The sequence below is a fragment of the Mytilus californianus genome, unplaced genomic scaffold (genome assembly GCF_021869535.1).
Source record: "Mytilus californianus isolate M0D057914Y unplaced genomic scaffold, xbMytCali1.0.p SCAF_6, whole genome shotgun sequence".
Taxonomy (NCBI): Eukaryota; Metazoa; Mollusca; class Bivalvia; order Mytilida; family Mytilidae; genus Mytilus; species Mytilus californianus.
Window position 1 is genome coordinate 108,249,240 of NW_026262712.1, and position 127,972 is coordinate 108,377,211.

The following is a 127,972-nucleotide window of genomic DNA, read 5'->3' on the forward strand; positions in this document are numbered from 1 at the left end:
TACAGTAGTTGTCGTCTGTTTGTGTAGTTCATACGTGTTTCTCGTTTCTCGTTTTTATATAGATTAGACCGTTGGTTTTTCCGTTTGAATGTTTTTACAGTTTTACGCTAGTAATTTTTTGGGGCCCTTTATAGCTTGCTGTTCGGTGTGAGCCAATGCTCCGTGTTGAAGGCCGTACCTTGACCTACAATGGTGTTCTTTTATAAATTGTAACTTGGATGGAGAGTTGTCTCATTGGCACTCATACCACATCTTCCTAATCTATTGGCACATCTCATTTCCATGGAGATTGATAAACACTGTACCATCAATCATGGTTCATTGTCTTTGAATATCGTTTACATGTATTTCAATTATAATTGTAACATTTGCATTATCAAAATAACAAATAGGCAAAACATGTCTCTGTCTTAACAGCTTATTATAGATTAGACAAGTACAATTATTATAAAAATAAGAAGTTATGGTATGATTGCCAATCAGACAACTATCCACCAAAATTCAAATGACTTGGATGTAAGCAATTATAGGCAACTGTACAGCCATCAAAAATGTATGTTGCATCATTGCTAGGCCATTATAACAACATCAGCATTTATTGTAAATTACACCAATTCAGATAGTTTCAGGTATGCTTAGATAATTGTGCATAGTGGCACCAGCTGATCCCACTAAAACCACTAATATGGCATATTCAAACTCTAGTACATGTACATAGTGGAATTAAACCATACACCACTGTTGGACACCATTATTGAAATTATTATTCTGATAAGAATATTCCTCCATGCAGACCGCAACAATTAGCAAAACCTACATGTATACTGCATTGTAAGCTATAAACGACCACGAAATGACAAATGTAAAACCAATAAAGCAGCCTGATTAATGTACAAAGCAATTATGAAAATTAAATATGATATACATGTATATACAGCAACAATCAACAATCACCAAACTCCTGGGTCCTCACTATGGACAGTTGCATACAGAATGTGGCAGGTTAAACATGTTAGCTGGCACAAAACTCTCCCCTAATATGGGACAGTGTATGTGCATAATCTCAGACATTGAATCTTTAATAAATATATTGGAAATAACTTTCGAAAGTGGTAGGATTGGATAGCAGAAACATTACGGTACAAACATTATTTGATACTTGAGAAATAGCTGAGATAAACAAATTCACCAATTCTTCCACAATATTCATCTTAACATCTGCCAAGTTTGCCTTTGGTTTTATAATTAACAGTTATATGTACACTAGGATATGTAATGTCCCAGATCTACATTAAAACATAACTAAATAAACTGTTGGCACAGAGATATGTCTCGCCTGTCCACTTAAAATTCAGAAAAAGACAATCTGATGGACAGCAACATTGCTCATTAATTCAAATTCGCTGGAACATGATCTTGCGGGCAGGGCCTAGAAATGGTCGACAAACTGAGATGCACTGATAGTAATGCAACTTTATACAAAATATCATTGATCTGTCACAAGTAGTTCTTACCAAACTGACTTAAGCATAAAACTTAACATTGAAACTGCTAATTAATTCAAAGTCATTGGACTTTAACCAGGGGACAGGGCCGCAGAATAGTCGTCAAACAGATATGTACTAATAGTAATGCAACTTCATACAAAATATTATTGATCTATCACAAGTAGTTCCTATCAAACTAACTTAAGCAGAAAACTTAACATTGAAAATTGCTAGTTAATTCAAAGTTGCTGGACCATGACCTAGGTGGCAGGGCCTCGAAATAGTCGTCAAACTAATATGTACTGATAGTAATGCAACTTTATATTAAATATCAATGATCTATCACAAGTAGTTCCTATCAAACTAAATAAGCAGAAAACTTAAAAATTGTTGACGCCACTGCCGCAGCCGCAGTCGTCGCCGGAAAAGCAATCCCTATGTCTCGCTTTCCGCGACTTTCGTCGCAGGCGAGACAAAAATATACATTGCTATACAGTTATGAGTACTTACGATCCTTCATCCTGTCGATGCTGTTAACGTTTCTGCGGCTCTTTTCACAAAAAATCTTAAGAGTAAAAATACTCGTCAGTCATACACATTTCAGTATAACTAACGATCAATTTTAATCGTAAGATTTTTTGTGAAAAGAGTCGCTGGAACTGTTTATGACGTCTTTAGACTAAATCCGTTGACTGTATAGTGATTGATACTTTAGTCTGAGAGAACCCGATTTATTATATACATTATATTTGGCTTTGAACTAGCTTTCTGTGTACTCTTATATCGGTGCTTTATGACTATTGGAATTTGTGTTACTTGTTATACCGAATTGATGTTTACAGTTTGTTCTTACGTTGTGCTATTTCACCACTGTCCCAGGTTATTGGAGAAGGATTGAGTCATGAGCCTGTAATTGAATGGTTGTCGTTGGTTTATGTCTGTCATATTTGTGTTTCGTAAAAAAAAATTGTTATAAATTAGGCTGCTAGTTTTTTCGTTTGAATTGTTTCACATATTGTCATGACGGATCCTTTTATAGCGGACTAAACAGTTTTGATTTTGCTCATTATTGAAGGTAGAAACAGTGACACTACATTCACGTTATTTGAACTCTAGTGGACAGTTGTCTCATTGACAATCATGCCACATCTACTTATTTATATATTGGCCTGGTAAAGTTTTACTTTGTTTTATTAAAGGCATCTTTTTTTTTTTTGTTATTTGGACAATTTAATAAAGACGACCTATCTGGGTATGATAAAGCTAGTATTAATATATAAGTTTAGTAGCCCCAGAGATAAAGCTACAGTTTTTTGGCCCGTTAAATTTTTGAAAATCGAAAAGCAATATAAATCTACCAAATAGCATCCTTTACTGAGATGTTAAGTAGACAGTTGGCTGTCAGACACCAGTGTTTATTTTTTTTAAATTTCTTTAGTATATTTTGCATTAGAGTTTTAATCTTTTTGCATTTATTGCAAAACTGCCAAAACAGCATCATTTTGACGTTTTTCTTGAATATTTAAATATGAGCCAATGTTTTTCCCATAAAGAAATTTTGCTACAAAATAAGTGTGTAAAATATCTTTTTGGGTTAGCATGGGTTAGGTCATGGTTCATATCTATTATGTCCAAATATGTCAATTTCGACATGTGAACATTAATTTGCAAGAATAAAATGTTTGCATTGAAATACAATACTACTAAGTCCTATTTCGTATGTCATGAACAGTCAGTCAATAATGAATATAAATCAAATGCAATGTTCGGGTAAAAGGCGATTAGACAGCAACCCAGCAACAACAAGTTAAACAAAACAGATATTTGCATGCAATCATAACGTCTTCGGTTTAGAATTATCCCGAGCCTAGAAAACCTGTATATATATTCAAGAGAGACAAGCTGTGAAGATATTCAAGGGAACAGATTTTTTGGTTCTAGTGGAAAGTTGTCTCAATGGCAATCAAACTTCATCTTCTAATTTTTATATAAACATATGACACCAACTCGAAATTCTACACAAACAAGACATAAAATGTACCGGGTGTATGTAGACACCAACTCTGCAAACGCCCACAAAGCTTAAAAATTTGTAAGGGTTCCGCGGAACCCAGTGTCTCGCCTACTTTTTCTGTTAATCGCAGGCTCAACAAAAATTAGGAAGTAAATCACTAAAAATATTCCTCTTGATACTATCTTTTGATTGTAAGAAGGTTCTGTCCAAGTTTGGTTAACTGGAAGAAAACAAAATTTCCTTCTAGATACTAGCATTTGATCATAAACAAGCTCCTGTCCAAGTTTGGTACAAATCCAAAATAGTATAAGAAAGTTATTAAAATTTTAAAAACTTTAACCACAGAGTGAATGTGTTGTTTCCTGGCAGAAAATCTAAGTCCATTTAAAAGTAAAATACGGAAAAAATTGGATTTATTTTTTTATAAAATTTCCTTCTAGATACTAGCTTTTGATCATAAACAAGCTTCTGTCCAAGTTTGGTACAAATCCAAAATAGTATAAGACAGTTAATAAAATTTTAAAAACTTTAACCACAGAGTGAATATTTGTGGACGCCGCCGACGACGCCGACGGAATGTAGGATCGCTATGACTCGCTTTTTCGACTAAAGTCGAAGGCTCGACAATAAAATGGACTCTGACTGGAAAAATTCGTAATACAAGGTCGGATAAACTCATATTTGCGATTTTAACTAAAATGAAAGAACTGTTAGGAGAAAAGTATGTGTTCTAATGTATATTCAATGCGATAGTAATTGCTTTCTTACTTTTTATTTGTTTTGTTTTGTTATGTTTGTGTTTTATGTTTTTTTTTTGTGTTGTGTTGTGTTCTGTTTTGCTTTTGTTTTGTTTTTTTCTTGGGGAGGGGTGATAATTAACAATATAATAGAAAAGGTCACTTTATGCAAAGATTTATTAATTTCCATTTATTTGTACATCATTAACAAATTAGAATAAATAAAACAAACAAATATATAACTTTAACAAATTTGAATCACATAAATTGTAAAAAGTGGATTTCAAGTCCTATAATGTTGTACTGTCTGTGGTAATACACTTCTGTAGAACGATGGACTATAACCAGGAGACACAAACATACCACAAATAGACGGTGAGAACACAGGGAATGGTGAGTATGACTGCTGACTTATGTAACCATTAAATTCCATTATTCTTGAACCAGGTTTACCAACACCAACAAACTGTGATAAATCTGGTGAACCGTTGGTGTAGCAAGTGCTTTTGATGTGACGTTTTTCTTTCATTCTTCGATTCTGGAACCACCATTTAATTTTATGCTGACTGAGTTTGAGTTTCTTGGCGAGCACTGGACGATCTTCAATCTGGATGTATTTGCTGTTACTCTAGTATCGTTCTAGTTCCAACAGTTGCGAGTTTGTGAAGGTAGTTCTGGCTCTCTTTGTTGGTTGGTCAGACTTGACCCAGTCGTCGGAGGAGGAACCAGGTGAAGCACAGTCTCTTGATTCGGAGTCTGTAGAGCTGAAACTGTGGTCATCAGAATTTAATGATTCGTCTTGTCGTTTCCTCTTGGATTGTGGACGATGAGTTGAGATGGCAAGTGGAAGGATCATTTCTGTTGTACATGAATGGCTGCTGTTTGGTAGATATATGTCGTGGATATGGTTGACAATAGCGTCAGTACGGATAGGATCTGAAACTCTACTGCTCTTTGATAGTTCTTCAATGCTGAAGGACATCTTGGTTGGAACGTTCTGTTGATAAGCCATTTGTGTTTATTAGCAGATCACTGTTTGAAGACACTTTGACAATGAGCTGCTCTTGTCATTGTACCTGTTTTATACTCTTCTTTGTTAATTACTCATTACGAGTCATAACGGTTCTTGTCAAAACAATTCAGTGGTCAGCTTAAGGAATCAGTGATTGTCATTCAAAGCCAAAACACGCTTTACTGATTTGAATCATTTTATCACAATAAGTAATTCAAAGCTTATGTGTATCAATCAATGACGCTAATTAATTATGTCAAACAATTTTACGATTTTAAATCATTCCGTTTGATAGATAGTGTTGCCACCCAAGCTAACATCGTTTGATAGATGGTTATGCCACCCAAGCTAAAATAGAGACGAATAGGCATCCACTAATCAGTCTAAAATATAAACATTCATTAAGTATTTTATTATTCACAGTATCTGTTTCTTTTTCTAAATCAACTAATTAAAATGATAAAATAATTACCGTATTACCTGGTCTTTACGTTTTCAAGAACCAGACAAACAGATTTTCGCCATTTGAAAACTGTACACATTTAGTAAAATACTATGCCGGGGACTCTTAATAGCAACCTGACATAGGTAGCGTTGAGAGATCAGAGGGCTGCATCAAGCGTTGGTAACATGAGTATATTTCTCTATACATGTCTTTCTCTATTGGTACTGTACAGGTATACCTAACAACAAAATTATTTTCATTTACCTGTGTTTAAAGTTATTGCAAGTGGATGGTATTTTTGTTCTGCATATTGTTTTTCTTTAATTGTTTAACATTTCTTACCGATTTAACATGTTACTTTTATTATTCTTCCCTTAGTTTATTTATTTTGTATTTACATTGTGTCATAGGTCAAATTTATTTGTTCAGTGTATGTTCAATGGTGTTAATATGTCCTTTGATTGAGTTAAGCTATTTCAGTTGATATTTTATAGTGTGTCTTTCTATGTTGTGATGTTACACTATTGTTTCAGAAAAAGGGTGAAGGTTTGGTACCATTAAAACGTTTAAACCCGCTGCATTTGTTTGCACCTGTCCTAAGTCAGGAATCTGATGTTCAGTAGTTGTCGTTTGTTGATGTGGTTCATAAGTGTTTCTCGTTTCTCGTTTTTTATATAGATTAGACCGTTGGTTTTCCCGTTTGAATGGTTTTACACTAGTATTTTTTGGGGCCCTTTATAGCTTACTGTTCGGTGTGAGCCAAGGCTCCGTGTTGAAGACCGTACTGTGACCTATAATGGTTTACTTTTATAAATTTTTACTTGGATGGAGAGTTGTCTCATTGGCACTCATACCACATCTTCTTATATCTATATAATAAACCTCTTGTACAATATTTTCACCACTTGATTTGTTTATCTGCACAACCAAACAATTTGTACAAAATAGCACTGATTTTTTTTAATTTTACTTTAGTAAGTCAGTAAATTGTTTATTATAGCAGAGACATATAATTGTATTATATGTCTCTGATTATAGTGACATGTGTAAATCTCTATAAATATTCATATGTACAAAATATAATCAAACATACAAAATACACCCGGCCAAACGGACCAAAAAATTCACCTTTTACTTTCTATTCAATAGAAATGCTTCAATATCACGTGTTAATTGCCAATTTTACTTTAATGGTTATTTTTTGTAAATAGACCACGCTTACAACAGTAATTACTCATCTTTGAATCTTTAGTCTTCTTGCAGGTATATTGTATAGCAAAGAAGAATGTCGCAGCCTTTCTGACAAAAGAAAATATTCAACATGAAAAAGTTGGCATACCCAAAACAACAAGTTAATTCCACAAAAAAGACAAAACAAGACATTCAAATTCTTAGTTTTCTAATTCCATCCCGAAAACACAGTACACAAAATACAGAAACAAAATCTCTCTCCTCCCCAAGACCAGTAACTGACTGGAACAATGTGCCCGACAACATCGATATAACAATGCTTTAGATTGGATGATTATGAGTTCGACATATAGAGGTTAGTATGACCACCCTCTGGAAGATGTCTTTAGGTCATTTTAGTGGTTGGGTGAATGTCTCATCAAATATATAAGCCATATATCTATGGTATCGAGACGTCGTGGGTTCGAACCCCGGCCAGGTCAAAACAAAGACTTTAAAACATGCAGCATTAAGGAGTAAGAGCAAAGACTGGTCGGCTCGGAGTCAGAATAATGTGTCCGGGTAAGGTGACATGTCTTCCTGCGGACTGTTACCTTGTGAACTAGCACATTAAAAATCCGGCTTAGCGTGTCGGTCTAGTACAAAGCAGGGTAAATATTCATATTACATTAACATGTTCTCGTCCTGAATATGCATATTAATTTGCCGCTGGACGTTAAGAAGCCATCCATCATCATCATCATCTATGTTATCACCAACGTATCATATTGCATACCCTTTTTGAAAATTGCGGTGCATTTAACAATAGAAAACTTTTCAAAGGACTTTTTCAGAAGTAGTCTTGTTATAAACAATCGGATCTTTGCTGTCTGGTCGTCAAGTATGAATTTGACATGAAAACTTCTATTGTATTGCAAACGTCATATGTTGTCAATAATGTTTCCAGTTATTGAACTGTTAAGGTGTTCTTACAAGTATTTTGAAATTTCATTTCGGCGAAAACTGTTTTATACATATGTACAAGAGATAACCTCAATCATGATTTGTACAAATGTATCGAGTTTGCGGTCTTTATTCCATATGATTATACTATTAATTTTTTAATTTTAAAAGATATTATAATTATTAAATCAAAGCAATATGAGCGCAGTGGGCAGTTAATCGAAAACCAAGGCAAAATTAAAGATGAAAATTATGGAAAAAGACCGGTTTAATTATTTATCACAGATTCTTATATCTCAAGTATCAACATTTTCTGTACTGGACTGTTTTCCACTTTCCTGAACCCCTACACCATTTGTTTTCAGAGGTCGATTACCACATTTTAAATTACTTTAAAATATGTATCCTTTTTTTTAAAGATTCTATGTCTGAAAAGGTGTATGCATGTCTCCTTTAAATTAATTGAAACAAGCATTCTGAGAGTATTGCATGGCAATACACAGTCCCCTACCGGTTAAAATTTCATTATACTGGAACAAAATGCTATACTTGATCTATAACTTGTCATGGTGTACACTATATAACACATATCAAGTCAATATCTTCAAGCATGATGAAAAAAGGCGTGGAAACTGATTATTTGAGTGAATTTTCCAAGTCCAAGGACCATAACTCTGCACAAAATCATCAGACCAGAACAAAATTCGTATTTGATCTGTAACTTGTCATTATAAAACTACATACCAATTGTCAAATCAATATCTTCAAGCATGACCAACAAAAGGGTGGAAAACTGATTATTTGGGTTAATTTTCCAAGTCCAAGGACCATAACTCTGCACAAAATCATCAGATCAGAACAAAATTTGAACTTGATTTGTAACTTGTTATAACACCACTATATACCAATTATCAAATCAATATCTTCAAGCACGAAGAAAAAAAGTGCGGAAAACTGAATTTTTGAGTGAATTTTGTAAGTCCATGGCCATAACTCTGGACAAAATCATCAGAACGGAACAAAATTCGAACTTGATCTGTAACTTGTCATGATGAAACTATATACCAAATATCAAATCAATATCTTCAAGCACGAAGAAAAAGTGGGGAAAACTGAATATTTGAGTGAATTTACTAAGTCCATGGACCATAACTCTGGACAAAATCATCAGAACAGAACAAAATTCGAACTTGATGTTTAACTTGTCATGATGAAAATATATACCAAATATCAAATCAATATCTTCAAGCACAAAGAAAAAAAGTGTGGAAAACTGATTTGCCGGACTGACAGACTGAGTGCAAACCTAAAGTCCCCTTGGACTAAAAGCAAATGCATCTTTCAAGGGGATGTATGAGAAGATGGTTTACCGAGTTTAATGGGAAGGTTCAATCTTACAATACACTTTTTTCACAAAATATTATATAGAATGCTAATATGAATATGAACGTTGTGTTCATGATTATGAACCTTGCTTTGTCTCGCCTGCTTTACTATTTATAATTTATTTTATGTTGATAATCCTAATAAAATGCTCCGCTGGGCGCAGCTTGATACGACCGCAGAGGTCGAACCCTGAACAGTTGGGGCAAGTATAGACACAACATCCAAGCATGATACAGCACTGAATTTGGATTGTGATTAAATATTTGACACAGCATAGGTTTCTGACACAGAATAAATGTGGTCTAAGAACTTAAAATTTCTTAATTTACCTATTCAAACCATATCATTATTATTTGCTTTTATATATAAATCAGAAATAACCAATTTAAAATGGAAAATTTTAAAGAAAAAAAAAGGAAAAAAAGGAAAAAAAAAAATCCTCCCCAAATTTTTTTAACCCCCTTATGATTCATCACCCACAAACTCAATCCCAGCCTTCCCTTTGTGGTATGGTACCTTGCAGTACAATTTCAGAGAGATCCATACACTTGAACACAAGTTATTGTCCTGAAACTAGAAAAATGCTTGTTTTAATGCCCCAAATTCCTAAACGTTTAGGGCAATTACCCCCAAACTCAAACCCAGCTTTCCCTTTGTGATATGGAACCTTGTAGTACAATTTCAGAAAGATTCATACACTTGCACACAAATTATTGTCATGAAACTAGAAAAATGCTTGTTTTTTGCCCCTTTTTGGCCCCTAATTCCTAAAATTTTGAGGCAATTACCCCCAAAATCAATCCCAGCCTTCCCTTTGTGGTATGGTACCTTGAAATACAATTTCAGAGACATCCATACACTTGAACACAAGTTATTGTCTGGAAACTAGAAAAATGCTCATTTTTGGCCCCTTTTTCCTAAACGTTTTGGGCAATTTCCCCCAAACTCAATTCCAGCTTTCCCTTTGTGATATGGAACCTTGTGGTACAATGTCAGAGAGATCCATACATTAACACACAAGTTATGTCTGGAAGTTACAAAAATGCTTATTTTTGGCCCCTAATTCCTTAACTGTTGGTACCATAATCCCAAAAATCAATCCCAACCTTCCTTTTGTGGTATTGAACCTTATGGTAAAATTTCATAGAGATCCATTCACTTAAACTAAAGTTAGAGTGTGAAAACCAATGTGTCTTCAGACGATGACGACGCCAACTTCATACCAATATACGACCACAAAATTTTTTTGCGGGATGTATAAAAATGAAGTTTTACTACAAGTATCACATACACTTATCAAACATGATCAATGATCCATGAAAATGAGGTCATGGTCAGGTTAGCCAAGCCACAGACATGTATACCTCACAATCATTATATACACCAAATATAGTCGACATTGCTTATAGCATATAAGAAACAGACCAAACCATAAAAATGAGGTCAAAGTCAGATGAACCCTTCCAATAATTCCACACATCATATATAGTACACATTATTGCTTATAGTATCTGTTTAACAGACTTATTCAATAAAACTAAACATTGACCTGTGAACCATGAAAATGAGGTCAAAGACAGATGATACCCACCAGACAGACATGTACACCTTACAATCATTCCATACACCAAATAAAGTTGGCCTTTTGTTTATGGTATTTGAACATAGACCCCAAAACACAAAAACTTAACATTGGCCAATGAACCGTGAAAATGAGGTCAAGGTCAGACAAAACCTGGCAGATTGACATGTTCACCTTACAATCATTCCATACACCAAATATAAAACCTACTGCTTACAGTATCTGAGAAACAGACTTTCATGTAACATTAACCTTGATCACAGATCCATGAAATGAGGCCGAGGTCAAATGCACACTGTCTGACGGACATGTAGACATTGCAAGGAACAAATATAATCATCCTATTATTCATAAGTGAGAAATTTACACAACTAAAAAAAAAAAAAATTCAAGCAGTTGCTGAACCATAAAAACGAGATAAAGAACATACGAGATGGAAACTTCACACACAATGCATCTGTATGCAAGGAATGGAGCTTCCAGATTCATTACCCCCTGAAATATAAAGCTTGATACAAATAGTTTACACCACCACTGTGTTGCAACTTTCATCATAGGCGAGACAAAAATGGTGAACTCTTGACTTTTTAAAGAGCTGTTGAAATCTTTTGCAAGTCTGTCAGACCATGGTGACAGACTTATCCACCTATTCATTATGATGGAAGGACAGACATGGGTAATACTTTATGCCTTGGTCACATAGTGGCTGAGGTATACACATTCTTGGCCCATAAGGCACACCATAATAATGGAAAACACAAACACAGAATGGATGAAATTTAAATTTTAATCAGACCCATGTTTTTATGTGTTTTCAGTTATTCAGCAACAAATTTGATAATAAAGCTAGTCTGCACATCTGCTGGTGTTTGTTATACAATGTTCTTTGTGAGAATTTTGCATAAAAGGAAACAAACACTTGTCTACATGAAAATATTGTGATCAGAACAATTTGAATTTTCTAAAGTATGATTTTTTTATGTATATGAAGAACTGATGGTTTTACCAACTTTCTTTTGGTGCTGATAAACTCTTATTTCATTTATGCAATTGGTAGCCGAGATTCCTGTACAAATGTTCACATTTGAAATTTGAGCAATACAACCTTTTTTCCGAGGTAAAAATATTTTACTAATTCCTTTCAAGCTTATTTCAGATTTTTATAAGCCATATCAATCTGTATTTCATACCAAATTAAAAGTTTGTCAACAGAATATCAAATTGGTATGACCTAAATTTATATTGATTCCATTAGAAGTGGGGAAAAAATAATCTTTATAGAGTTGAATTTGCTTTTTTTAAAGAAGCAATTGTACAAAACAGAGTTATCTAAAAATTACTGCATATATCTGAATTGTACAAAACTTTCATCTTCATTCTTTTCAAATAAACATTTCACATCATCGTAAAATGTCTACAAGGATTTAACACAAGCTACAAACATGAATAGCTCACAATCACATTATAATACCCAAGATTTTTTATTGTTTATATGTAACTTTTTTCTCGCAGCTATGTTCAACCAGCAAAGAAATACATCATGTCAACATCAATCTGTATTTAATGTCTGGCTCAATCTGACAAAGCAATTTTGACTAGACAATAAGCACGAGGCATTTTCTTAAAACAATCAACTGCAATCAAATAAAATCTCAATTCCTTTTCACAAAAAATATTATCCTTATCAATCTAATGAACACTGCTCTGTAAGCACCAAATCTCAAATTTCAAATTCAATGTAAAACAACAACCATGTTGCATCACTGATCATGAATCTGTTGACCAATTATCTTGTAAAAGGGGCAAGCTTTTTAAAAAAGTTACAGCTGTTAAAACAAAAAAAAGTGAAAAAAGAACTTTTGTAAGTCCCCTTGTGCAACTTGTATTTCAGCAGCTGACGTTTTTAACAAAAAAGTTTTGTAATCCTCTAAATAGTATCAACCACTAGGAGAAAATTGGTTTACAGATGGATGGAGTTTGAAGCAACAGACAGTACATTGTCATTATATTGAAATTTTCACAAGAGCCTAACAATCCATCGTCACCACAATAGAAAATACTATAACACCTGAAATCTGCATGGCGGAAAATTTGTCATCAATACAGCCCCAAAAACCTCTCTTTTCTTTCTTTTTTTTGGGCCTTTTGTTTTTTAATTAGATCGAGTCCCATGAGCAGTACATTTATTTGTAATAAACTGCAGCAAGATAACTTTCAACAATTGTAGATAAAATTTAAGATTCACCATCCGTACGTATTGTGAATTCATTTATTTTCATGATACCAATTTTTTTGGATTGAGGAAAAATTGTATTTTCATGGATATTTGTTTTGTGGATTTGCCAGTCTGCATCATAGAAAAAATAAACACTTCCTTAAACATTTAAATTCCTGGTTATCCTATACAAAGAAAATTGGTATGCCACGAAAAATAATGAAATCCACAGTAGTTTTATATTCAAAGAGTCATGTTGCTTAAAAATAAATTAACAAGCACTTACAAATGGTTACCTGAAAAAAACATTTAAATTTGAAAGGAGTCCTTCAAAAATATATACACTGTACAAATAATGTTACAAGATGACAATAATATATATGAACAAGTACATTTATAACAAGTTATCTTTCATAACGATAAAAACTAGGTGAAGGATTTTGTTATTTTATATAACAAGTACATAAAATAGTCATAGTAAAATTATTAAAGAATACTAGTTACTTCTATGAACAAGGCTATGAATAGGACACTCTTTGAGTAATCCCTTCCAAAAATTATCTTGTAATTTTCACGATTTTGCAGTAATATACCATTTATCTTAACTCTGATAATTTGTAAAAGTTCTTTACTTTGAAGAACAATTCCCCCTCCCCACTTCAAAATGTATACACATACTCATACTGAAAAGATCAAAATTTAATATCTATCTATCTGCCTTTGTTCAGTAATGTTTAAACTATGGAACCTTTAAACCATTCAAAATCTTTCTTACATTTAAGTTAATGGATTTATTAATGGAATGACTTGTATGCGACATGAAGTGTGCAAACTATATGGAAACACCACTTCTTTCTACTTAAATGATTGGAAAAAAAGTTGTCATACATTTATACAGAATATTATGCATTCTATTAATATTAATCCATGTAATTATCTGGTTTTCAAATTCTGCATTGTTGGTTAATTGGCTGTGCACAGATATATATGTGTACAAGTCTTTTTATCATTTCTACGCGTGTACTATGAAGTCCCAACATTGAAGAAGGCCATTTGTAATCATGAAATATTGGAGAACTATATCCAATATGAAATGCTCCTCCTATTTCGACTACATACTAGTTGAAAAGAAAACAACCAAGTATGTTTTAATTTCAAAGGTTTAACCTATGTCCTACCAGGAAATTACTTGATACTTTTGACTTGCTTTTAATTCTCCTGTCAGGAAACCGAGGCTTTGGACAAGTTTTATTTTTCTAATAGGAAATTACAATACCTTGTTATTTAGTTGAAGGTAAGACAAATAAAAAGTGTCAGCAAAATATATTTTATTCCTTTTGGTTTCATTTGTCAAATTATTCAAAAGATCAATTTAAGTTTTCCTCACTTTACTTCAACGTCAAACTATCTTATTTTTATGTCATTCTTAATACAAAATAGCTTGTCCTAAAGAGATTCATAATTTTTTTAAATGCCTACAGTACAAAACAATCAATATGATAAACAGAACAAAAATGGCAATCCTTAATAATAAAACATTCTTTAAAATCTACCGTCCATAATGATACAAAATTATTTATGATCAATTCTAGTAAGTCCAGATACCATTAGACTAGACCCCAACCCCAATCTATAGTAACCATCATCATACAGTTCATTTAAATGTTTAGCCATTTACAATTGTTTACTTATAATTGAGTTATCATTTATGTTTATATTAATGTGAAAGGTAAATAAAACAATAATTGGAATCTAGGAATTACCTTTGTTTGGCCTTAAGAATGTCATGGCAAGAATATAAACCACATATAGTTTGTTGGAGTTGAACAAAATCTTCAAAGATAATTATTAAAAGTCAAAATTTTGTATGCAGATCTTCAATCCTTTTTTAGTAGTTTGTCAGAATTTTTGGTGAATTATAAAAAAGTTGCCCATTATGTTTCTATGGTTAACATTAATTTTGCAGTCTTAAATAAACAGTGAAAGGTATCTTTCATGACCACAATAGCCGTTCAATTATTGCTAACATTCACTGAAATACTTATAATTATTTGACCAAGATGACTGCTTAATTTTTAAAATGCAACAAAAATTGTAAACAGAGCACATGAAAAGTTGCTTTCATGGTCAATTGATTCACTCTTTCACAAATTTATCTTATACAGAATTCTAAAAATAATAGTAATAGACATACTGGGCAACCTTTTAATTACCAGGGCAAAAAATTCACTCCAAAATAAGCAACACAGTTAAAAAATCTGGTTTTTTTTCATAATTTTTTTTTTTTAGATTTATAGATCTCAAAACAGACAACACTATCGTAAGTTGCTGTATGAAAAGGATTGTAAAACAATTATACTAACACATCTATCCATATTATTTTAAGATAAACATCACAGTAATTAATATTAATCTTTCATGGTTTTTTTTGTGTTGTACATCTTGAATGTATTTTGTACTTATGTAAGCATTGAAACATACCACATCAAAACTAAATGCATTTATCTGATGTTCTATCACGTGTACAAAAATATTCCCTCCTTATATTTTATGACAAAACATTTGATTTACAGCCAGTTTAAAAAGCAAAATCATGAAGCTTTCAAACAAGCAAACAAAATAAAGCAAATTCATAAAAAAAACCAACAAACAAATGGTAGAGCAATGATCATGTATCCCTGGCCATTTAACATGTTTGGAACAGTTACCTTATCTCTTGTATATTGATGGAAATATGCTAAGAATACATCTGTTGGCCATGCATAGCAACTTTTACATGAGTAACTTAGTAGTTCTTTCTTTTGCCAAGGAGATATGGTTTTAATGTAAATTCAGAATTCAAAACTACCACTTTTTAAGAGCAGCAGTAAACCAATCCAGTTCTAAGGTGGTCTGGTTTTTATTAAAGTTCTTCAACTTGTAATCTATTACCTATATGATTATTACAGCATTTAACAAGTGGTAAAAATAAACCCGGGTATCAAAAATATTTCTCCATAAGCTAAAGGCAAATATTTAATTTGTACAGTACCAAATCTTGTGGTTTCAACAATTCTGAAATACCATACAAATTGAGAATGATTGGTTAATTAATTTGCCTTAATATTTCTGAGATGCATAAAATTCCTCCTAATGCATCAGTGTATTATGCATTTATTACTATACATGACCGGATCTGATGCATACTTTGTCGTGTACACAAAGATGAATATGGTTAATGTCAAAATTTTAAACAAAAATAATAAAAATTTGACAAAATGACTAAGATGAGGTGATAAAAAGTTGTTCTAATGTCTTTTTCATTGTTGTTTACACTCTTCTGGTTTACCTCCGGCAGTCTAAAAATAGAAATGAAATCAATGTGATCAATGGCTACACAAAAGTTGTAGTGAAAATAGAAATGCATTCAATGTAAACAATTGCTACACAAAAGTTGTATGACTTACAAGCAGTTGAGCACCTGAGATCACCTCCGGTTTTTATGTGGTTCTTGTTTCTTAGTCTTTAGCTTTCAATGTTGTGTTCTGTTGTTTGAGTTTTGGTTGTTTTTTTTGCCATGGTGTTGTCAGTTTGTTTAAAACTTACGCATTTTAACGTCCCTTTTGCAATACTATACAAATACCTCTTAATAATATGAAGTCAGACTTCAAACAACCTAAAATCATTTCCAGAAGCACTATTTTACAATAGTTCAATCCTTTATATTAAGAGAATTAGACTTTTAGGGTAATTCAATCATAAAAATATATGATAGTGGAGGTGTGTTACTCCAAGGACAAAATATGCAGTAACAAAAATCTATAAATTTCAGTAATGTGGAGAGAGTAAATGTACAAATAGAGATAATAAAGACTGTCTTTGCAAACCAGGTGGTCATAAACCATGTAAAACATTTGAGTGGAAGGAATAACTAGCTAACATAGTATTCTCTTGTTTAATATTCAGGGATAACATCTTTGAGATTATACAAACAAAATGTACATCAAGTACCTGCTCAGGCATCTGGTATCGAACAGTTACACAAGTCATGCATGAAGCTAGATGGCACAAAAAAAAACCCAAACTAAACCCTCTCCATTTCAAAATCCTTTTTCTTTGAAATAAAACATACACGTGTCAGTCAAAAAATATATGTAAAATCATGCAGATTTGAAATCATGCTAAAAACCAGGAACTTCCTTAAACAACGACTAATAAACAGATAACCAACGTTGTACATGTCCTTATTATATGCCTAAACACTAGAATTCACAATTATTTTTTAATCCAGACCTAAATAAACTGCATATCCAAAATATTCATTTAACTTATAGTGTTGAAATTGCTGGAAGGTCAAACTTCGATTCAGACCTTGAAGAGAAGTTTGACCAGACTTAAGGAAAGCATTGTGAAACCAGACGGTCTTATAATCGAAATAAAAAATCATGGAAATTTATTAACTACATTTATGGCCATAAGGTGTGGAGACAAAGAGCAGGCACTTAACAAAAAGACAGCAGTGTGTCATCCCTTGATAGATTCATACACCATTCCAGTGGCGGATCCAGAAATTTTCATAAGAGGGGGCCCACTGACTGCTTAAGTGGGGGCCCGCTCCAGTCTTGCTTCAGTGATTCCCTATATAATCAACCAAATTTTTTCCACAAAGGGGGGGCCCCTGAAAAACCCTCTAAATCCGCCTCTGCATTCATGTAATTTTTAATAAAAATAATCTACCTGACAAGTATGGTTATTCAAAAATCACATCATTATGTAACTTGAATATCTGAGTATAACATTTCATTAATAAATTGCATTGCATTTGCTGGATAGGATCTAAAGCATGTTCACTTCACTGATCTATGTTGTTTTAAACTATCAAAGGTAGTGATAAACCCTAGAAGATATAAATATCAAGCCCATAGCATAAGGGTATTGATTGCATTTAATGCAAAATTTACCCCCAAAAAGTCACAATACATGCAAAAACAACAGACAAAGCAACAGAGTATAAACACTGACTGACTGAAAAGGATAACACTCTCTTTATCAATACTTAGAAATTGTGAACATACAGAGGGATTCTTTCAGAGTGGATGAAATAAGAGCACAGCTAAGGCCATGGTAAAAAAGATTGCTTGTTTCCCCTAACCCTGCTGTCTATTTTACCCTTCAGGTCAATTCTTTTTTTTAAATAAATGAAAAAAAGAGTAAGACTGTCTTTTAAGAAAATTACCAATGACACATTGATTGTCTGATAATTTCTTTAAAAGAGTTTCATTTGTCAAGTTTAAAATAGCTTTTATAAATTAATTCATAGAATTACAGTCTACATGCTGTATTTAATAATCTTAAATAAAAAAAAATAATGACATTTGTGGAGGATTATATACTGTTTTTACCAAAATGCATTTAGCAGTATAGAAGGGATTTCAACATAGGAATGCTTATCCAATTACAAAAGTCCTAGTTTATAAGCTATGAGGCACAAAATATCATAACAATAAAAAGACATAGGAGCATAATCATTAAATGACATTAGGTACTGAAGATTCATTTAAAGATTTTGTGCAGACCATTCACTAGCTTAGTAGGAGATGTTGATCATAACTTCTGGAATTAAGAATGGAAACGGGGAATGTGTGCGAGACAACCACCACACCAAAGAGCAGAAAATAAGCCCAAAGCCACCAATGGGTCTTCAGTACAGCGAGAAAATCCCGCCTCTGGAGGTGGGCTTCAGCTGGTCCCTAAACAATAATATGTACTAGTTCAGTGAAATGAACACCACACTGAACTCCGAAACATATAAATGAACTAAAAGTAAAAAAAACACACAAGACTAACAAAGGCTAGAGGTTCCTGATTTGGTAGTATACTAACAAAGGCTAGAGGTTCCTGATTTGGTAGTATACTAAGACAACAAAAAAAATTCCCACAATTCTTCAGATTCTGACCAATATCTTTTTTCAAATAATAAGTTGTTGATAAAACCAATCAAATCATTTACGTGTTATTTTCATCTAGATACGACATCTGCAAAATATTAAATAATAGAAGTCTGAATTACTATTAAGAGGATTAACTGACGCACCGGCCTGGGACTTGTAGAATATTTAGCAGGCCATTCAAACTAGAGTGTCCATGGACCATGTATTGCTAATTTGACAGTCAAATATTGACACAGACCACCAGAATGTAATGCATGTAAAGACTGAATAGTCAAAAACAATTTTAAAATGATTGGAATGATTTTAAGCTAGTTTTTTTTCCCTCTCAGAAAAGAGGATATTCAAATGTATTACCACAGGTACTGAGCTTGAGGTTTCAGTTCTTGAAAGCTAGAATCATATGAGTAAATATCAAATCAATATCTTTATCGGAGCTCCCCATTTACAGTAATTGCAGGTTGGACAGTGTGTTGCCAATTTACAAACTTCTGCCCAGACCGATTCAAATATGCTCAATCAGAACAGTTAAAATCATTATAAAGCAAAATCAATAAAAGGGGTCATAAAGTGATTAAAAGCCCCAAATTTCGGTCCATGATTGCTGCATGAATTACTTCAGAAAAACTATCTATATAATTTATCTGATTTTCCATTCATAGTAATGACGTCTACCTTGAGTAGGTCAGAAAGAACATCAGTTAAAATTTTCAATCTAGATTTGTTTATTGATTTATAAGGAGATTCTTGAAAAGTTAAAGTCATGTTAGTGTTCCTAGGGACCTTAAAATAACATGTGGGCTAGCATTTCCAACTACCAATCTTTGGCAAAGAAATCTTGTCATCCTTTTGCCTGTTCACAATTTCTTGCATGAAATAAATACAAAACCAACAAAACAATTACCAATTATTTTTTTTCTTTTAAGCTGCATCCTAAAAGAAGATACTTAAATTAATAACACATTTATAAAGTAAAAAAGTTTCTAAGGAAAACTAACAGTGATCAAAACAGATTTTTTTAATATATATATATAAAGCTACCCCTTTCAGTCAGACATATAATAAAACATAACTTAAGCTTGGAGAGTCAACATGGTTGAAGATGAAGAATGATATTTTAATATATATTTTTCATAAAAACAAATGTTTAAGATCAGTTTTTGTAAAACCAATTTCAACAACAGGTAAAAAACTTTAATCCTTTCTATTTCCTCAAGTTTCTCATAGAACGACCAACATAAATCATCAAACATCATTTCTAGCCATAACTGTTAAGTTTTTGTATAGAGAAGCTGAATAAGGAGTAACATCTGAAACCCTTTAGATGACAACCAAACATTGATATAGATGATATATGTCAATAGAAAATGATGCCCAGCTTGCACTATCATGTGTCCTTGCTCTGAGCTGTGTGAAATTGATAAAAATTGTCAATAGGAAACCATGCCCAGCTGCACTATGTGTCCTTGTTCAGTGAGCTGAGAAATCAGTTCAAATGGTAATTAGGCCTCACAATGAACATGTGCACCAAGTTTCAAGTTGATGTGACCACAACATACTAATTTACACACTAACAATTTAAGGCCAAGAGTACGATGAAATCCAGGTAAAAACCATTATTTGGTATACAATATAAAATGTTCACATCGGAATGAACATATGTACTTTGTTTCAAGTTGATGTGATCACCTAACTAAACACAAGACTGACTATTGAACGCACAGATCAGATAAAATAATGCTCCCAACTATTGTCAGCGTGGCATACAAATTTAACTGAAAAGAAACCAGATCTTTGAAAGAACCTTTAGTAAGGTAAAATGTATATAAAAAGTTTACTTAGAAATATAATTTCTCACAAAATGAAAAGAAAATGAATAATGATGTCATCCAGGCTGTTTGATAAGCAGCAAACCAAACAAATAAAAGTGAAGTTACTACACAATAATGTATAATTCTCACCTGAGGATTAAAATCTGGGTCTGCATCCTCATCATATTCTCCCTCCTCTTCACCCTGTAAAAACATATCCAGTTTTATTTTGGCTTATCAAGGAAGTTATGTAAGGTGGATGTCATTTTTAAAATCCCAACCACAGACAGAAAAAAAAGGGATAAATACACAATTCTTGAAGAACTCATATATAAAGGGAAATATAAGCATCCACCAATTACTGATTACATCTGCCACCTGTAGCAATGTTGTGGTGCTCCTAATAATGAACCTGAAAGGGACTTTTAAAATATGTGTGTACTTTGTTTTATAGTTTCTTTTCTTTTGATTATTATCAAATACAAATCTAGTACATGTATGTCAAGAGTATTAATTTAGCTGAAACCTTAAAATAAAAGATGTAGTTAGGGGTTGTTATTACAATGTATTTGCTTTTTATGTTTTAATTCATTAGACATTTTAGCAATGTAAAATTTAAATGAAAAATAACTTGCAGGGTTCTCACTAAGTTCTGGATTCAAGAAAATATGTCTGGACTTGCATTTTCAAAACAAGTGACTCCAAATATGCATCAAGATTGAAAAATTTTGTAGCATCTGACCCCAGATATCATCATTTTATACTTGTTAAAAATTAATCTAAAATTAATTTCATTTACTTGCTCTATCTTGTTACGGAAATTATATTACTGGATCTTAAGCAATAAGCAATAACATTGCTATTAAATTTCTTCATACAATTTGACTCCCATGTCCAAAATGGCAAGTCCTTTGACCTGCCTACAATAATCATTAATTTGAACTATGAACTAATCAGAATTTCTTACCTCCTCCTCTTCTTCATCAAACTGAAATAATAAAAAAAAAATTCAGTATCTTGAATTGTTCATTATATTTCATAATTTCCCAAATACATGTATTATCAAATCATCAATTTTGTCAACCCTAGGAACTTATCCATTACAGTTTCAGCATTTTTTTCAAAGCTCCACATAATTATCACTACTCTCTACAATCTTGAACAACATTGGTTTGGTTGATAAAAAAATTAAAAAGTTTAACAAAAGTTACCAATATGTAGGTCAAGGTCTCCATTAATAAAATTCCTGTGATCTTACTATTGTATGTATGTTCAAGTCTGTTACTTGTAGCAATAAAAACTGCATCCTCAACATATGTATCATTCTCTAATATTGGATGAAAATTAAGAGTTCAGAATAAGAACAACTTAGAATGTTGACCAATAAAATTTCATTCTTTAGCAAAACATGAAGTAAAAAATTGATAAATAATAAGTACAAGACAATAGGAAGAGGTTGTTTTTGAATAGCTGGAAGAATGGACTAGACTGACAAGACATAGGTATCACACAGAACCAAAAAGAACTCCCATGTTACAACACATCATTGTCAAGCTGCTGGCAAATTATAGTCACTCTGCTAAGGTGTACTGGGTAAATGATGAGAATTTTTTTTTCAAGTATATTTTACATATTAAAATATTTAAAGTATAGACAAACTGAATGTAGTAGTCAGGCTGATCCAAAAATGCACACTCTTTACAACCCATCAGTGTCAAGCTACAGACTAAATATGAAGTGGTTCTGTTCAAAGGTTCTCAAGAAAATGTTGGACCAATGTATGGACTGGCAAGCCTCCATTTTAGAGCGGGGCTTTGGCCCAGCAAACAGCTGCACGCAAGACAACAATGGCACACTAGAAGCATTCAAATTGGAATCCCTCAAATATCACAAAGAAAGCCATGCACACCAAAAATCAGAAGAGGTCAACACCACATTAAGAAACCCACAGCATGCACCAGCTCAAAAAGCCTTAGCAAAACTAGATCAGCAAACAGAAAGTAAAATGTCCATCCTATTCCGAAACACTCATGCTCTACTGCAAAATAACACCAGTTTCAGAGATTACGCTTGGCTGTGTCATTTGGATGAAGCCAAAGGAATCAATATAGAAAATAAATATCACAATCAAAAAGCAGCCCATACATTTTTCAGTTACATGTATGTAGCTGAAAGTGAAAGGAAACTTTTGTTTGATGACATGGATTCCACCTCTTTTATTTCTTTGATTATGGAAGGATCTGCAGCAGGAGATTGTTTTTGAAAGGTAATTTAAAAATATATAACTGGTAACTTGATAACTGGGTCTAGGAGCAATCAATTTTACCTTATGAATACCTTGAAAGATATCTTCTTAGATTATTACTAAAAGCCAAATGTGTTTTTATGTCATAACCAGACCTCTTTATTTTTTTCATTGGTTGTTCTAATCTACAAATCATGGAGTTAGTTGTTGAGCAGTCCATTCTGCTATAATTAAATTACACATTTTTATTTATGATAAGAAAATATAGAAAATGACACTGTAGTTCTGCACCACTATACTTAAGTTAACTAGTTCATATATTGTTCAAAATCCTTCATTGGGTTTTAAAGTTGCCTTTGTCTGGAAGGATCCTTTTAAATTAACCTTTAAATCAGGCCAAACTAATTTTATAACCATAAGTACAGTAAAAATAGAAGACTTTATAGCAGGTTCATTGGCATCTATCACCACCAAAGCCAGATGCTGATGGAATATTAACAGCACTCTTGGAAACTCTATCTAGATTAAGTATGGAAAGTACTACTCAGGAGAAAAAAAATAGCAGATTTTAGATGTGATGGAGCATCCATCAAGATGGCTATAGGTTTTGCAACTATTGTTCATTGATTTTCACGTAGTCAATAAGTTTTGCCTCAATACTTTTATTCACAGAATATTAAAACAAACACCAGGGTATCTGAGAATAATGAAACTGGTAATGTCATGGCATTTATCCATCTTTTTATGGATGTCCTTCGTCTTCTACGAAACCTGTCATTTTGGTTACAGATAACCACAATTACATTGCCTGATATAAAAACAAGGAACTGTGGTATGATTGCCAATGAGACAACTATCCACCAAAGTTCAAATGAAGTGGATGTTCATTTTGACTGTTAAAGAGTTTCAGGTCTACTATATCATATCATTCTTTACTATTTAAAAGAAAGGTATGGGAAAAATATATCGTGTGAAAAAAAGGCAGACAAAAAATCAAAATATGGCAGATTAGTAAATAACTGTGTGCAAAGCGCTTCTCAGAACTTACCTTCATCAACCAGGTGCGCTGGAAGCCAAAAGTTTGGCATTTGAAATTGCAATTATTAAAGGAAATCCCAAATTAATTCAAGATAACAACACAGAAAATCCCAAGGATAAGCAAACACATAATTTGCATTACACTAGTCTAAAAGTGGAATTGCATGAAATAAGTTTTTTCTTAAAAGTTTCATTTACTATTTGGAGTGATGGTCCAGTACTGAAGAAATTTCAATAATTGATTGTAATACATTTAGAGAGGCACAGCTCTATGGAATTCTAAATGTGGACTTCCTTCTCCAGGACAAGAACATCACTGGTTACCAAACTTTTGGAAGCAATATCCTCTAGATATGCAGATTTTGACAGCAAAGTAGTGGTCTACATTAATAGGAAATTTAGAAAAATGTTTCTGATGAAATGTGCCACAGTATCCTAATCAACAAGATGACATTAAAGTTGTAATTGGTTTGATTTAACAGTTTAAATCAAGATTCAAGAGTAACAATTTTTTTTTCTTCAAATTTTAAAGTATAATGCTTTATATTTGTTATCTGGATTTTGCACAATTATATAAGGTTATACCCTGATAACTATGTTAAAGTAAGCTAATCATACATTATTTATTGATTGGGTTGACTTCAATGATGAGCAGTTTCTATTTCTTTTCCAGACTTTCGTGTTGAGAAAGTTAAAACCTCTGGTCAACATTTTGAATAAAGAGCTGTGCCATGAGCGCATGATATGCCCGTTGCTTTTTTTCAATGAAAGTTCCACAACTTCTCAATTTCAAATTAGAAATTTAGAAAAAACTAAAGGGAGCTTATTTTAATAGATATAAACCAGCCACCAAAGATTCATGAAAACTGCTCAAAGCATTTTTGAGTGATTGTCCGAAACTAGAAAATCCCATACCTCCGAAAAATAAAATCTGAAATTTATAAAAATCGAAAGGGAGCTTACATCAATAGATAAAAACAATTCACCAAAGTTTCATGAAAATTAGTTTAAGCATTTGTGAGTTATTGTCCCAACATGTTGACGACGGACGAAGAGAGGTATACCATAATACGTCCCGTAAAAAAAACTTGCTGGATGATGAAAATTATGTAAACGGGTTGCATATATCTTTACTATGGAACAACATAGAAGTGCTAACAGTCGAAAAGGGTTCTTACTTTTGTCGCCGTATGATATGATTATGATCAGTCCATTAATCTGCTGTAAATGTACATCAGATTCCACATGGAAGGGAATTTTGAGTTTTTCCATCGGAGTGCCTTGTGCGTTTCAATGGCACTATCCTTGGGTTAACACCCACATATTTTTTTATTTTTCAGTAAAAAATACTGAAATAATTGATACAAACTTACATCATCATCATTTTCTAAAGCCTCTCCAGTAAAATATAATACAGCCCTAGGCACTATTCTCTCTCTTATAAAATGTCCTATTTCAAAATCTGCTGCTAATAATGCTTCTAAATCTTCATCCTGCATATACAATAAAGAAAAGTAGATTTCCATGGATTGGATAACAATCAACTATCATAAATCACACATAGGTTAAAATGAACATACAAAATAGCACAAACACTTTTTATCTATCAATTTTTTCTTTGGTTACTTGATTCTTGATGTGTACGTAAAGAAATGCATAACATTTTTTGAGTGAAAATTACATTCAATCATTGTCAACAATGTACCTTTTCAGTGGTATAATTATTATGTCTAGTTATGATGACAGTCGTTAATGATAGTTTGTGAATTATTACTTTAGTCTCTCAACTTATTACATTCCACACCCTTCCTTAATTAGAATAATCCACACTAATTCTTTGTGTAATTTGTAGTGTAATCATACTATATGCAGTGTCGGAAATTATTCACCAAATTGTTCATGTTTAAATATCTTGTCTGTTTAACGAAATAATAACAATATGCACTTGATTACACCATACCAAATAAAAACTAGTTTTGTCAAAATGAAAGTAAGACTAGTTGTCTGCAACAGCTTAATGACATCCATCTATTTAATAAATTAAAAGTTGGAATTAATTCCTATGAAATGGTCCATTCATAAAAACAGTTGAACACTGTACCAAATATCAAATAAAAAATATCTAAAATAAGTAAGTTTTTATTTTTGTGACATTAGTCCAATTGCTATCATTGCAATAATATCATTACACATACCATTTCTGATTCATCTTCAGGAACTGAAAAAGATATAATAGAACTGTATAGTTTGGTACATGTAGATGCTATAATTGTTAACCTTACATTGACCTAGTCAAAATGCCTAGCTCAACTTCAAATGTGTCATTTCACAAAATAAAATACCCTAGAAGGACAGCTGACCTTAACTCTGCACATCTTTTTCTCTCTTAATCTCTTGAAAGTATATTCAACAGTAACATGGTTTAAAACTATCTATATTTACTAACTTTCATACTGGTAAAACACACGAAATACTTCCAAATACCAATTTTGTGTAGAGGTTTTGCTTGCTCATAAAAAGGTACCCAAACCCCTATGCATTCTTTTTAACAGAAGCATATTTATGATGAAGCATGGAAGTGCTTCCTTCAAAAAATGTGTGCATGTTCAATGCTTTTACAACCATATAAAATTACAAAAAACATTCAATGCCAATAATTACATTTTCATGCTACAACCATGAAATTACAAGTAAAATCAAAACTTTCATTTGTTTTTGTATGCAATGTTAACCATTGTCATGGAGAGCACCTTCAGTCATAGATGTTGCATTTTATACAGAAAAAGAATATAGATTTTAGAATACCGTTGCCAATCAAAATAATGATATTTTATGAATCTTCTATGTAATGTATTATGTAGTATCAATAATCCCAAGGCATTCGTTTTAAAAGTTCTAAGCCAAATACAGCAGCTTTGTACATTAAAATACATATGTATGTTAAGTTAAACACACTAAACCTTTGCTGAACAATTATACAAAGCATCAATAATAAATTTTATATATGTAAAGTAGAAACTTGTGATGTCACCGTGACCTTGAAGACAGGATAGTTGAAGCATATTCATATCTTTTTAGGAATTCTGAAGTTCAATGTGGAATATGGGGTATTTAAACTAAATGACCTTGAAGATATTAAAAAAAAAACACACTTTCTACTAACGAACATCAATAATATTATTTCAGTATCTGCTTTTCAGTCAGTAGTAAATTAAACTCTTACCTTGTGGTGGACTAAAGAAATTGAAAAATGAATCATTTTGTACGGTTTTAGTTATTGTCCTAGTTGTTCCTCGTCCTTTATGTTTTTGTTTCTTTTTTACTGTTTTTACTGTTACATTTTGTCCTTTACACCAATCTATTTCACATCTGAAAAAAGAAGATTTAAAAACAAATGTTTAGAAACACACATAGAAATGCAATTATCCGACAAAAGTATGACATCAAAAATTTCACATTAAAAGCTGATGTTAATTTATACATCTTTGCACATAAAAATTCATGGTTTCTCCGAGACTTTGGACTAGCATATTTGAAGTACAAATTAATGTACGTAAAGCTAATGAAAGTAAAAATAAATCTCAGCTCGACATCTGTGTTTCCCCCCCTCTATGTATATAAAAGACTATAAAATCATTTTATTATTATCAAAGCTTAAATTTGCTATTCTTGAATTCTTGATTTCAACCTAAAATAAAACCAATTTGACAAAATTTTTATTACTCCACTTTCCATTATAAAATAAAAAATACTATTTTACCTACCCTTTACACTTAATTATTTCTGGACCTTCAAATGAAAATGGATCTGCTTCATCTGGTTCTGATCTCATTGTGTATGTTTTTGTCAATACTGTGTTATTAAAAAATTTGTTTGATTCAAACTGGAATTCTAACGTAAAACCCTGCAATACATTACATACAATAAGTTAAATTTTATATTATACAAGTTAACTTTTTGAATGTGTTCGATGTAATTTTCTCTTATACTGTAGGTATAAACAGTACAAAAATTAAGTGGTTGGTTTGATGGTAAAAATGCATATTTTAGGTGAAAGGCCAAAATTGAAAATAAATGCATTTAGGAGTTTCCTTCCTACACTATTCTTATGCCTCAAAATGCATAAGTTTTTAGTGACTGTTTCGTAGTGAAGCCCATATAATCGAGAGAAAAAAAACAACCTTTCTACATACACGGTTTTCTTAAGGATGAAACCTTCAACATAAATTATATACTTTTTGTTTGGTCCAATGCTATAATGATTACCTGTACTACAAATTATTGAAAGTTTTAGTGTACACACTTCAGTTTTGTTTAATACCTCCTTAGGGCTGTTCCATTAAAATGTATGTGGGAGGGTATGAAGGGACTTTCAAAATATCCCTACAACCAAGAACCATTTTTTAGATAATTTTGCATAATGGTAATAGACGCATACTGAAAAAAGACCCATGACCCACATTCAATAATGAAATTTCCCTTCCTACCCTCCCACATACATTTTAATGGAATAGCCCTTAGAGATTATTAGTGTTTTCTATTCAATGGCTTTGGCTTACAAGGAGTTGCAGATTAGACCTTTCTCCCAGCTTAAAGAATGGTCTGAATTTATCCTCAATAATAAGGATGTGTTGAGCTTAAGTTACTAACTTGCATTATTTTCTCAAGCATATCTACCTATTTTTATATCTCTTATTGGCTACAAAAAACTCATAAATCAAATGGTTTTAATAATAAAATACATTATTTCACTTCTTGTAAAGTGGTACAGAAAAAGTGTGCAGATGAATGTCACTTGAACTGAAAGCAATCATATTATGTCAACTCTCTTTCACAAGCACTTAAGGTCTTAATTACTTGAAAACACTTACCATTTCTTCCCCATTTAAAAATTTAACTTTAACATCTTGTAGATGGTTGATTATAGGCTCATCATGATCCTAAAATTAAGAAATCTAATTTATTTTAGTTAAAATTATGTTTTGTGATGTCCATATTATACTGTCTGTCATAACAGAATATGAAGTTCAGATTATTAATACTTATTGATTTATGTGTAATTAAATGTAAGCTAGTTTGATCTCATTTTGACTGTTACAGCATATCTATTTGAGTTATTACAAATATTTATTGATTTAGTGTTGTTTGCTTAACATCCAGTGGCAAATATTTCATGTATCTTTAAGACGAATGTAAAAAAAAAAAGGAAGTAAAGATTGCATGTTTGTCAGGTTAAGTGAAAAAAAAAACAAACACTATTCTAAGGATACTTGTCTTTAAAAAGTGCAATAAGCTGTTAAAACAAAACATAGATGAACATTAGAGCCTTTACGTATCTTGCCATAAGAAAATGTTTTTGCCTCTGAAAAAAAATGGTTCTCTCTTTTTTTCGAAGGTAGGAGTAGAAGAATAAAAAGTGAATTTAGAGAGGCCTTACCTGAATCATTTCAGATAACATATCTACATTTTTGAACACTGTTAACCAGAAGCTAGGAATGCCTTTGACGTCAGCTCCTTCATCTAAAAAAATTATTAGAAGTTATAACATAGATATCAATTGTAATACATGTACTAGTATTAGTTCTAAACCATGCAGAAATTTTACATTTTTTTCTAAATAAAGTCTTATTTTCAAATATTCCATAGATTTTGGCACCATAATCTTGTAACCATGTCTGTATAAAATCACATTAGGTGTTTGTATTTAAGTCAGACTGTTAATCAGACAAACTACAATGCCACAAGGAATGAGCTGTCAAATTGACAGCAAACTGGGTTTTCTGCATTTTAAAAGGCACTTTCAGGGTTTTGACATGCCACATCCTATGCCTATGTAGCAATCTATCAAAAACCATTACTTCTGAACAGCAAAAAAGGAAAATCATCAATATCATGCTTGACCACCATTTTGTCATCAGTAACAGCATATCAAAATTATTTTGAGCATAGGCTGAACGGTTCATAAGTAATTGCACAGAAACAACATAAAGTGCCATTTTCCAATATGTTAAGGACCATAACTCTTGAACAGTAAAAGTGAAAATTGTCAAAATCAAACTTGACCTCCATTTTGTCATTAGTATCAACAAATAAAAATTTGAAAAAAAAAAGTTAAACAGTTCACAAGTTCTTGCAAGGAAAATTATGGCATCCACCCGCCTGCTGTTCTTCAGCAAACTTATGTTTTAACCCTGTTAAAAATACAAAACTACTTGGTTGAAAAACTCGAAAATTAAAATTTGAAAACTATATATAATATGAAAGAGAAGATGTGGTATGAGTGCCAATGAGACAACTCTCCATCCAGGTCACAATGTATTATAAAAAGCTGGCCGAGCGCAGCCTGATACGACCCCAGAGGTCAAACCCTAAACAGTTGGGGCAAGTTTGGACACAATATTCAAGCTTGATACTGTCTGAATTTGGTTTGTGATCAAATTTTTGACATAATATAGGTTTCTGACACAAAATAAATGTGGTCAAAGATCTTAAAAATTTGAAATGGGACATTTAATTTACCAAGTATGGTCTGATATCCAAAATCTAACAACATGGTTAGATTCAGCATATAAAAATCATAAAAAATTTAATTTTGGACCCTTCAAACCTTAATATGGACTAATTTGAAAACAGGGCCCAAAATAAAAAATCTAAATGCCCAATAAGATTCAGCATATCATAGAGCCGCAATGATTCAGTTTTTAATGAAATCAAACAAACTTTAATTTTGGACCCTTTGGACCTCAATGTAGACCAATTTAAAAACGGGGCCCAATATCCAAAATTGTAATACAAGGTTAGAATCCCCAAAAATTAAAGACTTAATTTAATCCCATTGAAATTGTAAAACAATTCAAACAGAAAAACCAACGTTCATGCATCATATAAATCCAACCCTAAAGCAAGCCAAAAATTAATGACGATAAGATCCTTTATGATGTTATTTGAACAGGCCTTTAAAAGACTAAACTAAAACTACACTTTTTGCATGAATTAAGCAACATAAAATATAAATAAGGCAACTAAAGGATCTCCTTTTAGCTTGCTTGATCAATAGAAATAAATAAGCTAATCAAAGCCTAACTATAATACCTGATTTTGGTTTGTCATTTGGCTTTTCCTCATCTAATAAAACACACCAAGTAACTCATTTTAATCTTTGTTAAAAATGTACAGAAAAAAAAAATCAACATTTTTTTCACTCTCTCAGACAGTACATATGTAAACTGATACAAATTTACAATTCGTACTGATTCTAATGGGAGTTAAGTTGGAAATTTAAGAATTACTATGTTCTAGGTTTGATCTTTTGTCTGAATTTATTCTTATTTATGTTAAAATAAAACAAAGTTCAAATTTTGCAGTTGTATAAAAAGCAAGAGCATCTTTATAATTTGAAGATTTTGAGCACATTTTTCTCCTTCATTGCATCAAGTTGTCTCCAAGGAGTTGCTGATTAACAAACTGGTATCTGCAGAAATGGTTTAGTCCAATATAATTTAACACAAGTTTCCAAGTTTTGGTATTGGAAACTGTAAAAATCATTAAGATTAAAATTTAAAATAGCATGTCCTGTATAAGAATGTGTGCAACTTTATTTAAGCTAGATCAAGCAGTTGCAGAATAACAAAGTGTGATGCGTATGATCACAGAAGTTAACCTTTGTTTAGCTACCATTTTGCTTTTAGTTGACAAGTTGACAATTTGAAGAGCAAGTGATTCCAAGAGAAATTGACCATTGATTGACATTAGCACAGAATCTTCCAGTATTTGTCATTAACAGTACTCACTATCTTCTTTTTTCTCCTTTTCTTCAGAATCAGCCTTCTCTGCATCTCCAATTTTCGCTTTGTTTTTCACTTCATCCTATAACAAAACATACAATTAATAACAACTTTCACATAATCAGGTTTTAATCATAGATTTTTTTTAATTGCTGAAACTACATTACAATATTTATTGATGTCATAAAGAAACATTTAACCTGAAGAATCTGTACAATAATTTACAAAATTGGGATTCCCAAATTTCACAACTGATTGAAAATTAAAGTAAACCTAGATAATTTGGCTATGTGTCTATCCAAGTAATGTTTTGGATTAAAGTTATTTTGATTAATAAATCATTTTCATTTAATGAAAATAACACTAGTTTACTTGAGGGTTTGTCCAAATCTTGTAACTTTCAATACTTTTGAAATCATTAAAACCAAAAATTGTTTTTTTTTAATTTTGTTTACCATAAGACATTGTATAAATGCAATTAACCAGATTTCTATTTAGTATGTGAACATGATTTTTAACAATGAATTCTCTTAAATTTTATTCCAAGTTTGACACAAATCTTGAAAGGGGAATATTTTCATAAATGTCAAAGATTGAACTATAGTGATATACATGTACAAGTATACTAATAGATACAAATAATCAGACAAGAAATTTACTTGTACATACATGCAGAAAAATCTATAGATAAAGAGACTACATATACAACAATGGTAAAGATATCTTTACCGAAAGTTGAGCCACCTTTTCATCTTCTTTCTCTTCATCACTTGGCCAATCACATTCTTCATCTGTTGGTTCTATTCCCCCAGTTACAACTTTAGATCTCTGAAATAACAAATGCCAGATTCCTTTAAAACTTCTGGATTTTCATTCTCAAATTTCACTTTCAGTTAGGGTTGTTGTTATGGGAGGATCAGAAGGCACTAAATTCAATTAGTTCTGGGTCATTGCATTTTCTTTTATGTGTGGTTTGGGTACGAAAGGTGCCTCCCATCCATTTAATTCTGGAACAGCTTTTAGATATATACACTTTTTAAAAGTGTGAAGAATCAGAGCTGTGCACACCTGTGCCTATGTATGCAACTTAGTTCTCTTTTAGTTTTTGCACAGGATCCTTTCTGATTTAATCAGTTTTAATATCAAATTTAACAAATTTATTTGATAATAATACAAAGAATGTTAACTTGCTTTCAAGTTTTTAGCATCAAAATCATACTATGCATACACCATTTTGGTAAATATCGTCTGTGAATAGAAACGTTAATCCTGTAAATGAAGACACAAGTATAAAGCTCAATTTACCTTCTCGAAAAGTGGTATATACTTGGTAGCATATTTGCATTCCAATTCATGAACTTCTTTGTAGAAATCACCTTCAATTTTGGAAGAGTCAAACTGTAGTTTTTTCAGTGCTTTTATTCTTCTCTTGACCGACTTTGGTAAACTGAAAGAAATTGAATATATATAAGAAATGAATATACAAAGCAGTAAGTATCTTGAACTTTGGTTTTGAGACTTAATTAACTCACAAGTTCCAATCATTATCCCATTAAGGACAACATATAGACATTTAAACAGATGCTGATAAAGGTTGGTACCCAAATCTAAGAAATTGTCCATAAAACTCCATAAGGATGTTTCCCAAATAAAATAATTAAACATGCTAATTTGACTTGTTGCCCAATCATCCTGCAACAATAATATGTGTCTGTTCACTGTACACTTTTTTAGCATTTGGTCAAAAGTGAACATTTTTGCTTCAAATTTCAATCGGTAAATTCAAAGGTTTAACAACACTAGCATGACTAGCATGTATATTTAAAGCATATCTGCATCTACCATTTGAAAATAACATTCCTTTTCAAAAACATCGGCACACAATGCACAATTTCCCTCTAATGTCTGTTCAATGGATATGTTATCACCACATAAATTTAACTACATTCCTCCCTGCTTTGCTACCATCTACCAACGTTTTGTTGATCTTATCAAGCAAGAGAATACTTAGATCTTCTTGTAAAATTCACAAACATTAAAAAATGTGCAAATTTTCATATGAAGTTTCCATTTGTGAGAAATATTATACCTCTGAATATATCCAGAAGGTGTACCAACTATGCCATCCATTCTGGACTGAAGTGCTGCAAGAACCTGTGGATTCTGCATTAGCTGACTGGTCAGTCCTAAAGCTGTTTGATTGGGTGGAGCATCATCTTCTGGAGAAAACAAAACATCATTTAACAATTCACATGCTGCATAAAAGTTATATACAATTAGAGTAGTTGGATATAAAAAAGAAGATGTGGTATGATTGCCAATGAGACAACTCTCCACAAGAGACCAAATGACACAGAAATTAACAACTATAGGTCACCTTTCGGCCTGAACATATTATGTATATTGAAGCCAATACAGTAGACTCCACCTAATCGGATATCGGCTAAACGAATATATCGGCTATTGTAATATTATTTCAAAACACCAAACCCTTCCCTATATGTTTAATGTTAATTTTATCGTGTAATCGAATATCGGATATAAGAATATATCGGCAAATCGGATAAGAATATTCAGGTCATTTTGTTCAAAACCATGCACAATCGGATGTTTTCAATGTTTTTCTGACAGGAAATGGACCGGAAGTTACGAATATTTACAATCTTGCAGACAAGAAGATTTTGTTTTTACTAAATAAAAGGAACTATTTCTTAATAAATTGTTGTCTTTTATCATTGTTTTCCTTTGTCATGTGAATTAGATGCCCTTTTACTTCAAATGGTTTGAATTTATTTACAAAAAATATGCAAGACTCAGTTCACAGTTGACGTTGCTGTTTGGAGAATTTTGATTAAACTCTAAATGTTCACAGAATCAGAAATATAATCTAAACAGAATGTACCTCCTTCTAAATAATTTATTGCAATATAAATATAAATCGCTTTTGACAAGAGAAATCTGACTTTTGTCAGATATATTTTTTTCACATGTGCAAAAGTAACCACATGTCATGGACGCCATGTTGGATGTTTACAAATTTGTGAGGAAGCCTCTAGAACTATGACCTAAATATAAATAGTCTTCAGAAAACGTAAACTTTATGCAATAATATTTTATCAATCATGATTATTTTCATAAATTTAAATTTGATTATTTAAAGTAATAAAATTATAACAAATACGATTTTAGTTTGGAGATTCTACACAGACATGCTTAGATCTATTTATAGCCAAATTAGTTTATCTGTGTGATAATGTAAATAATGGATATTAATTTGCTTACAAAACAAATAAAGACAAACTATGGATGGTAGATAATAATTCACATAAATATTTCAGGACATTCGATATATTTTTATAAATAAAGGATTTAAAAACTGCAAACAAATTTAATCATTACATAATCAGCTGATAATTTTTTACACAAACATCGTGGTGATGTAACTGATAAAAATCACTCCATCAATCCTCCAGCCCTTTCACATATTTAGCAATTGTCAGGGTTAGTAACATCTCAGGATTATATCTACTCATTATTGCAGAATATTCAATGAATATACATTTATCGTCTAATTGAATATATCGGGTAATCGGATATTTTTAGCTGACATTTTGGGTATCCGATTTGCCGAAGTCTACTGTATACATAATATGTTCAGATAAAAAAAAAATCCAAAGTGGTGTGAAGCAAACAATAATTAATCGAAAAACTTAAACGATGATACTATTAATTGTCATTGAATAGTGTGTATATCGATTTTTAAGGTATCTTCCTAAGAATGAAGATTTAAATAACGTGTTAACTAAAAGTTACAAGTTTTTTTATCAGTACTGCAAAGATGGATAGATGCCAAATTAAATGCATATTTAGGACGAGTGTACTGCAAAGAAAACGTTTTCTCACAAGCCTAGAATCCTTTAAATGTTCTTTCTTTTATTAATGAAAATCAGTATGATAAGATTGATTGATTGATTATTGGTTACTTAACTTCCAGTGGCAAATATTTCATGAATGTTGAGGACGAGAACAAATTAACAATAAATACAATAGGCAGGTCCTGTAATAGAGGCAGTCCAGGATGAAGGTCAGGGTAATTAAGACTGCCACTGGAAATTGAGGATATATTGGACAGGGACAGAAATTTTGCCTTGCAACAGGCCACCTAGAGATCCCTCAAAGAATTGTTAAAATGGTTCTTAACATGCAGAGAGCATGGCACTCTTTCGACACGAGGCATTGGATTTAACGTCCCCATTCTGACCGACATGTACTTGTACATCCTGCACAGCCAAACGGACACCCTACTTTGGCAAGGGTTTTACTGCCGGTCGGAAGAAGACCTGTAGTGACCATATATCTATTCCCGTCATCCCCCTCGGGGGTTGATATAATAAAACAACTTTGACTGCTCAAATGTTGAAAGTGAAAAAGCACCAGATAAGACTTATTTCTATCGAAAAACACTTTGCTTTTTTCAACTTTTACATCTTCCTGTATATACATATGACTGGATTGTGAATGTATGAACCAATAATTAATACTATCTCAATGTTTACAAAGTACAAGCTTTTACTTCATGATTCTATGACGTCAAACAATTTTTTCTTCAAAAATAAAGCAGTGAAACCTATATTTGGGGAAACAATAACCACGTTTTCCCACTGTGAATATTTATATTTTATTAGCATGTTTGGACCCTGTGATAGCTGAATAATCCATTGTGTAAAAGTTCATTTATTAATAGAAAATATTTGCCTGTTCTTACAAAGATATTTACTTGACCAATGAAAGTAGAAAGTGAAGACAAAAAGCATCAATTCATCTCTCTTATTTACCTTCCTCCTCAATTTCATCTACTTCCTCTACATCAGGGTCAGTCTCTTCAACAGTTGTTGGGTTGCTGCAACAGATTTTAAAATGATTTACAGTTTTAAAATTCATTGTCATATAGCATTTGAAAATTTGATTAAAGTGTGAAACTAGATGTGTTGAGACAAAGAAATGCCATGGCCTGATGTAAATATAACTTTGTTACATATTTTGTAAGTGAACTTACAAGTCAGAATTCTGTGAAAATAAGGTACTCTGAAAGAAAACATGAACTTGATCTGCAACCATTTTACACTTATAAACCATTAGGCATAAAGTTGACAAATTGCAGTCTAAAAGAAATCTTGTAACCATCTCATCATGGAAGTGTAAGATACCACTTTCAGTAAACCTTTTTGTCCTTTAGAGTAAATCATGCAAATATCAAATAAATTTATTTACAACTTTCTAAATAAGTGATTCTGAGACCATCCCGAGTTTTCAGTGGAGGTTGTGTTTCTCAGTGTTTAGTTTTCTATGTAGTGTTTTTGGAATTGGTTGTCTTTTGTTTTTTGCCATTGCATCATCAATTTCTCATCCACCTTTATTTTTTCTAGACTTGGGATGATTTAGTCATGTTTTTAAGAAGAATTTCCACAGATGATATACATTTTACATTAAAGTATTTTTGTAACAAACATGAGCTTTATAATACCCAGATTTAATTTTATCTGCATTCAAATTTATTTTTCCATATTCATTATCACCAAAATGAAAATATATGGGGAATGTGTCCATGGGACATAAATGATGGACACAGATAATGCCCAGCTTGCATATAACATTTTAAAAGGACATAACTCAATAACTGTAAAAGTGACGCTACCCAAATTGTACTTGATCTGAGTTTTGTGGTAATCAGCATTGTTTATAAGTTTCATAACATTTAGTTGAGGCAATCTTAAAGTTAGAGAACGGAAACAAAAGATTCAGCAATTTTTCCATTTGTAAAGGCACATAACTCTAGAACGGTAAAAGTGACGCCACCAATATTCAAACTTGATCTGTGTTTCGTGGTAATAAGCATTGTGTATAAGTTTCATAACATTTGGTTGAGGCAAACTAAAGTAAGAGAACGGAAACCAATTTTGGGACGTATGGACAAGGGTAAAACTTAATGCCCCCTCAGCTACGGCGGGGGCATAAAAAGCAGATTTTTTAAAATACTTTATCAACTTCAGAATCATGAAATGTTTATATAAATTTTTGCAAGTTCAAGATATTGATGGCTTTTACAGGATTTACCAGACATTGTATTCAACATTTAAGCGATAAAACAACTATACATACCTTTCTGGGTCAGCCATGACTGGTTATGCCCTATAATATAACAAGACAAATAATTTTCAAATTCAGTACTTGCATTTTGATTAACTGGACACATTATATTTTTTCATTTAAACTACATATCTGATATGAAGAGGATTCTCAAATGCAGGTTATTTTGGTCATATATAAGAGGCAGCTGTAGTTTTTAATGTTCTGAACTTATAAATCAATTAAAAGTAGTGTTTAAGCTAGAAATTTCACAGGGCACAGCACCAGCCCTATTTTTATTTCTGTGTTATCTGATTATTTGAGTGAATTTTCTAAGTTCAAGGACCATAATTCTGCACAAAATCATCAGACCGGAACAAAATTAGAACTTGATCTGTAACTTGTCATGATAAAACAATACACCAAATATCAAATCAATATCTTCAAGCATGAAGAAAAAAAGTGGAAAACTGATTTACCAGACTGACAGATGGACAGTCGGACGGAGTGCAAACCTAAAGTCCCCTTCGTCGTTAGGGGACTAATAAGTAATTAATTATATCAGAATGACCATTTAACAAACCACATAAGGTACATGTATCAATATTGTTTTCATCTCTTTAAATAGTGTATCGTATATCGCCATTTAACCAATTTTGTTTAACCATTTTAGCACCTTTTTCAAGTGTCATGACATTTTTTACAAGTTACATGGATATGCACTCCTGCAGGCCTCTACAATAACTTTTTTTTCAACTTGTCCAGTAGGACAAGTACATACCAAAACTTACTTGTCCGAATGAAATTGTAACTTGTCCAAAAAAATCTTAATAATAACCTTTTTTTCCATTTTAAGTTGATTCAAGGAACAAAATGAATTAAAAACAATAGAACAGAATTTGATTTATATCTTTTGAAATACTTTTCAAAAATTTGAGTGGAGAACAACTAAATCTAGTCGTGTCACAGGACTTAGGTTCTAGTTTTCAACAATGCCAAAGTCTCATCAGACTCTGCACATGAGGCACCGTCTGATAGGCCTGTCAATGTCCACTCATTGGATTTGTATCCTGGTTTTTTAAGTTGAAAAAAGTTTATTTAAATGCAATCAATAAAAAAAAAGAAGATGAGATATGATTGCCAATGAGACAACTATCTGCAAGAGACCAAATGACACAGAAATTAATAACTATAGGTCACCGTATTGCAAGTATTATGTTTTTTTCTTCTATATATGATCAAATATGATTTGGGAATTTTATGGTTAATAATTTCTTCATTTTTATTTAAAAAATATTTTTGTTAAAAAAATTACGGTATGAATGGTATTTATTATAAAGCAACAGAATAAGGTCGGAAAACGAGGTACTGATTTGTCTTGGTCCCGAAATATCTCCTGTCTCCTGGTTGCCAAACTGTCTATTAATCATGTCTATTAAATATGTCTCCTACAATGCCAAACTGTCTATAAACTTGGAGCGGAATCGTTTCCGAGCTGGTGACGAACTGTCGTGTAAAGTTACTTTATCTACAAAGCCCATCGCTGATTCTGATCAGTCAGACTGGTTTCCGAGAATAGTATGCCTTTTACCTGTTAAAAAGTACCTGACAAGAAACCAGTTTTAAATTATCGATTGCAAGTAAACATGTCAAATTAATACTTGTTTTCATCTTCTTTTCTTGTTTTTTGTTTATAATTACTTTGTTCATCAAAGTTGGATTAAATTTATTTTCTGTATAATAATTCAACTTGTCCCGTCGGACAAGCTTGATATAGCTTTTACTTGTCCGACCTTTTTTTCCTCTGGTACCGGACAATCGGACAAGCGTTATTGTCGAGCCCTGTCCTGGAAACCATATTTGGAAATAAAAAGTATTGTGGTGCAAGATATTTTTGTGGTTCAGACTATCACAGATTGCCAGCATTGATTTGATTTTAATAGATTTTTTACTTTTATGGGAAGGCGTCAAAGCAAAATTTCAAATAACTATCTGTGTATAAAATTGAAAATGGAAATGGGGAATGTGTCAAAGAGAAAACAACCCAACCAAAGAGCAGAAATCAGCTGATGGTCACCAATGGGTTTTCAACACAGCAAGAAAATCCTGGAGGCGGGCTTCAGCTGACCCCTAAACAAAAATGTGTACTAGTTCAATGAAAATGGACGTCACAATAAACTCCATAACATAAATGAACTAAAATTAAAAAACATATAAGATTAACAAAGGCCAGAGTCTCCTGACTTTGGACAGGCGCATAAATGCGGCAGGGTTAAACATGTTTTGTGAGATCACAACCCTCTCCCTATACATGTACCTCTAGCCAATGTAGAATAAACAAACACACAGCAATACGCACAGTAAACCTCAGTTTAAAAGAAGTCCGAGTCCCAAGTCAGAATAGGTAACAAACCAAAATAAGCAAAATGACAATGATATATAAATTAATAAAGGACTACTAGCAGTTACTGAAATGCCAGCTCCAGACCTCAATTAAACTGAAAGATTATGTCTTCATCATATGAAAATCAAGCACAATCCCTCCCGTTAGGGGTTTAGTATCATACATGTACCATCATAAAATATACGAGAACAACATACATGTAACCCGTATCATGCCAACAACTGGTTTTAGAATAAATGTGTTTATTTCAGATGCAAAGACCCGGAGTGAATCAATATTGATACCAAAATATGTGATCTTTAATGACCTGACAACAGTATCGTAACTATATCCCTTCTGAATAAGTCTGTTTAAAGGTTTGGTTAGCTTTTGAGGTGAATGCCGACATTTTTGTGCTTTGTATAGAAAGATATTACCACAAAAGATTGAATGTGAAATATCAGAACGTATAAGATTTTTGCACGTTGATTTATATTTACGAACGATGTACTTGTACGGATGATAAAATTTAGTAAATGTTTTGACTAGTTTGTGATATCGAAAACCCTGGTGTAATAATTTTTCAGTAATGTATTTTTGACCAGATATATACTGGTCTCATGGGTTTTCGTGCTAGTAAGAATGAATTGTGACGTCACAATTTCCGTTTGAAAAAGCATGTAAAGTACAAATTCATATGACCTACGAAAACATATGATCTGACCATAAGTTGTATACAATGATTGATAGGGAAAATTTCTTTTGAGGATTCTCCAAGTTCACGAGAAGTTTTTTTTTTTGCAAGTGTTAACCAATGAATCGTACGATATAATAAATCAATACCACTAGGAACACAATATACATGCATACTTATTTTATTACAAGTATCAAACAACCCAACACTAGGGGAGACATTACGCATCACACAAAAATTTTACGGGAAAAGAGCACGAGTGTTCTGTTTAAGTCTTCATTTTACGTCGAATAAGTATCGACCTTTGAACTATAATAATGTCTAAATTAACAATCATGGAATCGAAAGCTCGTTTATAAAGTACGATTTTTGATATCTTTGTTCTCTTATTAGAAAATTGTTCTTCTTCATACCTTTGTCGGTCTTGGAACACGAGGGAATATGGTGGAAAAGGAAACGTTTTGTTAACTTCGTTTTGATTGGATTACATTTTTGGTAAATTTATACAATAAACCAATCATTGTTGGTAAAACAGGAAAGGTTTGGGCGTTGGCGGGATTTTCGTCTGCAAGATACTTGCTGACTTTATTTATTGTACTACTTTAAAACGAACATTGATTTGATTTGGATGTTTTGAACTCTATTGAAAAACAATTATTCGTCAGCTTCATTTACCCTTATTTCTATCTTTTTCCATTTAAAATGTTTATGAACAAACAATGTTAATTATCTAAGGTAGATAACCTGACATTTCTTTAACACAGTTATCTATCTTTATGCCAACCTGTCGACATACCTTGAGGTGAACAATCAGACGAAAGCATGGGAAAGAAAAGACAGCAGCAGAGGAACACAGAAACCGACAAATCTGCTCAACACAAAGTTGACAAAAGTATATGATTTATATTGAAATACTAGAATAAAGAGAAGTTCTGAATATATATAATATATATTTTGAAGGATAATTATTCGATGATTCAGCTACTTAATTATGACGGCCCGCGAACAGAAATGGGGTCGTTTCGTCCCTATTCCATTTCGCCCTAAATCCACTTCGCCCTGATTTTACAAGTTTATTGGATTTGAACAATAATACGAGTTGTTAAGTTTATATTTGTAATATTCCAGGGATATATGCAAATGATGTGTAAAATGTTACTTTTGCAAATAATCAAACCAAATCTGCCTCTTAGTCTTTAAGTTTAAGGTTCAGGATAACGAAAGGACAAAAATGGCTGGGTTTTCACCTAAAAATTTACTCTTGAGTACAGACAAACCAGTGCAGTTGGAAAAGTGTTAAGGCCTAGCTTCCACTACTGGCACTAGGAACACAAAAGCTTAATGCATTTTGTGTTTCAGAAAGATAAAATCTTTTTTAGATTATGATTGGCAATTTTTTTTGGTGCCTGCAGAAGGTGAAAAAATAAACTAAGTTGGGTGTAATCTTGAGTAGAGATGTCTCTTGCAGGTAACAACTGCATTGTATTGTAATCAATAATTGATTGACATAGACAAGAGAAGAACAATAGATATCTACAAGACAATAGGTGATTTAAAGGGTGTAACCTAGTGGACCGTATCAAATGTAATTCAGGTGTTTGTTTATTTTTTATAATACCTCAATCAATTGCATGCAGCGAAGCAGGTATTGGTTCTTTTTTTAGAGTACATTTGTTGTAAGTGAAACAATTGAATTGTGTAAATGTGCCAGTTAACACAGTGGTTTTGCCAGCTCTCATCATTTCTGCCATTTATGAAACGATTTTCGAAATGAAGAAAGTGTTTCTGATCAATTTCGTCACTTAGATTTATAAAAGTAAAAAAATTAATTGTGCAAAATTTTACTTGTTGACAAGTTCAAGTTTATGACAAGGTTACGACCAAAGTTTAAAGCTAATCGAGTACAACAAGTGTCATTAGTTTCATGATGAAAACGTAATTGACAGAAAGACAAAACTGTAATGAACTTATTCAAACACATTGTTTTTCTTGAATAGACCACTTTCGAGTTCATCCTTCACCGGAAAAAACTCGTCAATTATGCGTGCCTTTATGACGTCATTTACCAGATAGAGGGGATCGCCTGTATCCCTGCACTATTAACGTTCATCAAGTGTCTTAGTGATCGTCATTGTGCAGGATAAACTAGAAATAATGTTTGTTTTGTAAGTACTTAATCACAATTCCCTAATGACAGTAGTGCTGATTGTCAATTATGAGAATTTAATTTGCCGAATAATTCGTGCAATATAGCATTATAGTTTTCCAACCACTTGCTCAACATTGGAACGGAAGTGACGATGCCCCTAAACGCACGAATGATGTTCACTAAAACCAGAGTTTTTGACGGAAATGCATCGAACTCAAAAGTTGTCTATTCTGTTGTGTTAAATTGAGATGTATTTTGTCTTTGACTGCTCTCACTTTTGATAAAGAATAACAAAACTATGGCCATTACTTGAATGTGCTTCTTCTGTGTATACAAGAAAGATAACTCAATTATAATTTTTTATGCCCCACCTATGATAGTAGAGGGGCATTATGTTTTTCGGTCTGTGCGTTCGTTTGTTCGTTTGTCCGTCTGTCCCACTTCAGGTTAAAGTTATTGGTCAAGGTAGTTTTTGATGAAGTTGAAGTCCAATCAACTTGAAACTTAGTTCACATGTTCCCTATGATATGATATTTCTAATTTTAATACCAAATTAGAGTTTTGACCCCATTTCACGGTCCACTGAACATAGAAAAGGATAGTGCGAGCGGGGCATCCGTGTACCATGGACACATTCTTGTTTTGATATTGAAGTACCTACTCATGATCTGTCTACAATTAACATACTTCTGACTTTAGGACTTAAAGGCTTAGGAGGAGGTCTTTTGAGTTGTGGTGCAAATTAGGAGGTTTGGGGAGGGGGGCTTGGGTTATCATTTTCTGAATTCTTTGTTTTATAAAATTTTCTCTATTCTTTATACATTGTATTTAAGCACCCATTATTCTCTCTTCTTCATATTTTGACCATTTTCATCTATTCTTTATTTTTGATATTAAAACATTTTCTCTATTCTGTAGCATATTTAGACCATAAGCAAATTATAAGGACAGGAACATTGACCAATAGATTCATTATATTAGTCCCTGTTTTGAGACATACAAGTCAAAACGAAAACATATCTTTTGAAGAAATACAGCTGTTTTGTTTTAATCTTAATTGTTATATATTTATTTGTACATGTATACTACTGAAATAGTGAAAATGAAAATGTTCTTGTTCATGTATTAAACCCTACGCAATAACTACTTTAATACTACTAGTATCATATTCAGCTGCTACCCAAGAAAGGTCGATTTTCTTATTACACAAAACACAAAAGCCCTCAAAATCCTAGCTTAAACCCTGGTTAACAGCAGTATGTTGTTCTGTTGACAGGTGTATGGGGATGCATATGATTTAGAATTAAATCAGCCTTGTATTCTTTCAGGTAAAAAGACCTACTCTTTACCAACAGCTAAATTAGATGATAGTGACCAAGAGTTAAAGGTAATCATATGTTTATTTGTTTGTGTTTAAGTTTTTAAAAAATTGTTTAGACCCTGAGCTATTATCATGATTATGAGTGTGTCTATCTGTTAGTCCCATGAAATTTAAATCACATTTTAGTTTGTACCCACTTATCTTTAATTTTGTTTTGAGTTCACCTGGCCTTAAATGCCATGTGTTTTTGCCATCACTTGGCATCCGTCCATCGTAGTAAACTTTTAAAAAATTCTTCTCTTACTACAGAGTCAAATGTTACCAAAGTTTACCTGAATGTTCTTTAAAGTGTCGTTATAAAAGATTATCTATTATCAGACAGAGATCTCCCTGGAATTTTAGCTTTTAGCGAAGTCTCCGGCTCAGGCTGGAAATGGATTTATAGGTTTTCGAGAGGCTAAAAATGCAATTTCCTGGGAGCAATTTTTATTATCTCAATAAGATTTTAAACTGCTTTGGTGTCAAACAGAACAGGACTGTAAGTCTGTTGCTTACATGAAGGTCAGCCAAAACTGTGCTTGGAGTCCGAAACCTCTAGTTTTAGCCCTTAAATTCACTTGCCATCTTTGTAAGAGCCTCTTAAGATAGCTAGCAAACTTTGAGAATAGAAAGGGCTGGTTCAGTATGAGCTGATCTATCTGCATTTAAGCCATAGTTTAACAATGTAAGGTCACTATTGTTATTGTGATGAATTGATAGTGCCAAGTCTAATGATCAAGTTTAAACCCTGTTACTAGAAAAATTATTTGTATACAAACATGTAAATGGATAGATTTTTTAGCAATTAATATTCATATGGTAATGGAGATTCCTGTTTAACCTGTGAAAAATTCTTGCTCTTACCTATAGTGTAAATCTTTAAATTAGTATTGAGTTTAACATCTTCAGTTTATTTCTGCCCATTTCTCGCTGAAGCTCAATGTCACCAAATATCTGAATTTATTATTAGATATCATTTATCTAACAGCCAATTTTTGGACAAGTCGAAGAAATGGTTACCTTTTTTTCTATTTTTTTTGCAGATAAGAATACCACAAGATTTGGAAAAGGAGATTGTTGATGTGATTCAGGATGATTATAAAGAGCTGAAAATTACAAAAGACCAGTCCAACAGACTGACAACCAAAAAACTCCATGTATGTTAACTTTTATTGTCAATGTCCCAACTGTTAACTTTAACACAATAGTTTTTATACGACTGCAAAAAAATTTTGTGGTCGTATATTGGTATGACGATGGCGTCGTCGTCGTCTTCCGAAGACACATTGGTTTTCGCACTCTAACTTTAGTTTAAGTGAATGGATCTCTATGAAATTTTACCATAAGGTTCAATATCTCAAAAGGAAGGTGGGGATTGATTTGGGGGTTATGGTACCAACAGTTAAGGAATTAGGGGCCAAAAATAAGCATTTTTGTAACTTCCAGACATAACTTGTGTGCTAGTGTATGGATCTCTCTGACATTGTACCACAAGGTTCCATATCACAAAGGGAATCCTGGGATTGATTTTGGGGGTAATTGCCTCCAAATTTTAGGAATTAGGGGCCAAAAAGTGGCAAAAAACAAGCATTTTTCTAGTTTCATGACAATAACTTGTGTGTAAGTGTATGGATCTCTCTGACATTGTACCACAAGGTTCCATATCACAAAGGGAATGCTGGGATTGATTTTGGGGGTAATTGCCTCCAAATTTTAGGAATTAGGGGCAAAAAAGGGGCAAAAAACAAGCATTTTTCTAGTTTCATGACAATAACTTGTGTGTAAGTGTATGGATCTTTATGAAATTGTACTACAAGGTTCCATATCACAAAGGGAAAGCTGGAATTGAGTTTGGGGGTAATTGCCCAAAACGTTTAGGAATAAGGGGCCAAAAATAAGCATTTTTCTAGTTTCCAGACAATAACTTGTGTTCAAGTGTATGGATCTCTCAGAAATTGTACTGCAAGGTACCATACCACAAAGGGAAGGATGGGATTGATTTTGGGGGTAATTCCCTCAAAATTTGAGGAATTAGGGGCCATAAAGGGGCAAAAAAACAAGCATTTTTTCTAGTTTCAGGACAATAACTTGTGTGTATTAGTGTATGGATCTTTATGAAATTGTACTGCAAGGTTCCATATCACAAAGGGAAAGCTGGGTTTGAGTTTTGGGGTAATTGCCCTAAACGTTTAGGAATTTGGGGCCATAAAGGGGCCAAAAAAACAAGCATTTTTCTAGTTTCCAGACAATAACTTGTGTTCAAGTGTATGGATCTCTCTGAAATTGTACTGCAAGGTACCATACCACAAAGGGAAGGCTGAGATTGAGTTTGGGGGTGATGAATCATAAGGGGGTTCAAAAAATTTGGGGGGGGGATTTTTTTTTCCTTTTTTTTCTTTAAAATTTTCCATTTTAAATTGGTTATTTCTGATTTATATATAAAAGCAAATAATAATGATATGTTTTGAATAGGTAAATTAAAAAATTTTAAGTTCTTAGACCACATTCATTCTGTGTCAGAAACCTATACTGTGTCAAATATTTAATTACAATCCAAATTCAGTGCTGTATCAAGCTTGAATGTTGTGTCCATACTTGCCCCAACTGTTCAGGGTTCGACCTCTGCGGTCGTATCAAGCTGCGCCCCAGCGGAGCATTTTATTAGAATTAGAAACTTTCCATCAACATGATGCATTTTTCTTTAAATGTATTTGGAAGAGTAGAAAAGGGCCTTTATGTGAAAAGTGAGGCCCCTCATGGGGGTGTCCAAGTAATCACATAATCACAAATTTGCCAATATAATCACATAATCATTAATTATTTTTTTAAACAAGATAATCAAATAATCAAAAATACAGTCCTAGACTATTAAATAATCAAATAATCATGAAATGTTTGGTCTGGTAATCAAATAATCACTATAAAAATGGACAAGTAATCACATAATCAAAAACCCCATGAGGAGGCTCAAAAGTGGGCTTAGTTTTCTTGATTTTTAAAGGAAACTTCCTCATTGGATTGATTTTTTTTTAAAGTCAGAAAAAGGTCATGATTTTTAGTACACTTCAAATTATGAAAATGTTACAAATCTTTTGAAAAAGGGTACAAGTTTTTTTGTGTAATCAACTCCTCCTACAGTTATCAACATAGATCCCTGAAACATAACAGGAAGATTGCACATATATTGAAGTTGTGGAATTATCTCAGGAATTTTTGACTTTTCATATTTCAGATATTTAAATGTTCAGTATATTTTAGCTTTCTCTGTTGCTTTAGAAACATTATGCACAACCCAGCCATTTGAGTCTTTGATCTAATTTTTTTTTCAGGACATATACACCAGTCTAGCTGGAGCAGGATTTAGTCATTCACAGATAGAACAGACAATGAGCAATACAGTATTACATGGAGGAGATCTTATTGATGCATTAGATTGGCTTTGTTTGAATTTAGCTAACAGTAATTCTTTCTTATATTTTAACAACTTAGTCAGGGTTTGACACTAACTAAATGTATGTACTAGCCTGCAGGGCTAGTGAAATTTATATTCTACTTGTCCTCTTAATAAATCACTAGCCCACCAAGTGCCAAAGGCACTTGGACGGTCGTGCCAATGGCATGACCCTATCTAGGAGGGTCTGGGGGCATGCTCCCCAGAAAATTTTGATACAAATGAAGCCAAATCCTGTGTTCTGGAGCATTTCCAGAGGGTTTTGAACATGTTTTGTTTCATGAAATTTCACTGGTTTGCTAATAAAAAATACCCCAAAAAAAAAAAAATTTCATATTTTAATCATCTATATTAAGAATGTGTTCGACTTATTTTGAAGACCCCTTTAGATCATTACTTCATCATCCTCCTCATTTTACTTATTATTATTACTTGTGTCTTTAATGAAGATGGATAAGTAAGGGATTTACAAATACACCAACAAAAGAGGAAAGGTTTGCCCTTGCTGTTTTTTTTTTTGTCATAATTCTTCATGGACACCTTCTTTTCCCCTTGTTGTTTGTCAGTTGTTTTTTTTTTTTTTTTTTGCAGGACGAAATTTTATTCCTAAAAATCTGTATATTTTTGCCAGAGACCTATAATTTAGTATATATTATATGTCAGTGATATTGTTTGCCTCAAATTACATCCGAAATACAGCTTTTTCCCCTAAAGAAAATTCCCAATTACTAAAAAAATGGCTTAAAATTACTCCCAAAAAGTTGTACAATTTTCCCAAATAGTGATGACTTCGGTAGTAATGTATGTAAATTTCGTATTTATGTTATTATTTTGATATTCTGAAAGCACTTTTGAGATCCAGGTTTCCGATCAGAATCATCACGGCGTTTGTAACACATGTGGTTTTCAATGTATTAAGTACCATCATTGTTTCAGTTTCTTTCCCCTCCCCAAAAAGTACCTTTCATGTTAAAAATGTCTGACAATCAAAATATACGTGAATAAACTGTACAATAAAGACAGCAAAGGTCAGCAAAAAATGTGGGTTTTGTTGACAATTAAAATTTGGTAAAATTCCTAGTTATAAACAAAATTTTGACTAGCCCGTCGGACTACTGTGATGAAAACTTTACTAGCCCTCCCTAATTTTTACTAGCCTCGGGCTAGCAGACTAGCGTTAGTGTCGACCCTGTTAGTGCACACAAATAATCACAAGAATTTAAGTTTACAAACATATAATATTACACATGACACACTAGAGGCAATGTGGCAAGTATGAAATATATTATAAAATTGCTTTTATTTTAGACATTTCATCTACTCTTATTTGTATTTTAAACACAACTGTAAATAAAGGACTACTGATTGATTGATCCAGCAGCAAATAATCCATCCATATTCAGGACAAAACATGATGTCATATAAAAATTCCCTGCTAAGTACAGACTGACATGCTGAGTGGCAATTTTTACATGCTAGACAAGAATGTAACGATTGACAGGAATACTTTTCATTCTGTACAGATTATACCAAAACCAAACTGTTTTACCAGTAAATGCAATTACTCCTAAAATGCTGCGTGCTTTGCATTAAAACATCAAATGTCAATTTTAAAATGTTTGGTTTGAAATAGCTAGGGATCAAACCCATAACCATTTGCAGTTAAGACTAGAATTAGTTCACTGAGGCAGTAAAGCGAATTTTCCCTGTCAGAAGTTTTTCGAGGGCTGAAATATAACGTGTACTTTTCAAAAAAAATTATATGCAACATTTGAATTTTGACAAAACAGTAGGTCTTATAAATTAAAACCTGTTCATTTGTTTGTAGATCAGTTGCCTCAAGGGTTTTCTGACACACTAGAAAAAGAAGAAGTCAAGAACAGACCAAAGTTTGATGACCAGCTTATAGAACAGAAGAAGCTGCTTCCAGCATCAACTTCAAAAAGGATAACTGCAGAAAAATCAAGTACAGATGAAAAACCACATGTAGTGTAGCAGGATTATAGATCAAATATGGGGTTGAAAAGCTTCTTTAAATCAACAAATAATTGCATAAGTTTACAATTAGTAGAGCTATTTTAAACGGAGAATTCTATATGAGTGTTATCTATATATCACAAAAGATAATTCACTATCAGATTGTAGGTTGTTTCAATTAAACTCTATATAATGATTTAAAAAGAATAAACATTTCATGATACAATGGTTTTTTTTTCAATTATTAAGCGATTTAAAGGATTATAATAAGGGGAGAGTAGTCTTTGTTTTAACCATGTTTATTATTTCTTTTAGTTTCTTTGTATAGAAATAATAGTGTTCTAAAATGTTAGCATGATCTTCTCAGAAATCAGTCAAATCATCTACAATGAAGGATTGGATTTTACAGTATACTGAGAATAGCTCTGATGATAGTCAATCTGATGAAGAATATGATCCAGTGAGTATAAAAATCAATACATTTGTTTACCTTTGATGAGGTGTGTTGTGGAATTGCTGTGTTATTGGCATTTTATTCTTCTTTATTTTCACGTACTTGTTCTCTTTTCACGACACAACAAGAGAGTATAGAAATATCCATCTGTTTTTAGATGGTTAAACACATTGAATTTTTTACCAGTTTGACTGTAACTTAAGCTTTTGTGATCTATTGATTATCACTTACTGGCTATGTAAAAGCCATGCCTTTGAAAATGTTACAAATTTAAAAAACGTTCCTTGTGTGTTCCATAACATTTTCAGCCTTCAAAAAAATTGACTGAAACTGATACAGTAGTAATTTATAAACTATTTGATTTTCTGAAAAGAGCTGAATATTTGTCCTTTGAAAATAAAAAAAAATGTCAAGCTTGTCTTTTAAATGGTCACTCTTCTGTTTCATTTATTGGAAAAGTATGCAGCAAACATACAATTTAAAAAAAAAAGTAAAATATTTACGGAGTTGCACCCATTTCAGATGTGGGTTTTAGGAAACATTTGGCTACTATGGGTAACCTTGTTCCAAGCATTTGTACAAGTAACTTTTATTATATATATGAAAAAAGACTGTGCGGGGTACATGTCAATGAGACATTAACCCAATGGAATGTTATGTATCTTCTATTTCTAGGTTTAGGTCAAACTTTATAAGAATTTATGTATGTAGTACAGTAACAAAATGATTTTGTAGCATATGATAGAAAATTGTAAATAACTTAATGTCTGTTAAGGAAATAATATATATATTTCAGAACGAAAAGTATCTTGAGCTAACAGCAAAGCTATTAGATGCCAGAGAAGAGGCAGTGCAAGCTAAACTAGAGGGAGCCAAATCTAGACAGAAGGAAATATCAAATAATATTAGAAAACTTGTTCAAGGTACATTTTTTCTAGTTTTGATAATGGTAAATGATTATGCAATACACAGGATCTTTGCTATTTAGAACAACTGGAAGTAAAGTTGGGGAAATTGCGTAGATGAATCTGTGTGTTTTTTCTGTCCATAAATATTGCAAACATCCTCATTATTTTCATTTGAAGTGGAAAGCTGCAGCTTTTTATCCTTTCATATATATATATATATATATATACTGCTGACATTTGTCAGTACAGTTTTAACAGATTTGACATTAATCTGTGAACTATTAGGGAAAATTAAAATCGCAATAACATTCCATGACTTTATAATTTTGTAGTTTCTTGAAAGATAAGAAGAAGAAAAATTGGAAGGGGCTTAAAGGTCTTACCCATACTAAAAATAACAAAAGACAGTTCAAAAAAGTGGTCAACTTCATCAATTAAAAACATGTGTTCTATAAATAATAATGATCCTTTTTAATATGTTGAAGAAATGAATGCCATAGAGGAAGATAGCAGATTTAACCCAGCTGTAAAAATAAAAGACCTAGAAAAAGAAAAGGTTAATGAATTGGGTGAGCAAGGTCCGACATCAACAGTAATTCAGCCACATGACATACCATCTTTATCATGTGATCAAGGACTTGCATCATCAGTTAGTCATGACATGCCATCTGTACCATGTGATCAAGGTGGATCACAGCCAGATGAACAAGAGGAGTCAGAAGACTTTGGAGATGCATTTACTATGTTTGAAAATCAAGCTGCGGAAGAACAGCCAACAGGTATGAAATATAGTTTATACTTTTATGTAATCCTCTTTCTATTGTTAGAAGTGTGGGGCATATACATGTAGTTCATTTAATGAAATATGCATCATTAGAATAAAAATAATAAAAATTTAACATAATAAGATTTAAACCTAGTCACATTTTTCACATCAATTCAGATATTACAATTATATTTGAATGTGCAGTTTATTTATGTGTATATATTTACAGAACCTAAGATAGATTTGAGCCAATTAGATATCAGACAATTTGAGTACACACGACAACAGTGGACTGGTAAATCTCCCAAACAGTTTCTAATAGATTGGTGTCGAAAACATAAAGTGGATTCTCCAAAATATCATAAAATGAACCCCGTCAGAAATCTGTGGAAATGCAGGTATGTTATAGTGAAGCAAAACTTAATCATTACTGTGAACAAAAATGGAACATAATGTCCAAGAATTTTCTTGAATAATTAATTAATGACCATTGTGTCATTTCTTTCACCTGTGTTACCAACCTTTGTTGTCTTGTGCTTCTCTCTTTGTTCAATCCATGGCTGGGTCAAACCAAAGACTTTAAAACTAGTATTAATGGTTTCTGGTATACTGAAGCTAAGCACATATCATTAAGGAGTAAGAGCAAAGCCTGGTTGGCTTATAGTCAGAATATAATAATGTGTCTGGGTAGAATATTTCTGTCAAACGTTACCTTGTACTTTAATATTATACAGGCTTTCTGATAAATGTTTTTGCGTTCAATTTCTTGTTTTACATCTACCATTGTCTCATACAGTACAACACATTTAAGGATGGAACATTTGAAAAACAGATCTAGACCTTCATTTGAAGAATTTTTTCTCTTTTTTATAGAAAGTATTTCCATCACCATTGAAACTTATAAAATTACATAGTAAAATATTGTGTCAAAACCAAAGTAGCATCAATGCAATGTAAATGGGATATTGCAATATGAAGGCTGTATATTATTTGTGTTGGTTTTATTTTCCAGAGTGACAATAGGAAGAAAGAAAGAAGAAAATATTGAAGCTTGTCCTGAAATTCTATGTGAAAATGTGAAAGAAGCAGAGCATTTGGGATGCACTCTGGCATTATATCACCTATGTAAGGGACAGGTAAGAATAATCTGTTAAATGGCTTATCTTATATCATGTGTGCTATGGTATCCATCACTCAAACAGTACTTAATAGCAGGTATATTAAAAGATGACTACTACCAGGAACTGATATACGATTAATTTATTTTCTTTACCGTTAAAAGGCTTGTATAGTCCGCAGTTTTATTCTCCAAAATTGAACCTGCCAGAAGGGGTACGGACTATAGAGTACAATAAGCAAGAAATAAAAGAAAAAAAATCGTGAGGTACATGTAGTTTGTTTACGTTCCGCCATGTTTGTTTTTGATATTGTAGAGGGCGCTCTTATCATTTTTCAAACTAATAATTTTACCTAATCCATATTAATAAGTTATTTTTATTCAATATCAAATTAAAACTGATAAATTTAAAAGTTAAACACTTCATTACAAATTTCTTGTTTCTTTTCAATGCATTGATTAAAATAAACTGGTATCTGCTTGAATGAAACGATACAAAAAAAGTAAAAAAGACAACCGTAAACCAGCTTACGATGTGTAAATTACAAAACGTAATCGGTTATTATTTGTTCCGTTTCCGTGTTTCATACTGACAAATATGTTTTATATTAGCTTAAAACCCTTCAAACATTAATGTAATAGATATATTAAACACTGTTTTACATAAAGATGGAACTGTTTTACTTTCAAAGTCGTATTATAGTGATATCTATGATGTACGGATTTCGACACTCACCGTTTTTTTTCTTCTTTTACACATGCTATTCAAACTTCCAGTTTAAACATACACAAGTTTCTAAATTGTTTTTTGTGCGATTTAGACTTATTTTAACAATCTTCTAGTGTCATTTACAAGCAGTTTAAGCTTCTGTTTGATGACGGAAAACAGGTTTTTCCAAGAAAATACCGCAAATGACCATGCACGATTTGAAATTACCGGAGTTTCATTAGACCTTTTCTAACAGTTTCAAGAAGTTTTTTACCTGAAGTTATGTGAGGAGAAGGGGGTGCGGACTATGCACTAGTGCGAACTATATAAGCCCGATTACGGTAATACCTTTAATATAATCAGTAAAATTTGTAGTATTTTTCATTGACTCATAGATGTCTTTTGTGGTGTTTGTAATTGTTAGTCTGATGTTTTTTCTTCATATCAAGAGGTCAACATATAATTTTCTGAAATAAACCAGGCTCTAAATACTATCTAGTTAAGACTTACTGTGTATGAACTTAACAGTGCCTTCCAAAGATCAGTCTTTGTCTTATTCCAATATCTGTACCAATCTTGGATATATAAAAAAATGTATTGTATTACGATTTTTTTAGGCTGTACATCAGTTATTGCCTCCACCTTACAGAGATGTTTGGTTAGAATGGCAGGATTCAGAGAAAGCCAAGGCAAAGGAAGCTCAGACAACAGAAAATAAGGTAAAGTTGATTATATACGAACAGCATTCGTAAAAGTATATATTTTTACTTGATCATCAGCATTGGAAGATTCAAAAATTTGTCACTTAAAATTTTTGCAGGATATCATTTTATGACACTGAATGGGAATGAAATAGAACAAGCATCTAATTTGATGTATAAAAAATAAGTTTCAGTTAGAGGGACAAAAAAGCTCAAATCAGTTATGTGGTTGAATAGTAAGGCAAACACAATGCTGAACACATATCAAATTGGTTACTGAAGAACTGTATATTTATTAAAGATTGCAAGCCGGGTTGGAATGCAAAAAATATTAAAGCAAGAGAAAACTTGCATAAGCTTTGGAAGTCCTTATTTACAGTTTAGTACATAGAAAATTTATAAGTTTAAACTAATATAGTAATATTATCCTTATTACAATATTTTATTGTAATAACTTGCAAGTGCTATGAATGTCCTCATATTAAAGTGGTCTATTAGATGGCACCCTTAGTGCTATGAATGTCCTCATATTAAAGTGGTCTATTAGATGGCACCCTTAGTGCTATGGATGTCCTCATATTAAAGTGGTCTATTAGATGGCACCCTTAGTGCTATGAATGTCCTCATATTAAAGTGGTCTATTAGATGGCACCCTTAGTGCTATGAATGTCCTCATATTAAAGTGGTCTATTAGATGGCACCCTTAGTGCTATGAATGTCCTCATATTAAAGTGGTCTATTAGATGGCACCCTTAGTGCTATGAATGTCCTCATATTAAAGTGGTCTATTAGATGGCACCCTTAGTGCTATGGATGTCCTCATATTAAAGTGGTCTATTAGATGGCACCCTTAGTGCTATGGATGTCCTCATATTAAAGTGGTCTATTAGATGGCACCCTTAGTGCTATGAATGTCCTCATATTAAAGTGGTCTATTAGATGGCACCCTTAGTGCTATGGATGTCCTCATATTAAAGTGGTCTATTAGATGGCACCCTTAGTGCTATGAATGTCCTCATATTAAAGTGGTCTATTAGATGGCACCCTTAGTGCTATGAATGTCCTCATATTAAAGTGGTCTATTAGATGGCACCCTTAGTGCTATGAATGTCCTCATATTAAAGTGGTCTATTAGATGGCACCCTTTATTTATCTGCCAATTCAGCTAAAGGTCATTTACAAACCTATTTATTGCAGCCAAGAGATCAGCTTATAACTAAGTTAATGAAGAAATTACAGCTGGGCAGCAAAAATAGTGAAAACCAGACTACAGAGGGAACAAAGGAGAATGATGACACTGTTGACTCTTGGGAAAACTTGGAAGAAGAGGTAAGAATTAATTTAAAAATAAGAAGATGTGGTTGCCAATGAGATAACTCTCCACAAGAGACCAATTGACATAGACATTAACAACTATAGGTCACTACGACCTTCAAAAATGAGTAAAACCCATACCACATATTCAGCTATAAAAGGCCCTGAAATGACAAATGTAAAACAATTCAAACAAGAAAACTAACGGCCTGATTTATGTACAAAATAATTAACGAAAAACAAATATGATATACAGCAACAAACAACAACCACTGAATTACAGGCTCCTGACTTGGGACAGGGACATATAGAATTTGTCCACAAATCATGAAAACTATTTGAAAGTGTTAGGATTGGTTGATTGATTTATTGGTGCTTAACATCCAGCTTTAGAAATTATTTGGGAAATATAGTGTTGAAACTCATGTAATAAAACAGTTTACAAGAATACGTCGCCCTTCTACTACTAGAAAAGTATATGACTATGGGCACCAGTTTCTATTTTAATATCTTAATGCTGCACCCTTGACAGAGAAACAGTCAATAGACAGTTTTAAAGGTGTTGGATTAACCAGATAGATAGAACCCAAATTTTAGAGAAGCATTATAACATTAGATCAACAAGGGGGTGTATCTATCATTTAGTTGTCATGTGTTAAAATTTGAGATCAAAATAGCTAAATGAATTGAACCTAGCCAATGCATGATAAAGCAAACTGATAGACACACCAAATTTCTTAAGCATACTGTGGATTCATTTATTTTTGTGGGTACAACTTTTCATGGATTAAGGAAAACTTGCATATTTGTGGATATTTGATTTTGTCGTTATGCTTAAGTCAGCATTTATTCCTATAGAACATTTGTAATTCATTGAACAACATTTGTAATTCATTGAACATTTATATTCATGGTTTCCCTGTACCAACTAAAACCACGAAAATTGGAACCCAACGAATCGAAATAAATCCACAGGAGTATATCAAAGAAAAAACAGATGTTGTGATCTTAGTGGGTCATTGTTTAAGTTTGTGAAAAACACAATACCATTATTAATACTTCTTTGTCTACCAACCATACTGAATATGTCGCTGATATTGCCTATGGGAATTTGTGTAAACAAATATCATCATGCTTATACATTTAAAAAAAGAATTAAGTTTTGTATTACTTTTCTATATATTAACAGACAGAAATAGTTAAGGTACATGAAGCTTCCATGTCAAGGTCAAAGAAGCAGAGGTCAACTATGGACAGTACAGCCTTAATGGATTTGTGTAAAAGGCGTCAACAGACTGACAGATATAGATCTCTTCATCAGACACGACAGAATTTACCTGTTTATCATTACCGTGAATCCATTGTTGATCAGATTAGACGCAGTGGTGTCACTGTTATAGCTGGGGAAACAGGAAGTGGAAAAAGTACACAGATTCCTCAATTTCTGTTGGAGGTTAGATTAATAGATAAGTTGTAGTTTTATCACAATGTAGTGGCAAGTAGCTAAGTTCTCATTTAATTTTCAAGAAGTGTGCTTTATGTGTTAGATGGTTATTTGCTGCAATGAGTGATGAATTATCCAGTTCTGTCTAAACAATGCAACATATTTTGAACTTTGAATTTCTTAATTATTTGATGAATATAAGAAAAATAACTGTGTCCAGTGAGAATGAGCCTTTGGTCAAGTAAAGTTGAAAAAGAAATAAAACAAAGGGAATGAGGAGAGGATATAAAAAAAACTATACTATGTGGACTTATACAATGTATATTTCATTGCAGAGATACATAACTGAGGGAAATGGAGCCCATTGTAATATAGTATGTACTGAACCCAGGAGAATATCAGCCATTAGTCTGGCCCAAAGAGTGTCGGAGGAGATGGCAGAATCAGGACTAGGTCAGCGAGACTCTTTAGTAGGGTACCAGATTAGATTTGAATCAAAATGTGGTCCTAATACCAGATTGAATTACTGTACAACTGGTGTCCTGCTGAGGAAACTACAGAGTGACACAACCCTGAGTAATGTCACTCATGTCATTGTTGATGAGGTAAATACAGGGAAAAATTGATATGTGTATGATGTCTTTGTTCAGATGAAATAATTATTATTCATTGATATATTCATACATTTATTTGGAAGAAAAATACGATTTTTTGTTTTAATATTTACTGCCTTCAAATTAGATTATATTTATGAACTGTCTTCAACTGTGAGTTTCAATCCAAATCTTATGGAAAGCATGTAATGAGGCTGGAAAATAATTATTAGGCAAAATGGAATTTCTTGTTTTCTTTATACAAAAAACTTTAAAGAAAATGTATTTACATACATGTATATTGATACCTTATTTTGATAATATAAAAAGAACCTTTTCACTTCATTCTAGGTACACGAGAGAAGCGTGCAGTCAGATTTCCTTCTAGTTATATTAAAAAGGTTAATGCTAAAGAGACCAGATTTGAAAGTTATCTTGATGAGTGCCACATTAGACAGTGAGAAATTCTCAGGATATTTCCAACATTGTCCAGTTATAAATATTCCAGGAAGGACTTTCCCTGTACAGGTATTTAATGTATAAATAGATACAGGCTATTCCAGGAAAACATGACATTTGATGGTTTGAATAAGAACAGTTTATGATAAATCATGTAAAGATTTCAAAAAGACATTTTGTTCTAAATTATATCTTTTTTTTCAAGTGAATGGATTTTCAGCTATAATACAAACTAGTGTATGTAAAAAAGAAATTATGGAACCTAGACGTCTTTCCTTATGATGAGAGTTTTGTGTGTCCATTTCAGGTGTTTTATATGGAAGATGTAGTTAACAAGACAGGATATGCAGTGGAGGAAGATTCACCTTACTCTCTCAGATCTGATCAACTTGTCAAGGTATAAGCTACAGTTAATATTACTTTGTTTACAAATGTTATGAATTATATATGTCATATCCATCAATACACAGGAAATTTTCTAGTCAATCATAATAAAGCCACATAAGTGGTCTAGAGGAAGTGTGAGCTTTATTCAAAGACTTTAGAATTGGTATTTTGTTCTTTTCTTTCAAGGACACTCCATTTAGGATTAAGAGCCAAGACTGGTCAGCTCGGAGTCAGAATAATTTGTCCGGGTAAGGTGAAATGTCTTCCTGGGGACTGTTAACTTGTGAACTAGCATGTTAAAAATCCGGCTCAGTGTGTTGGTCTAGTAAAAAGCAGTGTTAATACTCATATTACATTAACATGTTCTCGTCCTGAATATGCATATTGATTTGCCCCTGGAAGTTAAGCCGCCATCCATCATCATCATCCATCAATACACATGAAATTTTCAAATCGATCAAAATAAAGCCACATAAGTGGTCTAGTGGAAGTGTGAACTTTATTCCAAGACTTTAGAATTGGTATTTTGTTTTTTTCTTTCAAGGACACACCATTTGGGGATTAAGAGCAAAGACTGGTTGGCTCTTAGTCAGAATAAGGAGTCCAGGAAGGAAGACCTAGCACGTTAAAACAATGGTCCAGTTGTATTTGTCTAGTACAAAATAGGGTTCATGATCAAATTAAATTTACAATGTTGTCCTGGATAATGTGCTGGTCAAAGTTAAGCATCTTTCAATTTTTCCAAAAGTAAAATGAACACTCGAAACTTCTGCCCCATATTTTAATCTTGACCTCAATGAGATATTGATTTTGCCTATGATAGTTGAGAGGCATTATGTTTTCTGGTCTGTGCCTCTGTCAATCCGTCTGTACTGTATCAGGTTAAAGTTTTTAGTTATGATAGTTTACTATGAAGGTGTGGTCACATGAACTCTTAAAATTGTATGCAAGTTTTGACCCATATTACATTGATTACTCATTACAAAAATGTGATGGTGAGAAATTATTACATTCTGAGGTAGAAGTTTTTGGTTAGGTAGTTTACCATGAAGTTTTGGTAACATCAACTTGAGACTTTGTACACATGTTCATTGTTAGGTGAACTTACAAATTAAGAGTTTTGACCAACATGGATATGAGATGGTTCTAGGAAGCATGGTGTCTTATAGTGTTGTTTTTTATTTTCCTGACTTTAATACTAGCTAGGATTACATTTTCTGTTTAAAGATATAAATGATAGTTAAATGTTTTATTTTTGATTTTATGTCATTTTATCGTACCTAGGAAGAGCAAGCCAGTTTGTTAGTAACAGAAAAAGGAGGAGACCAGTCAAAAGTTGATGTATTCTGGACAAAAGATAGTATCTCAAAGTTGGATCTGGTAGGTACTTATGTTTTTTTTAAATGTCTTATTGTCAATGGTTAAAATTTGGTTGTGATCAGATTATTTAGTGTCTATGGGAATGATCCGAACAGAATGATGTACCCTGCTGAACCAGTTTATAATAAAAATCAGTACTTTGTCAATCAATCAATTTGTATAGACCGAAATAACATTACGATAGGCAAAAATTATGGATACTTACATTTTTTTACTCCATATAAGTTTTCAATTGCTGATATATCACTCTCTAGGCCATTAAAAGTTACCAGTGATGCTGTTTGTTGGCTGGTTATATTCCATAAATTCTTTATCTGATGATTTTTACTGATCTTGGAAATCATTGGAAAGAAATAGTCTTTCGTGGCAACAGATATTAATTGTTACACAGAATGGTATTTGGCAAAAACAGTTATATCACAATAAGAAATAGGTAGACTGAAATGATATACATGTACAACATCAATTACATATGCTGTTTTGACTTGCACTCTGCCTGATAGTAGATATAACCACAGAATTTTGTATAAAAAACAAATTAAAGACAATTGGTTGAATTTTATTTCATTCTAGACAACTCTGTCTCCAGAAAAGTACAGTCTAAAGACCAGAAATACAATCACTCGAATGAACCAAAACAGAATAAATTTCGATCTCATTGTTGTAAGTATCAACCTTGTCTTAAAAATTATTACAATCCAAATGAAGGCTGACAAAATTCATATATGGAAAGCAAAAATTACGTTCTAAACTTAGAATCAAAGTTAACAAATTTCAAGTTTTTGTATAAGAGTAGAGTAGCACTTTTAAATTCCTTTTGTATGATGATGTATAAGACCTTATTTAGTGTCCATCCATCTCCAAGTGATTAATAATTTTGGATTTTGACTTGTAGTTTTGCAAGTTACCATCTGTCTTCAGAGATATGAATTTTAGATATGTGAGTTTTTCAGAATTATGATCCATCGATTATTTGTCTTAGCTTCCATAAGACAATCACAAATGCCTTTTAGAATTTAATATTTTTTACTAATGACAAAGTTGATGTTAAGTTTGTTTATTGATTGGGTAATGGCACTTTATATTGACTCCATACAATTACTTAAGAACCTTTCAGCCAGTATTGTAACTAAAGACAATGTGGAGGTAAATTTCAACATTGACAATTTTCACTTCTGCAGTTCAGGAGTTATGGTCCTTGGCTGATTCAAAATGGCACTTGATGACAGTTCCATGCTTTAACTTGAAAATGCTTGATACAATCCTTTTCAAATTTTTATTTGTTGTTTCTCATGAAGAAATAGAAGTCATAATGGTTTTGTCAATTTTTGCCAGCCGTCAGAAGTTATGACCTTAGATTGCTTTAAAAATGACACAAAACAGATGTATACCATTGTCACTTAACATACATTCTCACCCCTGTTTTATGTTTTTAAAGCATTTGCAAATTTTTAATTTTATGATATATTCTTTTATAGGAGACGCTAACGTACATAAGTAATTCTGAAGAATTTAGTACAGTAGATGGAGCAGTATTAATATTCCTTCCTGGTTTAGCTGATATTCAGGAAGTGTATGAACTTCTACAATCTGATAGGAAATTCTCTGATACAAAAAGGTATGGACAAGTGAAGTATTTTTAGACCCAAAAAAAGTGCTATTAAAGGACTTTTTCTTTGAAAAAATTTATCCAAACTGAATGCTGGGGTTAGAAGAGCTCATCATTTAAAATTTGATGGATGGTAGTTATTTTTAAAAGATAGCCTGAATGATTAGAGGAATTAATCAAGTAAAAATTTATGCATGACAGGGTAAAATAAAAGAGTTCATTCCAACACCCCATACATTTATTTAATGTACAGGAAAAGGCAGGATTATGAAAGTTTTCTATAATACATAGGGTGATTTAATGAACAGCTTATAGAAATATACATAACTATTTTTATTTGTTTTATTACTGTAGGTACCAGATACTAGCTTTGCATTCTGTATTGTCTTCATCAGACCAGAGTTTAGCATTTAAAGTGCCTCCAGCTGGTGTCAGGAAGATTGTCATATCAACCAATATAGCAGAAACAGGGATCACCATTCCAGATGTTGTGTTTGTTATTGACACTGGAAAGGTTAAGGAGACGAGGTTAATTTTTACTGGATCTTAATTTTACATGTAAAATATATTTGAAATATTCTTGGGTATCTTTAACCATGAACAGGTCAGTTTATGTTTTAAATCTGGTCCAAGTAAGATATGTCTTAAGAATTTTAAAGTCCTTTGAAAATATGATATTTTACATGCATAACAATTTTATCATTCTGAAGATGGAAAATATTATACAACATTAGACTTGCATTTTCACTGCATGGCCATGCAGTAAGATATCTGGATTTTTACCTGCCCAGGTGGAAGCAGGTCTAGTAACTGCTCAACTCTGTCAGTCCATCCGTCCTACAGAAATCTTTCGTCAAAGTTTTCTTTGTTTCTGTGAAAGAGAATGATTTAGTATTTGGTCTACAGCTTGGTAATGTTGAGTTATAGTGAGTAAGCAATATTTACATCTGCTGTTTACCTACTTCCTGTTTGTCGATAATTTGAAATTTTACAACAATCTTGTACAAAAAAAATCGAGCGTTGTAAAATTTCAAATAACGTCAAATTTTCCTGGCTCCTATTGAAGAGCATCATCTAATATTTGGTCTGCAGCTTGATAATGTTGTAGGGAGTAAGCAATTTTTGCATCTTCTGTATATCCACTACGTGTTTGTCGTTAGTTTAAAATTTTACATACTTATTGTACAACGAAAATTTTCGTCAATGTTTTCTTGGCTCATATTGAAGGGAATTGTCTAATATTTGGTCTGCAGCTTGATAATGTTGAGTTGTATATAATAAGCAATTTTTATCATCTGCTGTGTATCCACTTCCTGTTTGCTTATTGTTTGAAATTTTACAACACTCATTGTATAAGGAAAATTTTTCGGCACAGTTTGCTTGGCTATATTGAAAGGGGATGATCAGTTATGCTCCGGTCTACATGTTACCTCAATCAATTACTTGCAGCAACGCAGCAGACCTGGTATTGGTCTTGATCGGAATACTTGAGATTTAACTTGAACCTAAAGTATGACATACTTTATGTACTATTATGAGTTAAATTAATGGTTTGTAAGTTGGAAGACTATTGATATTGATATGATAGTAGGCACTTATTTATAATCGTAATAATGATTCAGATTCATTCTATTCCCTAACCCATATATGAATAAAATTATGAATTTCAGATACATCGAGTCAAGTCAGATGAGTTCCCTGAAGGAAGTGTTTATCAGTAAAGCAAATGGTAAACAAAGACAAGGTAGAGCTGGACGTGTTAGAGAGGGGTTCTGCTTCAGATTATATACCCATCAGAAGTAAGTAGTTATTCCCATGGTTCATGGAATGTGGATAACTTATTTTACCCTTGCTGAAAGGGAGGAGAGTATACTGGTTTATGTATGTCTGATCCATAAAATTTTGGTTGCATTTTTCTCAGGAACTACTATTAATCAGAGCTTCATGAAATTTGGTGTGAGCTTTCTCCGAGCATGCTTTACTGTGTGGTGCATTTTTCTGTTTTACTCAATACTTTAATATTCTTGCACATAATGACCATGTATGAAATTTTCATCGCATTTTATTTAGAAACTACAAATCAAGGCTTTCTGGAATATGAAATCAAACTTCATGCAATAATATTTAGGATATAATGCATTTTCAGATTTCTTGCTCTTCCTCTCCCTGTTTATCCAATACTTATATATTCTTACACATAATGGCCGTCTATGAAATTTTCTTAGCATTTTTCTCAGGTACTTAAAATCGAGGCTTTCTAAAATATGGAATCAGACTTCATGTGAGCATGGTGTACAGTATGTTGTGTTTGCACATCCATTGCTAATCAACTTATAGAGCGAATACTTATCACAGAGGTATCATTTGTGAGCAATAGCTCTCAGCTCAACTATTTTATTTCTGTCTGTTTTCTGTGATATTTTCCCAGCAAGTCAATTATATGAATGGAGAAGGATCTGTAATAGCCTTATATGGTGCCAAATATGCCAAAAATTATTTCGGTAGCTTATAGTTTAACTATTGATACTTTGAAGAAACTAGTTCCTAAAATTTCAAATGATATAAAGGAAAATGTGAGTTTTTCCTGTACATTTGACATATATATAAAAATAAGAAGATGTGGTATGATTGCAAATGAGACAACTCTCCACATATGTGAGTTTTTCCTGTACATTTGACATATATATAAAAATAAGAAGATGTGGTATGATTGCAAATGAGACAACTCTCCACAAAAGACCAAATGACACAGAAATTAACAACTATAGGTCACCGTACAGCCTTCAACAATGAGCAAAGCCCATAACGCATAGTCAGCTATAAAAGGCCCTGAAATAACAAATGAAAAACAATTCAAACGAGAAAACTAACATATGCACATAAGAAATTGATGGGTAGCATTCTGTTACATGTAAACACTATATTCTTCCTTTTCCATTATTTTGATAAAAGATTTGCACTTTTTAACCAGGTTATCCTTTTATTTTCCAGGTACAAAGATTTAGCAGATTACACAGTGCCAGAGATACAGAGAGTACCTTTAGAGGAACTGTGTTTACATATCATGGTATGTATAATTTTACTATTCATTTCTTTATTATAATACCATCTTGTTTTAAACAGAGCACTTGTGTATAAAAACCTTGACATAATGTCCAGAGCTTTTATATGGCACAGAATTCACTCATTTTAAAAAATATTTAAGAAAAGGCAACATAATTAACTTGTAATTATTGGTACCTTGTATTCATCAAGTTAGATATTAAAAGTCTTCATAAAGAAGAGAAAAAGCTGTTAGTGATGAAAAGTAAAGTTTTCACCATATTTTTGATTATAGAATATGCTTGAAACAATTTTCAACATCTGCTTCAGTCATAATTGTTTCCTTTTCGTATTTACAGAAATGTCAGCTTGGTGATCCAGACAGTTTTCTAGCAGAATGTTTAGACCCACCTAGACCCCAGGTGATTGCAAGAGCCATGAGTTTACTGTATGAGATAGGTGCTTGCAAGGGTGTGGCCAGTCTGACTCCACTAGGACATCATTTGGCAGCATTACCAGTACATGTCAGAATAGGAAAAATGTTACTGTTTGGTGCCATCTTTGGATACATTGAACCAGTTGTATGTATTACATAACATTGTTTTGGTGAAAGGTTATATTAGATTTAATTTTTTGTTCCTGAATCAAGTTAATGCCACCTATGAAAGCTGTTGGTATCCCCTTTTTTCAATATTTGATACAGAATAAATTACTTTATGGTCAAATTTGAAAGATTATATTGTAGTTTTGAATAGAGGTCAATTATTTAAAAGATATTTTTTAACCTTACTCTTGTTTCTGCTATCATGCTGCCTTAAGGCATAATATAAGATCTCCTTGTTTTCATGAAATTATTTTTTTAATTTCTTTCAGGCTGTAATTGCTGCTGCCATGACAACCAAAAGTCCTTTTGTGGCGCCATTAGATAAACTAGACTTGGCAAACCTAGCCAAGAATTCCATGGCATGTTCCTGTTCTGACCACCTTACTCTTTACAGAGCTTATACAGGGTAAAGTTTTAGCATTACAAGGGATTAAGTAAATCTCTATGAAAATTTGTTCCTTTCATCACAACTATTGTTCATGAATTCTCTTGAAATCTTCCAGACACAATAATATCTCAAAAAAAGTCGTACATTGACTTTGTTATAATACAGTTACTTCAGAGTTGAGTGCTGGAGCATCACTTTGTCTAGTTTAACCTATAACATGAAATCCAACAGACCTTGAAAAGTCCAATTGCACGAGGTCACTATCTATATCTATGTCTACGTTTATATCAGGTTATGCGACCGACCGTCGGCAGTCTTCGAAATTCATTTCGATGGTTAATTAGATGGGGTCTAGCCTTAAATACACACGAAATGCTGATATATATTATCGATTCCATGCATTGTTAATTGTTAATTTTAGACTTATTGTAATTTGGATATACATTTTAGTATGTTATAAATCAAATATGAGAATTTGAGTCAAATCGGTGAACATTAATTTGACAGCTAATGCTCCTTTAAAAACCTATATTATATATATTGAAGTAGATGCAAGATGAGATTTTTTGTTTATCGGAAAATGAATTGTCAATCCATAAGACATGGTAAAAAGTTTTTGTAGTTCCATTTTATGGTATCATCACATTTGTCTGTTTTATGCATAAAATAACTTAATTTTACAGATGGAAACAAGCTCAGAAAATTGGTTATCAGTCTGAGCAGCAGTATTGTCAAAAAAATTTCCTGAAAAGGAATACATTACTGGAAATAGAGGTATTGATAATGAAGCAATATTAAATAAACTTTTGTCTCTGTTGTATTCATCTCTATAATTTACAGCTTGCCATACTTTCTTTGTGTTTGTTGATATTGACATATGGTGATGTTAATATTTGTTACCCTTTGTTTTTTGGTTCCTGTCTTGTTGACATATGCCAAATATCTACTTTTTTCAAAATAAAAGCAAATTCTGTACCAGAAATAAAGGATTACTATTTTGAACAATGTTTTCCTGCACTTTTTTTTTTTATTTGATACATCAGTAACAAATTAAATGTTCAAGATAAAGAGATTGTTTTGAAAAAAGTCCTTTGGTCAACCGATGGTAAAAGTAAGGTCTGGCATAGTTTTACCAGAACTTGAAATTGATGTAAATGTGCAAGAGAGGAAACAAGTTTCTTTCAGGAATTTTTTTTACTTTCAATAATTTTTCTGGCAACAGAGAACATTTAACACACATAAAAAAGGAAAACAAATATCAAATAGAAAAAGAAGAAGTGGTAAAAATGATAAATGAAACAACTTTGTAACTTAAATTTTAAGTAAAAGATTTTTAGGCAAAGATCTTGGAATTGGTCTAGCACAATTTTTTCACTAAGAATACAACAAATTTTATTTTATTTGAGGCCATTGATACATAATTGAGAAGTGAAAAAGTAGTAATTTGACTTTAAAAGATAATAGATAAAAGAATACTGATTTCTTATCAAGAAAAATAAATACAAAATATTTGTTGTGAACATGATTATTGTTTCTGTCTGCTTTCAGAATGTTAAAAACGACCTTATAAAGTTAGTAAGATCTATTGGCTTCAGTGACACCATACAGACAATCCAACAACCCAAACCAAAATATGGAGATGTGTTGGATATCAGTAAAGCTGCTGTTGCAATGGAAACAGATTTAACCAACCCCATGATTGCAATGGTAAAAGCTGTTATCACAGCTGGCTTGTATCCAAGTGTTGCCAAGGTAACATATGATGCCCCTGTTGATGCAGCTGCTAACCCTCGAAAGGTTCCCTGTTTAGGAGAGACAGCACAAGGACCAGCACATGTACATCCTTCGTCTGTAAATAGACATCTGACAGCAAATGGTTGGATTGCATACCAAGAAAAGGTACTAATATTTTAGTATTTAAAATATTTTTCCACTCAGAACTTTTTAAATCCATCTTTGAATTTGCATACTGTAACAAGTTTATGTTCACAGATACTTGTTTTTGTTGTTTAGCCCCTTCTAGATAAATTTGTGGCAATTTATTTTCAGAACTTTTTAACTTTGTTGATGTATTAATGTAAGAAAAGGTCAAAGTTTGACATATGTTTGACATTTCTAATCCACACTATTTTTCTTCTCATGAATACTAATTCGCCGTTTCAGAGTAATGAATTCTGTTTTCACTAGCCTACACCAAAGTGTTGTGATTGGCTTACAATGTCCTTAACAATGGGAATTCAACCAATGACATGACATAATTTTCATTTTAGGTAGGAACAATTAAATTACCCACAATACTTTAGATACTGAAACGACAAGTTAGTTTATAGTATTTGAAGTTCCATTCATGAGGCCCCTCATGGGGTTGTCCAAGTAATCACATAATCATTAATTATTTTTGTAAACAAGATAATCAAATAATCAAAAATACAGTCCTAGATTATTAGATAATCAAATAATCATGAAATATTTGGTCTGGTAATCAAATAATCACTATAAAAACAGCCAAGTAATCACATAATCAAAAACCCCATGAGGAGGCTCTTTCATCGACCTGTGATTTTTTAAATGCGATTCCAAATTATTCCCTGTTTTTTAAACAAAGTTTTGGGAGGATGCATAAACTTAAAACAAAAAACAGTTAGGAAGCTGTATATCTTATTTCAGGTTAGAAACCCATACTTATTTGATATTTCAGGTAACGACATCTAAAGTATATTTAAGAGAGACGACACTTGTTTCACCTTTCTCACTCCTGTTGTTTGGTGGAGATATACATGTTCAACACACAGCTCAACTTGTTACAGTGGATGACAGGATTAAGTTTAGAGTATGTTACTTCTTATTACCAACTTCTTTGTTTATCTTACAATACCCTTCTACAGAATATAGTAGCCTTCTTTTTATGGTGTATAGCCCTTTTCATAAATCCAGAATTTGGCTTTAGCTTTAGAATAAATCAATTTATTTTTCTTTCTAAGAAGTAGAACATGATACATAATAGATCTTATTAATTTTGATGTAATATTTGGTTTTTATATAGTTTGAAACTTCTTATAATCTACTGTCAAGTATGTTCATGGGTGGCTTCTGTTCACAGTTATGATAAAAATCACCTCAATTAACTTTTATCTTTCCAGCATACGTCAAATCAAGAATTTCATAAATTTCTCCAATCTGCAAAAAATTCAATAAAGTATGATATGTTAAGTGACATTTGATTGGATGACTGCTGCCGTCAATCCCACAGTTGGCGGTCGGAATAGATAACAACATTGAGCTATCACAATGAATATTTCATTTACTGTAGAAACATTAATTTTCGTGGGGTTAAAATTTTGTGGTTTTGTCTCTATATAAAATTTCATGGGGATTTAATTTCGTGGTTTCCATTAAATGGAAGTGATATTATATGTAGGTTAAATTTTCGTGGGGGTTTTAATTTCGTGGATATATACTTTCCACGAAATAAACGAAATTAAATCCTCCACGAAAATTTCTGCTTTTACAGTATCTTATTTTGTTTCACAGGACCTGTATACTGAGTTTATTACCTTACAATTTTTATTAGTATTCTTAAAGAGAAAGGTGAATTGTACAGTTGCAAGAAATCTGTGGTCTAAGTAGGCCAAATAAATCAGGGGCAGTAAATATTCAAAAGTTGATGAACAAGTTTGACCTTAGAAATTGTGAAAACAAACCATTCTTGAGTACCTGTTTCGTATAATTTTGCTGTCAAACTTTATAATTTAGCTGGAAATGTTTCTAAATGAAACTATTCATCTTTTGCTAAGAACTGGTATGTCTCTCATCAAAGCAATGCATTATTTTTAGTCTACTTCATGTTTATGAAAATGAGTTATGGGATTAGGCTATAGATTGGATTTTTTTTTCAATTTACAATAAAGAGAATACCAAATTTGTTATGGTAGATAAGCACTATTGCAGATTTAATTAACTATCTGAGAAAATTTTTTTATCATTTGAAATAAGATGATATGTATCTTTAATATTATTTTATTGAACCTTGCACAAAACATTACTTTTGAAAAAAGTAAATTTTCTTGATTAGTTTTAGCTCACTTGGTGTCCATTGGAGCCATCATCCGTTAACTTTTACAAAAATCTTCTCCTCTGAAACCACTTTGCTAAACTTAACAAAACTTGGCCACAATCATCATTGGGGTATCTAGTTTAAGAAAATATGTCCTATGACCCCACCCAACCAAGATGGCCGACATGGCTAAAAATAGAACATAGGGGTAAAATGCAAGTTTTGTCTATTACTTTGAAAACCGCTATAAATAGAGAAATTCTGACAGGAGCAAAAATATTCAGAATGTTTACCTAGGAGTTATTGCCCTTAATGACGAATTTTACCATTTTTAAAATGTTTTCCCTATTATTTCGAAAACTATAATCGATAGACAGAAACTTTAAATAGCAAAAATGATCAGCAAGACAAGATCTACTAATAAGTCAACAAGATCAATAGCGGCAGACAACTCCTTATAAGAGTTATTGCCCTTTAATGACAATTTTTAGATAGATAGAAAGAAACTTAAGAAAGGAAAAATTGTCAGCAGGATTAGATCCACAAATATGTCAATAAGTTAACTCTTAATAGAGTTGTTCCCATTTAATGATGATTTTTACTAAAAAGTGACCATAGTTGAAGATGCAGGTGTGCAACACAGGCTCTTTAGAGCATCTTGTTTTTTAAAACATCAAAGCTTTTAACTGCTTTGATAGTTAAATTTCATGTCTGTTTTATTATTATTCACTATTTGTAACAGCTGTTTATTAGAGCCTCTAGTTTTTTTAAAACATCAAAGCTTTTAACTAGTTAAATTTTATGGCTGACATTATTATTCACTATTTGTAACAGCTATTTCTTTTAAAACCTATAATTGAAATTAATACAAGAAAATATGTATGTGGTGAGAACATTTCCATTGTAAATTAATCGTATGTCTCTTCCTTATAAAATAATCAGAATGAGAATTTATGAGTTCTGGATATAGATATTGAATACTTTAGAAATATGTAAGTAGTTTGAAAGCACTTTTTATATATCACATAAATAATAAAAATACAATTGATTTTAAACTTAAATTTTATAAAGCAGAAGTTTAACAAATAACCACTTACCATCAAATTTTGATTGAAGAGCTATTTAATCATAACCAGTCAATAAATGTGATAAGTAGGACAATTTACTCTTATTTACAGACATATGCTAAAACTGGTGTGATCTTCAGAGAACTCAGAAAATTACTAGACGAGTTGTTAGACAAAAAGTTGGAGACCCCAACATTAAATTTGCTAGGTAAGTATTTGTTAAGAATTCAGTATATATGTATGTTTGTGTCTGTGGGGCTAGATTCAGATATATATTCCAGAAGGGAATATTTTGAAGATATCGGCCTGAAAAAAACGCCTGCATTCATTTATTGAGGAAAATATACTATATTTTAAAAATTAGACACCATATCAACAATAATAATATATAAAGAAAAGAAATTTGACAAACCATTACCAAAGATGATGGACTTGTTTTCTTCTCTTTGGTTAAGTGGGAATTTAACTGATTAGTACTGGAGGAAATTCTTAGTTGGAGATGTTTTATGAAAAATAATTTGGTATTTAGTAGTACATGGTTTTGTGGCTTTATCAATTTTTCAGAGATTTCTGGCGATAAAGAATTTCGAAGCTCATGTTTGATGGAAAGAATAATTTTGTATATTTTGTATAATATAGGTGATAGAGTGATTAAGTTGATATGCAGATTAATAGACTGTGAAAAATGAAGAACAAAAGCAGTTTATAAGAAGAAATGTGCAGATTAATAGATTGTGAAAAAAAGAGATCAAAAGCAGTTTATAAGAAGAAGAAATGTGCAGATTAATAACTTGTGAAAAATAGAGACCAAAGAGCAGTTAATAAGAAGAAGAAATGTGCAGATTAATAGATTGTGAAAAATAGAGACCAAAAGCAGTTAATAAATGGAAGAAGAAATTGGTTTGTTGAAAATAAACCGCCAAGACAGGACTTCATAACAGAACAGTTCCAAGAAGAGTGTCATCAGGAAGTATAGCCATCTGTAAATGTGGATGTATTATATCAAGGTTAAAAATAGTTTAGTTAGCATTAAAGATGTATATAAACTGATGAAAAAAAATGTAAACAGCCATGATATGTGATAGATGAGAGTTTTTCTTTATATAAACCATAATGTACTGATGTTTTGATAGATAATTTGTGTATAAAATAGCTATGTGCCTTTTCTTTTCAATTTCATTTTTGTAAAAAAAAAAATCATGTTGCACAAAAAATTATTAATCCTTTCACCAATAGCCGCCCTGACAGAAGTTACTCTGAGACGATGGCTTCCGTGGCTATTGTAACACAAGTGGGAGAACTTCATTTTAAATATAAAAAAATCTTATCTGTAGTTATTTATGTCTTTATTTTATTCACTTACACCATGGACACCGTTTTGTTTATCAAATCTGCTAATTTTCGGCACTGAAGCACATAAAACTCATGAAATTCGTCTTTTCAACCCACAATCCTAAATTTAAATTTTAACCTTCAAGTTTACAATTTAACGATGTTGTAAAAGTTCCTTTCATTCCAAGTGTTTCTGTACACAAATGGCATTTTATGTCAAAACAGTATACTTGTCTGATTTCAATTCTTCCAGCTTCTTTAAAAAAAAAGTTCACTTAATTTCAAATTCCAGTAAAATCAGTAAATTTAGGTTGATTTTGACACGGTTTTATACAAATGGAAGCACCATGATTACACTTTCATCCGGGTAACTATAAAAAGAAAGATAACTTGAGTTAGTAATGTTTTTAAGCAGGAAATATAGAATAGGTATGCCGATCCCAGTAAACCAGGACTAATTGTCAGCTTCTGAAGGGTGAATCGTGGTAAACCGGGGTTTTTTTCGGCGAAAGTGTTAATATTGTCATAATTTTAATGTCCCATCATTTACTCTAGAGTAAATAACTTTTACATTAGAAGGCATTGATGGCATGGTTTGTATACTGTTGTATAATCTACATGATAATCATTAATAGTGCTAAAAATTGGGGGGCAATGGTCTATTGTTTACTTAAGGCACAGATGTAAATTGCTATCTTTAAAGCATAAATGGTAGAATAACTTACAGTTGCTCGTCTCTAATTAAAAAAAAACCATATAAATTTGAAAAGAATTTGCCTCCATTTTTTTCAAAGTTGCACAAAAAGTCTTTAGATGAATTGATGTTTAAGGTCGATAAATGGAAAAGAGGTATTCAGCTTTCATGTATTAAAATGTTTCTAATAAAAGTTATATCTGGCCCTTGTTCAATATGTTTTGATGTACAGAGTGCTCAGTGTTTCTTTATTATCTGCACTTTTCTCCTTGATAAGTCACAAATCTGATGTTTATATACTTTCACTTGGTGAATATTCCCAAAATGGTTTTTGTATTCATTGAATGACTGGAAAAACTGTGTTTTACCACAATCCTGTACATTAAGGTCAATAACTGTAAAAGAGGTAATTAGCGTTCATATAATAATAGGTTTCTTATAACAGTTATAACTGGCTCTTGTTCAATATGTTTCAATGTACAGTGTGCCAAGTAGGCCATTTTAAGCTTTATTTATGCGCAACTTTTTTCAAAAAACTTGAGTAAGTAATTGAGTTTGTAGCAATAATTGATAAATATCCGGAACTTGCTATTTGTTTACTTCTGGTGTTTGAGTTGCAGTCAATTTAGCTTCACCACAATGGACAAACCATCTACTTTTTCCACTCTAGCTTCAAAAATACATTCATCGTTTAAAACTGTATCATAGCAGTGTATACGATCTACTTCTTGAAATTGACGAAATCTGCTGTCAATTGAATTATTCTTTCCTTATTTAGAATGTTCTTCATTATTGTCCGCTATATATGCAGTCAGACATGCCACAGTTACACTGTGGTCACATAGAATGTGGATGTCAGCCTAAGTTAAGTTCTAGGACCTATCATAGTTGCCAACCTCTGACAATGACAAATAATGTCATGACATGGCACAACATGTCAAAAAACGTGTGACGTTCTTTTAATATGTACATTATACAAACTTGTTAATTATTAAAAACAATATTTTACTGTAAACTATTATTGTATTCAACAGTGGCCTGTTTTGCTGCTTTCAAAACAACACAACTAGGCACATATTCAAAACAACTGCCAGTTTGGTTAAATTTACATGATAACAATGTACACAATGTATCGTCGTTGAGTTCTGATCTGAATTTAGTGTAAATCTTCTTTATAATTGAAAATGCTCTCTCACAGTCAGAATTGCTATTTGGCAGAAATAAAATAGCTTTTTGCAGATGATCCAATATAAATATAAGAGTTATGTAGGGTGCACAATGCATTGTTCTCTCGATCACTTTCTTTGATCCATTTAAACTTGGACTCCCAACTCTTTTGGTACGTCACATATATTGTTTTCGCTTAGTACTTGGCTCTTTAGACAACGGTACAGGTCCAGAAAGCAACCTCTTTCTGCTGGACATTTCCCCAAAGTTAATTTGAAAGAAAGAAAGTCAAAAAACCTTAAAATATACTCACAAACTAACTTGAAGGGCTTTTCTTGTTTGTCCATATCGAAAAATAAACAATGGCGACCCAAGCAATACTTCGAAATTTTCGGTATTTAACATCTATTTATGAAAAAACCCAAGAATTGCGATATCACTAACGACCAAAAAAAATCAAAACAACGAAAAAGCATGTAATGGCGTGGAAAGTGGAGAAAAACGTGTACACTCCATGTGACAAAATCTTTGAGGGTAAACCGTTAAAAAGCGTGTATTACACATGAATATCATGTGAGTTGGCAACTATGGGACCTATATCAGTGAACGTAGCTGATAAATGTTCATCAAATGAAAATCCCAATAATGATATACTAAAAATTTTACGTGTTAACCTCTCTTCTGCTAACGCAGTGATCTCTATCTGCTCATGTACTTCTGATAACTCCTATTGTTTATAAAAGTTATAATTGCTTGACCAAACCATTAAAATGAATATCTATTGCCATATCTAATAAAATAAAAGAAGTAATCTTGCAAACATATTCATAATCATACGTTGCACTATGTATTTACTTTGTTTACAGCAAGTTTTTTTTGGGCAGGAAAGTACGTAAATCGAATATCTATTTCCATATTTAATGAATAACAGAAGTAATCTTGCAAACATATTCATGATCATACATTCTGCAGTGTATTTACTTTGTTTACAGCGAGTTTTGGCCGGAAAATACTTAAGCTAAATATCTATTTCCATATTTAACGAATAAAAGAAGTAATCTTGCAAACATATTGATGATAACTTGTGATAGTGTGTTTCCAATCTTATAACTTTTGTGTAATCAATCCTCATTCAGTTCTAAACCAAGATCCTGAAATTTCACAGGTAGATTGGAATAATTTTAGGAATTTTTCAGTATTATTTCAGACTTGGATACTTAAGCCATTTTTCAGCCACATTTTCAAAAGTCAGTAATTCCAAATGTTGTGTAATCAACTACAGTTTTCAAACCAGACAGATGGGTCAGTATGCGTAACTAATTTTCCATAGGTGGTAATGGTAACATTTTCTTCTGTAGCTCAGTCCATATCGTAAACTTGGATATGTATGATGGCTCGTTTCGAAGCTGAGACATTTTCACAGATGTGGTTAAATTTTCGGGGTACGAAATGTGATTCATTTTTCTGTAAATTAGCACACCCTGAAAATCCTTTCGTGATGCGGCTCCTTGTTGTAAAAAATCCCCTTTTTCACACAATAAGTTCTTTGAAAATTTAATACTTTGTATACATTTAATAACTCCATAGTTTTTACACATTTATTCTATGGTCCTCTACTTTCCAAATCAACACAAATGGTTAAGCTCAGTCACTTGTTAAAAATAGAAACATGTCCAATATTGCTACACAGAGATTTTTTGTTTATGCACAACTTTTGTGTTCCTCAATTTGAGGCGCATGAGAGGTATTGACCCAGATCCTTGAAACTTTACATAAGTATAAAAGTTTACAAGTCTGCACACCGATTGAAGTTTTTCACCTCCCGTATTGAGTTTATAAAGATTTCCCCCAAATTTTGCATTTTATATTTCTATATATTTAAATGTTCATTATAGACCATTCTCCATTATTTAAGAAACATTCTATAGAAACCTGGCCATTGGAGCCTTTGATCCATTATACTCTTAAAATATTTTCATTGTTTTTTTGTATCAAATTTGTTTGATTTTTTGTTTGTATATGCAATTCACAATTTATGATTCAGACACTATTCTCTTATATTAAACACATGTGACTTTATATTATCTTATTTGTAATTGTATGTTGGACCTTAAAATGGAAAGGCACATAGCTACCTTGTTGACAGATATTTTATAGAAAATATAAATATGGCACACCTTGTTAGAGGCAATAGTCTTGTGTTGCTATAAATTAGATGATGAAAATAAACAAAAAATTATGTCAGTCACCAAGACAGTGGTTAAAATTTTTAGTTTTGACAGACAGTAAATATTATTTTTTTAGTAAATATTTTCATGGTATATATTTTTACCAATTTTGACTAAATGAGATCACATTGTAGAAACCATAGACTAATTTATAGATATAAAGCTGGCAATGGTAATACTTGTATTTTATGATTTTTACCACTATATATTAAATGCTGTGATAAGTGGCACATAAAATTCTTGATAAAGGAGCCATTTTTTTTAACTGCTTTCTGATTTTCCATAAAATTGTTATAACATAGCAGTTAATATGTTTAAACAGATGCTTGTGAAGTGTTTGTCATATAAAGTACCATGGTAAACCATCACTGTCAAATATCTATATATGGTGTATTTTATTTTTCTGTATTGTATATTTTAATGGTTGGAAAGCAATAACAAACAAGATATCTCTGATATTATATAACAAGGGGTGATCAATAACTGGACAGATGTTCTTCATGTTCTCTTCAATTTTTTTTGTAGTACCCATCAGTTAAATGCTTTTTTCATTACAAAAATACAAAAATAGATAAGAAAATATATTACATGTTAAACCAACCAAATACTAATGTGCTGAATTGTTCTAGTTTTCTTAAGATTATGTGTACATAACTTGGCAAATACATCTATGGTCACTTCAACACCAAACTATTTCTTGTAAAAGTAATAATGAATTCCTCAATTTCTATTATCACAATTCTATTCTGTATCACATAAATATTTCTTCTGTTATAAAAATTTCACATAAAATTTATAAATATTCTTCCTCTTTCTAAACTTGAATTTATATAAATTTTAGGCAACGTCTGATATACAATAGGAAAGAAACAAAAATAAAGATCATAAGTATGTTTCAATTCTGTATATAAATGTTATACAATATAAACTAAGTGCATCAATGTATAATTTCTCACTTATTCTCACTAAAATTCTCTTAACTTTGTAATAATGTTTAATAGAATAGCATAGTGACCATCTCAAGAGTTATTACCAAATAGAAATATCTCCTCTGCCAGCTACTTATTGCATTTTAAGGTTATTATTTTATGCCAGTAATATTTTCCCTGTAAATTGTTTGATAATTTCCGTTTTCACATATTCAGTCCAAAATCCCAATATCCTATTATAAAAGGATAATCGGTATTCAGAGCTTCTTTAAATTATTATTCAGTGGAACATTCTTAAATTAGACTCCATAACCAGGGCATGATCTTGTGACAATCCCAAAACAAAGTTTGAATTATTTTAGACTCAGTGTTTTTACTTTTCCATGGCTTCCTTGGTTACACTACTAATAGGATGAGACCTATCTTTTCCATAAGACTACTTTAAAAATAGCATCTCCTTTAATTTAAAAAAAAATAATAATATAGGTCCATCCCCTTCTCAACACATCTCCTCCATGGCTTTCTGGACTGCACTGTTGATTGGATGGGACCTATCTTTTCCAAAAGTTCATCATATTTTGTTTTGTAATAAACCATTTATGTATAATAATAATAATAATAATAATAATAATAATAATAAATTCTTTATTTAAAGAGGGTAAACACAGTTAGTTACAATAAATAATCTTCCCTGAGGCCCTCATATACAATACAAGTAAAAAAATAATAATAAGAGAAAAAAAGCAAACATACAACATATTAACACATAGTCATTTAACAATCGTATAGTCATGATAGTTCAATTTAACAATCGTATAGTCATGATAGTTCAGTGTACATGTACCATTAGAACATATAAAACATTTTGATTCAAGATCATTAATGATCTGAATTAAGTCCTCCTTACTTTTCCCACCATATCCAGAATTATCATTTGATTTGGAAAGTTCAGTTATTGAGTCTAATGAGAGGTCAAGGTTCTGAGCTTGATCATTATTATTTTCGGACATTTGTGAGTTCTCTTGGGAAAATTCAAAAAATTTTCTATAAATTCAACTGGTGTGGATTATCTTGGTTGAGATGAAATGATTTCTTTTTCAAGGGATTCATAGGTTGCCACAAAAGTGTCAATCCAAGTATAAACATTGTGACCTTGAACATTAATTGTACCAGTACTTACATATAATGTCAGTGTTACTGAGTTACTGACAGTTTTGTATATATTTCCATACTGAAAATGACTTCTTATAAAGTTCAGATCATTATCCAAGATTCTCTGTACATCTTGTAACATATGTTGTGCGACATGAATAGTTACACTATGCTTCTTCGGAGATATTTGAAAAAGTCTGGCACATTTTCAGCTGATAAATCGAGTGAAATACTTTCATTTTCTGAATTTTGTTCTCTTGATTCACTATTTCCATTAAAAAGTGTAGTTGCATTGAAAGAATTAAACAGTGATTTCACAGCAGTAAAACTGTTTAGTAAAGACATAATCCATTTATCAGGAGCACTCAGAATAACATCCTCTCTCTTCAGGTAGTTCAGAGTCTTATTGTACAACCGCCTTATTCCAGGTAACTCTTTGTATAGCAAGTATCGCCTAGTTGGCCCTTGAAACTAGAGAACTTTTCTTTGTAAGTACTTCAAATTGAGAAAGGCATCCATAGAACAGTATTTTTCTTATTTTGTACATGTGTTCTAACAAGGAATACAGAAGGTAAATATGAGACTGAAAAATTAGAATTTGAAAAGAATGTCCAATAGAATTCACTACTTCTAATGGTTTTTATCATTTAGAAAGAAATGTATTGCATTATTTACCTGGAATTATGCAGTCTGACGTGTTAAAGTCTATGATCTCTGTTGTTGTATCAAAATCAGTGCATGTTCCATAATCTCACAGCGTTGTTTGGTAAGAAATGTATTGAAATTGCTCACCAGGAATAAGGCAGTTTGACAAGTTAAATTCTTTGATATCTGTACTCTTATTGAATTCAGTTAATGTTCCGTAATATGACGGTGTTGTTTGGTAAAAGATGTATTTAATTGCCCAACTGGAATTATGCAGTCTTGTCATCATGTTAATTTTTTTTTATCTCTGTGGTTGTATTAAAATCCTTGCATGTTCCGTAATCTGGCGTTGTTGTTATTGATAAGAAATGTATTGAATTGCTCACATGGAATAAAGTAGTCTAGTAAGTTAAATTCTGTTATGCACTTTGATATTTGTGGTTGTAACATAATCTAACAACGTTGCTTTGTAGGAAATGAAAAGAATTGTTTTCTTAAATAAGGCAGTCTGACGAGTTGAACTCTTTGATCTCTTGTTGTATTAAAACCTGTTGTTCCATAATCTGACTGCGTTGTTTGAAGTCCATTTTATCCAATCAATCATGAAGCAGCATATGAATGGGTTATCCTCAATGTCCCTGAAAAAAGAAATTTATAATTTAAAATTTAAATCTAAATCTTGTACATTTCCCCGATAATCTGACATTGTTGCTTGGTAAGAAATGTATTGAATTGCTTTTTCTGGAACAAGACAGTCTGACGTGTTTGATAGCTTTACTTTAATTGAAATCAGTGCATGTTTCATAATCTGACATTGTTGCTTGGTAATAAATTTATTGAATTTCTAACCTGGAATAAGGCAGTCTGATGTGTTAAACTCTTTGATATCTGTGGTTTTATCACAATCTGTTCCATAATCTGAAACTTCGTTTGATAGGAAATCCATTTTATTCAATCTATCATTGCACAGCATATTAATGGGTTATCCTCAATGTCCCTTTCATTAACTGGAATTATGCAGTCTGTCATGTTAAACTCTTTGATATCTGTGGTTATGTTAAATTCAGTGCATGTTCCATATTCTGACATTGTTGCTTGGTAGGAAATGTATTGAATTGTTTAGGGCTATTCCAGAAAAAAATGTATGGGGGTGTTGGACGGCAGTTGATCTTTTTTTGCATGGGTGATGGGGGGAGGAGGAATTAAAATTGTGTGGGTAGTTGTTCTCTTACACAACTTAATTAGATGGGTGGTTGTACCTAAAGAGAAGAAAATATCTTTTTCAGTTGATAGAACCTTCAAATATCGATGGAAAACGTGTTTTATTCGGCGATTTTGTTTACTTTTTGCGCATATTAAATCCTTTGGTTAATGCCCGAGCGTTTCGAATGGAACTGTATATGCATATCGGTGCTCCTAAAAGGGAGAGAGTTACGAAGTGTCAGAGTAGTAACTGGTTCCCGGATTTCTTTTTTTAACTGTTTTCCCTAATGTGACATGTTCAGTTACCAGATTGTTTACCGCATGGAAACAGCATGGCTGGACAGTGGGATGTTATCGCTGTTTGTTCCTGGCTCCAATCCAATGGATTGGGGAAATTTGCGGACTTTTTTACAGGTAATATTTGTTCATTAAAGGAGATGGTGTTGTGAAAATTTATCCACAACTCGAAGACTGGCTCCAGAAAAGCAATGTTTACCATGTTATTAACGAAATAAATGCAAAAAACAAAAAGTCAGTATGTTTTACTGACAATCGAAATTAAACAGATAAATGAGTGTATATTCGAAAGGAAGTTACAGAGTCCCAATACAAACAATAAAATGATTTTAATAAGGGTTATTAAAAAACATTTTTCATACGAGAAAAGGCTGTTTTGTTGGCATCTTGATTCTTGATTGATTTTTATTTTATCATTATATATATATAATAAAAACACAGAAATGACAAAAATAAACATAATATAACCACAAGAGTATTTTTTTATCAGTATTGTGTGAAATATGCTCCAGAACTTGATTAGTACAGTGAAATGTTTTGTCAGAAGGTAATATAATTATTTGTTTGCCTTTGGCATAGTTTGATTGTTATTATTCTGAGTATACATGAGGGTCGTAATGGGGGTACCTTCATGACCAATAACGGTAAAAATTCTTAACAAATGACGTTAACAGTAATTTTTGGTACATGACGATGAAATGTACACTTTCTTTTAGACGATAAAAAAATCAACTGATTTTGACGAATCACGTTAAATTTTTTCCAAAAATAACGGTAACGATAATTATTTGAGACCTCTGACGAATCACGATAAGGATATTTTGACAAATCACGGTAAAATTTTAACCAATATGATGCGAACGGTAGCCAAAAATGACCGTTTGACGCCTGACGGTAAATGGCATTCCTACCCTCATACATGGGTAAATTAATTATAACCAAAAAATTACTTTTATGTACACATGTAGTAAAATAAATAAGTCACAGTAGTTTTTCAAACTTGCAAGCAGATTCTATTGAACTTTGTAGGAAATCAATGTCGGATATAAATTGCCAGTATTATTTGTAAGTAGTAGAACTTATGAACCTACACATGCTTTTGGTGGATGGATATTTTATCATACTTAATAACTTATAGCTAGCTTGCTGTGTAAAAGCACTATATAATCAATAATTTTAATGCACATTTACTTGTTTTCATGCTGTTTATTCATTTCACTTTTTCTGTTATTTTCAACATATATTTATAAACAAATTGCCTAATGTGATAAAGATATTTGATGCAGTTTACATGTACATGAAATTATCACAAATTAATTCTACCACAAAATTTTTAGATGTTGATGGAATTTGTATACGGTAATCATTTTTAACTTTCATACCCTGCTATATATCCATATATCTATCACATATATTATTCTTGTGCTTCTATAATCATTCTACAGGCATGGATTTAGAGGTTGGCATATGTCTTGCCCTTTCCCCACTAAAAATGAGAGGATTTTTTTTAACACAGTAAACATTTAAGCATTGTTACCCTAGACAATGAATGAAAAAAATGCACCTACTAAAACCAAAGTCCTGGATCTGTGTCTGCTTTGTATTTCTCAAAGTTTCCTTTGATTATTATTCTTTTAAAGGTGATTATTGATAACAAATTATGAAAGGTATTTCACACCAAAACCAGCACTTTAATATAAAAAAAGTACTTCAATAGATAATTAACATACCGGGTAGATACTATTTACTAATATTCAATCTTAACTCTTTGTCAGGTAAGTGATTCAGTTCTAGTAGAGGTTAGCCTAGAACTGAATAAATGCTTTTAAGACTAACCTCAGACTTTTCGAGATAGAATGAATAGTTACAAACAAAATGTATATATAGTGGTCACATAATACCTAAGAAATGGAATCGGATATAAAACTTTTGTCAGAAACTACAGAGACAATTTGAATAAAACTAGAGGAGTGGTCCATGATTGTCATTTACTACAATTGTAACTCTCAATTTTTTAAATGACTGCTTTATACTCTGATTGGCTGTCCGACACTTTTTGTATGTCGTGGTCACTTTTGCCATCTGTAGACATTTGGTTTATATTAGCCTAAATTATTGTATATCATTGTCCGTCCATCCGTCATCACCACTTAGGACAAAAACCCAAAACAACTTTCACCTATTTTCATGTTTCAATAAATCATCATATCCTATCCCAGCACCCCAACTCCATAGATCACTACGTGTTTGGAACATCTACTTGGACCAATCAGAATAAACTTTTTTTATTTAGGAGTATTTTGAGGGGCATAAGGAAGGGAGGGGTTTACTAAAGAACCCTATGGGATTTTATTTTTTTAAATTTTCAAATAAATATAAACGTGAAAACCGTAGGTAATAGATGTACTTGGTCTTCAGTAATGATCACTGGACAATAAAACAAAAATAAAATAAAGGGTAAGTCCCTGGGGGTCACCACCACCCCCTTCAATTTGAGAATGTGCTTTTATCTTGCAAACGGTCCAGATTCCCACCCCTAAACCATATATATTCTTGTATGGGACAATAAAACAAATCAAATGAAATATAGAGGGAGTTCCCAGTGTCGCCCCCACCCCTGTCCTGTTTGAGAATGTGTAAACGGTTTAGATCCCCACCCCTAAACCATATATATTCTTGTACGGGACATTAAAACAAATCAAATGAAATATAGAGTGAGTCTTCGGGGTCACCCCCACCCCCATCCTGTTTGAGAACGTGTAAACGGTTTAGATCCCCACCCCTAAACCATATATATTCTTGTATGGGACAATAAAACAAATCAAATGAAATATAGGGGTAGTCTCTTGTGATCACCCCCACCCCCTTCTGTTTGAGAACTTGAAAATGATCGAGATCCACACCCCTAAACCATATATATTCTCGTATGGGACAATAACACAAATCAAATGAAATATATGGGGAGTCCCCAGGGGTCATCCCCACCCCTCCTGTTTGAGAAAACAAAACATGTTAGAAAACACAATCATTTCAAATTTTCATTGTCATCAAATCCTTTATAAGCAAGTGAGATGTGACAGCTAAAATGGAAAAAATTATAGGGGTAGTACCAAGGGTTTTATAATTACAGGGCTTTGTTTGGGAGACTTTGTAACAGCATCCTGTTACTATTATGTATTTTTTTAAATGAAATTTCATAGAAATGTGCCTTGTATGGTAAATATTCAACTTTGTCATTTGCTATTCATGTTAAGTTGGATTGAATGATAGTTAGGAGGGGGTTTAATGTATAATCACAGTAAGTATTTGTTTTACAAGACCATTTTTTTTATAATTTCAGAAGAAGAAATAGATGGTAATGCTTTATTGGGCCTAAACGAAGATGAGGTGTTACAGATTTTCCCAAAAATGGGACCAAGGGCAAAATTTAGGACCCTCCTTCATCAGTTAAAGGTATGAACATAACGCCAGATCCTTTTATATTTAACATGTTTTATTATTATCAAAGGACATCTATGTTTTTATGCCCCACCTACGATAGTAGAGGGCCATTATGTTTTCTGGTCTGTGCATCCGTTCGTTTGTCTGTTTGTTCGTCCGTCTGTCCCGTGTCAGGCAAAAGTTTTTGGTCAAGATAGTTTTTGATGAAGTTGAAATCCAATCAACTTGAAACTCAGTACACATGTTCCCTATGATATGATCTTTCTAATTTTAATGCCAAATTAGAGTTTTGACCCCCTATTTCACGGTCCACTGAACATAGAAAATGATAGTGTGAGTGGGGCATCCATGTACTTTGGACACATTCTTGTTTACATATGTGAATGTTTGGCATGATTTTGGTTTCCTTTTCTTATTTCAAATCATGTCGTGCTTTTCTTTGACAGATCAATATTTATGAAATGCATTTATCATCAGAACATATGTTGATAGATATATGCAACATACTTCACTGAAGCTGTACTGTGACATATAATTGCTTATATTTATTACATTTGGTCTTGTTTTCTGCCATTAACCACCAAAACTGTCATCTGTAGATCCATCCTAATATCCCTTTTTTACTTGTTTTTTATGTTGAACATGTTCTTGTCTGATTTTATCCCCATCAGTGATCATACGATGTTGAAGAACCATCAATCAATCAATTTAAAAGATAAACAATTTTTATTATGTTACAGGAAGGTGACATGAAGGAAAAAAAGCCTGAGAAGCCTGAAGAAGTCACCAAAGCATCTGTAACACTTGAGGCTGTAACTTTTGAAATACAACCAGAAAATATGGAACATGTAGAAATAAATGATCTTGAGACCAAGCAACAAGATGTTAAGGTTGAACCACAGATTGTCAACAGAAAACAGGCTATCCCAAAAGCACAGATAACAGCAAAGTTAGCACCTGGTACTCAGATGACACTTAATCATTTTCTGAAGGGAAAAATGGATCCTAAATGTGACAGGTGTGTAACTATACCCATTGCAAATGAAGTTATAGGGGTATACAGTTTTGACCTAATGGTAACAACTTTTTGTCATTACTTTTCCTCTGTCCTCTGTTGTAATAGAAAATAAAGGGATATGGAGTAAATGTACATGGGACAAAATTGCACAAAATACATAGAGAAAATACAAATTATCAATCAACAGGGCTTTTATTCCTGTTCTTCATCTTGACAGTCGATGTAGAGTCTTCAACAATGAACGAATCATTCATAGCCTACAACAAGGTCAAGACGGCCCCTAGCATCTTTCTACATCCATTTAATTGTTTATTTAATAGGTGAGCTTTGCAGGTTTAGATGAATATTAGGTTTTACTGTCAACAAATATGGGCACCACGCTTTAAAAAAAAACATTTAAATAGAGAAAACGAAAAGTGGCAATTTATTCAGATGTTCTGTAGCTCAAAAAACAAAAAGGAATAACCCTGTCTGTCTCTCCGTCTGTCTTACTAAGTTTAATATTGCAATATGTGGCAACAGGTGTCCTAAGTGGAAAAAGGGGGGTATCTGTTACTCTGCACACATTCTGTCTTTATTTCAATTTAGTATGATGCTTGTATTTATATACAAATGAAATAATGTTTTTTTTTTTTTTCAGATATGGTGAATTGAGGCGTATTGGTTTTAAAGTTTTCGAACAAGAGTTCCTAGATTTGCAAACACCTATGAAGCGTGCATGGTATGAGTTTTGGAACAAAAAGGCTTTGGACTTAGCACATGAAAATACCAAAAGATCTTATATGGAAGGTTTGATAAAAAAAGCCTGGTCATATGAAGGTGGCAGACAGATTGCACTATGCAAATTTGGGAAGGAAATCTGTAAAGCTCAAAAATTAGAAAATGATCCATTCAGTTGCTATGAGCAAGCAGCAGAACAGAAACAAAATGAAATACAGAAATTGGAGACAGAAAAGACAGAAAAAGAGCAGGAACTTTGTAGTCGAATATACAAAGGAACCATTTCTATGAATGATAAAGTTTCATTACGAAAGCATATAAAATTGATAACAGTTGATGCTGAGAAAGCTGAGAAAGATTATTCAAAAATACTAACAAACTGGACAGCTCATGCTTATAAAGTTGAGAGACGGGGTGTAGAGAAAAAGAAACCTGGTAGGAAAAGGAAAGCAGAAATACAGGAGATAAAATATCTGACTGCAAAGGAGTTAAGGTCTAAGAAAAGTAAAGTTGATAACCAGTCAGCAGGCAACCAAGATAAAAGTATGGAGTCAAATGATATGTTTGTAGAAGACCCAGCTGAGATCACAAGTGACAACCATGATGAAGGTATGGAGTCAAATGATGTTATGTTTGTAGACGACCCAGCTGAGATAACAAAGGACAACCATGATGAAGGTATGGAGTCAAATGATGTAATGTTTGTAGAAGACCCAGCTGAGATAACAAAGGACAACCATGATGAAGGTATGGAGTCAAATGATGTAATGTTTGTAGAAGACCCAGCTGAGATCACAAGGGATAACAACAATGAAGGTATGGAGAAAAAGAATCAGGAAAAACAGAAGAAAAATCCAATGACAAAGAAAAACATGACCCTATTTATACCACAGACATATGATACGTACCTTGGAATAAAGTTGTTATTTCCAGGAATCAGTCAGAACACAGTTGGGCTTCCCCATGGTCTATCACGAGGTTCAAACGCTTGCACTGGTTTCTGCCTAAAATTGGCTGAACATTTTTTTAACGAAAAATTTTCTCTTCACATTAAACCCGCACTTTCCGAGTATAGAAGTAGCCTGCATGAAATAGTATCAAGGTATGAGGACAGAAACATTCAGATGATGGACACAAAATCAGCTATGACATATTTTGGATATCAGAATTCGATGAAAATTATATCAGACACATATTGGCACCGACAACTTGGTGTAGGTGCTGATGACCCATTAGAAATATGCAGTGCAGAATACAACAGATCGATAAACTCACAAGAAAGAGAAGCCCTTTTTATCACTGTGTCAGACAAAACATTCATCATTTTAAATAATGAGGAAGGAGATCAAGTCCTTTTTGACTCCCATGTGCATTACACTGATGATAACATGACTCTAGAAGATACTTTAAACAGAAAAGATCTACATGGTCTGATTGCTGCAAGTGACAAAACCTCAAACATGCTTATGTATGTATTTGCTCATGTTGTAAATGAACTAAGATGTTCCACTGATACCGGATGTATGTATCGCTGTCAAAAAAACTAAAAGATGCTCCTTGTTTACCTATGCGGGAAAATTCAATAAATGTCTCATGTAAAGAAAATACAACAAATTTAAATATTTATAAAAGAAGATTAAAGAATGATAATTTTCAGCGTGATGGCCGGAGATCAGCAGCAATAAAAAATGGTATTTGGTATGATTTGAACTATTGTAAAAACAATTGGAATGATGCTATCTTATCATTGGTAAAACTGGCAAATGATGAAAAGAAAAACATTTTACGACGAATACAGTATTTTGGAATTTTGAAAGTATCAGAAAAATTAGAAAATGGTCAGTTAATGCCATTAAAAGAACTTTATGAACTCTATTCTACTGAATGTAATAATGAATTATTGTTTTGCTCTTTAAAAACTAAATTGTTTAGTTACCATTCTGCATCATATAGAGATCTTTTCATGAGATATTTACCTGTCATACAAATTTACAAAGCTGTAGATAATCAGACTCGAGCCTTTATTCTAAAGAAACCTATTGACAAAGACTTTGCAAATTTAATAGCAACAATTGAATGGCCCAACAGAAATGAACTTTTGAAAAAGAACATTAGTACAAAACTTGAAAATATCATGACACCAGCATTAAATAGCTGCTCTGAAAAGGACAGACATATTCTTAAGTATATAATATCCACACTAACTTCGGTGGAGTTTCTGAACAAAACTGGAATAGATGGAAAAAGATATCAAAGAAGCAGCTTAAATACCAGTATGACATATGCAAAAGAAACAATACAGAAATGGACTGTAAACAAAGACTCATTGAGTGCAAATATGCTGCACAAGAAGAGAACAGAAACAGGACAACGAATACAGGTGCTTGGATCTGGAAGGAAACTTCTTGCTGAAAAGTATCCTGATTTAACAACATTAATGTTAAGACTGTTCGATGCTGGAGGAGATGGATTACAAAGTCATCCAAGATTAATATGCGACACTTTATTTTTACATAAAAGTAAATGGATGAACATGCCTCGATGTGTAACAATTTTAAAACAGATCTATGATATTGATATATCAATTAGTGCAGCTTATACTTATACAGAAAACTATCGTGAAAAAAGTCACCAAGCAAAACGTCATCATCATGGCAAAAATGTAAATCCTGGTATATCATTAAAGAAACCAACAAGAGATGGGAACCACAATCCATCAATTAATGATCATTTTGCACAGACAGACATAAACTATTCAATAGAAGAGACTCTGATCAACAATGGAAAAGTCATCGCAAGAGACGATAAGGCTTTAGTACATTGCGATGTAGAAATTGTACAAAGACCAAGTAAATCTTGGAAAAAAGTCATCTTTTCAGACCATGATTGGGAAAAGGACACAAAAAGAAGTTTGCAAATTACAACTTATCAATTTGTTAAAGTGAAGGATATGTCAGAAAATGAGGATATCGTTGCGCAATTCAGTGGAATTCCCATTTGTCAAAGTAGATTAACCGGTGGAGGATTGTCAATAGTAAAAATCCATTACTTTGAAAATTCTACTGTGTTTAGACACTTTAACGAATTATTGTTTGTCATGACTTTGGAAAATCAGCATGTGTTTTTCCAGACAGGAGATAATGGTCTTATACCCCAATTATTAATAACAGTTGATGGAGGTCCAGATGAGAGACCCAGGAACAAACAGACTATGTTTGCGACTGTCCTCCTAAGAAAACTTTTGAACATAGATAAAGTAAAAGTAATTTCATATGCTGAAGGATGCAGCAAACGACATTCAGTGGAAAGACTACATTTTGCTGAAGGCAGATCTTTATCGCAAAGTGGCGTAATTTCTTCTAAAAGTATAAATGAAAATGAGACAGAAGAAGGCTTGTTTAGCCAGGAAAAGTTCAAAGAAAATATGGAAGCTGCCAGAGAAGAGGCAGTTAACAGAATAGATGAAACACCATATGCGAGTGAAAAAATAGAGGCAGTAAAACCTCCTCCAGATTTTGATTGGATTTTGACACCAGAGACCATATCAAAAATAATTTCATTCTTGAAGAAAGACACTAGTGAACATCGCTTTGAAAACAACTTTAGCATAAAGCCAGAAGGACCAGTATGGAATAAACTGTGCAAACTGTATGGTATTAGTCCAACAAAATGCTTCAATGCAGTTTCAGTTTTCAATGAAATGTACGACCCCAAATCTGCATGGCTCCAGCATTATGCCTACAGTTGTTATAGACCAGATGATTCCTGGATAGGAAATAGTATAAACAGATATGAAATTCAACCAATTGTGGACATAAGCAAGTTACCAGAGCATAAGTATTTGCCTTATCTGGAAGCAAAAAAGCTTGTGCAATATTTTTTAGATAATAAGGTAGAACTTCCAGACTTCCTTAGGGTTCCAGATTTTTATTTACCATCAAAAAACATTGAATCATTAAGGAAAAACAATGAGTCTGTATTTTCAAATGAAAGAGATTTCACCAATGTTCAGAATTTGCTTGGTGTCAGCTCAGATGAAATACGGGCATACATCAGAAAAAAAGAAGAAAAAAAGGAGGATTCAGTGAAAAAGACTGAAATTAAGAAAGCATTCTCGAATCGTTTGTTAGGAAAGCTGACAGTTATAGAACTAAAAAAAGTACTTGAGGAGTTCAAGGTTTCATGGACAAGACAACAGAACAATCGAGCTGATATTCTCAAATTGGTAGATAAGGAGCTAGAAAACAGAAATCTAAAAGAAGACGACTTATTTGAATAAATTTGTTTAACACATCATGCAACATTATTTAACTTCTGACAGCAGAAGATGAGGTTTCATGGGTTTATTTACATGGGTTTACAGTACACATGTTAACCAGATAAAAAAGGAAATTGTTTTATTGCTGTTCTTCATCTTGATAGCTTTCACAATTGTTTAAACCAAACTTTAATTGTCAACATATTACTTCCTACAAAGAAAATTTGAATGTATATAGTAATCATCCAGTGCTTCGGTCCGTTTGTGAATGTAAGCTTTTAAGTACAACTCCTTAACCATATATGATCAATGAAACTTTGCATTTGTCTAATACCACCTGAAGATGTGCATCTGGTAAACTAATCCTGGTCCAATGCATCAGAGGGGAGATAAATTAACTTATACTGTGCAAGCACAAATCCTCCATATGAGACTTGTAACTGAATTTATACATATGTTGAACAATATGACAGGTACCACATGTGGGGCAGGATCTTACCCTTCCAGAGCACCTGAGATTACATTGTTTTTTGGGGGTACGTGTTGCTCTGTTTCAGTTTTCTAGTTGTGTTATGTGGATTTCTGTTTATGTCTTTTCACATTTTTTTTTCTTTTTTTGCCATGGCTTGGCCTGTTTGTTTTCCACATTTGAGTTTGATTGACCCTTTAGGTATCTATTGCCTCTCTTTATGATGGATTAAATTCTGTTATAGTGTTCCATCTGCAGATGTGCATGTACATATAGCTAAAAATATTTCCGCACTCACAGTTGCTTCAAAGGATTATTTTTATATTTAAAAACACAAGTAGAATTATTTATAAAAGTTGAATTGAATATTTCTCAAGGATTTGAGCTGCAAGTCCACACCACTTAAACCATTTGAAATTAATAAAAATAAACCGCAGCTTTTGAAGAAATCACATCAGACAATAGCAATACAAAAAAGCATCCAGAGGTCACCCAAACACTGTTTCAAATAATAATTGCAATATGATAGTTTTACGTTTTTTTTTCATGACACTGACAGTGACTAGTACAAAACACATTTGATGCACACATCTGCAATAAAAGTTATTTTTAATGCCAAGAGTATCAGGACAAAATTTAAGGTGTTAAGCTTCAAAACCTAGTCACCAATAATCTATATCAAATATCTGATATTGTCAAATGTGCAAAAACACTTAAGAATTCTAAAACTAATTTACATACTGTCATTAATAGCGACTTTCAGATTATCAAAATGCATATGATTTTTGTTGCTTATTTTTGAAAAAAGCTAGCTTATACTTTTTTAAAATTATATGGGTAGTGGGGTCAAACTGAAAATTAATTGTATGGGTAGTTGTCCCATGATGAAATGTAATTTAGTGGGTGATGGGTATTAAAAAAAAGTGCCTTCCAACCCCCCCATACATTTTTTTCTGGAATAGCCCTTACCAGGAATAAGGAAGTCTGACATGTTAAATTTTTGTTTGTTTGCGGTTGTATTAAAATCTGTTCCATAACCTAACAGTGTTGTTTGGTTGGAGGTCCATTTTATCTAATCTGTCATGGCACAGCATATTAATGTTTTTTTTTTTTATCCTCAATGTTCCTTAAATGTAAAATTTAATTAAAAGTTAATGCCTTTGTCTTGTACATTTCCGTTCTTTTTTTTTCTATACAGACAGACATTTACTTATTTAATTTTTTATTTATTTAGAATTACATACTGAGATAAAAAATTGAAATGAACATATAAAAAAAACTAGTACCATGAACATTAATGTTCACTTCAATATTTCCACTTACCTGGCTCCTTAATTATTTGTAGTTTTCTCTCAACACCATATTGACACTATTGAAATTAGATCAGACCGCCACATCCACAAGGGGACTTGTGCCCGGAGTCCATTTTATCCAACCTGTCATGGCACAGCATATCAATGGGTTATCCTCAATTTCCTGTAAATGTAAAATCTAAATAAAACCTATGTTTTGTACATTTCCCTCACAGGTTTTTTTTTTCCTCTAGAGAGACATTTAATTTTTTTATAATTTATTTAAAACTACATACTGAGAAAACAGTTTGAAATATACATATGAAAAAAACCAGTACCTTGAACATTGTTATTTTTTATTTATTTTTTTTGTAACGATCACCCCTTCACCCCTTATAATAATTAAGCAATGTTTATTTTTGTAGATTCCAAGTAGTACAGTAGACTCCACCTAATCGGATATCGGCTAAACGAATATATCGGCTATTGTAATATTATTTCAAAACACCAAACCCTTCCCTATATGTTTAATGTTAATTTTATCGTGTAATCGAATATCGGATATAAGAATATATCGGCAAATCGGATAAGAATATTCAGAAAATTTGGTTCAAAACCATGAACAATCGGATATTTGCCATGATTTTCTAACAGGAAATGGACCCGGAAGTTACGAAATTACAATCTTGCAGACAAGAAAATTTAGTTTTTTTACAAAAAAAAAAAGGAACTACACAAACAAATGTATTTCTTAATAAATTGTTGTCTCTATTCATTGTCTTCCTTTGTTATGTGAATAAGATGCCCTTTTACTTCAAATGGTTTGAATTTATTTATAAAATATACAAGAGCAGTACGTTGCTGTTTGGAGAATTTTTATAAAACTCTAAATGCTTACAGAATCAGAAATATAATTTAAAACTGAATGTACCTCCTTCTGAATAATTTATTGCAATATAAATATAAATCCTTTTTGACAAAAGAATCTGAGTTTTGTCAGATATAATTTTGTTACATGTGCATAAGTAACCACATGTCATGGACGCCATTTTGGTTTGTTTACAAATTGTTTATAGCCAAATTAGTTTACCTGTGATAATGTAAATAATGGATATTAATTTGTTTACAAAACAAATAAAGACACAAACTATGGATGGTAGATATTTATTCACATAAATATTTCAGGACATTTGATTTATTTTTTAATAAATATAGGATTTAAAAACTGCAAATTTGAGCATTACATAACAGCTGATGATTTTTTACACAAACATCGTGGTGAAGTAACTGATAAAAATCACTCCAGCCCTTTCACATATATAGCAATGGTCAGGGTTAGTAACATCTCGGGATTAGGTCTACTCATTATTGCAGAATATTCAATGAATATACATTTATCGTCTAATTGAATATATCGGGTAATGGAATATTTTTAGCTGACATTTTGGGTATCCGATTTGCCGGAGTCTACTGTATATGCTTTTTTTTTATTGAACAATATTTAATTTTGATGTAAAATCTTGTCACTTAATATAGATGTATTCTGCTTTATTGGTCATCTGTGTTATATAGAGGGAAAACTTTTGGTATTGTGATTTGAATACTGTATGAGATTGTACAAAAGAAAATTCAATACTTATGAATTGATTATTTAAACATTTTTTTATGCTTCTTGGGTGTGAAGTTTTTAAAATGCCTGTGAGACTTTGCATGATTATTATTTTAAATGATGTATGATCTGTAAGAGCTTACTACACTTTATTTTTGTATCTTTAATGTTAATCAATGTATAGTTTTTTTAATCATAAGAATATGTAACTAGGGGTAATCATTAGATATGTCAAAGCAGATTTCAGTGTGATGTTTTCAACCTTAAAATGTTAGACTGTTTGTAAAGTCATGAAAACATCTTTAAGGCCCATTTTTCTCCTGTATTTTACAGGACCAATTAATCAACCATAATTTTTCATCTTGCAAAAAAAAAAAACCAAACAAATAAATAAAAGCCATGAATGTCTTCTTGGTAACAATTAAGATTGGTTGCAAGTTGAACTAGAATTTCCATAATGAACACTAATTTTGATTCAAAATAAACGGAGATGATAATCTGTAAGATAGTATTTAATGCTGCCTGTTCAGCAGCCATAGTTAAAATTTCTCTATACACTACCACAAGTTGAAAACAGATGCAGACCAGTTGATATAATTATACCTCTTTAATAAAATAAATTGTGTGTGTGTGTAAAATAAGGTGTAAAGTATTAAAAATAATAAAAGAAATTATGAAGCTTTGACCACAATTTAATATATTTATTGATGTCACTATTCCTTTTATGAATGAAGTTCATTTTTCTTGCTTATGCAGATCAATATTCTTGCTATGAAAACAGGAGCAAACAATTCAACATTAGCATTCCTCTCTAAATATACTGAACTGTAAAAAAAGAACAAACTGTGTATTGTAAAAATGAATGTAATTATCGAGTATTGACAAAGGAATAATGTGTAAATGGTTATTGAAGTTTTTCACAACAGATGTAAATGATGTAACTTATTGATGGTATCTGTTCCTTTCAATCTCTGCAAAATGGCATATCTCTTCAATTTTTATTCATACATTCAGTTCATGCAAGGGGAGAAAGGGTGTCGTTCTTTAATGTGTAGATTATATTAATAGTAGACTCGTGTTCTTGACAATCTTCTGAGGATCTCCACAAAACATCCAGTAGGTTTTTATCCTATTGTGCTTGCCCTGAACTTAAAATATTTCTTTTAAATACATGTACATACAAAAGGTACAGGGATCAATTTAAAGAGGAAAAAATGGCCAATATATATACGTTAATGCTTTGTTTATGGTTAATAATGACAAAATGACCATGATTGATGACATATCTAACATTCTATGATGAAAAATAGGCATTGATATATATGAAGAGGTCCAAATTGGAAATCCTCAACTACATAAGAACTTTTAGAATCTTGAATGATGAATAATGAATTAATCTTCAATATCAACAAAAATAATTTGATTTGAATAATAATAATAACTTGATAAAAATATTTACATTTTTTAAAACTTTAATTAACAAATTTTTAAAAATGCCAGAAGGCAAGATTTATATGATATGGCCTTGTGACAGGTTTTTCCATGGTTGAATTGGTTTTTCCCTTCCTTTAACACAATGGCATATAAAAATAGGTTATGTATTATAAAAATCCCAGATATGTCGCCTTTTTTTTCACATAAATCGACATTAGTATTCCTCTTTAACAATGACCCTTATATAAACAAGCTGTTTATTGTAAGAGTGACTAATTTCCCGCTATTATTTTCACTTAAATCGACATTAGTATTCTTCTCAAACGGTAATCCGTATAAAAATCAAACTATGTTTGGTAAAAGTAAAAGATTTATCAACATTAGTATCCTTTGTAAGAGTGACAAACTTCCCGCTATTGTTTTCACTTAAATCAACATTAGTATCCTTCTCCAACTGTAATCTGTAAAAAAAAAAGAAGTTATATATTGTACACAGGATTATGCGGCAGAACATTTAAATTTCATGAAATTTAGAATTATTATAGACAAACCGGATCATGGCAACAAATTGTAGGGTCTTAATAAGTATTCAAATGAAAACAAAATGGACCCTTTTATTTAATTTTATGTGAGCACAGCTATAACGTCAGCAGTGTTAAAAAAAACTGTTGTAAGTAAACAATATATGTATTATAATGACAACAATGAGCAGTATTATAAAGATTTTCCCCATCATTCTAGAATACCTATATATCCCTGCTCCATGATCTGTATTTCAACTGAAACTATTTTGCCATGTAAGAATTAACTATCTGTTAATTCAAGGGTCACCACATTGCACTATGGAAAGCTCAATTGAAGTCACATTTTATATGTTTATAGAATATTTGTCAAACATCTTTTGATTACATTGTCAATTCTAGTGTCAATTTAAAGAATTACACTTCTCTTTTAAATTTTAAAGTGTCATGAGTCCTATATAATGTGCGTATAATTTGCCAAACAATTGGTTTGTAGTCCAGGAATGTAAAGGGAACATTTATTTAAGCAGGATATTTGTAGATTATTTACTATGGTTGATGTAAACTTAAGGCATCTTCCAATGTAGTAACATGGTTGACAAAGTTCATCAGTAGATGAAAATAACTCTGTAACAGACCATGTTTTTTAATATTTTAATTTCTTAGTTAATGTTATTATGACATTGATTTTCTGTCACAGATGAATCCTTATTATTGCATCATGTACATTGATTTTCTGTCACAGATGAATCCTTATTATTGCATCATGTACATTGATTTTCTGTCACAGATGAATCCTTATTATTGCATCATGTACATTGATTTTCTGTCACAGATGAATCCTTATTATTGAATCATGTACATTGATTTTCTGTCACAGATGAATCCTTATTATTGCATCATGTACATTGATTTTTTTCCTGAATTTCATAATGTTCTGTAAAACTTCTAAATTATTGTTGTCATGATTTTGATTCTCTGTCAAAGGTGAATCATAATTATTACATTGATTTTCTTCTTCTTGTTTCTTTCTGAAAAATCTGGTAAAAAAAGATGAACAACAAAAGAATAATTTTAATATACACACTAGATTTCTTTGATATCAATTTTATCTATAACTAACATTCTATCAACTTTGCAGTCTTATATATCAACGTTTCTATTCAGAATTGTAACCAAAATATGTTCACTAAGACAGTAGTGTTCAAGTTGTTTAGATTTACTTGTGAGAATGACCTATTTCTTTATTATGCTTTCAATGCCTTCTGGAAAGTAAAATCTTTGACCAAAGAGTCGTTATTATTACACTGATTTACTTCAGCTGACTGTCATAATGTTCTGTAAAAAAAGATGTACAACATAAATAATAGTTTTAATATATAAACAAGATTTAATATATGATCTCAACTTGATCTATAATCAACATTCTATCAACATTGCAGTCTTTATTAATGTTCAAGATGTTAAGATTTACTTGTAAAGCAATGACCTATTTCTTTCTTCAGCATTCGGTTATTCTAAACATGCATGCAATGCCTTAAGAAAGGTAAAAACATGTTAATCTTTGACCAATGAGTCCTTATTATTACATTGATTTACTTCAGCTGAATGTCATAATGTTCTGTAAAAAAAGATATACAACATAAATAATAATTTTGATATAAAAATCCAACTTAAAGAAATTTGTAAGCAACAAATAATAAACTGTTTTAACTCATGATCAATTTGATTGGTATATGGTATTTACATATTATTCATATTTTTCTCTTCACCCTTGGAATAAATGGGGTATTTTCCTACCCATTTGGCTTAGCAAAAACATTGTTTTGTTATATGCAGAAGATATGTGCACAGTTTCAAATTAAATACAAAGATATTGCATATACGGTTAATCTAGAAATATGTTGATACACAAATGAGAAAGGTAGTGACCCAAATCATCTCAGTTTACATTTCTAGTCATTGTTTACATTTCTATAATATGGGATTGTTACTTAGTGTCAAAAAGGTCGATGGAACCCAAAACAAATCAACCATAAATAAAGCTTACCGAAATTACTGAATACAAAAAGGCTATATTCTCAATAGAAGTCTTAAGAAGATCATTGAAATGTCTCATAGATTTTTGTATTGGTGGGAGAGACTCCTAATCGCTATTGCGCATGCTTTACAATAACAAAATTGTTATAGAATTTCGTTAAACTATATTTCAGCGTAAATAAATGTAAAAGCTATATTAGAATGGCATATGTTTTATATATATCTTTTCAAGATTGATATATTACCTAAACAGTATACTTTACTAAGTGGAGTAAATTTTTTTTTTGAGGCAGCTTACAGTAGTTCAACCAATCAGTTGAATTTTAATTTTGGCAATATCTATTTTTGATGCAGATTTTCACACACTAAAATGGCAATTATAGAAAAATTGAATGCTTTTAGTAGAGATAAAACTGGTAATAATGAACTATTAATTGGATTGGATCAGGGTTCTGTGTATTCACATTATTTGTATACCTCTCCTTATTCTTGAAAAATAAGAAGTCCACCCATTTGTCTCAGGAAGAACAATATTTATAATATATAGTATAGTAAATATAGTAAACATGATTGGTGTAGCATATGATGTTTATATACTGAATACACAAAAGTATTGTTTACACTCTAATGCATTTTCACTATGCATATTGCAATGAATATTTGCCTGTGTAAAACTAAGTCGACAATTTCAATCAGCTTGTAAATGTATGTAGATGACTCACTTTTTTGTATGTTATGTAGATGAATATTTCATTTATCCATAGTACTGTAAAGACAATTATTTTCTAATTACTGTATAATGGGTGTTAAAAACAAATATATAATTGAAAATCTTTTCAGAGCAATAATGTCGGAAATTTCTTCTACGAGATATATTTCAAACGTCATAACAAACTTATTATTTGATTGGCTCACACAAAATATGAAAAATCAATAGTTAGGCATTCACTTTATTAAAGATGATGGTTTAAATTCAAATGGATGCTGTCAAAGTAGTATAAATTAATTTATTTTCATCATTTCAATTTTTTTGTGGAGATTACCCATCATTATTACACTTTTTAATCCTCAATGTTCTGTGAAAATAATTGATATTTATCAGTATACTGGATAAGTTATTTATTGTATGATTTTACTATTGTTTTTGTGAAAAAGTTATATTGCATTTGAACAAAAGATTGAAATCTGGTAATACATACTTTATTGCATGTCATTGCATTACATCTTGTTTACATCTTGCTTACATCTTGCTTAATGCTGTCATGTTGTCATGACATTGATTTTCATGGGAGAAATCATTAGTATATATTTTTACATCTGCTGGGTTTCATAATAATCTGTAAAAATTATAAAGTTCAACATAATTATTTAAAATTTAATACCATTTTCAGTATGTACATAACCTTGCTGATTTTCTGTTGAAATTAATCATTGTCTTATTTGTTGACATTTTCTGTAGTTCTATGTGAAAAAATGTTGAGACTTACAATTAATTATTTAATATTATTATAAAAAAAAGGAATACCATTAACAGTATTTTAGGTACAATCCATATTTTCTATGAAAGAATGATAAGGCTCACTTTATATGGAGATATAAGTGAAGAAATTGCTTTTATTGACATCTGCTGTGTTCCTTGGATGACCCAATAAAAAAAAAGAAAGGCTAGAATGATAATTAAATATTTACAACCATAAGAAGTGTATAAGATTCAACGAAGATTAAAAATGAAAGATAAATTATTTATATCAGATATTTTATTGTGATGATATGGTAAAAGGTGAACATCAATTTTCGAATCAGCAGGCTGTTATGTTGCTGATATAGGCTTTTTAATCAATTTTAGTGGAAAAGCAATATAAGCCCTGTACTGGTTAAGAGGGCTGTGTAAGAGTTCCACGAATTGACCCGGCTGCTTATAAAAATCTCACTTGAAGCACGTCTCAATGCTTTGAATCTTTCTGGCCAGTTTGTGACATTCATTCATTGGATCCATTATTTGTATTTTTTTATTTTTGATATCAAAGATATGTAATATGCATAAAAAGGGTTATCTATAAGACAAATAGATTTAAATGATGACTAAAGGACAAAAAAAATTATAAGTAAAAACTGTTTGAACAGTTTAGTGAAAAAGTGTTTTTAAACAAAATCCTCAATCCAAAGTTCTCATTTTTTCAATAGAAGAAACTTCTACCTCAGTTGATATAATCAATGTTTCAGGGGTCCCACTTCCTCTCATTATTCTGTTGGCAATTCTTATCTGTTCCCTAGAAGCTACAAACTTTTTGTGATTTGAGAAAGATCGAAGCCTAACTTGTCTCCAAGTTCTGAGTCTTAATTTCCTTTGTTTTCATGGCAACTCATCTTCATGAATTTCCCCACTTAAATATAAAGCCATATATATATAATTTGTAACATAATTGGTATTTAATTGTCCATTTTCATCTTGTAGGTTAAATTCAAGCCATGCAAATCTATATTCCTTAAAAACACCTTTTCTCAGGCAATCGTATAATCAGATTTTCTGGAAATTGTCACCAATTGAGGCAAACTTGGCAGTTAAAATGCGAGTAAACAAGCAAAACTTATTTTTTAGAAAATTTTATTGAAAATTGTATAGGAGAAAACAGTGAAATAGTATACTGTCATGATATGCAAGATTAATTATTATAATATGTTGGGGTAAATTATTCCTATGTTTGTGTTTACATTTTGTTATAAACAATACTAGTAACAAGATTTCATCCATTTTTCTGCTGACATATCTCAATCAACAAATTGTAACTAAGATGTATATCTTTTTAAGAATATTTGTTTCGACAGTGATTATTAAATGATTTAAGCAATTTTGTGCAATACTTCAAGACTGTATTCATTTACATCTTTCATTGTTATGACAATACATTTATTGCTCAAGTAAAATTGCATTTTGATAGCATTATGATCGTTTCTTTTTATGCCCCTCATACGATAGTAGAGGGGCATTATGTTTTTCGGTCTGTGTCCTTTCGTTTGTCCATCTGTTTGTTCGTCTGTCCCGCTTCAGGTTAAAGTTTTTGGTCAAGGTAGTTTTTGATGAAGTTGAAGTCCAATCAACTTGAAACTTAGAACACATGTTCCCTATGCTATAATCTTTCTACTTTTAATGCCAAATTAGAGTTTTACCCCAATTTCACGGTCCACTGAACATATAAAAAGATAGTGCGAGTGGGGCATTCGTGTACTATGGACACATTCTTGTTTATGCTCCTTTCCAAGTCTTGGTTGTAGCATACATACATATATTTATTCATGGTCGTTTGTAATGAAACTTCATTGATAGATTAGCATATACAATTCTTCTTATTTTAATATTAGTATTTATTAGTATTTTACATCTATTTATGATATGGCAATCATGCTTCATCATTTCAATCCTCACATAATACAAAAAAAACTTTACTGCAATTCATACCCTTTAATAGTGGATCTCTGCTGCAGTCCTCTTTCAGTACAAAACTGTCTTGTGTGAGCCAAGGCTCCGTGTTGAAAACCGTACTTTGACCTATATTGGTTTAGTTTTATAAATTTTGACTTGGATGGAGAGTTGTCTCATTGGCACTCATACCACATCTTCTTATATCTATTGCAATATTCACGATCAGGGATTGTATGTACACAGCTTGCATGTACTTATATACATTCTAAATAAAGGACTGTGGTATGATTGCCAATGAAACAATTATCCACAACTGTCCAAATGACTGATGTAAGCAACTAGAGGTCACCATACAGCCTTTAGAAATCCATATCGTATAGTCAGCTAGAAAAGCCAGATATGACAAAATGTGAAACAATTCAAATGAGAAAGGCAATGTCCTGATTTACAACAAAATAAACAAAAAGTATGATAGTCAATAACAACAACCACTGAATCACAGACTCCTGACATGAGATTGGTTTCATAAAGTATGTGGCATGGTCAAACATGATTTTTATCTCGCCTGGCCTAAAAGGCCAAGTGAGCTACTCTCACTATCACTTGGCATCCATCGTCTGTTGAATTTTACACCAAAAAAATTTGAAACTGCTGGACCAAATTTTACCAAACTTGGCCACAATCATCCTTGTGGTATCTATATTTAAAAATGTGTCCCTCCTTCAAACCAACATTGCTTAAAATAGAACGTGGGGTAAACTGCAAGTTCTGCCTATTATCTTGAAAACAGACAAAAAGAAAATCTGACAGGTACAGAAATAATTGGAATGTTGAGATCTACCTACTGTCCAATTGCCCATAAATACAGATTTTAACAAATCTCTTTAACTTCTCCTATAATTTTGAAAATTATAAAAAAATTCCAACTTTAAATGGCAAAAATGGTCAGAAATACAATATCTACAAATAAGTCAACAGGCCGAAATCGTGGATCGACTCCTTACAGGTTTTTTAGCCCTAAATGATAGATTGAACAGAAAAAGACAATCTTTGGATAATAGCTTATTCTAGCCCTTATCTACACAAGGATCACGAAGAAAAAAGCAAAAGGTTAAAACAATTTCAAAACTTATAAATAAATTTATTGAATTTTTTATTTTTAGTAGCAAACTAAAAATACTGACTTACATCATGGCCACACTATTTTGGTTACTGAACTAAAATTGTGTATTTACTTTCTTTATTTGGTACAACTTTTCTTTGGAATTTTCGGGTTATAATTCTCTTCAACTGCGTATATGATGTGGCCTTCTAGCTGTTTTGATTCGAGCGCCACTGTTGAGTGTTATGTAGACGAAACGAGCGTCTGGTGTTCACAATTATGAGTATCTTTGAAATCAGTAGTATACTGTAAAACTCTTATTATTAGTTTTACTTTCTGTCCTTTGTTTTACTAGTATACATATATTTGTAGAATAAAGAATAACTTGTAGTGACTTAATGTTGGCTGCAAGACAAGATTTAATATCAACCAAAACTTAATATATAATTAGAACACGACAAGATATTAATCTGTTCTAATTTTCAACGCTTCATAAAATCAATTGAAATTCATTTATATGATCAATACCTGGCTAAATATGGCACTGACGGGGAATTTACTATCAATTGTCTGTGTTTTGGATTTTTTCTTTTGAATTTCTCCGCTATACATATATATTAAAGGCACCTTTCTATACATCTCTATAGATTTTTTCATTCTGACACAAGGCATAGTCATGTAAGTAATGTTTAGATCATTCGTATGAAATTAAATATCCTAAATAATGAATTAATTCATAACTGTACCGATTTATTTAATAATTATCGATATATTTACTTAAACTAATGTGTACCTGGACATTATATTTGCATTTTACTACCACTTAGACGGTGCTTTGCTAGTGGACTATAAGTCTCTGGGGGTGCTTTGGTTTTTGCATTATTTAAATAATACAGATTGTTTTGAACTTCAATATGAGGTAAAACTGTTAAGGTTCGATTAAGGCACTTTTGGTTTTATGTTCTCAAACATTTTTTATATTTTTGGCTCTCCAACTTCTGGTCAGGAACGTATCTGATGAATTTATTCAAGGATACAGGCAATGAATTGCGTAGAATACGCATGGACATAATATAACTTGCTTGTTGGGTGATTTCCGGTATTTTTGTAAGGATGTGGGGTGTTTTGTTGTTGGTTTTATTATTATTATCAGCTAACCTTACCCATAGGGTTTCGTGAGCTTTTCACATCACCTGGTGTCAGTCGTCGTCCGTTAACTTTTACAAAAATCTTCTCTGAAAATACTTGGTCAATTTTACCCAAACTTGGCCACAATCATTATTGGGGTATCTTGTTTCCGATGACTCCCGCCTGCTAACCAACATGGCTAAAAATAGAACCTAGGGGTTGAATGCAAGTTTTGTCTCTTATCTTGATTACCGCTATAAAGGGAAAATCTGTTTGAGGCAAAAATGTTCAGAATGTTTAGATCTACCTACTGCATTTTTGCCTATTATCTTGAAAATTATAATAGATAGACAAAAACTTTAAATAGCAAAAATGATCAGTAGTACAAGATCTACAAATAAGTCCAATGACTAAAATCTAAAATTGTCAGTCTACTCCTTATTGGAGTTATAGCCCTTTAATGACGATTTTTACCATTGTTTGCATTTATGAATATTATCTTTAAAACTATAAAAGATAGATAGAAACTTTTAAAAGCAAAAGTGATCAGCAAGACGAGATAAGAAAAATAGTCAAATATAGCCGAAATTGTCAAATGACTCATTATAGGAGTTATTGCCCTTACTTTTTTTTCGTAGTTGCCTTTTATATTGCAACTATAATAGATAGATATAATCTTATAAGCAAAAATGATCAACAAGACAAGATCTACAAATAAGTCAACATGGCTGAATCGCCAGTTAACTCCTTAATCGAGTTATTGGCCTTTAATGACGATTTTTACCATTTTTTTAGCATTGATGATTATTATCTAAAAACTAGAATAGATTAATAGAAACTTTAAAAAGCAAAAATAATCAGCAAGACCAGATCTACAAATAAGTCATTAGTGCCGAAATTGTCAGTTGCCCGGGCTCCTTTTAGGATTTGTAGCCGTAAAAGATGATTTGTTTACCAATGTTTTACCTTTTATCTTGAAAACTATAATTGTTAGATAGTTACAAATGTAAAATGTTAAAAAGATCAGCAAGTGAAGATCTACAAATAATTCACCTTGACCGAAATCTTCAGTCTATTTATATAATGTTATGACGTTGTCAGCGTCGTCGTCGTCGTCTTCGGAAGACATTTGGTTTCCAGACAATAACATGATTATAAGTGTATGGATCTCTATGCAATTGTTTCATAAGGTTACATACCACAAAAGGAAGGTTGGGATTGATTTTTTGGGGTTATTGTCCTAATTGTTTAGGAATTAGGGGCAACAATCACGGTATTTTCTTGTTTCAGGGCAAAAACTTGTGTATAAGTGTATGGATCTCTACGAAATTGTACCACAATGTTCCATACCTCAAAAGGAATGTTGGGATTGACGTTGGGGGTTATGGCCCAAACCGTTTAGGAATTCAGGGCAAAAAAGAGCAAAAAAACTAGGAGTTTTTTGTTTTCGTACAATAACTTGAGTATAAGTTAATGGATCTCTATGAAATTGTACCACGGGTTCCATACCAAAAAAGGAATGTTGGGATTGATTTTGGGGGTTAATTCCATAACCGTTTAGTAAAAAGGGGCCATATACAAATGAATACCTTTCTAATACTTTGTATAAATTGCTTATTTCTTGACCAATTTCATTGGGGTTTAATTAAAGGCACTGGCTACGGTTACATGGAAATGTAACAATAATAAAAATATTATTGTTACATTGGAGACTAAATGCCGGAATGCATGGTTGGGTAAGGACCTGATTAATTACGAATGTAACAATAATTATTGAGGCTACGGTTACATTGCGTTATTGTTACATGAAAAACAGCAATGTACGCTAGATTTATTAAACTTAAATCTTCTATAGTTTTGTTGCTTAATTCTTTCATATGTACTAAATAATACTTGTAATAATGATAAATAATAAATATTATTATTCAACAAATGGTGTTTAAATAGTTTTACGTATTAATGGTTTTGATGTTCTTAAAGATACTACTTCAGATTAGTAGTGCCAAAGACGAAAAATATAGTTCAATGGTTTGTTGTTGAGAACTCGGGCTGAGAAAAGTGTCCACTTCTAAGTATTTAACTGCACACCTACTACTTATTACTGTCATTATACTTTGAACAATGGATGAAGAGATTCCTATTGCCAATTTTGTTTTGGGTGAAAAATTTAAAACTTGGGATGCGGTTACATTGCGTTATTGTTACATGAAAAACAGCAATGTACGATGGGACTAGTAATATGTACTAAATAATAAAAGTTGAAGACATTTATTTATATTTACAATACATAATTTGTGTCTTGGTATTGTTTCAGTTTTGTTTCAAACGCATCCCAAGTTTTAAATTTTTCACCCAAAACAAAATTGGCAATAGGAATCTCTTCATCCATTGTTCAAAGTATAATGACAGTAATAAGTAGTAGGTGTGCAGTTAAATACTTAGAAGTGAACACTTTTCTCAGCCCGAGTTCTCAACAACAAACCATTGAACTATATTTTTCGTCTTTGGCACTACTAATCTGAAGTAGTATCTTTAAGAACATCAAAACCATTAATACGTAAAACTATTTAAACACCATTTGTTGAATAATAATATTTATTATTTATCATTATTACAAGTATTATTTAGTACATATGAAAGAATTAAGCAACAAAACTATAAAAGATTTAAGTTTAATAAGTCTAGCGTACATTGCTGTTTTTCATGTAACAATAACGCAATGTAACCGTAGCCTCAATAATTATTGTTACATTCGTAATTAATCAGGTCCTTACCCAACCATGCATTCCGGAATTTAGTCTCCAATGTAACAATAATATTTTTATTATTGTTACATTTCCATGTAACCTTAGCCAGTGCCTTAATTAAATGTCTTGAATTCTTGGGGTTCTTTAATATGCTGAATCTAACTGTGTGTTTAGAATTTTCATTTTCACAAATTCAAATTCAAATTCAGAGCTGTATTGCACAATTAATAGAAGTTGTTAGTAGATTAATAATTAAAAATAATAATGCATCAAATTCTAATTTCAGTAATTATGTATTAATATAGTCTGAAATTGACTGTTCATTATTAAATATTTTGAAAAAATTATTAAAGGTAAAATTTATAGATTTATTTTAAAGACATTGTATTAATGATGAATGATATTTTGGAAATGTTTTTTTTTTTCATTTTTTTGGGGTAAATTTTTTGAAAAACTTTGTGGTAGGTTTGTTTGTTATTCTGTATAATTTTAATTTTCAGAATGCTATATATTTTTTTTTTTTGATGAAGCGAACCCCTTTGCAATCTTAGCTAATATTGTCCATTGATAAATAGATAAATTAAATATTTGTTGTACATGGATATGCTGAATCAAACCGTGTATTTAGATTTTTGATATTGGTCCATAACAGGTCAAAGTCCAATTTCAAATATTTCAGTTCTTTGACCACATTCATTCTGTGTCAGAAAACTATGCTGTGTCAAATATTTTATCACATTCATAATTCAGAGCTGTATTAAGCTTGCTTGTAGTGTCCATACTTGCCCCAACTGTTCGGGGTTCGACCTCTGCGTTCGTATCAAGCTTCGCCCCGCCGGGGCATTTTATTGCCTATTATCTTGAAAACTATAATAGATATATAGAAACTTTAAAAGCAAAAATGATCAGAAAGACAAGATCTGCAAATAGGTCATCATAGATGAAATTGTCCGTTGTCTTCTTATAGGAGTTGCTGCCCTTAAATGACGATCTTTAACATTTTTGTGTTTTGGAAAAAAACTATAGAAGATAAGAGATAAACTGTAAACAGAAAAAATTATCAGAAATACATAATCAACAAAAAAGAAGTTTTATTCATGAATTACATTTTAGTCTACAATTTTGGAGAGTGTCCATCGTTGAAGTTGCAAATAGACCTGGCTGAGCGACACAGGCTCTATAGAGCCTCAAGTAGTAGTTTATTTAATTGGTTAACAAAATTAACAAGAAAAAACTATAAGGCGTCCTTAAAACCTAATCAAAACTACTTATTTTAGGAGTAAAAAATTAAGTTCATCACACGAAATGCTTAAATGTTGGTCCTTTAATTGTGTTATTGTGATGTACCGGTAAACGATTGTACTGATATTTTCTCCTGCTTAAGGTTGCAAAGAAAAAAAAAAAGCTTTTTAATGATCCTGTAATAGCATCTGAAGAAAACAACCGGTCTTTTACCACCGCTTTTACTGATATAAGGATTTATAAATCGATTTAGTTAGTCAATATTATACTTTCACTCTGAAAGCACCAATCGCAGGTGAGACACAAGGTTCAGCAGAACCCTTAACGATATAATAATTTTTATATACATTCAACTTCTTCTTATCAATTGGTTTCCCTTTTAACATTCAAATCCAAGTCATTTGTGAAACTTGTAAAATGAAATGATATGAATAAATGAGTTGCACGTAACGTCAATGGTAATTGATATCATGATAATGTTTATATAAAGCATACGAAATATGAGAATCACTAAATTGTGGTAACAATTAAAATATAAACCAATTACATTCTGTATATTTATAGTTTACCATTCAAGCGTTCAAATTCCTCACATTATATAGAAGAAAAAAACAATTTAGTGTTTTGTTATTTTGTGTTATATCTAGGCTTACTTAGGTAAAAAAAATCCGAAAAAGCTGATAAAGAATCTGGCAAGTATGTATACTGTTAGTAGAAAAATATTCTCGGAGAATAGAATGGGGATGACTACAAGTGATAATACACAAACCATGTCGTTGATCAAATTTCAAACAAATACAATGTTCTAAAATTACAATTCCAACTGATTTTAAACCGATCTAAATATCAATATCTTTCTTTTACAGCTGTCAAAATTTGGAATTTGAATACCTTTGACCCGTAACCTTTTTAAAAGTAGATGTTAATGTGGTTTCAACTGCCTAGAGGGCAGTATACGTATGATGATTTTTAAATCCTGTTTATGCTCGTTTGGTTTAAATTCTTACAAAAAATGTTTCATTTTGCTTTCCAAGCTGTACCTGATGACTATTGTTTAAGTATCATGTGGCTTGTGCCCTGCAATGCAGCCACCAATACTTTTTATGTTTTACTCTTATACAAAAATTTATTTGTCCTGTTTAGTAGCAAACTACATGTTGCAGGACCAAATATTGAAAACAATTGTGGTTTTGATGTTGTTGTTTACTGAAACTAGCAAATGAAGTTAGATGAATATAGCTTTTCTGATTGAGAAATATATTTTGATCATTTTGAGCCCAAATTTACTTGTACATGAACTTTCAACACAATTTAAGGGTAGATATATTCATTGTATTTAAATGAGAATTTTCAGAAACCCAACATGCTATTCTTAGTCTTTTCATTTGTAAATTTCCATTGTATACAGTATGTTTTGTGCGGGAGGAGGTTATTTGTGTTGTTGGTTTTTAGTTTTTATTATTAGTAGTAGTAGTATATTTTAATGTTCAACAAAATTAACAAGAAATACATTAAGGCGTCCTTTAGACCCAATCATAACTATTTCTTTTTTAGTAGTAAGCCCACAAAAAGATTCAATGTCTTGATGCTTCTCCTGTTTAAGGGTGCAAAGAATAAAGTCTATAGTGCAATGAAATGAAGTAAACATGTCTTTACATAGTAGCAGAAGCGTGTGTATGGTGTGTTTTGCCTCTCAGCAAGTTTTTGTGAATCTAATGGGCAACACTTTTGTTCGTTAATCAAATCCAGGTATTATATTTATAAGTACCAGTACTTGTTCGTATTAATACATTTTTTGTTCGAAAGTGAAAATCTAATTTTTTTCATTCATTTCCTGTTTAACTGCATTTTAACTGACAACTTTTATTCACTTATTAGTAGATAGTTTTACCGGCACCTAAAGTGTTTTAGTTAGTAGATTTGAAGTGTTGGAACCCCTTCCAAATACAGTGATCTAAATCATTTAGGAGTTTGCAAAAGTTTTTAATGAAGTCATTTTATTTACAGCAGTACTAAACGATATTTCTATTCTTGTATGCCCACTATAAAAAATTTAGGATTTTAACAAAAACTTCGGCATATGATCGACAAAACGTTGAAATGTTCGAAAAACTAGGGAAGTTCTACCTCAGGAATAGATTACCTAAGTTGTACTGGCAAAACCATTATGAATTGTTGGTCCTCAATGCTCTTCTACGTCATACTTTATTTGGCCTTTTAAGATTTTTTAATTCGAGTGCCACTGTTGAGTTTTTGTGGGGATGGAACGCGGGTCTGACGTACAACATTATAAGCCTGATATCTTTGATGAGTTTTTATACGACCGCAAAAAAATTTTGTGGTCGTATATTGGTATGACGTTGGCGTCGTCGTCGTCGTCGTCGTCCGGCGTCGTCGTCCGAAGACACATTGGTTTTCGCACTCTAACTTTAGTTTAAGTGAATGGATCTTTTTGAAATTTGACCATAAGGTTAAATACCACAAAAGGAAGGTTGGGATTGATTTTGGGGCCAAAAATAAGCATTTTCTAGTTTCCAGACAATAACTGTGGAATGGTGTATGGATCTCTCTGAAATTATACTACAAGTTTCCATACCACAAAGGGATGGTTAGGATTTGCTTTGGGTGGTTATGGCTCAAACCGTTTAGGAATTAGGGGCAAAAAAGGGGGAAAAACAGGGTTGTCCTGGTTAATGGACAAATACTTTAGTACAAAACATAATTTAAAGCAGTGTAAGGGAGATAAATCAAATACATCATTGAAATTATCTCCCTTACACTGCTTTTAAATTATGTATAAAGTAATGGTTAATGAACAATAAAGATAATTTAAAACAGTGTAAGGAAGGTAATCCAAATACAACGTTTTGGTTACTTCCCTTACACTGCTTTTAAATTATGTTTAAAGAAATGCATATTTATAAAGGAAGACCAGTAAAAATATCTGCAAATGTTGCATCTTTTTTTTTTACAAAAAAATCCATATGAAAGATTTGACACTATATTTTTAATTCTATTATAAAATAGATTAAGTTAGCACTATGGTAAATTTAAATGGGTAATTATGGTTGCCAACTCCATTGGAAATTTGAATTGAGATTATGACCATATCTTGAGGGAAAGAATTTTTGGGGGGAAAAAAGGGGGGGGGGATAAAAAGAAATTGTGGGGGGTCAATTTTTTCTCATTTCAGATTTCAGAAATTAAAAAGAATTATTCTTCAAAAATTTTTTTTTTTCAAATTTCAAATATTGAAAAATTTCAAGAAGTCTTTAATTGCACAGTATGGCGCATTAGATTTGTAAAATCTTTGATCACATTTATTTATTTGTTATGCCGAATCTAACAGTGTATTTAGATTTTTAATTTTGGGTCCAGTTTTCAAATTGGTCTACATTAAGGTCCAAAGGGTCCAAAATTAAACTTTGTTTGACTTTAGCAAAAATTGAATATATGAGGTTCTTTGATATGCTGAATCTAAACATGTATTTAGATTTTTTATTTTTGGCCCAGTTTTCAAGTTGGTCCAAATTGGGGTCCAAAATTAAACTTTGTTTGAATTCAACAAAAATTGAATATATGGGGTTCTTTGATATGCTGAATCTAACCATGTATTTAGATTTTTTATTTGTGGACCCCGTTATCAAATTGGTTCATATTGAGGTCAAAAGGGTCCAAAATTAAACTTTGTTTGATTTCATCAAAAATTGAATTATTGGGGTTCTTTGATATTCCAAATCTAACCGTGTATTTAGATTTTTTATTTTGGGTCCTGTTTTTTAAATTGGTCTACATTAAGGTCCAAAGGGTCCAAAATGAAACTTAGTTTGATTTTAACAAAAATTGAATTCTTGGGGTTCTTTGATATGCTGAATCTAAAAATGTGTTTAGATTTTTGATTATGGGCCCAGTTTTCAAGTTGGTCCAAGATAGGGTCCAGTATTTAAACTTTGTTTGATTTCAACAAATATTGAATATATGGGGTTCTTTGATATGCTGAATCTAAACATGTATTTAGATTTTTGATTTTGGGCCCAGTTTTCAAGTTGGTCCAAATTGGGGTCCAAAATTAAACTTTGTTTGATTTCAACAAAAATTGAATATATGAGGTTCTTTGATATGCTGAATCTAACCATGTATTTAGATTTTCTATTTGTAGGCCCCGCTTTCAAATTGGTTCATATTGAGGTCAAAAGGGTCCAAAATTAAACTTTGTTTGATTTCATCAAAAATTGAATTATTGGGGTTCTTTGATATGCCGAATCTAACCGTGTTTTTAGATTTTTAATTTGGGTCCCGTTTTTTAAATTGGTCTTCACTGAGGTCCAAAGGGTCCAAAATTAAACATAGTTTGATTTTAACAAAAATTGAATTCTTGGGGTTCTTTGATATGCTGAATCTAAACATGTGTTTAGATTTTTGATTATGGGCCCAGTTTTCAAGTTTGTCCAAGTTGGGGTCCAAAATTAAACTTTTTTTGATTTCAACAAAAATTGAATATATGGGGTTCTTTGATATGCTGAATCTAACCATGAATTTAGATTTTTTATTTGTGGGCCCCGCTATCAAATTGGTTCATATTGAGGTCAAAAGGGTCCAAAATTAAACTTTGTTTGATTTCATCAAAAATTGAATTATTGGGGTTCTTTGATATTCCAAATCTAACCGTGTATTTAGATTTTTAATTTTAAGTCCCGTTTTTTTAAATTGGTCTACATTAAGGTCCAAAGGGTCCAAAATTAAACTTAGTTTGATTTTAGCAAAAATTGAATTCTTGGGGTTCTTTGATATGCTGAATCTAAACATGTGTTTAGATTTTTGATTATGGGCCCAGTTTTCAAGTTTGTCCAAGTTGGGGTCCAAAATTAAACTTTGTTTGATTTTAGCAAAAATTGAATTCTTGGGGTTCTTTGATATGCTGAATCTAAACATGTGTTTAGATTTTTGATTATGGGCCCAGTTTTCAAGTTTGTCCAAGTTGGGGTCCAAAATTAAACTTTGTTTGATTTTAACAAAAATTGAATATATGGGGTTCTTTGATATGCTGAATCTAACCATGTATTTTGATTTTGGACATTGGACCATAATAGGTAAATTAAAAAAATTCAAGTTCTTAGACCACATTATTTCTGTGTCAGAAACCTATGCTGTGTCAAATATTTAATAACAATCCAAATTCAGAGCTGTATCAAGCTTGAATGTTGTGTCCATATTTGCCCCAACTGTTCAGGATTCGACCTCTGCGGTCGTATCAAGCTGCGCCCCAGCGAAGCATTTTATTTGTGGATGAAACGCGCGTCTGGCGTTCAAACTTATAAGCCAGGTATATTTGATGATTGTTTTTTTTTCTGGTGATAGCATCTGAATTTGGTTATATGTCAAACAACTATTTGGAACTTAATTGTATCTACTATTGATCCCATAATTTTAAAAACTCTCTGTTATCTAACTTATATTGTCGATTTCAATTAAGCTGCATGATCTAAAATTCAATTGCAGACTGTTGGCGCTGATCGTTTTCTCGACTTGCAATAATTAACCAACAGATATATCAACCAAAGGTTTTCTTTAATTTCTTTATTCGAGTTTGAAAAAAAATATTGTAGCGGTCCGTTTTTTTTCAAACATAATAAATTTAATATTCATACTTCATCAATCGAATATACGAACTTAGATAAATTGTATATTTGCAGAATTTCTATTAGTGCTGTGCAGTTGTTAGTATAATTTCGTCTAATGGTCCCAATAATTCCCGCCAAAGGCTGACCGTCAGACGTCAGAGGAATGTATAACTCAGATATCTCAAAGCGGTCTACCAAGTTATGATAGTATGTGATAAAATGACATCAAATCCGCTATTCAAAAACCCTATTTTAAAAACTTCCAGGCTGCAACTTAAATAAGGTAACACTATCCATATGGGCACTTGTTTAGTTTTATACCCTAGTAGGTGTATCTGAATTATTTTAGAATAGAAGATCTCAGAAAGACATATGAAATTTTGCTTCTTTCACAGATCTTTTCTAGATTTACTTTTCGGAGTGAACCTGAATAGAACGATATTTAGCTGTCCATTCATTTTCGAACATGTTAGCCGTTATGAATAGGCTCATCATAGATACCAAGATTAAAATGTTGTACGTCAGACGCGCATTCCGTCTACAAAAGACTCATTAGTGACGCTTTAATAAAAAAGTTGATAAGACAAATAAAGTACGAAGTTGTAGAGCATTGAGGACCCAAAATTCCGAAAGGTTTTGCCAAATACAGCTAAGGTAACCTATTTCTGGGGTAGCAAATCCTTAGCATTTCGAAAAATTCTAGGTTTTGTTAACAGTTAATTTATAGTTATGATCATATCAATGATTATTCATGTCAACACAGAAGTGCATACTACTGGCTGGTGATACCCTCGGGGAGGAAACCGCCAACAGCAGTGATATGAGCACTGTAATAACGAATCAATATTATACTTCTGTTTTTGTTCCAGAAAAGTGAATATGCCTGTCCTGGTGGCACCATGGCTGATAGAATTGAAGCACTGCTCCGACGATCTTTCTTCAGTACATCCTTACGATATAGTGGAGAAACTATGGCAGCTTAATTATATATCAAGAGAACTATTGACTGAATTTCGAAACATTATTCGGACATCACAAAAAGATACCAAGATATTTCATAGGGAAGAGTCAAAATCCGCAGTCCTTCTCAGACTGACAAATGAAATAACCATGGAGCAGTTTCTTGAGGCCTTGTTTAAAGCAAAATTTCATGTTATAGCCCTCAAATTGATGTCCAAGTTTCGACAGGGGATACTTCGCTTTGTAGCTCGAAAAATGGAGCCAGGGCCTGGATTTAAACAGGCGCAAAAAATATATCTCAACACCAAGGTCAATACTCATAAAAATGTATTTAAGGTTAACCCAACAGAAGCTTGTCGAGGTCTTTATGAATCAAATAAACTACAATTTGAAGAATGGCAACAAAAACTTGAGACAGAAGAAGATGAGGAGATAAAAATAAAACTTAAACAGAATATCATGAAACATGCAAACATTTGTGTTTCCTGCTTGTTTGCAGCTCTAGATGCAGAAATTACTCGATGGAATACAGATTTTGACTGGGATGAACGCACAGGTTCCTCTTCCAAAAACGAACTAGTAAGGCTTTTTTGTCAACTAAAGGGGTACATTAAAGAAACACCGAACCCGAATATTGCCGAAGTTGGTTTCTTTTCAAGGTTAGCAATTGCTCATGCGATGACTGGCCAGCTAACAAAGGCAGAAGAATATATCGAAACAGCGTTTACATTGTCTTTTTCAATACCAAGATGTGCAGAACTTTACTTCATGTACCATATGTTTGTGATGATTCTGTTATTTAAATACCAGAAGAACCAGTCGGGAATATTATTGGGAAAGTTGGTTATCATTGCAGAAGAAGCACGATCAAGCCTACAGCAAGAGAACGATGATTCTACAAGATATTTTTGGACGCGAATGATAATTTTACGAAAAGTATTTTGTTTACTAGGGCTTGCTAACAATACGGAATTGATAAAAGGACGCAACCCATCACAAGAACAAATAGATGAAGCAAAAGAAATGCTAGTAGAAATACGTGATATGGGTGATATGGAATCTAGACGAGAAATGTTCTTTTACACGGCAAAAGCAAGAATTGCACAATTAGAAGGTGATCTTGGGAGTGCCATTTTCTGTACAGAATTGGCAATCGATTGTGATCAGTACAAATGCTTCGGCGAAACTGACCAAGTACAAAACTATCTGGAACAATTGAAAAACCTGGTGACCAAAGCTCAATGCGAAAATCAGCAAGATATTCGCAATGAAAATTATATTGGTACAAAGAAATATTTTGTTCAACATTATGCTGGTCATTCAACAATTATTGATGTCAATAAACATAACGAGAACACAACGCCAAAGAAAATAGAATAAAGTCATTTTGCCCAACTGTCGTTATTGCTATTATACTTTTGGAGTATTTGTCATATATCATTTGTTTGTTTTACATTGATTGTTAGGGTGCTGTTTTTGGAAATTTTATTAATTAACTGCGGAAATGTTTCAGTATTCGATTTTTCTGATTTTTTAACCGTTACATTTTTAACATAAAGAATAAGGTTCTGTTTTATGACTTGATTTGAATTTATGAAAGTTCTCTGTCATTACTGAATTTAACGTCCTTAGAAAATTAAACTATATTTATTTATATACTGTCTATCAGGGTAATTCATTTAGATATTTTCTACTAACAGAATTGGCTGCACACTTAGTGTGACTACAAACGTGACTGACAAAAACAGTCTTATAAATTGTATCAATGAGTATAACGACATTTCATTCATACAAAAACTTGACTTTCAATGTCCACATACCAAGACAGGCTGCGCATTAAACGTGACAATAAACATGATTTATAATACTGGACCAGTATCAAAAATGAATAATATTTTAAGAGAATGGCGGTCTACAAGAAGTGACAGCGACACAGTGGTAGCATCGTCCAAATCGTGTCATTTATACCAGATAGTCGGTCTTTCTGTGGTTGCTGTAAGTACTCCTTTTTCAAACAACAAACAGTTACATGAAGTGAAATGTTACATTGAAAAGGCAATACAAATATTCAACTTATTCTGAACACCTCTTCATCAACGGTTCTACATTTCTTTGTGTCGTGACCTCTACAAGAACAATTAGGGCTAAATATGTCAGTCAGTGTTTCGAATAACCAAGTTATATTCAATGGTCATGGTCACATGATACCCTGAATGGATATTTTTAATGCATAGACTTCATGCAGATTTCTTCTGTTCTTATTCGTATACAAAATGTATTTTTAAATTCAATTTACACTTGGACCATATAGGGTGCTCGTTTAACTCGAAAAAAACGGAATATAATGAATCTAATTTATATGTACAACAGAAACATTATCAACAATCTTTGTAAGTAGTTATGGTATCAGAGGGAGAAACAATTTACATGAAGATTACACTGGTGAAGGTGACAAATGATACTTCACAAACCATGTCAAATGATCCGAGTATAAGCAAATGCAGTTTTCAAAAAATGCTTTACAGAATACTTCTAATATAAAATAGGGAAACGTGGTATGATTGCCAATGAGACAACTATCCAATAGAGTCTAAATGAAGCGTATGTAAGTACTTATAGATAAACGTATAGCGCTAAACCCTTCCCGTAACCTGGACTTTGATGTAACAACACAACATAAGAACAATTATTGAAAATTAGTTAGAAACCTATCTGAACAGATGCGTATCCAGGATTTTTAAAAGAAAAAAAACAACTAGACAACGTTTGGAGTGGAAAAGTGTGCATTTGCCATAAATGTAGCTCTAAAAGGGGACCGGGCACCCTGCCCCACCCCTAAATCCGCCTCTGCTGAAATATGAATTGTTGTCTTAATCCTTAATTTTGAGCTACATTTCCTAGACCAATTGCCTTGTTGATGGTTAATGTCATTGTCACAATGTTTACCTAAGATGTTTTTTTTGCATTCTGTTTAGACTCTTTTTGGTTTCGAATCTGTCAAAATATTTATTATTTTGTTTCCCAAACCATTGACGACGGTTGTTCAAAAGACACGTACCGTGCGCATTGAAATACCGTTGACAGTGTTTATTGACACAGCATGCCAACTTTTTTTGTTATGTTATGAACTTCGTTTTATGAATTAATTTCGGATGAAGGGCAATGGTCAATTGAACAGAAAATTTGAAAAAATAACTAAATGACATAGTTTAAGTCAATTTCAATTATTTACGTGTCGTAAATTGATTTGAAATTCTTTTATATGATAAATACTTACATTTGGCACTAAATGTGAATGTACTGACAATTGTCTGTTTTTTGTTTCAACTTTTTATAAATCAAAAACATTTTTCTGCATTTTTATAGACTTTTCATTCTGACACAATGCATACAGAAATAAGTAATTCTTAGATTCTTGTGATATATAATGATCGAACGAATGAGTAAATTCCTTAATTAATCGTTTCATCTATTATTCATATATGTATATTAACAAGCGATGTGCGCACGTAAATTGCGCTCTCCCTGCTAGAGGACTATTAGTCCTCGATGTGAGTACCCGGTGTTTCGGTTTTTGTATTATTTGAATAATACAACTGGTTGGTAAATTTACACGGTTTGGGTTGTTCTGTTTAAACCATTTTGATGCTTTAAAACCTTTTTGCATTTTTTGGCTTCCAAACTTCGTTCAGGAACATATCAGATAAAGGTTATTCCAGGATCCACGTGTTCCATATTGTGTGCATTTTGTTGTTTTCTTTGTTTAGTGCAGTTTAGTTTATTTTTCTTTAGGGGGATGTAATATTAATTGTTTAACTGTTCAACAAAATTAACCAGAAAGTTTAACGATTTCCTTAACACCTAATGATATTTTGACTATTTCTATCAAAATATAAGCCCAGCAAACACATAGACTTAAATATTGGCCTGTATAATAGGTCCGGGTACACTAAATTGACCCTAAATTATTTTCAGTCTTACTTGGCCTAAGACCCTTTTAAACTAATGTGATATGTTATTTGTAAGTTTTCTTTCCATTTATAGTACATTAAATACATATGTAAGGATTATTTATAACCAAAAAGCTTTACAAATTTAAAATTGCTGGAAAATATTACATCTTCAAGTAAGGCCCCCTTTCATTGGAAAACCTCCATTTTTAGCCACAGGCTCATATAAATTTGACTTTTTAATAATTATGATAAGTCTGAGAAATCAAATGAGTACTCTATTGCTTTTAATATATAATATATTATATATAAAGGCATTTCAAAAGTATGTTTTTGCAATATTTTAATTTTTTAAGCCCCAAATGTTGATAGTTGAAAATTTTCAATTTTAACGTCTAAATTTAACACGCAAAGTTGAATATAGAATTAGTCATATTGTCTATAATATATATCCTATTGCCATGAAACTTTGTAAGCAGTCTTATAATTAAATAAGCTTTGGTCATACCAAGTTTCATTAAGATTGGTCAACCTTTTCTACCCTAATAGGTCCGGGTACACAGTTATCGTCCTTTGATTTTCGTTGTCCACGAATATAGTCCCTAGTGTGGACAGTGTGTTACTTGTCGATTTTTTTTATACCCCTTCCAAATTTATTTCTCCATGTTTTATGACTCAAATAGTAAGTAGGGGGTGAAATGACACTGTAAAAAATTTGGGTCATGAATTTTAAAGTAAAGTAGTGATTTGGTCCAGCTGAAAAATGTTAAAAATTAGCACTTCGGAAGCTGTCAAAAGATTTGAAGACCCCCTTAACATGAAATTGTCCATATTTTGAGTTAGAGCCGATGAAGTTTTCTATAATTTTGATATAATTTGTCCCAAAAGTAGTACAACACACTGTAAAAATATTATTGAGGAAGCGCAGGTGGGATTTTTTTAATTTTCATTTATTCTCTAAAAGAAATGCACTACGAAATAACTGTGTACTCGGACCGTATACCGTTTAATTTTGATGTTAAAGGCTGTATGTTTTCTTTACATAAAAGTCAAGTGAAAGATGTTTTTTGCCTCAAATATGTTATTGTGAATCACTTGCCTAATTTTACTAATGACTCACACAGTATTTTGGTCTTTGATTCGATCCAAATACTAAGTGCTAGTACATATTCGTATTAAAAAGATTGTTGCATTTAAAATTTAAATCAAACTTGATTTCATTATCCCTCTGTTTTAGCAAATCTTCTTGATAAAATGGCTTACCGCCGATTTATGACGTATGGTGGGAATTCATGGAAACTCCTAGGATTGCTGACTTTGATCATATGTATTCTTGACTTTCATTATTTAACAAACAGATGTAATTACCAAGTTTCGTATTTTATGTACTCGTCCAGGTTATTAATCCCCTTATAACGGTAAATTTGTCTTCATTTAATCTAATGAATAATAAATTCAAAATTAACATAAAAAACTGAATTTTTTATATGGAACGGAACTTGGACGAAATATATATTTGAAGAATGCTTGTTGTTCAATTAAATCAAGACATTAGATATTAGTTCTGCGTAGGAAATACATAAATTTAATATTATATTGTATCCAGACCCCAGGAAGTCCACAAAAAAGGCTGAAAGATGTCAACGGAATGTCGGACTAGCGGAACTTGCATGGTAATCTTGAACTCAGATAACTAACTAACTAACTAAATAATTTTATTCAGTATAAAATGTAGTACAAAAGGACCATCGCTGAAATACATGAAAACATAGAAAAAATAAAACAAAAAAGAGACAGTGCTCAATTTTGTGATTAATTTCTGATTATGATACATTTGTCTATATATATAAGAAATCTGTTGAGAACATCAGTCTCAGACGTCTCAGTACAGTTCATTAAATATCTAAATTTATCAAAATTAGTTAAATTACAAAAACATGATATAATATTAACAATGTCATCATAAAACTTTTTCCTATTGTCTTGATAGAGGTTGCATTGACATATGAAATGAAATTATAATGTACTAAATTATAATGGCTTCGGTAAAACTTTATTAAAGATGACTTCAATATTACCATTTGAAACCTTTGGCTGAATAGTTTCAACTCGGCAACACTTTTTATATAATAAATGCAAAAATATTCAAAAGGGCAAATGTTTAGTTTTATAAAGGGTTGATCTGAATTGTTTTAGAAAAGAAAATCTGAAAGGGACATATGATCACATATGGATGTTTGCTGCTCTCCAATGTGTTTTACTTTCAAACCTATTATAAGTCCTTCAAACCTAATCTTGAGGTCATTCTAAATGAGACGATTTATCAATGCCCATATGACAAGACTTCTTGAAATGTATACCTAAATTGTAAACTGTAGTTATGAATTAAAATTTTCTCTTATTTCAGGCGGTCACACAATTGGTTATGCCTGCCCTGATGGCACCATGGCTGATAGAGTTGGGGCACTGCTCTGACGAGCTTTTTCCTGTACATCCGTATGATACTGTGGATAAACTATGACAGGAAAATGTATATGAAGAAAACACAATTGACTGACTTAAAATCTCCATTCGTATAGCACCAAATAATAACAAAATATTTCACAGGGTAGTGGCAAAATCCGCTTCGTCTGATAAGCAAATGAAATAACTATAAAGCAGTTTCTGGAGGACTTCTTCAAAGCAAAATTTAATGTAATAGCCTTTAAAAATGTTTTCCAAATGTCGACAGGGCGCTTTGCAGTTCGAGTCCCAGATTTCAAGAGGCGCAAATATATATATCAACACCTATAACAATGTATTCAAAGAACATACAACAGAAGCTTGTCGAAGTTTTTAAGAAAAACATAAATCAAAATTTTGTCAGCGAAATTTGAAGACAGAATGAAACTTGATAAAGTCATATGCGAACATGTGTACGTCTTGTTTTTTAGCAGCTTTAGATGAATAATTTCTCTATGGAATAAACATTTTGGCCGGAAATAACGAACATTTCCTCTTCGAAAAAACGAATTATTGTGGGTACATCAAAGAAACACCGAACACGAATATTGCCAGAGTTGGCTTCTTTTCAACTTAGCTTATGCGATGACAGGTCAGATAGCAGAGGCATTATAATACACCAAAAACAGCATTTACATTGTCATTTTCAATTTCAGGTGTGCAGAACTAGCCTGTATATACTACATGTTTGTGATGATTTTGTTATATAAATAAATTAGAAGAATTCGTCAAGATCACTATTGGAAAAACTTGGAAACATTGTAGAAGAAGCACGATCAAGCCTCTTGCAAGAAAATGATGATTCTACGAGATTCTCTTGGGTGCAAATTATTATTTTACGTAAAGTATTTTGTTTACTAGGGCTTGCAAGCAATATGAAATTGATAAAAGTACACAAACCACCACTAACATGAATAAATAGATGAAGCAATTTTTTTTTATAATCGAAATACGTGGTGTGGGTGAAATGGAATCTACAAGAGAAAATAAAATATAATTGCACACCTAGAATATGACATATAGATTCCACCACTGCAACAAGTGTGTTACGATATTTCTTCACTCGAGACAGTTAAATCTTAATATTTAAAGCGCGAGGCTTGCCGAGCTTTTTAAATAATTAAGATTTAACTGTTGATAGTAGAGAAATATCGTAATACACGAGTTATAGTGGCGGAATCTGTTTCTCTAATGATTTTTATCCTTCCCTTTCAAAAATTTGCAGAAAGTTGTGTTCTTTATATGTGGCGTCATCAGGCATGGTCGCCTTTTTTCATGACGTCACAATAGGAAAATTCAGAAAAAAACCAAAAAATTTGACGTTATAATTAAATTCCGACCAATCATTTGACGAGAATAGATATTTCACTAGTGAGGAGAATTATAGAATAACTAATCGAAGAATTCAAATAGAGAAAAATATTCAACGAGTGACCGAACAACACATTAATTCACGAATGCGCGTAGCGCATGAGTTAATTATCGGTGTTGTTCGGTCACGAGTTGAATATTTTTCGATATTTGAATTCTTTGATGAGTTATTCTTTTTATTACATTGGCAAATGACTTTTTTTATGAAATTAAAGTAGAAAATGTAAGGAACTATATCTTGTTCTACGCATTCACAATTTGTTTTGATCCGACGTTATCGACGTCTTGACAACGCCTATTGTTGTATGACGTCAGAGGAGTGAAATAACCACGTTTATTTCACATGTGAAATTATCGGTTTTTATTTCACTGGGAAATCAATGTAATTCATTGCAACCAATGTAATAAATATTTTTCTCACACTGATCAAGAAATGTGAAAATAGCACACAAATTAGAGAAAGTTATTTCCATTCGACGTTTGATGTGTTTGATCTTTTGATTTTCCATTTGATAAGGAACTTTCCATTTTGATTTTTGTTATTTTACTTTCTGCTAGAAAAGACTCTTCTGAATTCCATTTTCTGTAAGAATTGGCAATCGATTGTGAGCAGTACAAATGCTTCGGCAAAACAGACAAAGCACAAAAGCACTGGTGAGATTGAATAACTTATGGCCAAAATTGAAGGCGAAAATCAGCTACATGATTGCAATGGAAACAATATCTGTTCAAGGAAGTGCTTTGTTCAAGACTATACTGGTCAATCGACTGCGAACAGAACGAAAAATCCTTACAAAAGACTTTAGAATAAATATATTTAGGGCCTTAATCTCATTGTTGCTATCACTACTTTAGTATCTGTCCTGTATTATTTGTTTGTTTTACATTGATGGTAAGGTTGATGTGTTGGCAAATATAATTATCTAATTTTAAAATGAGTAGTATATTTGACCTATTAATATTGATTTATTTTTAAATAAAAAGAAAAGAGTTATTTTTTGTTAGTTGATCTATAACTCAATAATAGTCCCTGTCGATATCTAATTCAATGACAATGGAAAACACTCAGTGACATTTAAAAAACATTTAAATTATTTTTATACTGTTTGGAAATTCTCCACTAACCGACTTGGCTGCACGTCAAACGTAACTCATGCCAATCGTGACTTAACAAAACATTCCTTTGTATTTACAGAAATGTATAAATATGACTGATTTGATATATGAGGGTCTGAAATAGGGGTCCTTCATTTCTCTAATTTTTAAATTTTTTATACCATTTTTCCCATTATTTTCTATTCCTTATAATTTAGAACCACATTGTTCTCTACTCTTTTTCCCTCTCTTTTCTTTGTTTTTGTTGCCTCTTATTCTGCACAATTTGCCCATTATTCTCTATTCTGTGAATCCATGATTTCAGACTGTAGGAAAAAAGTCATTTAAAACAAAAATGCATTACAGTTGAAAATTGTACGCCTAATTTTTGTCGAGCCTGCGACTTTTGTCGCAGAAAGCTCGACATAGGGATAGTGATCCGGCGGCGGCGGCGGCGTTAGCTAACTTCTTAAAAGCTTTATATTTTAGAAGCTAGAAGACCTGGATGCTTCATACTTTGTATATAGATGCCTTATGTTACGAAGTTTCCATCTGTCATATGTCCATTGTCCTTGACCTCATTTTCATGGTTCAGTGACTACTTGAAAAAAGTCAACTTTTTTGTAATGTTAATTTCTTTCTAATAATGAGTAATAGGATAACTGTATTTAGTATGTGCGTACCTTGCAAGGTCCTCATGCCCGTCAGACAATTTTCATTTGACCTCGACCTCATTTCATGGATCGGGGAACAAGGTTAAGTTTTCGTGGTCAAGTCCATATATCAGATACTATAAGCAGTAGGTCTACTATATTTGGTATATGGAATGATTGTAAGGTGTACATGTCCAACTGGTAGGTGTCATCTGACCTTGACCTCATTTTCATGGTTCAGTGGTCAAAGTTAAGTTTTTGAGTTTTGGTCTTTTTTTCTAATACTATATGCAATAGGTCAACTATATTTGGTGTATGGAAATATTTTATGATGTACATGTCAGTCTCGTAGGTTTTATTTGACCTTGACCTCAGTTTCACGATTCATTTCTCAGTGTTAAGTTTTTGTGTTTTGGTCTGTTTTTCTTCAATTATAAGCAATTTATCAACTATATTTGTTGTATGGAAGGATTGTAAGGTGTATATGTCTGTCTTGCAGGTATCATCTGACCTTTACCTCATTTTCATGGTTCATTGGCCAATGTTAAGTTTGTTTCTTAGATACTATAAGCCATATGTCAACTATATTTAATGCATACATTGATTGTAAGGTGTACATGTCTGTCTAGCATGGTTCATCTGACCTTGACCTCATTTTCATGGTTCATTGGTCAATGTTAAGTTTTCTTGGTTAAGACTGTTTCGTAGAAACTATAAGCAATAGGTCAACTATGTTTGGTTTATTGAATGATTGTAAGGTGTACATGTATTTCTCGTTTGATTTATCTGACCTTGACCCCCTTTTCTTGGATCATGTTAAGTTTATGTGTTACTTGTAGTAAAGCTTTATATTTAGGACTATCAACATAAAATCATTGGTTAGTAAAGAAGGCGAGACATTTCAGCGTGTGCACTCTTGTGCTTTCATATGTACACTTGTTGTGTGAAATATATTTCAAATATTTAACTTTTGCAGAACTGGAATTTGGAGATGTGGATATTTCTAAATTAATTGAATTGTCACAATATGTGGAGCAGAGACCACAACAAGAAAAAACAACAATATCGGTGCCTGAAATTGTAGTAAACAAGGATGTCATGCCCCCTGTAAGTTCAAGCCTAAGTTGATCCTCAACATTACTTTAGTCTGCAATAAACAATGGCCACTACGGAATATCTGAATATCATATGACACTTTCTTAAACTTTTACATTTGAGGTCTATAATTTAGTTTTTGTCACATCAACTTGTAATACATATACAAAATTTAGGAGATTTGGTATGACTGCCAATGAGACAATTATGCCTAAAAACTAAAGGCTAAATATGTAAAAATTACAGGTCAATCTATGACATTCAACGAAAAACAAAAACCAACACACTGTAGTAAGCTATAAATGGCACAGAGAGGACTAAATGTGAAGTCATTCAAAATGGAAAACATTACTTATATTGCAAAAATAAATGAAAAATAAATCTGACAGGCATGAAGGTATACACACACATGCTGCTAGAATTGTTCACTTTATTATGTGTCATATTAATGGGCAATTTCACCAAAGGAAATACATCCATGGGTAGTTATTGATGTATATTTTGTCAAATTGTCATCAATTTTCATATTCCTATAAGTTGTCTATGAAAACAGAGAACCACTCTTTATATCTAATTTGAAATCAAGGTTCCCATTTTTATCTCCTTTTTAATTGTTTTGTGGAATATTGCCAAGAAGCTGTAGACACAGCAGATTTTGATTACTTTATTTTGAGAGATTTTGATCCAAAAATAAACATTTCAATTACATTGAATGGAACAAATGTATCGAATATTCCTATTCCTTAAACCATCATTAATTCTATAAAGAAAAATGCATTTAAAAAAATTACTTAAGAAACAGTAGGGTATAATACGGAAACATATTATTGTCTATTAATGAGTTAACCATGCACATTCACTGGTCGTTCATATTTTAGGTTATCCTTGGAAAAAAACAGCCAGGCCTCAACTAAACATAGAAAAAGATTCCGTAAATGTTGGAGATTTTGTGTTAACTGATCTAGAAGAGTACGGTGATGAGTGGCCACAAATGTGAAAAATTATCACCATTTGTGGTCTGAATATGGATATCCAATGGTATAAGGGCAGCAAGTCGTCAGCATGGTCACCATGCACTGTTCCCATTCCCGGGCAGAGGGGAAAGAGGAAACCGTTCCTGGAAATTGTGTCAAGAGACAAGATTTGGAAAAGTGGGTTTCAACTGACGACAAATGGCTACCTTCCAAAAAATATCAAGGATTACATTGATCAATATAACATAATTTATTTTTTTTTACGGATACAATGTACTCGGATTATTTAAAAAACAAGTTTTCCCACCAAGTTTTATAATTCTATGAATAGCAGTTAAAAGAGCCAAAAAGCAATTTAAATGGCCCACCATACTGAAACTCCATTTCATACATGTATGATAATTATATGAATAAAAGGTGATGTGGGGGAAATAACCAATAAGACAGCAACATATTATGAAAATAAATTATCGTTAACCTCAAATACCACATTTTAGTAAGAGCAGTTCCATTAAAACGCACTTGGTATACAGGGAAAGCACATGCATTGAAAATAAAGTAGCCATCCATAGAAGGTGCATATGTTTTAATCGTGTACAACATGATATTTTACACCCATCCATAGTGGCAAATTCAATTTGCATTCCTTTGGTCCGAAGTATGTTTTGATGGAACTGCCCTTAGATACTATCAGTTAAATGGAGAACATAATACAAATAAACTGTACTTTAGTTGGAATTGTTATTTTAAAGAGCTTTGTAAAAAAAATATTTCTCTGTTTCATTAGTAAAATTCATTTTTGAACTCTTTAACTTAACATACTTTTGCAGGTGATAGGAAATTTGAAAAGAAGAAACTCTTGTAAAGATTACAATACTAATTCTGACTCTGACAGTATTGCATACCTATAAAAATAAGAAGATGTGGTAAGATTGCCAATGAGATAACTCTCCACCAGACACCAAATGTCGTAGAAGTTAACAACTATATGTCATCCTTCAACAATGAGCAAAACCCATACCGCATAGTAAGCTTGATTAATTCCCAGAAAAAGGTATACGCTTAATTGCTGTTTAATCTTATAAAAAAAACTATCAGAGTTTAAAAAAAAAGTAAGGAGTGTACTACCTGGTCAGGTCAAACTATGGCAACAAAAAATGGTGCTTCTGTAATAAGTGTCCCGGTTTGGAAGAAGACTTAAAGCTAACAGACTCAATTCCAGAATATTTTTTATTATCAACTGGAATAAAACATCAGATATCTATTCAGTGTGTTATTCTTCAAATAAGTGTACCTTCATAACACATTTTCTATCCTCATCCAGAATTCGCAGTTCAAGACTTGATGCTTAACTTTAACAAAAATCAACCAATTGGAAACAGCATGTTTTATATTTTTCAATGAAAAAGGAGACAATCAAACTTAACAGTTATAGAGTGCATGGATTTTTTTATCTTAACAACGGATAACCTCTTTATTGGCGTCTTCAATAAGTGACATAGTTAACTTAAATTTTACTCAAATCGTTAATGGAATTCATGGTCTTCTAATTAAAGCATTATGCTGTAATGGTACGATTTCAGTGATGGATTATGAATTTACATAGTTCAGGGTACTTTTATTTTATTCATTTTTCCGTACTGCCAATCCAGATCTATAATGAAACTTCAATAAAAAAAAGGTAAATTACAGTCCTAAGAGTGTATCAAAACACGAATAAAAGTCATTGTACCTGAACTTTAATGTTCTTTATTTGGTTACCATTCCAGAATGATGAATGTACTGTTATCATTCCAGAATGGTCAATGTGCTGTTACCATTCCAGAATGGTCGATGTACTGTTACCATTCCAGAATGGTCAATGTGCTGTTACCATTCAGAATGGTCGATGTACTGTTACCATTCCAGAATGGTCAATGTGCTGTTACCATTCCAGAATGGTCAATGTGCTGTTACCATTCCAGAATGGTCGATGTACTGTTACCATTCCAGAATGATCGATGTACTAGCTGTTGCCATTTTTGAAATGTTGAAATACTGTTTCCATTCCAGAGTTGTCAATGTTCAGTTACCATTGCAGAATGTTAATGTGTCCAGAATGGTAAATGAACTGCAGTTATTCCTCAACGGTAGGTACCCTTTTCAAATTCCAGAATGGACTATTCATTTACACCATTTTATGATGGTCCCACTGTAGTGTGATGAAAAATAAAGTAGAAAAATTTCCTTGACATTGGACAAAACACAAATGTCATGTACTGGTATTTGTTTTACATAACAAAATCCCTGTGGAGTTTCTAATTTAAAATCTATTTTCATTCTAGAACTTTTAATAAACTCTAAATTTTGATAATTTGCTGTTTTAAAATTTTAGTTAATAAATCAACTGAAAGTTCAATTTTTCCAGACAATCTTAAAGCTGCTCAGGTATCCCGACTGTTTAAGAAGAATAACTCTCTAGATAAAGAAAACTATAGACCTGTATGTGTGTTACTTGTTTGATTGTACATTTTTCAATGATGAAAGGAAATCATTATTACCTTTTAATCTTATTACCAACCATAATACTGACAAATTTTATGAGTTGTTTAATTCTGACTCTTACAATGTTGTTCTTAAAATTGCAAAATTTTGTAAAATTGTACTTGCTGTTGTTAATTAAATTTATATTGTTTCAACCATTAATATTTCCATATGAAATTTACTGTCT

The 127,972-nt window shown here is 32.0% G+C and overlaps 4 protein-coding genes across 16 annotated transcripts; 3 read left to right on the top strand and 1 right to left on the bottom strand.

Moving 5' to 3' along the window:
- Nucleotides 1–11,565: 11,565 nt before the first annotated feature.
- LOC127704279 (nucleosome assembly protein 1-like 1-B) lies at nt 11,566–41,483 on the bottom strand. Of its 8 annotated transcripts, none has more exons than XM_052208278.1 (18): nt 41,433–41,483; nt 37,976–38,005; nt 36,652–36,716; nt 33,906–34,035; nt 33,122–33,263; nt 32,546–32,644; nt 31,823–31,898; nt 31,125–31,157; nt 29,470–29,552; nt 28,904–28,972; nt 27,797–27,936; nt 27,256–27,401; nt 26,228–26,250; nt 25,406–25,525; nt 24,043–24,060; nt 21,717–21,737; nt 20,900–20,953; nt 11,566–16,349 (listed from the first exon to the last, which is right to left on the bottom strand). In XM_052208278.1, the coding sequence occupies exons 2-18, from the start codon at nt 37,990–37,992 to the stop codon at nt 16,311–16,313; spliced, it is 1,275 nt and encodes a 424-aa protein (XP_052064238.1). In that variant the 5' UTR covers nt 37,993–38,005; nt 41,433–41,483; the 3' UTR covers nt 11,566–16,310. The 8 variants fall into 8 exon arrangements, with proteins under 8 accessions (XP_052064238.1, XP_052064239.1, XP_052064245.1 ...); XM_052208279.1 differs by having other exon boundaries at nt 32,561–32,644; nt 41,433–41,471; XM_052208281.1 differs by lacking the exon at nt 11,566–16,349 and adding an exon at nt 19,845–19,871 and having other exon boundaries at nt 41,433–41,471.
- A 244-nt stretch (nt 41,484–41,727) lies between these two features.
- Nucleotides 41,728–73,181, top strand: LOC127704252 (ATP-dependent RNA helicase dhx29-like). Its single transcript, XM_052208203.1, has 29 exons — nt 41,728–41,911; nt 44,497–44,555; nt 45,572–45,685; nt 47,858–47,987; nt 49,808–49,965; nt 50,324–50,416; nt 51,207–51,333; nt 51,804–52,097; nt 52,314–52,482; nt 53,097–53,220; nt 54,528–54,629; nt 55,809–55,940; nt 57,115–57,378; nt 57,705–57,974; nt 58,314–58,490; nt 58,729–58,818; nt 60,093–60,188; nt 60,762–60,851; nt 61,667–61,806; nt 62,152–62,325; nt 63,468–63,596; nt 64,789–64,864; nt 65,199–65,420; nt 65,713–65,849; nt 66,515–66,605; nt 67,380–67,730; nt 68,530–68,661; nt 71,064–71,160; nt 71,592–73,181. Exons 1-29 carry the CDS (start codon nt 41,842–41,844, stop codon nt 71,639–71,641), a joined length of 4,158 nt encoding a protein of 1,385 aa, XP_052064163.1. The 5' UTR covers nt 41,728–41,841; the 3' UTR covers nt 71,642–73,181.
- A 7,042-nt stretch (nt 73,182–80,223) lies between these two features.
- LOC127704263 (uncharacterized) lies at nt 80,224–89,006 on the top strand. Of its 4 annotated transcripts, none has more exons than XM_052208251.1 (6): nt 80,224–80,716; nt 81,629–81,664; nt 83,940–84,052; nt 84,781–85,058; nt 85,699–86,387; nt 86,457–89,006. In XM_052208251.1, exons 3-6 carry the CDS (start codon nt 84,008–84,010, stop codon nt 87,323–87,325), a joined length of 1,881 nt encoding a protein of 626 aa, XP_052064211.1. In that variant the 5' UTR covers nt 80,224–80,716; nt 81,629–81,664; nt 83,940–84,007; the 3' UTR covers nt 87,326–89,006. The 4 variants fall into 4 exon arrangements, with proteins under 4 accessions (XP_052064211.1, XP_052064212.1, XP_052064209.1 ...); XM_052208252.1 differs by having other exon boundaries at nt 86,526–89,006; XM_052208249.1 differs by having other exon boundaries at nt 85,699–89,006.
- Nucleotides 89,007–102,437: 13,431 nt separating this feature from the next.
- On the top strand, nt 102,438–115,285 carry LOC127704274 (uncharacterized). 3 transcript variants are annotated; one of them, XM_052208266.1, is made up of 2 exons: nt 102,438–102,602; nt 113,532–115,285. In XM_052208266.1, the coding sequence occupies exon 2, from the start codon at nt 113,542–113,544 to the stop codon at nt 115,000–115,002; it is 1,461 nt and encodes a 486-aa protein (XP_052064226.1). In that variant the 5' UTR covers nt 102,438–102,602; nt 113,532–113,541; the 3' UTR covers nt 115,003–115,285. The 3 variants fall into 3 exon arrangements, with proteins under 3 accessions (XP_052064226.1, XP_052064227.1, XP_052064228.1); XM_052208267.1 differs by lacking the exon at nt 102,438–102,602 and adding an exon at nt 107,636–107,737; XM_052208268.1 differs by lacking the exon at nt 102,438–102,602 and adding an exon at nt 108,607–108,790.
- Nucleotides 115,286–127,972: the final 12,687 nt, after the last annotated feature.

Bases quoted from the DNA above. Each gene is read 5' to 3' on its own strand.
- LOC127704252 (XM_052208203.1), top strand. From the start codon at position 41,842: ATGGGAAAGAAAAGACAGCAGCAGAGGAACACAGAAACCGACAAATCT. The intron at 58,819-60,092 runs GTATAAGCTACA...TATCGTACCTAG, and splicing joins GATCTGATCAACTTGTCAAG to GAAGAGCAAGCCAGTTTGTT. The intron at 67,731-68,529 runs GTACTAATATTT...TTGATATTTCAG, and splicing joins GGATTGCATACCAAGAAAAG to GTAACGACATCTAAAGTATA.
- LOC127704263 (XM_052208250.1), top strand. From the start codon at position 84,008: ATGGGACCAAGGGCAAAATTTAGGACCCTCCTTCATCAGTTAAAG. The intron at 84,053-84,780 runs GTATGAACATAA...ATTATGTTACAG, and splicing joins CCCTCCTTCATCAGTTAAAG to GAAGGTGACATGAAGGAAAA. The intron at 85,059-85,698 runs GTGTGTAACTAT...TTTTTTTTTCAG, and splicing joins ATGGATCCTAAATGTGACAG to ATATGGTGAATTGAGGCGTA.
- LOC127704274 (XM_052208266.1), top strand. From the start codon at position 113,542: ATGCCTGTCCTGGTGGCACCATGGCTGATAGAATTGAAGCACTGCTCC.
- LOC127704279 (XM_052208278.1), bottom strand. The intron at 26,251-27,255 runs GTAAGAGTTTAA...TATCTTTTTCAG, and splicing joins TTTCTTTAGTCCACCACAAG to TTCCTGAAGATGAATCAGAA. The intron at 16,350-20,899 runs GTGAGAATTATA...TTCTATTTTTAG, and splicing joins ACCCAGATTTTAATCCTCAG to ACTGCCGGAGGTAAACCAGA.